The 127,264-nt window shown below is 40.3% G+C and overlaps 4 protein-coding genes and 1 non-coding gene across 13 annotated transcripts; 2 read left to right on the top strand and 3 right to left on the bottom strand.

The window, feature by feature from the left end:
- Positions 1–16,857: 16,857 nt before the first annotated feature.
- PARG (poly(ADP-ribose) glycohydrolase) lies at positions 16,858–77,378 on the bottom strand. 5 transcript variants are annotated; one of them, XM_059851219.1, is made up of 18 exons: positions 76,924–77,185; positions 73,952–74,018; positions 72,019–72,993; positions 70,825–71,008; positions 69,163–69,285; positions 68,364–68,447; positions 67,184–67,258; positions 52,073–52,165; positions 49,793–49,950; positions 38,955–39,034; positions 36,492–36,552; positions 35,739–35,814; positions 33,376–33,523; positions 28,358–28,436; positions 27,454–27,562; positions 24,742–24,847; positions 21,468–21,596; positions 16,858–20,715 (listed from the first exon to the last, which is right to left on the bottom strand). In XM_059851219.1, exons 1-18 carry the CDS (start codon positions 77,048–77,050, stop codon positions 20,543–20,545), a joined length of 2,847 nt encoding a protein of 948 aa, XP_059707202.1. In that variant the 5' UTR covers positions 77,051–77,185; the 3' UTR covers positions 16,858–20,542. The 5 variants fall into 5 exon arrangements, 4 of the variants coding, with proteins under 4 accessions (XP_059707202.1, XP_059707200.1, XP_059707198.1 ...); XM_059851217.1 differs by having other exon boundaries at positions 70,825–71,011; positions 76,924–77,116; XM_059851215.1 differs by lacking the exon at positions 73,952–74,018 and having other exon boundaries at positions 70,825–71,011; positions 76,924–77,378.
- On the top strand, positions 77,339–94,832 carry LOC132329778 (mitochondrial import inner membrane translocase subunit Tim23). Its single transcript, XM_059851225.1, has 7 exons — positions 77,339–77,473; positions 77,909–77,967; positions 80,816–80,909; positions 81,139–81,223; positions 83,389–83,447; positions 86,007–86,117; positions 94,234–94,832. Exons 1-7 carry the CDS (start codon positions 77,377–77,379, stop codon positions 94,347–94,349), a joined length of 621 nt encoding a protein of 206 aa, XP_059707208.1. The 5' UTR covers positions 77,339–77,376; the 3' UTR covers positions 94,350–94,832.
- LOC132330221 (small nucleolar RNA SNORA74) lies at positions 82,678–82,880 on the top strand. Its single transcript, XR_009487245.1, has one exon. It is a non-coding gene; the product is annotated as a small nucleolar RNA SNORA74 (small nucleolar RNA).
- A 3,560-nt stretch (positions 94,833–98,392) lies between the features above and the next one.
- On the bottom strand, positions 98,393–110,622 carry NCOA4 (nuclear receptor coactivator 4). 5 transcript variants are annotated; one of them, XM_059851220.1, is made up of 10 exons: positions 110,531–110,622; positions 104,934–105,087; positions 104,324–104,464; positions 104,119–104,207; positions 103,557–103,665; positions 102,895–102,966; positions 102,345–102,488; positions 101,105–102,115; positions 100,697–100,786; positions 98,393–100,154 (listed from the first exon to the last, which is right to left on the bottom strand). In XM_059851220.1, exons 2-10 carry the CDS (start codon positions 105,072–105,074, stop codon positions 100,149–100,151), a joined length of 1,803 nt encoding a protein of 600 aa, XP_059707203.1. In that variant the 5' UTR covers positions 105,075–105,087; positions 110,531–110,622; the 3' UTR covers positions 98,393–100,148. The 5 variants fall into 5 exon arrangements, with proteins under 5 accessions (XP_059707203.1, XP_059707204.1, XP_059707206.1 ...); XM_059851221.1 differs by having other exon boundaries at positions 102,345–102,485; XM_059851223.1 differs by having other exon boundaries at positions 110,431–110,549.
- An 8,264-nt stretch (positions 110,623–118,886) lies between these two features.
- On the bottom strand, positions 118,887–122,441 carry GPRIN2 (G protein regulated inducer of neurite outgrowth 2). The gene has a single exon (XM_059851214.1). It carries the CDS (start codon positions 122,427–122,429, stop codon positions 120,639–120,641), a length of 1,791 nt encoding a protein of 596 aa, XP_059707197.1. The 5' UTR covers positions 122,430–122,441; the 3' UTR covers positions 118,887–120,638.
- Positions 122,442–127,264: the final 4,823 nt, after the last annotated feature.

Below are 127,264 nucleotides of genomic sequence, written 5' to 3'. Positions count from 1 at the left end.
AGAGCTGCTACCTCAAATTTCTGCCACAAGGAATGGAGCTGACCAAATAATTAAAAGTGCTAGTTAAGCGTTCATATTGACGTTAGCCTTCAACCAGTGAAACACTGAGAAAAGGCTCACTGTAATTTGTTTTCTTAACTGGCAACATTTATCTCATGCTTCCAATGATCTCTTACGAGCTTTGTAACAAGGACAGCAGATTCCATGCAATTTTGAATTGAGAAATTCAATTTTCCAATTCAATTTCGCACAATAAGGGTTGAGTCTTCTGAATGCTGAACACCATCAGCTCCAGTGCTAGCAAAGAGAATCAGGGCTCACCTTCAAAATAAAAAAAGAACAAATGCATCTTGAAATTAGTCCCAAAATAATACAATCTTAATACTGAAATTGCTAAAACTGCAAAGAAAGAGCAATAGTGTGAAAAGAAATTATTAATTTTGTCTTCATTTTTTAAGTATTTAAAAAGCTACAGTATCATGAAGGATAAGGTATTAATTTAGAAGACGTAAAATTCAGATTTAACTCCAAAGTGTCTCTCGTTTGTTTAGCTGTCCATCTGAAGAAATTATGTATTTTGTCCAAGGTAAAACCCAAGGTCTTTTGTTGTTTGGTGTGACTGAACAATTACTAAAAACAAAAGTCATGAGCTGCCAAATGAACTTCAAGTTTTTTTAAAAAAACAACACTGTTATTTTGAGTAATAGAAAAAAAATTAAATGTTACCTATTACATGTTAAGATTTCTTTACCTCTAATTCAAAAAACAGGTACTATAAAAAATCTTCATAAACATTTCTGAATTTAAACCCTATTAAATCATTTTCTCACTATTTCTCCTCTTACAGCATCTTTTCAAAAAACAAAACACATGGTTATAAAATGCCTAATTTTTTAAGGATAGGAATAGCTATATTTTTCATGATCCAATTAAAAAGTTAATATTAATCTTAAAAAAAAAAAAAGGCTCCTACTAAATAAAGCAGTATTACTGCTTGTTCTTCTCTGGAATCACATTTTTAGCTCAACATCTATTTTAAAAGCTGATGACTAGATCCTCTTCATAGCCACCACCTTTACCTATCATCCCAGCAGTGAACTGTCCTTGATCATACCAGAAAGCCTTGTCTACTCTTTCAAGGCTTCTGCAGCCTTTTCACTCTCACCCACCAGCAGACCTGAGCTGTAGCTCCTAAGAGCAGCAGCCATCATCCACTTACTGGATGCTCTAAACAGGCACTTGCCCACATTTTCCATGTGCCCAGACACGTGGAAATTGTTCCTCCAAGGCAGCAACACTGAAACTAGCACCCAGTCCTCATTTAAACCTATGAGCTCCTCAAAACCATGCACTCTTCTCTCTCCACCTGGCATTTGCAGCAAACTGGCAACAGCTGGGCTGATTCCCTACCCATCACTGTTATTTCCTACTTGCTTACACTCCCTTGCCATTTCCCATTTCACAGATTCAAAGCTTGTTATAACACCTGTGTCAACACCCATCTCTGACCAGGGCTCCTGGGCAACTGGAGGAACAGGAACATCAGCACCATTTTGGAAGCAGATTAAGTCTGCAAGAGCTCAGTGACTGCAAGAGCACTGACAGAAATCATATACTGACTGCACACATAATTCTCTGTAAGATTTAACAGCAAGCATTCATGATGTCATTTTGCAAAAGTGGGTGAGACTTCAACATGTTATAACAGTAAGGACAAAGAGGTCACCACGATACTTACAATTTCATGTCTGTGCCTAGTCTCATAGAAATTATTATTATTATTATATTATTATTATTATTATTATTATTATTATTATTATTATTATTACTATTATTACACCTAACTTACTGCATACAAATTTCACCCTCTGCCACAAAACCTTTGCACACATACACTTACTCCTAAAGGATTACCTATTCTCACTTAAAGTACTTTGTAAAGACTTAGAGTAAAGAAAGAGAAGATCATTTTTCCCAGTTTATCATACTGCAACAACAAGCTTCTTAAGCACAGGTAATTTTACATTTTTTCTTCATCATATTTCCGCCTGAAGAATGTGTAGTTATTTCTTCTAGAAGTTAGTAAAGAACACATAATAAGAAAAATTTGTTGGGGAGATTAGAAAATGGGTGTAAATGACATAATATATAACAACAAAAAAAGAGCTTATAAGTGGTACCAGTCACTTCCTTCTGGCTCCATTTAAATTTCAAAACAGGGTCCGAGCTGTACTTCAAGCAGTAACTACTGAATATGCAATCTATAAAAGCACACAGGAGCAAAGTCATTCCAGCCAGATTTCAGTTACAGATTAATATGACTCAAAAGCCCTGACTTCTTCCTAGTTTCTCCTTCTGCACACATCACTCTTCAGCACAAATGTCAGCTGTCAGCAGCTAAACAAACCAGAGACCACCAGCGTGATCACAGACCATCCCAGCCCACTCAGCCTTGAGACTGTCAGTCAGAAATCAGCACCCAGGACAGCGCACAGGAGCCGGGAGGAGTTAGACCTGTTCCACTCCGGTGTTTCCCAAACCAACCCTGAAATGAAAACAGGGATTGGAAAGGGATCAAGCTGAGCTAAGAGCAATCTAAAGAATGGCATTAATTAAATCTCTACCAGAGGTCAAAAATAAGAAAGAAGCAGTGAACCACAAGAACAACCTGATATTTAATGCACCACAGCACCCTCAAAATAGTGGAACCAAAGCCCTGAGTAGCTGAAAATTCCTGCAGCTGTTCTGCCTCAAACAACGACCTAGCTTTCACCTTGGCACTTCCACCTCTAGAAGTGTCCTAATGTCACAGACAGTCTTGGGAATTATTCTACCCAGGTTTCTAGAGGGTCACAGAAGCATGTGGAAAACAGACAGCAGACACTTCTGATAATAAAGTTTTCATCCAGCTCTTTTCAGAATCACTTTCAGTATAAATACACTGCACATATGAATTAATATCCTCCTGGTATTGTCAGTGCCATTACTGAGTTTCTTAATCCATGTGAAGACCTGCTGCTAATGTTCTTTTTGCTCTGCAGAAGTGGTGGTTAAAAAATCTGTTCCATATTTCATAAAAATATCTCTTCATCCACTGCCATGGTAATTTCCCACAATATTCCCCACATAGCTTACTCTTAAAGTTCTTGTTAAGACTGAGTAATTCAAATAAAACAAGCCTGACATTGAAAAAAAAAATGGATGAACATGATAAAGTTGATCACAGATAATTTAAATTACAGATACAGGGAATATCTTTCTTAAATAAGGCTACTTCAGGGATACCTCCTGCACTACATGTTTCACTACATGCACTACATTTCACTACATTTCACTACATGTGCACGCATGCACTACATGTTTCTTTTCCTCCTGCACAGATATGCCGTGCTGTATGGAGAATCCTAACTCTCCACACAGAAAGTTGACCTGCAGGAGGTTTTCCAGCGGCGCATTCGCCCCAAGGCGCCCAAGGCGGGAGTCCCGGGCACTGGAGGCGTCTCGGTGCAATAAAACTTAACGGATTTATTACCCTGCCCTGAAAAACGCCTTCAGCGGGTACCACAGGGCTGACACCACCACAGATTCCAGGCTACCAAGAGAGCAGAGGGGAGGATCTGGGAGGGTCGGATTCGCTCTCCGGCCCCTCCCCTCAAGGCCAGGACGCGGCGTCCCGGTCACCCTGGTCACCGGGGGCCGGAGCCTGCCGGGCTGTCAAGGCGCTCCCGGCTGCGACGGGGCTGAGGCATCATCGGAGCCCGGGCCAGGACGGGCCGCCCCGCTCACCCCACGCTCCGGGGCCCGGCCCGGCCTGCGGCGCGACCCCCTCAGCCGCACGGCAAGAGGCCCCGCCGCGCCGGGGGCCTGCGCGGGGGACGGGCCCTGCACCGCGGCCGGGCCCGGCCTGGCTCTGCCGCCCCCCGCCCCTCACCGGCGCGGACAGACCTGCGGGGGCGCGGAAGCTCCAGCGCATCCGCAGAGCGCGGCAGGGAGGGCGCGGAGGGAAGGGAGGGAGCGCCGGGAGCGGCGGGGCGGGGACCGCACCTGCATCACGTGAGGCGCGCTGAGGTCACGGCGGGGCGGGGCCGCGGGCGCTGCACCGGCACCACCGCCCCGGGACACACTCGGGACACACCCCGGGACACGGAACACACCCCGGGACACACCCGGGACACGAGACACACCCCAGGACAGGGGACACAGGACACACCCCGGACACGCCCCCGCTCCTCGGGGAACGCCTCGGGACTTCCCCACGCCCACCGGACACGCCCCCCGGCTCCCTCACAACCCCCCCGGCCCCCTCACAGCCCCCCGGCGCCTCGGCGGAGTCGGTGGGCACAGAACGCGTTTGATGCTCCCGCCTCTCAGCCCTCACCAAACGGGTAAACACCGGCGAGAGCACGGCACCGGTGAGCATCTGCGCCAGGGAACGCCTAAGGAATGCCGTCCGAGGGACAAGCTCCTCGTATCGCTCCTGTGCAGGAGAAGTTTGGCGGGAAGAAAATGGGAAGTTTGACAAGGGACATACAAGTGTCCCAAGGACACACACGTTTGCTCTCCAAAATTTGTACATAAAGTAGACTGAACGTAGTAGACCTTGACAAAATGATGGTATCTGACCTATATGACCAAATATAAAATGCCAGACAATACAATTTCAAGTGTTCTTTTGCTAGTAGAATTCTCATTTGCAACTTTCATGTTTTCTTTTCTCCCGGTTGCCTTCAAATTACATGTCTGTCCATTTTCTCTCATAAATCAAAAATGACGTATTTTTTTATTTATCTGCTCTTAAGTTATAACCAAGATCAAGTGCCTGTATATATATGCAAAATTGGTACTTCAGATAACTATTGACAGCATCACATACATTCCAATGTTTGTTAACTTTCTGGGTAAGTAATAAGATTGATGGGAAAACTGGACGTATGTTAAAAGGAAGGAAGAAAGAGCTATAATTTGTTTTGTGCTAAGGATAAAGTGAAAAAATGAGTTTATCAAGGTTAGATGGGCAAAAATGGAAAGGAAAAACCTTAGGAACACAACAGGCTTTATCTGGAGTTTTGTCACCTAATGGTCACTCAGATTTTATTGAGGCTTACTGGTTGATACAGTTGTTGATTAGAGTAAAATTAATTTCTTCAAGATGAAAAAACCCTTAATGCTCACGTAAAGACATCAAAAACCTTATTATCATCTCAGCAGTTTTCCCAGCTGCTGTGCACCTTCAGGGGACTGCAGAGCAAGGGTGTGAATGATGTGTTGGTGGTTTTGTGCTACATTGTTTAGTGCAGGAAACAGATGGAGCAGGGATGGGGCACAGGGAGCCCTCAGGACACCCCATCCCTCCCTCAGTGCTCCCGGGGAGGGCAGCCCAGTACCCCTGCAAAGGGAAACAGGAGCTGAACTGGTTCCTGCAGCTGGCCAGATGCTGCTTGAGCCTTCTGGCAAGTGGTGAAACATTGTTAGATGCTGCAGCTAATAATTGAGTCTTAACCTTATTATGGGCAGACAGAAACCATCTTTAGAGCAATCATGTTATGCTGACTGAAAATAAATTCAATTAAAAATTATAGTGAGGACAAGCAGACCTCCCCTCCACTTTAGAGGGAAACCCACACGTCAAATCTGACTGTGAATACCATTGCAGTGAACAGGATAAATTAAATATGCTTGGATAGACACTAAGATATTACAGTATGTTTCAAGTGCTTATGTTGTTCCCAAAAGCCTTTGCCCAGTTCCACATTTATGTTTCTTTTTTTCTTTTCTTGCTTTTTTTTAATGCTTCACACAATGGGAATTTGTATGCTTGAAACAGCAAGATTCTGGTTTATTGGGATTTGGAGCAGCTCCCAAATTCTCCAATATTTATTGTGACTTGGTTGTCCCACCAGCCTGCCCCAGCAGCTCTTGGTGTACTGAGCTATTGCCTTGCTGCTGCTGGCTTCTGGTGTCACTTTGTCACCAGCCTGCACCCCTGAGAAGCACCTGCTTGCCACTCATCCATTTGCTCTCTAATGAGACCATGATGGACAATAAGCTATCTGCCCACAATTCCTATTTCAATCCTCACAATTTCCATTTACAACTCACATTTACCTACTCATTTCTGTGTCCGCTTGTATACTTACCTCTCCCTCTGGCCAGCCAAAGGGAGATCCACACACTGGCTTTGCTTCCTGCCAAACCATCACACTTCAAAATTGGCTGGAATGGAAATTCATCAGCAGAATGAAAACTTTGAACAAAATTGCAATTCCTAGCACACACAGAGTCAGGCGTGGTAGCTTGCTTCACATGGTTCTCATGCTAGCTCTGCAGTGAGGAAATGTTGTGTGGTAGAAAAGTTTTGTACTGGATAGTCACAACAGCACCCCTGTGCTGTCAGAGGTGAAATTGCCTGCTGTGCTGAAAGACACGCTGCCTCACCATGATTTATTTTTGTATTTATCCTTATGTCCTGTAGCACCAGTGTGAATCTAACAAGTTTGCTTACTTATTTCTGCCTCATTTCTGTCTTAACTCAGGCATGAGTTAACAAAACTAGAATCCAACCTGTTTAAACAACCCAAAGCATGTTTTAACAAAACTAGAACCCAGCTGGTTTTGGAAACTCACCGCGCTGCCCACTGAGGGCTCAATGTCCTTGTTCCAGGGTAGGGTGCTGCACACCCCTCTAATGCCTTGCTCCTGTCTTCTCCTGGGTTTGGTACGAGGGTTTTCCTTGGCGGATCAGCAGCCACTTGCAATCAGCATTGAGTTCCAGCAGTTAATTGCTCCCCACAACCCTCTCTCCAACACAGCACGACTTCTCAGTGGGCTTGTTTTTTCAAAGGGTAATCTCATAGGAGGTGGTCAGGGTACAGGATTACTCACAGAAGAGCAATCTCATTAATAGCTTCCCCTCCTGAGATAGACACATTTATGTATTTTTGGCAACTCTTCATTGTTGTTGGTAATGTAATTCCACTAGAGACAATGTTGGCCAGAAGTTCTCTTTAAGCCAAGCCAAAAACTCCATTTGCCTTTATTTTCCCATGTGTTTATTACACACAGACTACAAACTAACAGAGGTTCAAATCTAAAGCACCATCTCTTCTCAAAGCAAGGCAATTTGGAAACTGTAAAACCTGCTCTCACTTTGAGACTAACATGGATGTCACACAGGACTCTGGTCATGTTTGTCTATCATTTAAATCTGAGACCTAAAAACCTTAGAGCCCAGACCAAACAGGTGCAACAAATGATTCAGTCAGTTTTCAAAGGAAAGGCTTTGGGGGGTTTCCCTGGTAGACATTTCAAATATGCACTAAAACCCTTTCTTAATCCCTTTTTTTGTCAACAAATGATTTGTCAAACTTTTCTCCCTCCCCAATCCTATGTAAAAGAAGTATTTTAATTACATCTGACACCTCCTGCAGAAAATGTCACATGAGGAATTTCACATGGGTTATTTCTGAGCCCTTTGCTTTCTGAAACTTTGGCTCTGTGTGCCATGAGCTTCAGTAATATCCCTGACTTCCATGAATAAACTTCCCGTGGTAAAGGAGATGTGCTGCTGGATGTCTGAAGGACAGAAAAGTCAGTCCCAGTTTCAAACAGCTCCTTGCTTTTGGGCAGGTTAAATGTGAGGCAGCAGGGAAAGCCAACAGCATGCTGGGCTGTGTCAAGTGAAGCACAGCCAGGAGTTGGAGGGAAGCAATGACTGCCCTTTCCTCAGACACAGGGATAACCTGGGGGTGAGGGAGTTCAGCAGGAAGACAGAGCCAGCAAAGCCAGGCTCTTCACAGTGCTGCATGGCAGGAGGATGAGATGGTGAAATAGGAACGGTTCCATCTAGACACAAGGAAAAGAGTGTTCACTCAGAGGATAAAAACATCTCAACAGGGACCCAGAAACATGATGCCATCTTTGGAGGCATCTGGACCCAGCTGAAAAGCCCTGGACAGCCTGGTGTGACCCCAGTGTTGATCCTGCTTTGAGCCCTGGATGACCTCCAAGCTTCTTTCCAAGCTAGCACCTATGACTTCTACCAGTTTCACAACAGAAATCATGTCAAACCTAAGGGTAAGCAGGCCATCATTATTTAGTCAACAGACAAACTCATATTGATAGTTTTATCTGAATAACAGCTATCTTGGGTTTACTTACTCTCTAAAATGTCAGGCTGTGATGCTCTGGAGAAAACAGGTACAAGTACAGGGTGTTCTACTGAAGACCAGTAACAACCAAGACTGCTCTTTGATTGATTTTGGCCAATAGATTACTTTTAATTTTTTTTTTCCTCCAGACATATTTCTGGATAGAATCAAACTGCAGGAGCCCATTTGTCTGGCCACAGATCTGTTAGAGAGAGACAAGCTAGATAACCGAGCTGATTGAAAATCAGGAAAAAACAACTTCTACTTGGTTTCCCAAGCCTTTCCTAATAAACTAGCCCATTACAGCAACAAGAACAAAAGCAACAGTTGCTGTAATTATTTCTGTGATACCTCATTGTATTTTCATCAAATTCTTAGAGTAAACAATTAACTACAGTATATACAAAGCAGTGAGTGAGCCAGAAAGATACGTAGGTTAAGGAGGAGCTCTGGCATACATTTATTATAGCTGCCAAATAATGAATTCATGGGGAAATTAGCAAGAGCACTAAACTTAATTTGTCCCACTATTTTAATGGGAGGTTAGTACTTTGGCAGGCAAATCAGCAAGAAGTCTTCCCACTAACTGTGGAAACAGATCACCACTGACACTGCAAAAGAGCCTGCCAGTATTTGGCACGATGACAATGAACAAAGCACTGCCAACTGCCCTTGCCTTAACCAAGAAAGAATTGAAAATATCATCATCTTCTATTTGTGGATTTGGAGAAAACTGCTAGAAAATTGTTTTCAGTATTTGCAGGCATTTCATTAGCGAATCCTAACAAAAATAGAGAAAAGAATTCTTTTTGATACCTTTCTTTTGGCTACATCTAATACACACTGCATTTTGTTAGATTGTTGCTTTAGGTAACAATAAATTTTAAGGTGCCCTGACTTCATCATATTCAACTGGAAAATTATCCTCATTTCTTTAGAACTATACCACTGGCTGTGTTTTCTTCAGGAGGATCTATTTTGATTTTTAATACTATTTATCCAGATGAAGGAATATGTAATTATCTTTCATTTGGAAGAAAATAAATAAGGGAAGACAGTTCTCCAACAGCTAAAACTTCTGGGGTATCTGAGATTTACAGCTCTCACTAGGAGCAGGGTTTGCTAATGAAGCTTTTGAAGCCACAGTGGTAGTGTCTGATTGTAATTGCTGAAAGGTGACTCTTGAAGAGCTTTATTTGCACTAATCAACACCACGTTGTGCCTCAAAGCTAGAGTTCCCTTAGAAGCACTGTCCCTACTGAGTTATTCTGCAATAACTAAACAGGCTTTTCTGTTTACTTCTGTTTTTCAGAAGTAAAAACTTATCTATGTTTTTCAATGGGATCCTTTGGAGTTGCACTCCAAACCTGTTGTACTGTTAAAACTTCATCGTTTCTTTCTAACACTTTCTTCTGGCATTTCCAACCCTTTCTCTTCTGGTGCCAGAGCCATAGGGACCATCTGCAAAAGTATTAATGTAAAATACCCAAGGGCTCAGGGGTGGCCTGGGAATATCAAACCTATTAGATGGAGAGCCACAATCATTTCTTATTTTCCTGATGGTGGTCATTTGGAAACATTACATTCACAGGGCTTAACTCAGCTGGACAGTATTCAAGAGTGCTTCTGCTTCACAGCTGAAACAGCTCTGTGCTTCCTATATGTTTAGCTGCCAATAAACTGTTCAATTGTTTTCCTATAAAGAGGAAACATCTGAACTGAGCAGACCTGTGAGCATCTCAGTTACCAAGGTGAGCTCACTGTTCATGCTTCATGGGGAACTCTTGACCTACTAGCAGCCACCGTATCACCAAATGCATTTTCAGAAAAATAATGTTGGTGCCATAGAAAAATGCAACAACTCACCCCAAACTTGCCCCCAGTATGTAGTTGTGGGCTTGTTTTATCATCATGGAATAAACTGTTCTAACTTTGCTCTAAATCCCTTTCAGAACAGTTTGCTGTGCAGTCTGTGCTGTCACATTACAGACCCCCCTGTTTTACAAGGTCCTCACCTATAACGCTGAGCTCTCGGAACAGTTCTAATGCTGATTCACATGAGGCAGCTGCGGGGCTCAGCACACAGCACCTGGCAGTGTCCAGTTCCCCAGTCTCTGCAGGCCAGTTTCCAGTGGGTGTCTGTGCTTGTGTCACATATGTAGAAAGAGTATCTCTACAGCTCCATTTGAAGGCATTTTGAGCTGCATGAAATCCTGGCCTGATGAATTATATCACCCTCAATGCACAGAGCATTACATGAAGAACAACATCATTAAGTGAAAGGCAGGACCCACAGTGGGATGACTTTTGGCTGTAATGATGCTAGGTTTGGAGTTTTAGTGCTACTGCTGTGGCAGCCTAGGGCAATTACAGATGTTGCCTTAACAAACAGACCTTTCCTGCATAGACCCATTCCCTGGATGAATATAGTGCCTGTGGGAGGCTGTCATTGAAGCCAATTACAGAAAAATATTGAAAAGTCTGTAAAGGTGTCTGACAAGTGAGAAATCAATCCCACCTGTCACTTCTTACTCAATCCCACTAGCGAATCGTAATCCTCAGTCATCACCACCTCGGAGCTTGTAGCACGGGAAGGATGTAGCTGCAAGGAGCAAGGATTGCACGTCACTTTGGGGACTTTGGTGATTAGCCCAAGCCTTAGGTAAATGAGTGTGGCTCTGTCACTTCAGTCAATAACTCTAAAGGCACTGTGCATGGCTGGCACATGCGGTCCCCAGCAGCGCTCCGCCTGAGACAGCAGCTTAGCGGGAGCAAGCCCTGCGGCTGAATTACGGCTCCTCCCGCAGACAGGGTGAAGCTTTGGGGCGAGGCTGAGCTCATCGGCCAGACGCTGCTGAGGAGCCATCTGCCCAGAACACAAATAGAAGGCAAGCACTTCAGTAAACAAAGAGGCTTTTGCAAGAAATTACAACTTCTCAAGAGTGGGACAAAACACGCACGGCTCTCAGCCACAGGACTGCATTGATAGCAGCGTGTTTGACCTCTGTGAGGAAAAGGAGCTGCCTGGGTTTGCTGGGCACTGCCTGAGCAGGGGATAAGGGATATAGGGACATTCATGGGGTCCCTCACTTCCCCCTGGCTCGTTCTTTCCTTCAGTCCACTTAGAGAACTCCCCTCACCTGGGTGTATTACCAATATTTGGTTTTGGAAAGGCTGTAGGACACAAACTACCAAATACAACATTACGATACTTGGGCCTCTAGTTGCTGCCTGTGTTACATCTCTCAGCCCTGGAGAAATCTTAAGGCAGCAGAGAATATCTGGAGTTATTTGACCTAGAGATCAGAATTCGAAGTTGGATTTAATTCCCTTAAGACATAGTTCTGTAAGGTCATTGCCACATAAATTTTCAGAACGGCAAAGCCTTCCCCTGTTCATTTAAGTATACAAATGCTTTATTTTGGTCATCGTGTAAGCATTTCTCATGGGTACAATTTTACCTTGGACTGTAACAAAAACCAATTTCAGAGGAATTTATTAACATTTTGAAGCTCTCTGAAGGTTATATGTAATCAAGATTTGAGGCAAAAAGAAGGGGATGCTTGTCTAAAGCAAACAGAAATTTGATTAGCCTTGAAACCCTTTAAATTACTGAGGCCAAAGCCTTTCCTAGCAGGCAAAGGAGGTTTCTGATGTAAGCCAGGGTAACAAACCCCTTCCAAAACTTGCATGCAGAAGGTGCAGGTTCATCTGAGTGTTTCCAGGTCTCATGTCAATGACTGGAAACAATTTTAAGACTTCAAAAATTTTAGAACAAAAGCAACCCAAAAAAAATACAGTCAAAAGATTTAGAGCCAGAGAGGTTGAAGCCATATGACTTTTGGAGGTATTTAGTTGTCATTAGAAACATCTCATCCACATGATTGCTCACAATCAAGTAGTCCAATTTCAGATAAGAAAAAAAAAAAGCTCCAAATCTGCTGCATTTTAAATTCAATCTGCTGGGTTTGGCTGCTGGTTTTTGTGTGCATGGAGTTGGCAGAATGAGGAAGGAGTGGGCTCAATCAATCAGTAGGTCCTCTTTTTTCATCTGAATGCTCAGGGAATTGCCATCACCAACTGTAAAGTCTAAATGGCACTTAGCTGAGATTTACAATGTGGATGAATTAGGAACCTCCTTTCCTCAAATTTGTGGTATGTTCAATCCATGTCCAGAAGACACTGATTGCGTTTTTTCTCACCTTTCTCCTCAAAATGCAAAATTTTTGATTTTCGACAGAATGTAAAAATCAAACATCCCTTCACTCCTGACCTACATTTGCTGCAGGTCACTTAATTATGAATGAAAATGCCACTTTGTTTATATGAGTTCAATTTATGACAGAGATTAAGTTACTGAATTTGTTCTCCTGGCATCTTATTAATACTGCTCTGCTGTAAAATTCCTCAGGCAACAGGCAAAATAATGACTTAAAACTGCAATGATATAATTACCTAACAAAGCAGGCATTTTGAAGATGGACGTAATTCTGGATTTGAAAATACAATTTTTAGGACCTTATCCTTTACATAAAAGGGTGTGAAACACTTAAAATTACTTTAATTTATTTTCATGACATTTTGGTTTAGATCCAATCAATTCCTACTACGATAAAGAAAATTTTGTCATTATTCAGTAAAAGGATTTTAGCTATTCACAGCAATTTTCTTAACCTTTAATTTTGAAAAGATAAGTCTTCAAATCTTGGCAAAATTAACTTTGTGCCATGATGAAACACTTTGATCTATATAGTGCCTATATTGCATCTGGTATGCCAAGATGCATTGATGAATGAAAAAAAAGAGCAAATTCAGCACTTCCCATCAAATTCCAGCTGAAAGGCAGTTCTGTATGTGCAGAGGAGCCAAGTCCTCACTGATGCAAGGCCATGGAGGAGGATTCTTCTGAAGCATCTCTAAATCAGATGCCACAAACTACATCTAAATCTTAAGTGGACACAAATAATTGGTTTGATTTAGCTCCCTCCCCTTTCAAACAGAAGCAAAACTTCTCTTTCCTTAGTGATATTTCACACAGTTCAGGATCATGAACTTTTCTAAATATTCCTTTTTAGGTAACACCTGATGTAGAAATAGCACAAGAGATTAATCCACAAGAGTGGAGTGGGTTTAACTCCTGGGAAGAGATCTTTAATAGAATGCTTTTCCTCGTTGTCCCTTCTGCAAGACCAAGCCAGAGGGGAGACCCTTCTTTCCCTACATGTGGATCCAGTTCCTCCTTGGCCTGGTTATTCACTGTCACAAAAGAGGACCCCATTAATAGGGGAGCATTGTACTGGTGAAGATGCACAAGCCCACAGAAACAGGAAAACCTTCTCTCTGGTGTTCCAGGTACACAAAGCAAAACAACTTCAACCAACCAGGTAGCCTGGAGAAAATTTTGCACATTTTTCTTTTTCCAATTCTAAACTTGCAAGATTCTAGACATGTAAGGTGCTTAACTTTGTCATTTCCCCATACAGCTCCAAAACAGACATGACTTACTGGGACACTTATGGTCAAAGCTCACACTGGTGTTTTCAGAGAAACATCACCCTTGTGGCTTTTCTCCCCTGTAAGCCAAGCAAGACTACTGTCAGGATTGAGTCAGGACAATCTTTCACAAATGAAAAACATCAATCAAACAGGTACCTAAGGAAACTTATATTGGTGTTTCTGCTTGGACACCAACACATGGGAGATGGCAACCCAGCAAATGGGAACACAGAAACAAAAATCAATTGCCTCCTGAAAGTGTTTTCTGTCTTTTTTTGCAAAGACCTGCAAACTTTGAAATGAAAGGCTAGTTGAGAACATACATCCCCACCCCCCTTATAGCTGGTCTTGATGATGATTTCTGAGAGAATCTAAGCATCACATTTAGAGAGCATGACTATAGAATATTACTCTAATTAATGTGAAAACATTGGAGTTTGCCCCTGATTCTGTCTTTGCTTTCCTGGTTTATTTTTTTAACAAATACTATTAGCAATTTCTGAGAATAAATATAACAGTTACCCACGATCAAAATAATTCTCTATCTCCATCAAGAGAGTGTAAAAGAAAGGTGAAAGCACTGTCTTTGAGCAAGAAGATTGCAGGTTTTCCCTGTAGCCTCCTAGCACACTTCACCACCCTGAGAAGATTTCAGATGCTCAAAAGCCATTACAGAGCCCATCCAGATAGGATTTACAGGGGTTTAATTCCTATATTAATTCCTTATGCACTCCAGATGTTGTCCTGAGTGTACATTACAGTTTATAAAAGCTAGCAAACATTGTCTTTCCAGGCAAAAACACCCACAATACCTGTAACATTTAGCCAAGGTCAGATATATTACAATGATGACACACAGATATACTAAAACAAACAGTTTGTAATTTGTCATTACTGCCTTCCTACAAAAATAGCCTTGGAATGAAAGTTCAGGATTTGCATAGGGACAGTGATTAGATACTAACACACATACAGATGTCTTGGATCCAAACTGGTAACATCATGTGTGGCACTGCATTATTGTTTCTTGTTAACTCTAAACATGGACTTTTAAAACTATCCTGCTTCACTGGTCCAAAGGTCCTTTTGCCCTTCCTATTTAGCAAATACAGCTTTTATCTGTGCAGAATCTCTCTCTGATAATATTCATTACAAAAGGAAGCAGCTGTAGTAGGCATAAAAATTCCAGTCATTTACAGAAGGCATCTCTAAAAAGCAAACAAAAAAAGATGTTACTGAACTGGGCCTTCCAAGTGAAAACCACTGAGAGCAGAATAGACAAAGCCTCTGTGCTAAGTTCTGTACAGAGAAAGTAGGTCCTTATCTGCATGTCACATGGATTTTCCAAGAGGAGATTTACACAAAACAAGGTTTATCACTTGGGCAGCAGGAGATGAGGCTTTTCAGTAACCTTTACCCAACCAGGCATACTCTTACTGTTTTACACCCAATGGAGCAATGCCTTCATTGTATTCAATTTCTTTAAAAATTTGAACATCAAAGAAGTTCTCTTAGCTATTCAACAATTTAAAATAAAGGGAAAACCCCCTCATCTTTAATATCACCTGTTCAATTTACTATTAATTAATGAATAAAAACCACAGGAAAAAAATCAGCACAAGAACTTGTCATTTTTAGGCACATCAGCTATGCAGTTTTCAATACAGTCTGTAAGAGAGAGAAGACAGCTGACTGCAAAAGGCTGAGGTGTGTGAACTGTGGACACAGAGAGCCAGCAAGCACATTCAGCTAGTAAAGACAGTGCAACCTCTCTCTAGGCTCCTGTCCCCTGATTTCCAGATTTACAGTGATGAGCTACATTAGCAATGATCCCCACTCCAGCAGTACATGGCAGCTTCTTTAAAGCTTTTTCAATGCGTGTGCATGCACAGCACAGTGTGCACACACCCAGACACATCCCACAGTGTCACCAAGAGAACTTGGAACACACCAGTGCCTCCTTTAGCTGCAGACCAAAGTGCCACTTAGCAGGAGCACGCAATGAAAGCCTGCCTGACAGCTCAGCTCAGCACAAATTGATGGTATTGCTGTAATGGAGTTATCAGTGACAAATACCTCCTATGCAACTTCCAGGTCACACTCACTTAAGCAATGATAAATGAGCATGAAACACTGTTAGCACAAAACAAGATCATAAATACTCAATTCGAAGCTTAAAAAACCTAACCATTTCAGACAGCTGTTGCATCTTGCAGTCTCCATGATTTTATGGATATTCTCACTCTTGTCAGAGAGGTGCCACAAAGCAGCAAAAGATGACTTTAAGCAGATATTAAAAAGAAAAATAAAATAAAAAGAAAGAAAAAACCCAAGTCATCCATCCGGAGCAAACATTGCATCACCCTGCATTGGCTAATTTACAATTACCTCAGTGAACCTGACAGAGTTTGTAACAGCTTCTGGAATCCCAAAGTCTGACATCCATCTGTCCATCCTTCTGTCATAGAAAGCTGCTCAGGATGAGAGGATACAGACTGTGAACGTAAATATAAAATTTTGTGAAATTCAGGTGTCTGGGATTCCTTTGTCCAAACACTGACATAGGTGGGAACACAACGAAGAAAACCAGGAAAAGTCCATGGTGAAGCAGCCCTTGCAACTGTGCTTTATCCCCAGGGATATCTCCACAGGCTATGGTTGCTTTTAAAGTGTATTCATGAGGGTATTTACTGATTACAGTGAGATCAGTGACAGCTTGGGACAGATGGGCAGCTGCTTCTGCACTGCAGCAGCACAATGGGAGCACCTTCTGCCTCCCCTGCACCTGGGATTTCCAAGGTACAACATGAAGGCATCAACCCTTCTCTACCTTCCCAGCTGTCTCGCAACCAAAGCCCAGCACCCCCAGCTCATCCAGCACTCAGCCACACACTGGGTGAAAATGGGATCCCTTTTGGCCATCTCCATGAGCAGAGTTACCTGGGCACAGTGCAGGAAGCTCCCTGCTCAGCCACCACCCACCTGCTCATTCCTGCTCCCCCAGATGTGTCTTTGTCCCCAGATGTGTCTTTGTCCCCCAGATGTGTCCCAGTCACCATCTTTACTTCCATTGCTGCTGTCTGATGGACGAAATCCTTTAGTATCAACATTGCAAACTTCATAGGCACAGCTACATATAAAACCTTGGGAGCAATCAAATTATATTTTATCCTAATTTCTTGTGATGCTAAAAAATTAATTCCTTAAAACAACATTTTGGAAAAAGTTTGAAATTGTTTTATTTAGAAGGATCTCAGCCCCACTCTTACAAACCATAAAAACCCCTATACAACATGTTAATTATTTATAATTTTAGGGGGTTATTTGCTTTTATTTAGTGAGATTTCCTTCATGAAGTTCAATGAATAATCCAACATCTACTTGCTTACCAAAAGCTTGGAAACATCAGAATATCTGCATATGGCCATACACATGGATGAAACCTCACACTCTTCCAATTTACAGTAGCTAATTCTGTTTTACAGTGCTATGCAGACAGAAGCAACTACCACAATACTGTACAGGAAGAATAAATTTCTCAGCTCTGTTATGTGTCAGTTTACTGCTAGAACTATCTGCAGTATTATGCCCTGTGCATTCAAATGTGCTGGAATTCTTCGGTCCTGGAAAGTATATTAAGTGACAAATTACACAACATGGCTTCAGTCGGAATTTTTAAATTGTATTCCTACAAAATTCTGTAAACATTAGCATACAGATCCAGAAAAATCAATACAATATAATGGTGCATAAACTGTAAGTTCAGAAGAATGTCAGAAACACTTCAACAGTTTATAAATTAATATATACAGTATTGGATACTCCTCATTGGATAAGGAAACATCAAAACTGAGCAATTTAGGTGCATGAGCTGTAGAACAACAGAAGTGCTCAGACACCAAACTTGACTATGAGGCAACATTGCAATCGACATGACTGCCTGTTGTTGTTTCATATTAAGCATTCAATTTAGCTGCTAAAAACTATAAAACAAAAGTTTTGGTAGGAAGTTAATTTTTATTGGAAATCATATAGCAAACATCCCTAAAATAATAAAAAATCCCAAACCTAGAATACTCCACCACCAGGTTTCTGGAAGAGTGAACCTGAAGCTTTCTAGGCTGCACAAGGAGATCACTGGCATCTCCATTCCACACTACTTCCCCCAGAGCACCAAAGGCATGGCCAGCTAAAGGAAACATTTCAGGGAGTTTGGAAATGGGGAGTGCTGAGTGGGGAGAGAAAGAAAGATGTAGAGCACATATTGGGCTGACATGCAGCAATCTGGGCAGTTCAGCTCTTTACTGAATTAGAACATCATGGGAATGTAACACTACTGCTAACTAATTCTGGGCTATTTTGCTTTAAAAAAAAAAAAACCAAAACAAACAACAACAATGACAACAAAATAATCTTCAGCCTGTCTGCGATCAAAATCATATTCAAAGCATTCTTATAATGTTGCCCTTTACGAGATCAGGAACACACAACAGAATCCAGGATATATTACTCTTTTTCAGACAACACATAGAATGAAAAAGTAGTTATTTTCCTTTTTTCTTGTCCATACAAGCATAATTCACTAGAGAAAAAGGTATGGTGAACATATCCTAATGAATAATCTCAAACAAAAGGCATTCTTCCCAATATTAGAAAATGCTCAGTATCACTGAAACTACAGACTGCATAAAAAGACTAGGATCATCCTGGAAGCACTTGACACTGCAAGAACTCTTTTAACTGCATACCTATAATATGATCATTAGAGAATCTCTCCAAAGTTAATGTTTTCTCTTTCTAGAGTTGAAGTAGAATTTCATTCCATCATATTTTGGAGCATTTTTCATACTTGACCAATCACTTCTCACAATGACTACATTGCACTAAAGAAGTATTTATATGTAATAAAGGGGAGGTCATTTCTAGCCATCTAATGCTTTTTGTTGTATTTTTTTCCAGTTGTTTAGGAACAAAATCTGTTCATCTCTTCTATACAAGATCCTGAGTAGTAAGGTGAAAAAGTTTTGGCTGATAGCACCAGTTTTCCATCACTTGTCATAATTCCCAGGGTACATCTATCATCAGCAATGCATCTAGAAGCACTATCATAATTGAACCTAAATACTCAAATAAGAGCTAATAAAACAATTATTCCTATTGCCAGAATCTGAGCCAACACTGAAACACCAGGAGCAGGAGAAAAGATTTCTGCTAAATCTGAGGACACAGCTTGCAAACACAGAAAAAAAGCCTGAAATTCTAGCCAAAATTTTTTTCTCAAAATGGATGGGGCTGGAGAAAACTACACATGGAGGGAAAAACAGGAAGAAACCTGTGTCCATCACTTCCCAAGTAACACACCAGCCAGCTGCCCACTTAGAATTCATGCCAAGGTACAGCTCCCTGAAGGTATTTATAGATGACCCAGACTCCTTCCTGTTGCTTCCCCCAAAGCAGATCAAGCAGTAAGTGATTTATTCTAAACTAGACTGCCAACAGCTTCCAGCATTTAATTACCATGGTGTGTTTGAGGCTTGGAGAGTTTTATCTGACACAATTCAAAAGGATTCATTGATTAAGAAACTTAGGTCACTACATTTCCTGCAGCAGATTTTACTTGTATTGCTAACTCATAATAGCAACTATGACAGACAATAAAAATCTAACACAGAAGAGGTTAAACTTAGGAATCTGGGCTGAAACTTAAACTGGGCTTAAATACAAATAGAAGAAAGTTTCACTGGATTTGCCCTGTACATAGACCTGAAAAAGTTTTATCACAGATGTATCTGCAGTTTTGTGTAAACTATTAATGTACTACAGCAATACTAATTTGGTATTCACAGATAGTAAAAGCATGGGTTTTAAAATGTTTTGCCAACACTTCACTGTTATTCCCATGTCTAAAATGACACAGGCAGAAATCCCTAACAAGACCTCATGTTCTTATCTGTAGCCTGCAGACTTTCCTCCCACTGATATGTGATTTGATTCCTCACTCACATATCCCATGGGGATCTTATACTCACATATATGCATGCTGAGAGAAGGGAGAATTGATATGACAATATGAACACAACTAGCAGACCTTAACTCAAATATTGCCAGCAGCAGTGAACCTTGAGAAACTTCCAACAGACTAAAACCTTGTTCAATGTAGTAACAGATAGCACCAACAAAATGGTATTGAAGAGTTTCATATCAAAATCTTTCCCTCTGCTTCCTGCTTTGGTCACATTTCTCATTTTCCCCCTCTCATAGCTCTTTCTCTACTTTATGCTAACTTGTATATGTAATTTGCAGTTGTGAAATGCATTCTTGGCTCCCCCAGAACATTTCAATTTCTAAACATTTATTAAAAAAATTAATCAGACCCAGAACATTTTAAGTTCAACAAATGAAAACTTTGGTAAGAACACCAATGGTACCATGGCACTCTTAAGGATTATGACAATTTTCAGTAAGAACAATCATTAAAATGCTTCTCTCTAACATCATCCAAGGAGTTACACAACTGTCTGTACTCCAGCTGTAAGCCTCCATGAGAAATCTACATAAGAGCTCTGAAAAATAAAGGCAAAAGAGTACAGGGAAATCTGAAGATTTTTAGCAATCTCAAGTGAAATGTACCAAAATATTCTACTTAACAAGGTATAACACAAACCAGACTTACCAAAGAATTTTTTTCTGTACACACATGAACAAGGTTTTCATGTATCAAACCATCAAACAAATAAATCTCGTCTCTCAAAGGTGTTTGTGGGGTTTTTTGTTTGGGTGTTATACATAACTACTAATGCAGTCAATATAAATTAAGCCAGCTCATTCATTATGTCCAGCAATTCACACAATATACCAGTGGGAGGAGATAAACATTATTCTGATCAGATACATTTATTTTAATCTTCAAAACACAACCCTTTTTCTTCATCCTCCTCATCATCATCAGTAGAATGTGCATAGGTCTCAAGGGTGTTGTATATGAAAGAGTACAGCTTGACATCTGGTCCTGAAGTAGAACAGTTTCTGCATTGTTCATTGTAGTATCTCAGCAACAGACTATAAATGTCCCCTTCAAAAACCAAAAAGAAGTCATTAAACACCATGTAAGAACATGCCAAGTGACCAATGTATGATTGCAAAGGAAGGCTAGAAATGCACATGCACACTGAGACAGTGGCTAGGAACATCTCTAAATGAGCAGTGACAGAGGAGGCAGAAGACTGCGTAAATGGGAATGTTTGCAGGTTGTTCAGAACATAGGAGGGGCTCCCACAACTTCCTGCACAAGCTATCCTAATATTAAGCTTGCATACACATTACTGACAAATGTATTGCCAATTACCCAGCTTTGTGCTTCTGGTCCAGAAATTAAAAGAGACATAACAACTACAATAGGGCAATGGATACACTGCTTTTCTTGTATTGCAACTGAATAACACATCAGACCACATCCTGCAGGATCAAGACAGAACCACTAGAAGAAAAACCTGTATCAAGAATGCCTAAGCAGTTTTTCCCTTTTTAAAGCTTTACTGAGTTATATCAAAGGCTTTTGCAAATATTCTACCTACCAAATACATCTCTGCTTTTCAGCATAACTCCTAAGTGAATCAGAAAAGCATCTAGAAGTCTTCTAAACTGATTAGCACTGTGCAGTAGGTCCCAAAACAGAAGAGTTCCCCATTCTGGAAACAGGGACAAATAAACCGAGACCCATTTGCTTGTGTTCGGGACTTAGTGGCAAGAATTCATATTGGAAAATTTCTACTTAGAGAGAAGGTTATGTCTCTTTTGTGCACACACAGATTTCTTTTTGCTCACCAATAGTTTGGCCCTTCTCACAGAGAAAAGTATGCATGCTGTAAATGTCCTGCATCAGCTCCACATCTCCAAAGGTAAAATACACAATATCACGTCCAGCTTCTGCTGCTGCCAATATCTGAATTAAGGCTGAAACAAGGAAAAAAGATTGCACATGAACACAGGAGAAAACAATTTGCTGAAGGAAAAACACAGCTTAAGTTTACAGCAAGCAACCATAGCACCCATTTCCATGTGGATGCTGCAAAGCACTATAAACAATGGGTTGGTAAATACTGCTTCCCTTTTTTAATAAACAATGCTGGGCACTGCTGGTCAAGAGTGTTGGAGCATTCTGCTAGAGCTGTTAGAGACATCCATCCTTACTCCCAGATAAACAATGTGCTTAAAATTGAGAGGGGTTTATTTTGGTCCACATCTGCCACTAAGCAGCATGCAGCCATTAATTAGCCAATAAATGCCTGTGGCAGCATAAGGCAACTCTCATCCTGGTATGAGCTGCCCATACAGCCACAGATAGTGGGGTAAAAAGCATCCATTGGCAATTTCCATTCTGTGCTGCCTGTAAGAAGGAATGGAGCCAATCCTTTCACTAGGTAAGCTATGCAAAGTGAAAGCTGACCCAGCTTTTGACTCCAAGAAAAGCACTATGGTTCTGCAGCCTCTTCCTGCATAATTTAAGGTGTCCATCACACCTACAATAGAAGTATGCAGCAAGGAATACGACGGCTTATTCTGACCTGTGAGGGGTGATGTCAGCAATGCAATTCATGTTACTTAACTTCCAGCTTTCTGTCAAACTCATTGGCCCAAGCTGCATTCTAAGTTCTGCCAACAGCTAACATTACAATATAGACAGACTTTGTTCCTCTACACGTAAAAGAAAAAAAAGTGTTTTCTAGCTTAGGAACAGTTTTATGAAGATTCACCTTGAGAAATCATCGGGATCAGCTGAGCCAAGCTAACGACCCAATGCAATTGGAGCAAGTAGCTCTGGTCCACTTCTCACCCAGCTCCTGACTTTTCTGCAGCTTTCTGGTGCTCAGCAGACATCATTGTGCCAATTCCATCCACCAAACTGGCAGAAAATTATGGATGAAGAATAAAAGTTTATTGTTTTCTGCTAGAACAGCAGTTGAATTGGCAGAGTGAAAGGTTTGCTAAGAACTAGAGCTGAGGCAAGGGAGGGCACCAGACCACAGAGCCAGGAACAACAAAGGGGGAGAAGAAACAATGAGGGGGAGAAGTAAACCAGGACCCTTTTAGGCAGCACAAAACTTAGAAGAGCGCAGCTTTTTTATCAGCCAGCACTGCCAGGCTGGAGTGCCACAGAAGCGTGCAATCAATCACAGGCTCATTTCAGGGAACTACAACAGTCCTAGCAATGGACCCCAGCAACTATTTCATCTGCTGCAGCCTGTCTTCCTTCAGAGCCTGTTGGTGCAGCTCTGATATTAATTCCTCCTTTTTCTACCCAGTAAGTAGAGTTAATTAAAATGTGATTAATATTGTCTTTGTAAAGATTAATTTTAAATAAAACAGTGTACATAGAGCATTACCACCTGCTAGTGGAAGCTAAATAGAAAGCTGTTCAGAGCTCAGCTCAATAATCCTTCACATTTTTAAGCAGAGACCTATTAAAACACTGCATTCCTCAATCAAAAAAACCCTCCTCTTGTAAACCCGTAGCCAAAATTATAAATTACATGATTCACATGTGAAATTAATCTCAATCTGGGAACGATATTTTAATTAAACCACTGAGCCAGCTGTGGATTTAGTAAAGCTTCAGTAGTTTAGCTTTTAAAGAGTCTAATTAACTAGCTTGCATAGGGGAACAGAACCTAATGAATCTTATTATTCATTCCAAACTGCAGTTTCACTTTACAAGATGTTAAAAATATCCTACTGCTTATTTTGAATTGCTATAGATCTTATGAAACAAGGATCAAAATTTCTGTCAAGAAGCAGACTGCACAATCTTCTGGACATTAATGATACACAACACCATGGGAAATTTCCATGTTACTGGTACTGAAAGAAGCACACAGGAAGAGCAACAGAGCCTGTGGTACTGGGCTCTGGAGGGATCTGAGCTCTCTTGGCCCTTGCACCCAGCTGATATGATCCCACTTAACTTCTGGACTTGCACCTGAAGCAATGGCTGTACTGACATCCCTTCTTCTACTTTAAGAAAACATTCATGGGATATTACAGATCCAAGATCTTATGCAAATTGAAGTACTTGTTAAACCTTCCTAACATAAATCAAGTATGCTCAGATCCTACAGTAAATACTAGTCCTGATATTGATAAGATATGCATTTGGCAGCCTATTTTATCTAATGGAAATAAAAAACAACTGCCAGGAACTCAATGAGCATTGAGAAAAAAATAAATGCTTTATGAATTAAGCACATTAAAAAAGAAATTGAACTGGTAGACTGATGACTGTCTCACTGCAGCTACCTAAAGCTGTTCTGAAAAGCAAATTTGAAACACTCTTCAAATGCTTGGAAACAACAAAGAAATGTAAATCTCTATTTAGAATTATATGAACTTATATGTCAGGATCCATCAGTTCTTGAATTGATGGAAAAGGTCTTAAATTAATGTAGGCATGTGATATCTGCTGCATTACAAATACTCTAATTAAATATAAAAGAACATGAGAAAGTGAGTGATATAGCAGGCAAGTCAGGAAAGAAAGCAGCATGACTGAGTGACTGGAAACCTCTCTGGCATATAGCAATATATTAAGGAGTAAAACTAAACATTAACCATTGCCAGCAAATTTGTGAAGCCTTGCAAATTACCAGGTACTTCAAACAGCTTTGCAGAGAATATGAATTTTAGGCAGAATCTAAAAAGACTGCTCCAGAAAGGTCAACTGATTTATATGACTGACAACTGCAATGAACATGTTCCTCTGTGAACTAAAGCTGCATGTTTGTGTTTTGGAAGGTTTCAGTGCTACAAGTCCTTGCAAACCCAGCATTTCACCGTCACAGGCTTGCCCCAAACATAAAACTGTAAATAGCATAACAGTCTACAGCACAAAGAATAGAGTGGAATGCTCTTTTATTGTTTAAGGCCACATTACTCACAGCCTAAAGATCAGCACTAATGTACCAATTCTATAGAAGGCCATTTCTTGGCAAACATGTATTAATTAGAACGAAAGCAAAAACTGTACTTGATAAAAACATATGGCCCAGGATCAAAATGTAAGTGATTTGATTAATCTGATCATTAACTAATTGCTATGATTTACCTTTTAATCGGGAGTCCCCTCCAAAGGCACCACATCCCCAGTTTCCTGTGGCTACTGCAGAGAGATGTTGAGGTGGAACGTTGGGTCGAGAGAAGCCACAGTAGGCCTGCATGCACACAAGAGTCAGAGATGGATTTGAGAGGCAACTTGGTGCAATACTTCCAAACAACAAAATTATAACAAAAATCAGTATTGTCTTCTGGCAATACCAAGCTCAAACTACTTCAATACACCATTAGTCTTCCTTTATATTCAACATCAATAACAAAAAAAATTAGGCAGGAAGACTTTTGCCTTATTTGGACCCAAGTTAAAAATTATGATACAGGTCCTGAGTCCCAGGCATTTCATCACAGCTACAGGAAGCTTTTCAGGATAAAGACTTAAAATTTTTCTTAAATACCAATCAGTTCTCATAAAAAAATCTGCCAAACTAACACACCTTATAAACACTGCAGTGATTAACCATGATTCATTTTAAAAATCAAAACCAAATCAATACACTGAAAATTGTAGGCAGATCATAAATTCACTCATGTAGGTAATTACAATTTTGTACTGAGATATCAGTGAGGTTTACAAACTCTACTTAAATGTATTTTTTAGGGCTAATTTCATTACCAACCATGAAGAAACAAGCTGATAAATGTTACTTTATTCAAGATGCTACGGTTTCACAACTAATTTAAATTAGTCCTTTAGCACTGTACATCATTTCAAGAGGGTGTATTCCCTTTCCAGCTGAGAATTAGGGCGGTGTGTTCCTATGTTTGAATTTATTTAAAATACATCTTTTAATATTCTATACCCTCCATACTGCAGAAAGCGGGAGGCTTTAACAATAGTAGCATTGAGGTCTCATTCAACACCCAAGCTCACTGCATCTGTAAATATAGAATCACACTAAGGAGACTCATCAGAACATTTTGATCCCAAAAACTGGCCCACAAGCAGAGTATAACTGAATTTGCATTCTTGTACTCCACTGCCCAGTAAAAACAGCCGGCCACTGCTAGAACAGGCCACACACCTCTCACTACCTATGCCTTATACTGGCCATGCAAGGCCCTAATTCTCGCCCATTAACCTTGTTATTAACCTGGGAGAATCTGCTTTGTGAACTGGAGACTGATTCCAGACACAGCATGTCAGCAGATAAAATTTGTGCAAGGGATAACAGCAAAGGCCTTGAAAAGCTAAGGTCCCACAACAAGCAGCTCACTGATGGCAATTATTAGTCCCTGTCAAAGTACAACCTTAAAAGCTGGGAAAAGACTGCTTTAGCTTCAACAAAAGAGCAGCAGCAAACAAGAAAAACAAGTGACAGGAAAACTTTGGCTATGCAGATGATAAAGCACCCGCCACAGTTCAGGAAAGTAACCCAATGTTCTCAACATTATGTTGGGGAATCCATGGCAGACAACAAGGACTGGGAAACATTCCAAATATCTTATTTAAGGAGAAGATGCCAAATTAAGGATAGAAAAGGAGAGAAAAAAAACTATGTCCACCACAGTTCCAGCTTCCCCTGTGAAAGACCTCTTCAGGAAGGAAGAGGTTCCTCGGAACTTCGATGTGTAAGATTATCAAGGACCACAGTCACTGCAAAATGCAGTTTTTACACACACAGCTGACTCAGGGCAGGGTCAAGGACTTAAAACTTTGAATAAATAATGATAATGATTAATAATGTGCAAGAATTATTAGTAGGAAGCATGCTAGTTTTGAATGTCAGCCCAGAAGCTTTGTTTAAAGGATTAAAACTGGCCAGCATTGTCAGTCTTCTTGAAGACTGTAAGCTTTGACTGGCATGTATGCACACATTTGTAGTTACAACAGACCTTACAGCTATTGTGAAAATAAAGAGGATTTATGAACAGCTGGATCCAATCTCAAGAAAACATCAATATAGGAAAAGGTAAACTCCCAGGCAATATGTCAATACCCCAAGAGCAAAGAAGAAACGTGGAAGAAAAGCAAGTGGCACCATATTTATGAACTGTCCCATGTTAAAACATGAGGCACCTCCTTTTCCACCTTGACTGCACAGCTGAGTAGGATTCAACAGCACAAATCATAGGAAAAGAACTTAGACTCATAATTTAGAATCATAGAACAGCTTGAGTTGGAAGGGACCTTAAAGATTGCCTCATTCCAACCTGCCTGCCATGGGCTGGGATGCCATTCACTAGCTCAGATTGTTCAGGGCCCCATCCAACCTGGGACTGAACACTCCCAGGGATGGGGCACCCACAGGTTCCCTTGGCAACCTGTTCAAGTGCCTCACCACCCTGACAGCAAGGAATTTCTTCCTAATACCTAACTTAAACCTGTCCTCTGTCAGTTTAAAACCACTGACCCTTGTACTGTCACTATCTGCCCATATTAAAAGTCCCTCCCTGAAGCCTTCTCTTCTCCATGATGAACAACCCCAACTCTCAGCCCATCATCTGGAAGCAGGACAGGGAAGAATTACCAAAATCTATATCCAAATTTCATTTACATTTTTGAAAGTTATATAAAATACACCTTTGAATAGCACAAAGGACAAGAAATACATGTGACAATCTTTTGCTTTAACATTGGACAGCAAATCCCTGTCATATGAGACACAACTAAGAAAGAACTTCCTTAGATGAAGACAGTAACATAAAAATACTGGAAAAGGCTCTATAAACATTAGACTGCAGGCTGTTGTAAGAAGTTACTGGCCTTGTTGAGCTCTCTTCTAATTTTATCTGGACCAAACTGATCAAGGAAACGTCTGAAGTGAAATGCATCTATAGCAACAATTTCAGTGTAGCGTCGTTGCCATTCATCCCTAAAATTGGAGGGGGGAGAAAAGTAGATGACATTAGTTGTTTCATATCAGCCATATAACCCCAATTCAAAATGAGCAATTCCCTTCAGAGCTTCTCTGTTAGAAGCAGCTGAAAAGGTGAACTCAACAGACAATGGAATACTTTTTCTTTGTGGGTTGGGAATGAAAGCAGCATCAGAAATGAGACAGGCCTCCCCATAAATTTAGAAATACCCTGGCTAGACTTTGAGCACGAACGTGAAACAAATCTAATTACACAGCACTATTTATCAAGTATGTAAGAACATTGCAAGGTCAGTGTTTCTCTGTCTTCCTCCAACATTTAAATGAGAGTACACTGTGTATGTTTCTATACCAAATGAGTAATTTTCTGTATATACTCTAATGACATTGCTGGAGAAATAAATTCAAGAGCTCACAGCCTTCTACTCAGATTCATGGTATTGATTCTTATTTTGCCACACATCAGCTGCATTGTGGCATCTGAGGTATCACTGTCAAACTTCTTGTGACATTGCAAACCATAGTTCAGTCAGTATCTTAGCAAAAATGTGCATTAAATACATATATCTCGAAACTGTAAAAGATGTTGGTCTAAGAACCTACATAAGGGCAGATACCACTTACTAGCATTACTATGGCATTACTAATTGACATAGCTTTCTTAGCTTGTTGGCTCTGCTGAAGAGAGCAACATTAAGCAAATATCCTCTTAAGGCAAATGCTAGGAAAAAAGTTTTCAAATTTCTAACATTTCTTTCTTCCTTCACTTAAAATACTTATGTGGAACTTTACCTAGGTGTCTTATCTTCATGGCTCCTTGCCCAGCGGTAAGTCTCTGCATAGCCTGTGTACTCACTGTACTGCTCAGTACCTGAAACAAATTATTTTCCAGATTACACACAAAATATGTACTTTTTTTTTCACTTCACAAATCTTTGATAGGAATTACTACTTCTCCAAAAGAACATGCAGCTCTCAGAAGCAATGGGAAACAGAGAATTTGTATTTGCACCACAAATGCAAGATTTCCTTGCAAAGCTCCCTTCCACAGGTGACGAGCAGCACCACCACACAACATTACGAGTGCAGATCTACGTATGCTGCCCAGTATAACGAGAAAGGGTCAGCACAAAAAACCAGTCTGGAACATACTTGGCTGCTCTTGAAAAATTCCAGAAGGGGATCTTGGAAAGCTGTCAGAAAGCAGCTCCTTAAGGCCACCAGTAATTTCAGCTACTATGCTCAGCTATACCAAATCCTTTTCAAAGCTTTATCCCAAGATAGAGTGTATCTTAACTAAGAACAAGGATCATAACCTTTCTAAAAGGTTGCCTTTCACCTCATTTTATAGAGCTTCAGGACCTTGCTTCAAAACCTGGGCATTGCACAAATGCTTCAGAGAAATACTCCTGAAGTAATGCCCCAGCAAAATCACACCTTTTCCCCATTCTGAGCTCACAATAGCTGAGTTTCAGAAGCAATCAAAGAATCATAGGATGGGCTGGAAGGGACCCCAAGGATGATGAGTCCAACTCTTCAGAGAACTCACGACCTTGGCGTTATCGACACCATGCTCTGACCAGCTGAGCTGACTTGTTTGGAACTTCATGCAGGTATAGTTTGGCACAATTACAAACAGTAAGAGTAACAAGAGAACTGTTTAGCAATCCCTTAATTTGTGATACCAGCTATGTCTATAAATAGAATGGGGAGAAATAGGTTTTCAGGAATTGCAAGCTGACAGCATGAAATGTCTGATTACTAAGACAAGAGTACTGCCTAACTATTGCACAGATCAGCAACACCCTGAGAATACAAAGGTTTAAATTTAATCTGAGTTTTCTAATCTCTAAATAAAAATGCAATTGAAGTTGAACAATCAAAAACATAAAGCTATTAACTTAAAACCTCACTGACAAGGAAACTGGAATGTTTACCTCCAGTAGTCTCAAGCATGGGAAACAAGCTGTTAGAAACTATTTACAATGATGCAAATATGTCAAGATATTTTCCCCATTTACCCATATTAATTTTAACTGACAAGACTTATCAATGCTCATTTAATTCATCTGCCCTGTTATCCACTCATTATTTATTTAGTCTACAACATTCATCATTCTGAAGGCACACAAATCTCATTTAAGGCTATTTTGAAAAGCTGCTATGCAAAATTAGTGGGATGGTAAGATATTCCTCACTGAGTTCACTTCCTGATTAAAAAATCATCTGAAAAATGCGGATACAAAATATGCCTATGTATTCACACACATTCATGCCCTCAGACAAAGGACAACCACAAGCAGCTTCCATATTCTGAAATCAGTCTTCTAATTGAATTGCAGGCTATCAGCCTTCACTAAGACTTTTCCTGACATGAGTAAAATTCAGTTCTCTTGATAGGCTTGGTGAAAGTGTCTAAGCACAGAGCAAGAAAAGACAGATAAGGAAAGTATGTGACTCTTTTGAGAGCTCTGTTTAGAGGACAAACTAGCAAAACTTCCAGCTTGAAAAAGGAAGCATTTCCTTTGGTGTCTAAGACGGGGAAAGAAAACTCTAGGTCATCAAGATATTGTACCAGGATAGATTAAATGATAAAGTATTAGGCTGACTTTTTCAAGGTTCATTGTTTTCTTTAATTTTTATGGAAGTGTAGTGTCTGATGACAAAAGCACCAGGAAACAAACAAACAAGCAAATAGACCCATATACACACATATATCCACTTGAAAAAAAAAAAAAAATCAATACTGGGGAAACTCAAGGAAATCACACAGTCTCTAAAGTCATGTCCCAGAAACCTGAAGTTAATGAAAATCAATGAGTTTTCATAAGTGAAGCTCTGGAAATTTTTCAGACAAAAATGATTATTCAACTGGCAATACTTCTGCCTGTGAACTACTGGGATCCAAACTTCTGTTGCTGGGAGAACAGAAGCAGCATGGGATAAGCTAGATATGTTAATGTTTCTGGTCAATCTTTTTGCTTCCCATTTAAAAAAAAAATAAATAGGTAAAAAAAGGCAAACGACAAATGAAGTTCCACCAGAACTTTAAAAACAAGCTACAAAACCTAGAATAGCCTACCTAAAGTCAAAAGAAAGTACCATTCAAAAATCTATCCTTTGTGAGATTCGTAAAAGTTACAGCATCAGACAAAAAGTGAAATTGCCAGCCAAGTGTTGGTGTTCATAGGACCTCACAAATTAAGACAGATTTGCAATTATTATTAAAAATAAATATACCTTCCTCAGTCTCCATAGTCTAGCTTTACATTTGCATATGATCTGTACAGCATTATAATGTTTCCAGGTGGGAAAAATCCCACCATAGTGTTCCTCTAGTATTTCTAATGAGCTAGAAATTATACCCCTGAAGAGGCAGGACCACTAGCACTAAATAAAAAGTAGATATGAAAATTGCAAGAGTTTAGTTTTATAGTCACCAACACAAAGGCACATTTAGTGTCATAAGTGAGAGGAAGGTTCTTCTTTCCCTATCAATCAGTTCTGCCAATCCTTATCTTGTACCACCATTAGTCTTTGGCTCTCCCAACACTGGCACAATCGGCCTGCTAAATCCAGCTGAAAACCAATTTTCCTCTCCAAGTAAATTTTCCGCCAAACCAATTATCTCATCTCATCTCATTTGCTGCCTGGCTAATGTGGTCAGAAGTCTCAAAAACTGCCCTGCTAAGATGTAGTGCCCACTGGCCATTGATAGATCTGTAAATTTAAAGCAAACAAGGAACACAGCTTCATCTGCTCTTAACACTGCCTGAGGATGTGAGAGTTCAAACAGGAGAGAAAAGAGAAAGAAAGAAAAAATCTGAATGAAAACCACTCACACTTATTCACAGCTCTACCAGAAATGCAGCTGTAGGAATCTCTGGTGTTGCTGCTGACATTTCTGTAGGTAGATGTCTGTGTTGAAGAACTCGACTGTTTGCATGACCATTTTCATAGCCATTACAGCAGTGATCTTAACCAGATACTGTAAAATCACAACAAATTTAATTTATCTCCCAATTTCTTGGGCTCCACTGCAAATTTAAGCTACACAGTTATACCCATTAGGCTGCCGAGTCAAGATGCATCACGAAGAATGTAATTTATCAAAAGGATCGTGACACAGAAGAGACTTGGCTAAGAACCAAGGTGGAAAAGCTCCAGGGATTAAATAAAAATGATGGAATGGATATTTCCATTAGAGAAGAACTCCATATCCCGAATACTAATTGCAAAACACTGGAAGATAAAATATCAAGAAAGAGAAAACATTGTCACCTTTACTTGTCCATGCCAAATCACCATTTTTTGCAGGGGAATGGAAGGTTGTTCAAAACACTAATTTAGTGTTTCCCCCTAATCAGTTATTACCCAGACTGATAGCTGTGCTCTGCTTTTCCCTTCCCAAAGAAGTCTCTCCCAGAGGACAGGGCTAAAAATATGTTAATATAGTATCACATCCAAAATACAGAACAGAAGTCTCTGATGGCCAAGAACTTTTCTGACTCATTTTTTTTAAATGTAATCACAAAAGCCAATTTATCAGAAACTTTTCACCCAAAAGGCATTAATTCTGGCAGAATGGAAAAACAAAATAAAACACTGTCTTAAAAAGATTGCCAAGCATAAGACTGAAAACAAAAGATACTCTGCCCAGTACAATCAATAACTCAGGACAGAGTAAGACCTGCAAGATTTAAGCTCAAATTTCTACTGTGTATGCATGTGAGAGAAAGAAGTGCTATTGATGGATTTTTCCAAGGAATGTGTTCTAATACCTACAGAAACTCTTGACTTTCGAGACAGCTCAGGTAACTAAACCCAATATTTTTGCTACAGCAGACTGAAAAATATAAACATAGTCTATTATAATATTTACCCAGGATCTCTCTGGGTAAATATATTTTTTCTTTATAGTTGGTCGTTAGTGTAAATAAAGTCATATTATAGCACCATTTTATTTCTTCAGTCATGAAAAATGCTCATTCATGTATAGAACTGAGACATGCAGCATGACCTGGGCTGCTCCAGTTCTTAACAGTGACATTTGGTTTTTGATGTTGTTTTAATCCAGTGGATAATAAAACAATCAAAACTCTATGACAGAGTGAGAAGCAAAAGAAAAAACCCTTACAGCTAAGCTCTGGACAGACAGGACATCTCCACACACAACCCCTCAGCAACATACTGGAAAAGCAGGTTATTTTTGATGTAATTAGGAACCCATAACTAACCTACAAGTAACATAACACATATGTTAAACTTACAAGATCAAAATCCTTCAGAGACAGTTCCTAGCTTTCTACTCTCTCCTAATGGATGCAGATTTTCTACTCTTCTTCCTCCCCTTTTAGGTAATCAGAAGGTAGCTCCTCTTCTCAAAAGTGTTCAATCCCACTGATCACATCAAATATTACAAATTCAAAAGAGGAACAAAAACCCCACATCCTTTAACATAAGAGAAGCAATATCACCTAATAGCTGGAAATTGTGGCTGTTCTCTATATTGTCTATCAGCAATCTTTAGCTCAAGACAACATGTCCTCAAACACATTTACAAAGGATAAAATAAATTCTTCTGCTTGTTGTCACTTATTTTTTCTCCTTTCACTCAACATGTATGGAACAGTGTCCCTTGTGGTGTTAGCAGGGATGAAGTAGGAGGCTCTTTGTCAAATGAGGATTAACTTTTTTACCCATTTTTTAAAAATTCTTGCAGCATTTAAACATACTAAACTTCAATTTGAAATGTATTTTGTATATATAAAACCAGAATTTGATGTGAAACATTTTCTGCAAAGACTAACCTGTGATGATAAGACATTCATTGTGATCCAAGACTTCAGTGATGAGCCTTGATACAATCAGTTCTGGATTGATTAAAAACCGAATTTCTTCTTGTACTAGTCCAGCCCCGGTCACACCACCTCCGACAAAACGGTTTGCAAAATCAACCTACCAAAAATGCATTCAGGAGAGTTATGAAAGGATAAGTTTAAAAAAACTCAAACCTTTAATTACCAAATTAAATAAAATCCTGTATAAATTTCAATTATTGTGTTGAAATCTGCTGCTATCACTTAAAACTATAAGGACAGAAACTGATTAACATGATCATGCCTGTCCCTTTTTTTCCCATTCAACTTCTCAGAAAACTTACAACAAATGAGACACTACACAGCAAAAGAAATTTTGCATCTCAAACGCTCCAAATACAAGTTGTGTGGGTTTCCCTTGAAGAAACACATATTTCAGAATACAACACATTTCAGTAAATGTGACAGATGAAAACAGCACTCTTTTTAGGGCCATTGAAAAATCATTAGTTTGTCCTTTGGAAAGCATTCTGTCCCAACTGTCCACACAGAAGTGCAAATCTTTAGATTAGCACTGCTCTTGTAAATAGTTCTGTATGCAAAAAACCCTCTAATGAATTCTTCTTGAAATGTACTAACAATCTGCTATGAATTGTCCTTGAAATGCACTTGAACAAGGCAAATATTTTTGACTCTAAAGGTTTCTGCTTGAAATAGAGAAGCTCTGGACTATTTTTTGCTGCAATAGTACATATTTTGCAAATTACATTTTCATATAGACAACAGTTTTAAAAGGAGTTTGTTTATTCAATAAAGTAATTACTATTTACTCAAATTAACTGCCCATATAAATTTAATTTTTTAAAAAGTTACTTTCTCTTCCAAATACTATTAGCTTCTTACTGATTTTTACTTAGGTAGCTGATGAGAGCACAGGTACAGGAGGGGGACAGAAGTTGCTGGGGTGACATGAACACCTGTGTAGATTACAAACTGACCCAGGAGGCAGAGTCCAAAGCACACCAAGAGCCAGCCACTACAGCAGCATGTGTTCCTCTAGTCTATCCTGGAAATACCAACACATTTCAGTTGTTTAAGATTCGCTAAACTTGACTATGATAAAAAAAGTTATATAAAAACCACTCAGATGTACAGCGTACCAGAGCCCCAGAGCACTGCAACTGTGCTGGGCAGCCTCCCCTGGGCCCAACCTTGTCCCACACAAACACCCACCCTGTCCTGAACCTCACCTGAGACACATCACTTGTGGGCCCAGGCCCAGCCCTGCTGATGCCCACGTGCTCACCAGACATCTCTCACTGTCCCTGGTGCCCTGACTCACCACCTTGCCTTTGTCTGATGGCCACAGCCAGTCAGCAGGGGCTGTGATTGTCACCATCCCTGCCCACTGAGGCTGGAGTCACTGTGGACTCCTGCACTGTCCTGCGTTGGTCATCCTGCTCCCTGCTGGAGTGACTGCTCCTCAGCTCCTCATCTGAGCAGAGGTATTTTGTTTGATAGGATTTGAAATAGCCAAGAGCAATACTCCCTTATACCGAGTACAACACTAGAAAAATGGTCATTATTGAGCAATTGCTGAGTTCTTCATAATTTCAGCCTACATTTGAGGGCTCCAGTTTCATAAAGTAATGAGACATTTTAAAGTCTGAGCAACAAACATTGCAGAAAAAAAATTCTTCTCTCCTTCCTCCTCTTCCAATGCAGTATTCGTCCCTGGCTAAAAAGGTTCTAATTTTTCCTTTTTTTTTTTTTTTTTTTTTTTGTAAAAGAATTCTACAAGGCAGACCTCTTTTTTTCTTAAAGAAAAGCAGAAAGTAAACAACTAATTTGAAAACTCAAATGTGTTCCTTCCTATAGATATGGACAGGACATCCTCCTTATGAATTTCTTTTGCTGACTGCCTCCCAGACTAAAACAGTGGTGCTGGCAGCAGCAAGAAAGTCTCCTGGATCACTGACCTGGTCACTGTCTGGGGCACAAGAATAATTTTTTAAAAATAAACTGAAACCCTTGACAAGTCATCAAGATCGCAGCCTGAACCTTTTGTCTTGTCAATCTTTGATCCTGGCTTGAACCAGAAGACCTGAAGCTGTCCAGGACTTGTGATTTTCTGTCAGCCCTTTCTGTAACAGGTACATGTGCTATCTAGATGAGCTGGGGAACATTGACAATACTAAGACTGCCCATGGAATTAATTTTGATAGGTTTTTTTATGCTGCATAACATCTTGTCATTTAAGTCAATTGAGGATAAACAAGTAACTTTGTTAAGCTGGCAGACCAGGAAAGTATGACAAAAACATGAAATCCACATGAACTGTTACATGCACTTACCTGTAGCATACCTTGTCCATTGCTTTCGATGGTGCCTTCATAGGTAACATGTAATCTAGATAGTTTTTTCTGAGATCTACCATTGAGGAAAAATATTGTACAGAAAGGATCATTTCAGAAGCCCCACAAAAAACCATTCATTTTAAAACAAAATTCACCCAAACCCCAGCTGCCTATACACTTTAAACATAACATGGCTAAAAAAATTTAAAAAAAAAACAAACAAAAAAACACTGATGGATTAAAAAAAGTTTGCCTTGCAGAAACAATGTGGAAAAGTTTAACATAGTCATTTGCTCAGTTTCTCCACCTTTTACCATAAAGCCCCATAAAACCCCTATCTACACATCTGAAGTTTTAAGTATTCCTTGCTCCCCAGCAATGATGCTTAAATACTTGTGCTCATGCTGATCATCACCCACAGCTCATTACATTACCTGTCATTTCCTAAATCAATAAATGATTGGTAATATAAATTCCTCTCTTCCCCCCCCAAACAACAGCATCAAAGATATGTTACTGTTTTAAAACTTCAACTAATACTTGTTTGCTTTACAGACAAACATATGGGAAAACTCAGGATAAAAACTACTTGTGGCAATTCAGCCACTGCCCTCTGTATTTCTTCCTGCAACAGTCCAGAGCAAAGATTGTTTTCTGTAGTACTTCTCCACCTGAATCAACTCCAAATGAATGACACTCAGTTACTGTGCACTTAAGAAACTTCTTACATGAACAGGATGTTTGACTTACCTCTCCCAGTCTGGAAACTCCTGGAGACACTGCCTTGTGAATGTCACCAATCCCGTAGGTTCTACAGGCAAACCAACCCCAAAGGAAAATGTATTAAGTGTGGGAGCTTAGCCCTTAGATTATCTTAACTGGTAATCTTTGAAAACTACAAACATCATCCTTGGTCGATACCAAGAGCTTAACTTTCCTCAAGAGTGACTCTGATTTTTCCCCTGACAGCCCATGCTCTAACTGAACACAAGTAACATGAATACCAAAATATTACTTCTCTTCCCACTTTGCAGTTGGAGTATTTTAGTTTTTCCAGACCTAGGAAAAACTATTTCTTATGTAATTTTCACTTAAACAACACTCAACACTACTAGAAAGATCTAGTAGTTGAAGTAAAATATGCTGCTTTAGAGAAAAAGAGATAGTGAACCTTTAAAATCAACAACTGTTCAGTGCTAGAGAGTATTCAACCTATGGAGGGAGGAAACAGCAGCTTGTATTTCCAAGAAAGTCCAGCTATGTCAATAAGCATGCAGTGTTAGCAGAGTCTAAATCAGGCAGTTTTTAACCTTGCCAGGATGCAAGTGAAATTCACTGTATCCCAACTGAGAAAAGACTCCTGCCCTTGAGGGAAAAAGAGAAGCTGTTGCTCATTGCAGGAAGGAATGCAGTATCATCTTTTCTCCTTATTTCCCTCAAAAAAGTTCAGTTTTGCAACAGAAAGAAAATATCAACCTTATAATAGGTGATATCATCTTAATAAAATCTTCAATTAAGACTTATTTCTCAACTACAGTAAATCTACTGTGATTTATGAAAACATTGAGAACACCATGTAAAGCACAAATGCATCCTTCAAAAAAAGCCTTAAGTAGTTCAATGCTTTACTTTAAAATTTAGGTTAAAGAAAAGGTTACTTTCTCTGAAAAAAGTACATAGCTTTCAAGCATAATAATCAAGTGCTCTTTCACAAAGGAATTCTGGTATCAGTTGTGGTATTCTGCAAATCAAGCATTCACCTTTTGAGCACAAAATCTTCAGTTTCCAGTGCTCTTTTACAGAGAACTCAATTATTATTTACAATAAAAAGAGGTACAAAATTACGACAGTAACTTATAGAGCTAAGTTATTTCAGCCTTACTAATTCCTGGGACAAAAAAAAAAAAAAAAAGAATTAGAAATGGGGTATTTTAAAGGTATGATAGGAATTTTTAATTCAAGAAAAGAGCATTCAAGAATCTCATTAAATGTTATGTAAATTTATAATGTTAGGAAATCTAATATGGTAGTTTCATAAAGCATGTTCCCATCAGATTTCATATTCTCAGGGGCTCAGGGACAGCTGCATCAATTTAGGATTTGGTTTGCACAAAAACATTATAACTCAGGTATTAAAAAAAGCTGGTACACCGCATCTCTTCTCAGTCCTACACATAGATCACAAGTTACTTTTTACCTCTGAGATTTAGTTCAATTGATATTGCCTAAAGTCTGACAGCTGAAATAGGATATAGCTGCATTTATTTTGTGGTGAATTAAAATGATGAAGATGGTCTGGACCATGCAAGGGGCTTTTATATTTAATAGCTTAAATTTGTTTTGTTTTTTTTTTTAAACAAACCCTTCTAAGAAAGTATGAAGTTAATAGTAAAATGCTGACATGTAAAGAAAAAGTTCTTTAAAAAAAAGGAAATTGTAAGGGTATTGCTGCAGATCTGATGTATGCTACTATAGTAAAATCTTTCTCCCCAAAAATGCAATATATAAGCTATGGTAGTTATCACAAAAATAGATCTGTATTTGAAAACTTATGCAAATATTCAAATCTGTGTTATTAACAGAAGATCTGACTATGCATTAAATTCTCCAAGAGCAGGAGATCTCATGCCCTGCTATAACTTGTTTTATTTGAACTGGGCAAACCTAAAAACAGCTTTGCTTTGGAGCCATAGAAGGGAAAAACCTGAAATATCAACACAAGTAGGGGAAAATCCCTCAGATCTCCAAACATTACAGTCAAAAGACTAAATATGCATTCTGCAGGAAAAGTGAAGCTTGACTCAAAATCTTTAAGCCTGTGATTTTAATGGCTCTAATGGCGCCAAGTTCCCTCTACATCCTCCCTTTGATATGGTGATGGAAGCGGCTGCATGTATTACTAGCAATATATATATATATATATATATACACACACACACACAAAATGATACACACACACACATATATATATAAAGATATTTCTGTATTTCACACACACCCCATATATATTTATCAGAAAAAATAAAACAGAATGAGCTCTGGGCATGCATCATACACATGGTGAGACATGCCATTGGTATGAAAATCAGTGTACTTTGCAAGCTGTCTTTTGTTAAATACTTCCATCGTGGCTGTGTAGTCACTTCTAAATTGAATGGGATTAAATTTTTCATCTATCTGCTTTGCAGCTCAAAAAAAGAATAAAGGATATACTTTTTTCTGTGACTCTTCTAAAATAGCAGAAAAGGGTCTTAAGTTTCTCAGGCTTTCTTGGCGACCTCCCTTCAAACAACCTGAAAAACAGGAAATAAAAACAAACAATTAGATTTCAGGGACACAGTGCAGAGCTATTAGTGCTACTTGCTAATTGCAATTTGATTTTTTGTAATTATTATGCACACATTTCATTAGCTTTCCATTTAAGTACTGTACTGTAGAAAGAACACTCTAGACAGCCCCTTGGTAATTCAAGATTTTAGGACTAATGAGTTTATTGACTTCGTATATTTCTGGTGAAGATGCCAAGTGAATGCTTCTCTCACTTGCACCAATTTTCTAATACCAAGAAGTTTATTTCAATATAAACATTTTGGAAAGCTACTAGTTTTATTTGCAACAAATTGAAATGTTTAACAGGTCATTAAGTGACCAAGGGGTGAAAACATATATGTTGAGCACTCCAAGATCCTAATGTTCCCCTCCTTTTGAGCTCAGTGAGTTGCTCAGAAGAATTAATGCAACCTTGTTGCTTCCAAGAGCTGCACTGCACCAGCAGCATTTCTTAAAAGAACCTTCCCCCAACAGAAATGGCTCCATCGACCGGGCTGTTACAGCCATTCTAACAGACATTTGTAAAAAACCTAAGCATTAAAAGGAAGGATCCTTTTTTCAGCCATTACGTGAATGTATTCTTTTAAGGTTAGCTGAAATACTTTTACTGCATCATCTGTCTTCCAGCAACTTGAACACGCATTACTTAATTTCACTTCCAGCAGAGTGACAAGGCATTGTTATTGGCAACACATAATGGAATTTATCTGGAAGGAAGAACAGCAGTGACTTCAGAAATAATACCCTTTGAATAGGAAGTTTACTAAAAGATGTCTGATCCACTAAAAGGCCTGAGGACATAAGATTCCCCCCAAATAAACAGTCTAAGTAAAGCAATGACACAACATTATTCATTGGTTTCTGTGTAGTGGAATGACAATCTGCCTTTAAAACCAGAATGCTGAGAGGTGAATTAAACTAGATTCAGCAAGGAAGTGAACTAGATTTTTTTCAGCATTAAAAAATCCTTATGCTGTATACAGGCTGAAGAGATCAATTGCATGCGAAATCTACATTAAGTCACCAAGGTTAATTTTATTGGCACTTTATTCTTTGAACAGTGAATCAGGACTTTAGGAAGGTAAACTCCAGACTTTTATAGTCTATTCTAACATGGGCCTATATGCAAGTTCTACCAAGGCCTTGAGCTTGCACAGGTAAAAAGAGGTTTATAAAAGGAGTCAATGTGTGCATGTGTGTACAGGTGTTGTCTAAATTACCCCCATTCTCTTATCTGGAAGTCTCAATTCATATGAAGCCTTTAAATTGGTTCATTTATCTGTCAGCCTGACCATGCCTTTACTAATTTTTTTGCCTCTTCATATCAAAGTGACATCCTGCTTACATTGCAAGAACTCTCAGGAGAGAGTTCTTCATGTCACAAAGGCAGTATGTGATCCAGCATAAACAGCAGGCTGAGCAGGAAAGGTGCAGAACTATGCCTGAAGTAAGTCAAATCACTAAAACCAGCCATATTTGTGAATGCAACAGGAAAAGCAAGTGAGATTTACATGATTCAAAAATAGCCTTGTCCTACCCCATTAACTTAAATGTAACTTGCCATCACATGGCAAAGTTACAAACATTTTAACCTTGAATCTTATTTCTGAAATAATCAATTGGGTAAAATAATGAAAATTTTCTTTTTGAAGCAAATACTTTTAAGGATAGAGCTATATGAATGCATCACTAAGATATTAAATAACATTCTTCTTCAAGTGCTGCAACACAGATCCTACTAAAAATCCACCCAAAAATCTAAGTGGAAACCACATAATTTCCTGACAGAACCACCTAGGGCCAAAACCCATTAATTTCAATTAAAGCACTCATCCAGATGAAGTGCACTGTAAATCAAACACAAAGCACTGCAAGTCCACTTTCAGGTGAAGTAATTAAAATCTTAGTGGCAACTGCATATGTAAGCTTTGTACAGGATGTTCTCACTGCCATGCAGTAACTTCAATTTATCAGCTACAGGAGCTGAGAAAGCCTCCAGGACTGATCACCAAATTCATCTCTGGCTCTCCAGCCACGCCAGGGGAGTAGCAGTGTTAATCAAACAGAAAACCTCCCCAGAGATACATTCAGGCATTCAAGGCCAGAGATTTTAAAACATAAGAAAGTAGATGTGTGAACTTTGTGCTTATGACTTTATAGATTGTTAAAGACATTGTGGCTAAATGAAAAATCTTTCCTAGCAAATATTCAGACACTTAATTGTTCTGAAGAGAAATACAATACATGAGAAACAAAATACTAAAAATAGTAAGAACTATTATTGAATGAATACTAGTGAAGTAAGCATACATTAAAGTGTGCTTACTTCACTTAGGAACTGTCAGTAAGCATAGAGTAAAGCTACAAGGCAACAGTTCACACCATTTCAACAATTATTACAAAAACATGTACAAGCCTTTTCCAAAAAATTCCAGGGTGGAAAAAGAAGCATTTTAAAAGTGCAATCAATGTTCTGGTTTTTGTAGTCTTGACTGTCAACTCAAAACTATCATATTTGCAACCAACATTTCAACCTTCTAAAGCTGGAGTCAAAAGTTCCAAAGAACCTGTTCCCACTCCTTCCTTGCTGAGGCAAGTGGACTTTAAACTTGCAAAGAACTTCAAAGGGTGTACTGAAAATGACACATGAGAAAAATTATTTAAGAACATTAAGAGCTTCACAAAAGTGACCTTGGCTTGCATGGAGTTTACTGGGGAGAATTTGAACCAGTTTAAGTAAACAGCTCCCAAACACACTGTTTCTGATTAAGGTAAAATTAAAATACAGTATTTACCTGTAAAATTTAATTTCCAAAATTGCTCCCCCGATGTTACTCTAAGAACTGGCTCCAGCAGGAGCCATTACAATCACATGATTTAATGTCCCAGTTCAATAATTTCCTAATGATATTTCCATACCCAGGCTGGGCTTCCTTTGAATGTTTCTTTTCAAAGAGAATAATCATGTCTTTACATTGAAGTTGGAAACTATTGTAAGACCCAGAAAGGTGTACACACTGTAGCAATATGCAAAAATTTGCAGTATGGATCATACTTCAAATAACAATTCCCATTCATAAATCCATGGCATTCCATGGGTACTCTTTGCAGAAGTGTGGATACACAATTTTGTACTTGTGACCCCTAAAATTAACCATTTGTACTGTTTCCTCCACTACCCACAGGCACTAAGAAGTGTCTTTGTCTTTGCTACTGGACTTAAAGAAACTTTAAGTTGTTTGATTATTGTGTTGTTTCTAATATTTTAGTGTGATCTCACTAAAGATAACAGAACATCTGAACAAGTACAAAACTTTAAACTAAAACCTGATCTTCTCCTACAAATAGAAGTCAAAGAAGGACATACACAGAAGTCATATGGGTAGATGAATTTCACCCAGTAAAGGGACTGAGCAGGGGGAAGGATGGACAATTAAGGCAGAAATGAAAATACTGGATAAATGTTTCCTTCCACCTCAAGAACACAGTTAATCACTAAACACTTTTAGTCTAAGGCACTAGATGACAAAATCCTTGGAAAAGAGAATAAACCAAATATCTTGCTCTTTCTATGTTGCTCTATTTCAAGCCTATGCTTACCAGATGTATATATAGATGTAGGGGTGGAAATAACATACTTGAAGAATGTTACTGTCAAACTTTATTACCATTCATATGATTGAGGGCTATTTTGATTAAGTGGCTAAGCATCCTCAATAGGAACCACTGAAATTTCAGGTTGATACATAGCGCCCTAAAGGAAAAACTAATATAGTATTGAATGGTCCAATAACCTCATCATTTAGGACTGCATTAGTTGCAGTGGGGAGCACATAAGAAGCATCTCTTCCATCTTTCTCCTGCAATTCCCAACCTCTTGGAATAAAAAAAGTGGAGCTCCAGCAACAAACAAGAAATACAAAATTTTCTTTTTCAAAACCAGTATGATATTTCTAATGAAGAATTTTTTGAGCTTTGACTTCTAATACTAAGCACAGCTTATCAAATCCTTTTCAAAAGGATTGTCTCTCAGTATGATTTGACATTTTTTATTCAATTGTGCTCAAGGCAACATCCACATTAAGGACTGCCTATAGATATTAGTGCATTAAAGGTCAAGCAAAGCTGTGTGCATTAATGTGCACAGAGAAAAAGGAGACCACCATGTAAGATTTGGAATGTGTCTAAAATTATGCGTGCTTATCACACTATTGCATGGGACAGACAACAATTTCATTCTCTAAATACATGAAAGCAAACCTGTTTATCATATAGGAATAACTGAAATTACATTAATTACCCATATCCTTTGCCTCAAGTGTTTTCTGAGAATGCTGTTTTGTTGAGTATTTATTGGGTGGGGTTCCTCCCGTACAGAAACATTTATCTGCCTTTTAAAATTGAGTTTTAAATCTCTAAAGCCTCACTTCAGTGAATGAGATAGGAACAGTCAAGGACTTTTCATGAAGAATGGAGCTGCAACAAGTGTTTCATTGCTATAATTTATGCTTCTCTTCCCAAGGGAAACAAACTACACTATATTTTGGGAACAGCAATACCCCAGAGATCCACTCTGGTCTCCAAAGTAGCCCAGGGGATGTGCGAGGCAATCCACTAGGCTGAAGGAAGAACATATTTTTGTCCCATTCATTAAATTAAAAAAAACATTTTGAAGTAGTGGTTATTTCATCTTTATCTCATTCTTTCTAAATTTTTTTCATGTTTCATAATGCAATATATTAGTAAAATAGCATATGTATGTAACTCCTAAGTAAATAAATAAAAATACATTGGGGTCCATGCTCAAAAATGTTTTACTGATAAGTATGTGTGATCAAAAACATTTCGAGATAACTGCCCTAGACAGCTTTAAATATAAATAGCCAAACATAGATAATGCAAGAGGAAGAAACCTTGACAAATTTAAATGGGATATTCTTATATCCAATATAAAACATAAACCCTTACCAGAAAGTCCTGCAGTCACTAAAAATATTTTAAATGAGAATTAGAAGGAAAACTATTCATTATATTACAACTTTACTTTATGAAATTCGGACTTAATGGAAATAAAAAGCAGAATATTCCAAATGAGAAATGTCTTCCAGAGAGATGAAAGGCAGGCAAACTGACCATCCCTCTGACAAAACAGAAGGAAATGCCACTGTCCATATCTTGCATTTCCTGATAGAAAAACAGAGCACAACCTCCCACAAGTCAGGTACAGCAACCTTGGCTCTTTTGTGGTGCCTGGTGTGTGGCTCTTCCACTCAATACAAATTCTATCTGTCTGTATTAAAACGGCCTTCCTTCTCTGGGCTTATAAAGGACATCATTCTAGAGTTCACTAATGTCCTTCATATCAAGCAGGAGAAAAACAAAACATTCAATTCAATATTCAACCTCATAGGCAATTTCTTATTTACTGTGATATGTTATAGGTACAAGCTGTCATCATCTGAGAAGTTATTTAAGAACACTGCACTATTCAATAACCTTATGTTGAATTAGAATTTCATCTGTAGATAAATAATGACTTTTAAGATGTGTGTAAACAAAAAAATGGAGCAATGTAATTTTTTTGGGAAACCTAGATGCAAAAAGCTCTCAGACACTTGTATACTCACACGTCTCTTCTCTGTGCTTTTCATTTTGTCATTCTGTTTATTGTGGCAAGCAACTTGGTGCATTATAAATCTGTTTTAACAAAAGGTTTTGGTGATTTATGAGTCTTAAAATGCATCAGGTTGATATCTGACCTTGATGAAATGATAAGATGTTAACTGCAAGTACTCAACACCAGAGAATAGTGGGGTAAAATGTTTTACCCAGGGGAATCTAAAACAAGGGATGACCAACAGCATGGTACAACTAAGTTCTGGACTACATGACTATATTTACTAAGCTAAAAAACATTCAGATTCAGTACTGTTTTAATCACTATAGCAAAGTAATTATGCCAGATTTATAAATATAGTGTCCTTTTGAAGTTGTCTATTTAAAGAGTGTTTCCACATTTACCAAACAAAAATGCTGATTTAAATTTTTTACAAAAAATTATACTCAAAGTAAAACATCCAAAGCTAATCACTTCACATGCCCAAAGCAGGCATAACAGAATGAGTTTTGTAGGATCAGCGTCCTTTAACTCAGAAAACCTAGAACCACTTATCAGAGGAGCAATACATCTCAGTCCAAAACAAGCTCTCACAAAGTCATTAGATAATCTATTCCCAAGAGAATATTCATTAGTGTTATGAAATTGATGTTGTTTATGGAGAGATAATTGCATTACTGGTAAATTAGATTTCAATTCTCTTGCATAAATGTACCATACAGTTTCCCATTTCCTTTCATATATTATATATTCCATAAAAGAAATATATCTTAACTAGTGTGTTTTTTCCCTCATTTCCAATCACTTGAAATTACTTTAAAGGTTTGTTTGATAAAGATGAAGAAATTCAGTCCCAGTGGAATACTGGTGGCTTCAGACCAGAGCATGCACTAAGATATGTGCCAGAAGATTTACCAGGCTCATGCTGTTAAGACTTTACTGCCTTAGGTTATGAATTCAAGCCCAGTGCTTTTAATGGGAGCTATTGCCTCTTCAGTTTAACCATAGAGTTTTTGAACAAGGAAAATGGAAGAGTTCTTCTAACTTGACATAACAGCTAAAACAGACTTGCAGCAGGTCAAAGACACAGCAGAAGCAAAGCAGGTCCTTGGCAAACCTGTGTCATTTCCAGAACACTCATTCAATATTGCAGACATTTTTCCTCACATTTTGCTTTCATATATAACCAAACTAGACAGTTTCCTAAATTAACAAATTCTATAGTGTAATTACAACCATCACCACAATCAACTATTTTAAACTCTGCAACCAATATCATGATGTAAAGAGTCAATGAAATTCAGGCTCTACATTCAACTACAATGCAACTTCCAAGAAAAATACATCAATAAGGTAAATAAAATGGCCAATTCAATTATTTCTTTCTTTTGTGATGGGTTATTTTGGAATAAAGCTGCCCAATCTAATGTCATCACATATATTATAGTAGTGTTTTTAAAAAGAAAAACTGAACACTCTAAATTTAGCTTGATATTTTGAACAGAAGCAATATTTTATGCTATTTAGTAAGATCTAATGTTTGGCCACTGAATGGATGTCATTCTCCCTACTCAAATTCATAAATATTAAAGTTGTAATTAATTCCTTTTTATCAACTACATTTGAAATGAATTATCTTATTAATGACTTAAGACTCATAATAGGCTCATCCCTGCCAAGCAAAAAAAGGAAGAATTCAATTAAATTACTGAGTATTTAATTATACACAGGTGACTTTCAGTCTGTAGCAAGATAAGAAGTCAAAATGGACAGCCAGTGTCAGTGTCAACACACACCATTAAACCATGTGCTTCTATGTCAAAAGTCACATTGATTCTCCTCTGATTTGGCAAGACTAACAGCAGGAGAGAAGTAAAGCATAGATGATGTGTGTTAATCCTAACACATACAACAGCCGCCTTCCTCACAATCAGCTGCACTTATGTCTCTATGAGTTTTAAATTTTAAACTATCTTGCAGTCACTGTCTTGTTTTGTCAAACAGATTTTTACATTGGAAGGAGTAGGGGTAGAACTTACAATATGATAGTTAACCGCACATAAAAACCTAAAGCAGGGAGAAGACTGGGAGGAAAAAAGGAACATATCAGCATTTAAATGTAAAAATCATAACTATTTTATAGTGTATAAAAAGGTACTAATGATTAAGCCTGCATAAAGTGACCTGACAAAAGACTGCAGTGTAAAACCAAAAACACAAGAAAATGTACACAATTGTGTTTCTAGCTTAGAAGTTGCAAATTTCAGTTTTTCAGTTTCAGAGATTTGAGGGGCAGAGTGGGAGCCTTTTGTATGAATGTAGACAGGTCATGGATAAAGGAATGGAGGAACATCACCTTTTCTAAAGAAAAGCCCCTCAAATGCTAGCATCCCTGCACTCAGTAGTTTGGCTTTATTAGGGAACAACAGCAGATTATTTTTGATACCTTAAGAACAAAGTCATTCATTCACAGTCACGTAGCAAATGAATTATGATGAGGAAAGAACTAAGTCTGAAAAAAGCAACAGACCATAATACTGTGGGGACAAAAGGTTGATTGGTGAACAATCTGTTATAACCATCCCTAAGCAGACAGACCAGAGTAGCAGCCTCCAAAGCCTTTACATCAAAACATTTTTATAAGCAGGGAAAAAGTCACAAATATTTAACTTCAGTCATTGCCTCCTGCCTTTTGAGTACATCCAGCTTCCCAAAATGCCTTTCTTAAGAAGCTGAAAACACACACTGCAGTGAACCAAATCCTGTCATCTTGACGAGTCTGAAACAATAGCTGAAAACATGACTGTTCACTCTGTCCTTGCTACTAAAGAATAACTTTGCAGGGCAGGAAAATACAGGGTTTACAGGAAGGAAAAAAACCATAAGATACTATCTATCCTCCTTCTCCCCTCTCATTTTAGATTTTAACTAAGTCAGGTTATATACAGTAGCAGAAAACTGTACAGTCTTGTAGTACTCTCTCCCTTTTGTTTTTATCCTACCAGTCTCCCACTCTCACCAACATATTTTCTCAAATTTTATCCACTGCCTGCCACACTTTGTATTCTACTTCGCTAATCTGCTTATTATCAAATTCAAAATACAGAGGGTGTAGAAGTGTGGATCTGGTGCAACAAATGGTTAAGTAAAAAAAGGAATGGAAAAGGAAACTGCACTTATCTAACAAATGCATAAATTGGCAAACACTGAGGAAGAGACACTTTTAATCCTTAATAACCAGAGGACATTAGCTTCCTTTTTTTTCTCCACTTTGGCAACAATATTGAAATAAAAATGGAATTCTCCCCAATGTGACTTGAAGCTGGGGAATTGCCTTGTGCATAATGCAAAAGGAAGGCCTGAAGGTTGTCTGCTCTATTCCCCTTCTAAATAACATTGTGGGACCTTACCATGATATCACCAGGCAGCCAAGTCAGAAAACAATGTTGGACTGACTGGAACAGAGCAGAAAATTCTGAACGCTTAATATTTTATACTGGTCATTCTTTGAGTCCATGGCAGGAAAATACTTACCTAATAATTTGCCAAAGTTTTTTATTTAGAAGTAGTTTGCAGTATTATGCCCTGAGTCAACCACAAGTAGTGCACTCTAATACTATCACCTTACATTGCTCTGCAATTATCATAGAGGAGCATATGAATTTACTCCAGCTTTTTAACATCATTTTATTCTATAGTTGGTAAGAAATTGCCCAACTCACAAAATTTAACTCCTTGGTTTATATAATGTTTAAATTACAACAAAAAAACAGTAGCTTAATGTTCTTTAAAAATACCACAAAGTACAGCTAGAAGTGTGCAGTCAAAGAAAACTCCTTCCCGACCTTTCACTCTCCTCTTTCAATACTCTGAACATCAGTATTTTTAATGCACCAATGGTACTTTTCATTGACTTGTTCTTAAGAACTACTGGTAGAAAAATACATTGAATTGTACAGCATGATAATGTCCACCCACACTTCTGTAACCCACTGCACTCTTGGGATAACCACCCAGACAGTGACCCTGGTCCCTCCTCTGAAATACACAATATGTCTGTGACAGCCCTTAATGGCAGCAGCTGCCAAAACCATCATTAGTGCATTGGCATGCCTGACAATTTATTCTGAGAAGTCCTAGTCCAATGCAGCTCTCATAATACATGCAGCCAAGTGTGCTGGATCACAGGCAGCACGGGTTTTGTATTTCATCTCAGCTGTCACAGCACATACACTACATCTGATAACAGTAAGGAATAAGAAAAACTCTAGATCAATAATCTATCCAAGCTTCAGCCTAATAAACTTAAGGTTGATCTACACTTGCATGCAAGTGCCAAAAAACGATGAACCTATATTTCTAATCTACAAGTCCATGTGAACCATAATATTCTGCAACAGAAAATGCCTCCATCTACTTCCCACTATTAAAACTGAGATAAGCATATTTAAATTATAAAAAAGATGTGAAGAAAAATTTATAATCAAATCTGTTTGTAAGTTAGCACTAAGAAAAAAGAATAAATGCTTGCTTAGACATCAGAATATCTTTAAGCAAATTCTTATTGTGGCCTTCTTAGACTAACTTGCAGCAAAAAGAAAAAAGTTAATTTTAACATGCAGTTCTACAACTGCCTTAAAATAATGGTATGGATGCTGAAGAATGAAGTCCTATTGATATGACTTAATGTGCAGATCACCACTGATGACACAGGAGACAACAGAAACGTGGCTGGGGAAACACCAATCTTTAATTTAAATACACACAGAACACTTGAAGCAGAACTAAAATACACCATTTGCAGATGATTGGCTTATGAGGAGGCAGGGAATTGTATCAATCTAATTATGCCAGAGCAAGAGTGTATCTGTGCATGCTCATGCACAAAAGAAAATTTGAAATATTGATCATATCTTCCTGTGCACAAGATCCTTTCTTATGTAGATGCACAGTTTTATTTCCCTTAGAGTTAATAGGAAAAAAAGGACAAAAAGCAAACTACTGAATTTAGTGACAGAAACATGAAACAAATGAGTTTCTCCCCTAAAGGACAATAATATTTCCATGGCAAGTTATCAGGCTCATTTACTGCTGAGTGCCATACCTGTTGAAGTTAATGTCTGGATAACTGGAATACTCAGACTTCATCTTCGCATTGCGACGTGGAAAAGTACAGAAAAAAGCATTGGCCAGAAAGCTGGAGATCTGCTCCTGGGACATTGTGATGGAGTGATTCATCTTTTGTTTCAGCAGAGGTATTGGCTACCAACAAAAGAAATGAGGGGGAGGAAGGGGAAGGGGAGAAAGGAGGGAAGGAGAGAGAAGAATAATTAGCTTACCCTTTTTGAAAGAAAAAACAGAAGTACAAAATTATATTTGTTATATTAGAGCAAGAGTAATTTAGGCCATTGGTAAAGCCTTTAATCAGCAGCACTGTTAAAGTCAAGAACAGTTTATTCAAGACAATTCAGAAAGGGCTTGCCTGGCAAACTACAGATTTCTAATCAATAATAAAAAGATCAGGAAAGCACAACTTATCAAACACAACCATCAGGAATGCAGAGGGGAAAAAAAAGATGGGATGTTGCAAATCCTGGGCAATGTTAAAAACTGAAATAAAAATCCACTTTCAATAGCTGTATAGTTAAGACCCCTCAGGGAATGCTTTCAGCTACAATAAGCTTGCTTTGGACTTTATAAAGAAACAAGGAAGTCATGCTACAGATCATAACTCTGACTTGCTTTGAATTTTTTTCCATTCTACTTGAAGAAGTAACACTGATGGTATATGTAGAAAGTGTGATTATTCAGTCTTTTATAATTAGAATGAACAAAGAGCTCAGCTTCACTTTGGTCTTCAGTTTGAAGTTTTATTTTACTCTGGTCAGTGTTTCCTTAATATAAAAAGAAATAAATGGCTAGAGGGAAGAAAGAACTCCCCAACTTGAAGCATTATACATCTTTCATTTTATCAGGCATTAGCCTTCTAATTTTGAGCTTTGGCTCAAAACATTCATGGTATTTTATTTTTTTAATTATGTGTTAACATGAAGCATGGCAGGGGCACATCATTCTGACTGCTGAGTCCAGTTACCATTACGATAAACCCACTTCACAGGAGAAAGAGAACACAGTTTTCACCTGCTTCCAAAATTCTCAGCCATCATCATTAGCCTAGCACCAGCACAGCTACATTTTCATCCTTCTAGTTGTGAATACAGAAACTGCTGCTGATTTAGACTGCTGAATACCCAGCCCTGTTTACTCCAGAAAACAAACAAGTATTCCTTTATTCTTATAACTACTACATTCACATTCACAGAATCTCATTCTGTCTTCTGGCTATTTAATTAACAAGCTTTATTATGATGTCTGAAGTCACACAGCTAGAGGGGGAAAAAAGCCTGAGAAGCTCACTCTAATAAGTTCTACAAACCTATAAAACCAGAATATTTTGGCTAGTGTTATATTGGAACAAATTTATCTTTATGTCTAGCCAAAAAAATGAGTCTGACAGAGATCTTCACAATTTACATTGCCTAGCAGTACATGACCTCTAACAGTCTTGCAAATCTTGTGCTTCACTGGTGTTCAGAAACTTCATAGCATTTTCAAACAACTTCCCTCAGTGAGTTACCAGCAAAAGAAAAAAAAAAGTAAGTAATATTCATAGCTTGAAGTTATGTATATACTTCAGGATTCTTGCAGCATAAAAAAGTAGGGAAAGATTTTTTTTCTGCTTATTCCCTAGAGAATAAATTCAGAAAATAGTAACAAGGAAGTTTACAAATTGTTGTCACCCTTCTAATATGTTACCTACCATACATCCTCACTCACTTGAGCAGCCCCACTCACTTTTATCAGCTTTGCTCCTTACTAAATCCCATAGCATTAATACAGAATTAGTTAAGGTTTGTACGTGTGCAAGCTCTAAACAGAATAAAGTCTGTTCCCAAGTAAATGAAAGCTGTATAAAAATACCACTTCTATGATCAAAAAAATTCTAAAATAAAAAATTAGATTGGATTGAAATAAAATATTGAATCAGATTATTCAATTGTTCCAGTTTCTAAGGTTGATTTTATAACCTGATTTGTTGTGTGGTCATTTCATTTAAGAAATGCAAGAAGAAACATAGAAAGGAAAGGGTTATTTAAGTTCAGGTTAAAACTATGACAGTGAGATTTACTTGTTTTTGCATTCTATTACATAATTACAGATGTGTATTGTCCATTCTGCTCCTTAGGTCTCATCTGCCTTCAACACAAAAATTACAGCTTTTATTAAGAACATAACATGACCCTGATGTTTTGACCTTAGCCATCAGCTGCAGTTTGCAGAGAAGTGCTCGGCCACAGAGCACTTGCTAGCTGGGTTTGCTTACCTGGGTGCAGATATTAGGGAGACAGAGTGCCAGCTTGACCATATCAGGAAGAATGGACTGGAACAGATGTTGAGCCTCTGCATCTTCAAGAACCTGTTAAAAAATAAGGAAAAAAAAGCTTTTTACCTCAGAAATAACGATTGAATTAGATGTTTGTGAAAACAGGACCTATGCAAAAGAAACAAGAAAAAAACAGGTCCTCTTAGCTTCATTCCAAATCTGTAAGACTTTCACAGGAGTGCCTCACTGAATTTACCTTGCAATAATGCACTGACTGAGATACACAAGTCTCAAAAGTTGCAATTAAGAAAACATGTTACCAAATGCCCTTTAAAGAAAGCTTGAGTAAGTTATCATTTTATTCTTTCCAAGGCAATGAACCAAATTTTCATCTGAAAAAATCACTTCCTAACCACAGAAGTACTGGAATAATTTACTCAAATTTCATATTCAGATCATAGTCCAAGACACGTACCTGTGACATCCTCCTATAAAGGACAGATAAAATGCACTCCTGGCTCAGATCAGGGGGCCTCTGCAGCAGCAACAGAAATCCTATGCAAGAGGATGCAATCTTGGGCATTTTCTGCCATCCATCCTTACCACGTTCCCTCAAGAATTCCAGTTACAAAACAGGTGCAGCCTGCCAGGCCCCACAGGCTGAAGTTGCAGTCTTTTCAGTCTCTTCCTCTAAGACACCTGACACTACAACTATTTCAGCTGCCTCACCCTCTCTTCTAACATACTTTCTGAGAAGGGGAGACCAGAATTGACAACACTGAAAACAAATGGGCACAGGCACGCTTCACAAGTCCAGAAACCCATCCACATGTATCACACACCTATTTCTCAAAGATGCAAAAATTTCTTTAAGGTGGGCAATGCTCTTCTAAGAAAGGCTAGGATAAGAGGTTATAAAAAGAAATGCAACATAAAGTGGCACAGTTGCAATATGTGAAGCAGCACAAAAGCCTCAAAACTCTCACAGTCTGCTGAATGAATAGGCTGAAGGGAGATGTAGAGAAAAGCACATTCCTATGATGTGGAAGTTTTTCCCCTTATCTGTGGATACAGGCATCAGATGTCAGTGGCTGTTAGATTTGTATGCTGCATTCAAGGCAAAAAGCAGAGAGAAGAGAACACACACCTTGCACTACAGCTGGGGAACAGAAGACAAAGGCCACAGCTCAGTTGTCTGCCTCCATCCTTCCCCTGCAGGGAATCTGTATTTGAGACCAATACTTTCTACCAGTTTCGAGACTAAAATCCCCATAATTCTGAAGTGGTGGCTTTAAAACTACACATTATTTTTCAAGTAACACTTAAAAAATTGATTTGCGACCAGTTTTGCACAAAACCAGTTGCAGATAGAATGGATGAAACAGCATGAAGGTATTAGCAACTTTAATCTCTACAACACTTAAGACTAATCACAGGAACAGATCTTTTTAGTCATATTATCAGGGCTTTGCAATTCATACTTCTATGGAAAGTTTCACATAAGCTTCAGAATATAAAAAATACACTGGCAATTCTAGAGAAGGAAAATATGGTGCCTCTGAATCAAGACACACTGATCCTCAAAAACACTGAAAATATTGTTTGGAGGTAACTGCAGCAAATTCTGCTCTTCCAAGATCATTAAAATAACCATAGAAATATCTTGGCTCTGTTGTCTCCTGCTCCAAGTAATAATATAAAAGGATAAGGGGAAGTTGAAAACCAAAACACAAACAAATGCTCAAAGCACAAACAACTTCTGTTCGAGGAAAGGGGGAAAATATAACAACACCAAAACCTAGACAGTTACTATCTATGCATTATGTATGCTGCTTGTGGAGGCATAAAAATGAGAGTTTAATAAAAAGTTTTAAAATTAAAGAAGAACTTACAAATACCAACAAGCCCAGGAAACATGAAAATAACTTGATATGAAGAAGAATCCAAGTAATAAACAAAGTACTTCTGAAAGTAAACTTTATTTTTAAGATGGGAAATGAGCAAGATGCATCTCTTTCTCCTGTTGCTGGCTGCATATGCACCTACATATTTACACAGCATAAGTCAAACCCTGAAAACTATGACCTAACCTTTAACATTATCTGCTCTACAGGAAACTTCGCTCTGTTCTTAGGCACAATGTTTTTAAGTGCCATAAAGTAACCAAATGAGCATTTAAAATCTGGAATTTCAGATCTCAACCCATAAAATGAATATGTAAGTTAGAGCCATTCAAAAACTGACATTTAACCTCAGATGTCTACCAGGCTGTCAAATTCTGATCTTCTCTTCCCTTCGGGTAACACTTCCTCTCTTTTAAAGCTGACAAATAAATAGTGGCTGCTGTACTTTGCTGACTGCCACAGACTATACAGTATCACTTATCTGGTGACACATTATGGCACTGGACTTTGTCAGAGCTGTCAAGACTTCAACCTTTTCTTTATGCTTCTTTGAAAACAACATAATAATAGTGTGAGACAATTTCTTCCCAAAACAGAGGCAGGCCAGCAATTGCACAGCTCAGCTCTGATGCAGAATACTTAACTATAAAGGTCACTTCTACTCTGAAATCCTACTTTTCTTTCTTCTTACCTTCCTAATGATGTACCAGAGTATGCTTTCTTTTCTATAGTATTTCTACACATGAGTTTTTCTAGATCTCCACTGAAAGGAAAAGGTCAACATGAAAAAGGTCAACATTTAGACTGCCCAAAAGTGTCCTCCTTGACTTCTGATTATTCTTACATGTGAGTGAAGTGAATTTTTAAAAGAGTTTTGGGTGCCATGAGGACCTCACAACTTCAAATATATGATCATTGTGAGTTCACAGACCTTGTCAATAAACTCCTAACTCAGCATTGTTCTCGATCAAATGGGCACATCCATGTAACTAAAGTTTACCCTGTCTGCCCAGACACCCTCCCTGTACAGGTCACATTCCTTTGAGGTTTCTATGGAAAATAACACCTGCAAAACAAGCAAGAGGCTGCTTGGCCCTCACAGCCTCTTTTGTCCACTCACCCAGCACACCATCACACGTGCAGCCTTGTAGACCCACCACTGTCACTGCGTATTCTCAGCTATGCTGAGTGCAACACAGAGCCTCATGTTACCTGTGACAGTCTTTTCAGGCTTTGAAAGCAGCAAAAAAGGAACACTCAGTCATGGAAAGGAAAAGAATTCCAGGACATGGAGTGCTGACAACACAGCCACATCTGACACACATCCCACGATGCAAATGCCAACCTGAAGAACCAAGCATCAGCAGAGAGAACACCTGGTCACAGAACTGAGGTGAGATTTATTTAGAAGGCAACTCTCTTCAGGAAGCAGTGACTTCTACTGATGTAAAATCTAGCCTATTTAGAGTGACATTGCACATTCTACATATTGGATGGTGCTGAAAGAGGAATGTGTTCATTCTATCCATTCAAACACATGCAAACACCCCCACACACCACATTTCATCAATTCCCATGTTCATCTAACAATTTCCTGAGATCCTTCATCTTGCTGATTCTGCAGAAAAATCATCTGGAGGTGGGGGTGCTCTGCCCATGCAGTAATAAGTTGAAGCAGCCTACCAAAATGTCATGCATTATTACATGTGTGCAGAGTGGGTGTTAAATGAAAAAGAATTAGTCATGACCCTTGTCAAAGGGCTACAAAGGCAGATCTTGGTTGCAACTCTTCTCACTGAAAAAACAGGAATGTTCTAGTCAGAATGAAGTTGCTAAAACAAGCACCTAACTTGGAAGTAAATCTGCTAGTACAGGAATGTCTGTATAAATTCACTACTGTTCTTATAATTGTGTACAAGTTTTTCAAGGCTACAACTTTGCAAATATTAAGAGAAAAGACTGAGTTTCCATTTTTAAAGGAACTAACATTTGTTTTCTAACTTAAGGAATTCTAAAATGTGAAATGGTTGTCAGCAAGTTTTCAAAAAGGAAAATACATTTAAGTACCATAGCAATTTTGGTTTTAACAATTGATCAGTTTCTCCTTTCCTTATTATGCACTACTGTTCTTTGCAGCTTCCTTCAGAATTTGAAACAAAAGCATAAATACAGTGTTGACTTTATCAGTGCTCCAGCCATGCAAAATACATAGGAATTAAATACATGCAGGGGTTACACTCTGAGGGAAAAGTATATGGAGTCAGAGTTGCAAAGCATGACTTGCTTTTTACCAAAGAAATAATTTGGCAACTCCATCACTATTTTCACTGGAGTGACTTATTAAATGAACAGGACTTAAGGCTCCAATTCCTAAGATGCAAATGGCTCAGTGAGCCATAGCAGAGGTATGAGCTCTTGGCCAAACCTGCATTGCAATTTAGCAAAATGAACATTTATCCTGCAGCAAAGGGCCTGACTAAACATGGCTGTAAGTAATGGCCTCTTGTCACTATAAACCAGTCCTCCAAAATGCAGCAGACGAATATGCCTGACAGCCTAATAAGAAGGATCTGAGGTAGCATGGGGTGATAGTGATGGTAGAGAGTTTAAATCTAAATCTGACAGCTCATCAAAGCAAACACACTGCACGTAGGGTACACAAATTTGGACAGCTCCATTTATCATATGGGAAGGCACAGCCATCATGCCAACAGGCAGCCAGCATGCTAAGACAGCAATGGCTTAATGCTTTCAATTTGTTAGGTTTTATATGCCCATATTAACTTTTGTGGCAGGACAAGGACCAATTGAATCATGTTCTTAAGGATGAAGAGGAAAACCAGAGTGTTTCCTTCAGACTGTATATCTCTTATTTCCTAATTCTAATGGATTTTGACCTTCTGACTTTTTCCTTCACAGCTGCCATAATGCCTCATGCTGTCAGTGATTTGAACCATCTACAGTTACCACAGTGAACTTTCCAGTAACAAGTTTGCAAATTATTTTAATGTAAGATATCATATGGTTAGAGGTGATAATGCTGAACTAAATAATTGGACAAACCAAATAACTGGTATGTGCTCTGTTTACAGTAGGTTCATTCTCCTAATTTCAGGAATAGGTTTTTTTTCTTTTTCCTTCTTCTTTTCTTTTTCTTCTTCTTTGAGTTTGTCTCAAATAAAATATCTATTTCTATTTTATAGGGTATTTTGAGGCACATTAAATACTTCAAAGCTGGAAAACACTGTCCTTGGAGGTATTTTTAAAATGTGTGGATGTGGTGCTTAGGGGCATGGTTCTGTGGTGGATCTGGCAGTGCTGTGTTAATGCTGGCTTCTATGAACTTCAGGGTCCTTATCAACATAAATGGTTCCATAATTTTGAGGCATTTAAACACCTGAGTGTGCTCAAACAATCACAACATGTGGCTGCTCCTTTATTGCACTGTCTTCAATATCTCTTCCTTCCAGAGCAGCCTGTACTTATTTCCCTGTTCTCCTGTCTCATCCAGAAGTCCCCTGCTTTTCACATACTGTTTACCACTTAAACATGGGGAAGTCTAAATCCATGACTAGAACGCTGCAGTGCCAATAAAACAACAAAGAAGCTGGTTATGACATTGAAGTCCTTCACCTGAAAGTAACCAACCTCACACTGGCAATCCATACTCCCTTTCTTCCTCTAATCCCTTTCATAGGTTTCTGTAATGTTTAAAGGCACCTAAGAGCAGACTTTCTCAATCTGATATTTGGAATAGCTGGGGAAAAAACAACTGAACAAACAAACACACAAACAACAAAAAGGCCCATACAAGTTCTTATCAAGTGACTTTAAAAACTAATCTATTTAAATTAAACCCCCAAAACAAGCTTCACTATGTAGTACTCTCTACAAAACCTTTCTTTCTGCACAGGGAGGAGATCAATTCTACTTAAAGACATTGTGCAACAATTATCAGTGTACTCACACCCAGACAGAGACACCAGGCTGCAGCCCAGTACCTCACATGCCTCTGTAAAACTGACTCATCATAATGTCAAATACTGTACATATTAACAAGACTGAAACATAGAAGAAATGTGGGGTGGAGGGCGTGGTGTGCATGCATTCTAGTTCCCATTTAATCATGTCAATGAATTTCCAAAACTGCAGGAAAGAATACTCTCAGCCTCTTCCACTTCCCTTACAAAACTAATTCAGTAGGAAACATTCAGCTGTCAAATCCATCCCATTTATTGAGCACTTGTCTGATTAGAAACAAAAGGAAGGACAAAGTAATCTTTGGAGGAAAGAAGAAAGAAACCGTAACACTGGATTATGCAGAGAAGAATCTTATTTGAGAACAAGAATGCTTCTGACATTTATCAAAACCATAAACTGACACTTCAAAAGGAAAAAAGAAGACAGCTTACAAGGCAAAGGTTAATTTGGTTATGTTTAATTTTCTTCCCCCCAAAGGCTCATTCGTGTCTTCTGCCAATCCAGCTCTGGAATAATCTCTCAGGTGTATCATCCTTAACAATTGCTGCTTTGTTCTCAAAGCTTTTAAACATTCTAAATAAAATCTGAGAGAAGAATGTGTTATTATTTTTCAATCTCCTCTTAATGGTTTTAGAAGCCCACTTTATACTTGCAAGGAACTGGAAATCTAACCTCAGTCATTTTCTCTACCCTAGCTTCTACCTCTATGCTGCTGCAGAATGATTCTGTCATGGCTAGAAGCATCACACCCATTTCCAAAGCAGTGGCAGAGTTCTGGGATGAAAAGTCAAATACCACTTTCTAAGTACTTTCAAGTTACTCTAGGGAAGTAGAGCAGTGGCGAGGACAATGATCTTGTCTCTACAGAAGAGCTGTAACATGAGGGGAAGATAAAGTACCTTTCACCTGCCTGATACAAGTTCCCCTTGAAAGTGATCTGTTTCCAGGCTTATTCAAAACTTTTATCTCTCTGAATACAGTAAGAGGGGAAAATATTTACTACTCCAATGGTTTATAAAACATTTTTTAAAAACAGTGTAGAAGCATTTGAAAGCCTTCAGATACTAAATAAATTCTGCAACCACTTTTGAAACCTTGGCACAAAAAGCTTTATGAGACAACACGGCTCTTGCCCTTATAAAAACTGTATTTTCTTTAACATGCCAAAAAACCAAACTAAAACAAAAAGAGTCAAGCATAGGCAGAAGAGAAAAAAAAAGGATCAAGTAAGGGCAAAATTATACCACTGCAGATTTTAACCAATCTATAAGCCATTTTTGCTTGACTGTCAGTATTACACAGGGCCAGTATGACCAATAATTTAAAAAAAATACCCAGTAATTACTACTTTATTGGCCAAATAAGACCCTCAGACCATCTTGAGGGCACACACCTTGCCACCTTTGTAAACCTGCTCTTTAAAGAATGCATGACAGCAGTTACAAACTCTCCAAGGAAGCCATATAAGCAAATTCAGTTTTTCAGATGAAAAGGAAGGAGGAAAAAAAATCCAAGAATATAGCTACAGTCCACTTAATTTATACTTCATCCTAAAAAATGGCAATGCCTCTTTATCACTTCCCCACCTACATGTACACCTTTTCAGTGAGCATTTCTCTTGAAAGCTTTGACCATCAGGGTTTGTTTTGTGGGGCTTTTGTATTCTAACTGCTCAACACATTACAAATATTTTTAAAAAAAAATCCAAAAGCACTAAGCAGCTAAGGAAAGCCCCCCCCACAACAAGAAGAAACTTCTCTTAGTCATTTGGGATACATAGGCGAGCACAGATAAATGATGACTTACACATAATCCAGTGGAAGAAATCAATTCAACAGTCCTCTGATCCCAAAACAAAACAAAGCAAATATCAGAAGGCAGCCTTGAAACCCAGAAATTTAGGGGTTTTTTAGGGCTTTTTCTTTTGTTTTTCCAATAGGAATGTTCTCAATACAGTGAAAAACTATGAAAGAGACACTCAGAATGTGTCTTTACATAGATCTTTATTAAAGCACTGAGTATCCACAAGCACTTGGGACACAGCATAATTATATCTCTGCACCTGCTATGTGCAGCTATCCCTTCCCTGATAACTCCAAGTCAACAGTCATTGCGACAGTGCTTACAAAACACCACTTAAAAAATACTCAACTGTTCTGCCAAGACAGTACAGAAAACTAAGAAAGAGCACTGAATTACAGGCTTATTCTCCTCTACAATGCTTAGTTTCTAATGTTTTGAATGTGTACAAGATGCATATTCCCCCCACCACAGAAAAGCTCACTTTTTGTTCAATATGGGAATAAATTCCTTTCTGCTGCTGTGAAAAGAAAACCCTTCATGGCACACTCAAAAGACCTTTTCAGTTTAGATTTTAAAAAGGTAATCTGATGTAATGAAAATTGCTTGAAAACATCTGGACTAAAGTAAAATCCAACAAGGAGCAATGGATAGGCTATTTTCAGCCTTGGGACATTCTGTTTCTTGCTTAAAAGCCTACATTTGTAGTGCTGACATCTCTATACAATGCTCACTTCTGTTAGTACTGTCCAGACAATTATAAAAATGATTTATCAAAAACCCAGTCACCAGAAAAATTTGGTACTTCAAAATTCCTTCTATTCCAGTTTCACTGATTACAGCAATCACTTTTTCAAGCAGGTCATTCAAACAACAAAACAAGCAGGAATGACTGTCATGGTTCATAAGACCCACAAGGAGACAGGAGTGGGGTGAAACCGTATTAGAACATTAAGATTTCCAAAGATATGCACATACTTAACTGTAGCTGTGTTCTGTGTTTGGTCTTTTTCAAATGAATGAAAATCTAGAGCTCAACCATGATCCAATTAAACTATATTGCATTTGCATAATCTTCACATATTGGATTTATAGTTATTTTTTAGATCAAAGTTTGAAAAAACAGTAAAAAATGGAATCATAATTTCCAAAATTACCCAGGTAATTTGAAAATTTTCTTAAGTCAATTTTGAGGTTATTAAAGGTAAGACTATACACCCATAAAAGACTGTGTGGTTCTGTGGCTTCTGCAATTGAAGTAGAGTATTTAATTGACAAGAGAGTTCTTAATTTTATTCAGTTATCTCAAAATGCAACCAATTCTTCTTAGAGAGGAAGCAGACACACTGCCAATATTTACATGTCTGATTTTTTTTGCTCAGCTCTCTATCATTTAGTATGCTCTATTATAACTCAGTTACTTGTAGCTGACATTTTCTGAAAGTAGCAAATTCAGCCCAAAAATGCTAGTATGCTAAGTAGTAGCATACATTTAACTGAGAAACTACACTTTGGCCAAAAACTACACTAAGCACATTCTGTAGATATTATCCCAGGTTTTACAGGTTTGCACCACAATCAGCAACACACATGTGCTAGGTGTTCCAGTGAAATACATTTGTGTTCTTCTATTTACTCTAATTATTCCTAAGTACAAAGGCTTGACTAACAAGACTCATTGTAACAAGCTCCATCACTCCTCACTTTCAGAATATTCTCTTATATTCTGGAATCTGCACACAACACCTGCAGTAGAAGAAGTGGTATTTTAAAAAGTGTGTGTGCATACATACATATAAATACTGCCAGGCTGAAATTAAAATGGCAAGAATTTGTGAAAAAAAAAACCAATTTCCAGGACAAGAGTTAACTTCAATTTTTCAAGGAAAGGAAACCAGATTTTTGGAAGATCAAAACAGATATAATACAGATGTGTGGTATTTGTGAAAAAATAGAAAGTGCTGTATTTATAGATCAATTTCTTTACATATTTATCTTATTACTTAGTTTACGTGTTTTTAAATTACATCTATGGAAAATTTTAAAAAGGTATTAAGTGAAGTTCTCAAAACTTACAAACAGAGACTTGCATGTAAAAGCAGATGGTAACAAAGTCTCACATGCCAGCTGTTCTGGACTTCTAAAAGGCTTCAGCATGCAGTAGCACCCATCATGTAAGTTTTAGTGGAAAGAAGTGAGAAATAGAACTCCTTTTCTAATCTTGTATCAAAACTAATTACAGCTCTAATTCTAAGACAACTATTTTTAAAGGGCGCAGAAAAATAGCAAAATATTCCTTCAGTTTGACGTCTGAGTTTTTCTTGCCTCATGGCTTTTTATCAAATTTTAGAATAAGCTGAGGTTTGTGCCACAAAAAAACCCCAACTGCTATCAGTCAGTTTTGAGGCTAAAGCCAGTGACCTCACGCTTGACTGGAAAAGGAGAAAGAGGAGGACAGACAAAGTAGTCTGCTAAATTCTTCCCTCATGCTGAAGGTTCTTCTCTGTAATCAAGTATAAAGAAGGGAATAGACTGGTCTTTTCAGACATCACTATCATTTTTCTTTTAATCTCATAGAAAAATCTAAAGGTAAAAGTTATACAGCTTCTTTTGTAATAGAAAAGGATTTCCTGAATGCTGAATTTGCATGGGAATCGACAGCAAATATGCAATTATTGGCCATTAAATAGACTGATTGGCTTCAACAGCTTTCCCAAAAGACAAAAAAACCACAAGACATCTATACACAGGCACTGCAGACACAGACACAGTTTTCTCTATACTAGAATCAAATCTAACAGTTGGAAATTGAGTATTACACAGTGCAGAGTGTCTTTGTAAAAATACTGATAGCATATCCCCTCTAAGAATTCCTACTTGAGTCAAGTAGGCACCAAGGGTTTAAAGAGAGCCTGGAAAAGCAAATTTTGAAAGGCATAAGTGCCTTAAGTGATTCAAGCATTTAACACATCAATGACCTTTAGTATTTTTCCCTCTTAGAGAAGTCTATTGTATAGATGCAATACCTTTCTGTCAGCAACATCTCATATTGCACACTATGCAACAACAGACCCTGAATGACAGGCCACTGCATGACAAGGCCACTTGTCTCAACTCTCAGCTTCAATCCAGCCAAGCCATTAGAATGTAAAAATGGACAACAGTTCCATGTACAACAGAACAACAGTAGAATGAAAGCACAGCAGCAAAGGATTCCTAGGAAAGTCTAACAGCAAGAAGCACAGGTAATCAGCAGCACTTTCTCATTTGCAGTAATCAGTATCAGAAATTCCCAGAGCCATCTGTGGGTGTCAATGAGATCTTTCTAACAGCAATTTCTCCAAACTCCTTCAAAACCTGATGTAAGGCCATAGCATCCTCTAGCTCCCCTTACAAAGGGGTTCCACAGCATTCAGTATCTCAATAACTATTTTTGTCTGGTGTTGAAACCTTTACCTGCTAAGAACACCCATCTGGTGTCCCTTAACTGCTGTGCTATAAGAATGGACAGTCATTTCCTCTTCACCCTCTCTTACATTTCTTTTGGACAGCACTGTTACACCCATTACTCATGTCCCTCAACTAAGATGATAAGGTGAAATGATCCTAACTTATTTAGACATTTCTCATATGGAAACTATTACATACCTTTGCATCACTCCTGACTCCTCTCCCTGTATCTTCTCCATTTCTTAAACTTTCCACCAAAATGACCAAAGACTCCAGACAAACAAAATATAGCTATGGATCCACTGTATTGAACCTGTAAGAGGTATTGTGATCCATTTGTCAGACCAGCTGCAGCAGCTCAGAGACAATCACTGCCTATGCCACACAAATTTACCTAAACTCAATCTTTGCCTTATGCCATTTTTAGATTTAAACACTCCTCTGTTCCTGAAAAGGCAGGACAGAGGCAAGCAATAAGAGGAAGAGTTCATTGACAAGAATTATGCTTAAGCTCTAAGAGACTTTAAAGCAATATAATAAAACCAAAGCATGTCCAGCACAAGGAGGCCCAAACTAAAGCAGCAGACCATGTGATTCTCTTACATGATAGAGCCCTACTATTCCCTTCAAAAAAAGTTGCTGTTGTCACAGACTAGTCTAAGGTATAAGTCCTGAGTTACCTAACCAGACTTTTTATTTCATGCACTTGGAAAAAAGGAAAATAACTTGGTTTTGCCTGGAAGTAGAATGGCAAATTTAAAAGAAAGAGAAATAAAAACTACCATAGTACATAGCACCGTTGAGCAAAAGCATATAATTAATACCCATCATCACTCCCAGAAATAAAGCTCATCTATAACACATTGTGGGTTCCAGTACAGCTCCAAACATAGTGGTTTCCTCACATTTTCTTTTCTGCTTGTTGCTTACTCTTTTCTGGCTACTAGGTAAGTTCTGGGAAAACAGATGCAAGGATGACTTCCAAGTGACAAGAATTTTGCACATACAAAGAAAAATATTAGTGCTAATAATTTTCATCCGCTAAGTAATAACTCGAAGAAATTCTAAGCATGTATGCCAATATCAAAAGACAGATGGCAAAACAAATTAATACAACACTGTGGAAATCCTGTAGAGAACAGTAAAAGAGTCAGATGTCTGAAGTAAACAGCCACCAAGTAATTTACATACACTGTTCTATGAACAAGTTCTATGTTCTATATACAAGTTTTATGATATTGTCAAAAGAAACAGAAAGGAATCCAAACATCTCAATTTACCTCATTGTACAAACAGAAATTATAATTCCACACATTAACTGACATTCAAGAGAATCCTTTGGAAAGTGTGAGGGCTCCCTCTTCTGACAACACTTTGACCAAACTGCAGAACTTGCAGGCTGTTTTGTTCCAAAAAAAATCTTGGCTCACATACATGATATTTATTTCCTATTAGTTAAGAAATCTGAGAGTGCTTTCATCTTAAGGGAAAGTAAACCAAAGCCAAACAAACTGGTAATTATTGTTATTATAAGAAAATTTACTTGAATCTTACAAAGTGGTGTTTAAAAATAATGCATATTTTGATAGCATAACTTGCAAGGGGCTACCTAAAATAGGTAGCAAGACTGATATGACAGTATTTAAGAGATTAATAGATAAGATGAGCTGTGCCCATAAGCAAAAGATAAAATAACAAAAGGCACTTTATAACCAAACAGAGACCTATTGAAGTAATATCTGAATAATCCTCAAAACAGACACCGCTAGATTTACAGACATAGCTCCCTTCTAAATCAGACTACAAAATCCTTGGTTAAGCAGGCACTGGAAATCAATAGTGACCAATGACATAAATACATATCAGACAATCACAGATTCTGTTTTATTCTTTTCCTTTTAAGATACATATGTGTGATACACATCTCCTTCTGTTGAGCTGCTGCCACTCCCTTTAGGCTGATTACTCAGACCAGCTTTCCTTTTAACCAACCCCCTCAACCTTGGCTGGGCAAACCTGAAACAGCTTCTCTGTACCCTCAAAATCATAGGATAAACCAGAAAATACACAGGCTAGTGGTAAGCCCTTAAGTATCATTAACTCATAGATACAATAAATTCAAAAGCACTACAGCTCACTACAGCCAGTATATTTAGGTCATTTCCACAGAGGATGTCAACGTTCACACAAGAGCTGCTCACTTAGACTGCAAACATTCTTTGAAAGTAGATGCCTTGTTTATTTACAAAACTTGGAAAGTTCACACATCCCTTAATAATGGAAAAATTCAAGCGTTTCTCTGCAAAATCTATCCCCTCCACATGTCCTGTAAACTCAATATATTCAACAAAGCAAGCCAGGGCTTGCTTTTGCTCCTGTGGTCTACAAAAGGCGACTCTGTCACAAGCTCTTCACTGTTTCTTATTTAAAATTCTGCTGCACACTCTTTTAACCTGGCCGAAAATCTGTGTGTGAAACAGATCTCCACCCTTCATCCACGTTCATAAATGATCATTCTCAGGATACAGAAATTTCCTTTTCATCGTCATGAAAGATTGATGCCTGATCCCCAGTTTATTTCCCTATTATTCCCTCTCCTCTGGAGACAGCTGATATTACTTACGCTCTCTGGCTGATGATTTCTGAATCTAATCACCCAGAGTTTCCAAAATCCCAAATGCACACATTGTGAACATATCAGGACAAGCTCAGTTCTGCTTGTAGCAATATGATGTAAATCTGTTACGTTCCTGAGTCAGATTTTTAACTGAATAGCACTCATACTTTAAAACATTCTAATTTAAGTATGCATACTTCAGTAACACATGAGTGAACTGAACAGGCCAAGTCAATTTTGCTTAGCAGGAGAGTCAATAGGAGCAGACACTGACTGTCCACAGTCTCTACCATGGAGCCATGTCAGTGACCCCAGGGATGAGAGGGAGGAGCACTAAATCTGCAAGATGGGTGAGCACAGTAGCTCTCATGGCTTGCAAGTACAATACCACTGGGATTTTTATAGGTGCCTTTGGTCAGCAGTAATAATACTGCGCTGCATCCAAATGAAAATTCATTCTGTGAAAGAGCAGTTCCCACACACAATGGAGACAGGCAACAGAGAGAACAGAACAGCTCCTCTGATCACATGGCCTCAGCAGACATATTCACATACATAACAAACAAAATTCACTTCAAATCATATTTAGTTTCCACCGAGTCTTAATAGACCTTAGCAAGCCCCTCCCAAGAAAACAAGTATGAGTGTTTTAGAAGTACTTCTGAAGTATTGAAGAAAAATGCAACAATTTCTACTGCATCTCATTTAACCTTTCATTTTGCTGTAATTAACATAGTTTCTAATTGTCAATCAGGATGTACATTAATATTAGTCCAACTTGTATTTGAGGCCTACTATTCATTTCTCTTTTCCATCCTCCCCATGAAAGTACTAATACCTAATACTTGAAACTATAAAACCCATCCCAGTCTTTCAAAGGCTCTACAGTTTAAACTCCCCATTTCACCAAATAGCAAAATTTTCCTGCTATACCAGCAAAGCAGGGTCTATACAAACACCACTGCAATATAACATTAAAGTTTTACAAAAAAAAGAAAAACAAAAACTACCAACACTTTTTAAAACAAAATAACATTACACTGGAAATATTAATATGATTTCTTAATAAATCTGGTTGTCATAAAACAGGAAAAGGGCATTTCTCACCTTACCTTGAGGAAGCTTAGATATTACTGAAGAACCCAAATTACATGTATAAAATTTAAAATTAAGTCAGTTTATAATATATAATTATTGTTTCAGCTGAAATTACCAGCTAAATAGCTGCTCACTTAGATATCTGACAACTGGAAACATTTACACTTGAAAATGGAAATAAAGCCAAAAGCATTGAGACATATAGGCAAAATATTCACTTTCATATTACTTTTCTTCCTATTTTAAATCAACTTGTTTTACCTTCTCACAGAAGTCAGTAAGAGCTGTGAAGTCCCATTTCTTGGAATAAGCAACATTGTACCTCAATATGGCCTCCTAAGGAAGAAGCACAACAAAACAGAGCTAATTATTAATGGAAGAAAAACCATTTTAGGAAATTTCCTTTTTGAAGGAGCAGCACCATCTGGTGGCTAAAACCTGCCACAGAGCCTACCAAAATCCAGAACACCTAATTTGCTTTATTAATATAGAGAAAATCCTTGATATCTTGGTCAAAATCCTTGAAAATCTCTGTTTTGGCTTTAGCAATGAAGAAGCTTCAGTCTATGGGGCTTTTTGTCCTAACACAAAATAAGACAAGGCATATCTCCCAACAAACAACATAAATGTTCCCCATCCCATGCTTGCTCTTGTTAACAGTCCCAATAAAAGTTATTTAAGATACAAAAGTAATACAGCAGAGGTTGTACCAGTTTAGAAACTTAAAAAATCAGAACCACAGCAAACTAAATAGACTCTTTAAAACAACACCACCCTTAAAAAATTCACAAGGAAAAAAAACCCAAATAAAATAACATCAAGGGAACTGTCCTCAGTTGCTAGGGAAGGTCTATTTGTTCATTTAAAGTTTATCTATAGCTTTAGCATCCTCCTCCTTCTCTGCCTTTCAAGTATAACCTAAATTACATTATTTTTCACAAAAAAAAAACATAATAGCAACTCTAAGCTGCTCCAAATCAATATTCATGTTACTGTAAGACTTTATGCCAACATAACTGTAAAAGTTATCAAGAGCATTAGTCTCTAAAATCTACAGATTTTTGTCAGCAGCTTGAACTGTGATTTCAGTGGAGTGAACTGATGCGAAGAGTTACTATTTCCAACTCTCACCTGTGCATCCCCAACCATCTGGCTACATAAAACTCTCATGCTATGCTTACCACTGACTAGTTTATACTGCTGGACAAACACAGTTTTGTGCATAGACCTTAAAATGGCAATTCATTTAAATAATCTGAATAAATTCACTGGTAACACTTAGTACTCATTAAAAACCTTCATTCTTAAGAAATCCCTTGAACAGCAGAGATTTTTTCGAAGTCATTAAACAAATAGAACCAAGCCATAATCACTGGTAGTACACAGACAACCTGAATGTATTTATATGCATACAGACTTGATTTCAAACTGACAGGCTTACCTTCAAATCATGTGAGCAGGTAAATTTGTTAAGTAAGGCAGTTTGGATTAGTTCCCATCGACTTCCAGCAGTTCTATCTCCATTCTTGAAAGTAAAAGCCCAAAACGAGGTCAAATTAAATTATTCAAAACATAAAGACAGATTTACTGTCATTTGTAAAATTGGTAAGTGAAAAGACTAAGCGTATTTAATAGAGGCTATAAGAATTCTTTGTTTCTGAGTCGAGTATCCATAATCATTATCGAGTTTTTACTACAGGACACACTTGCTGATTATATTCACCCTAGTCAGAAATATTTCAGTGGGTATGTTTCAGTCTCAAGCAGTGACAAGAAATACCAGACCAACAAAGCATGTAGGGCTAATCTCTTCAATTGTTTTAGCAAAAAACAGTCAGATACATCTCACTATCAGCAATACCTGACAGAATATTATAATCAAACTGTGCTTACAAATTCATTCACATCTGTTGAAATTGCAAATTGCTTCACACACACATAATAGATAACATAGAAATATGCAAGTAAATAAATATATTATTCATAAGGAGTTCAAGTTTAAACTCCATATAAGTATAGAAATATATATATCATCAAATCATCGGCTAAGTAAAATAATTACCAGGAAATAAAAAAGTCTTCTGCTCTGTCTGAAGCATCATGACCCAAAATCCAGTTTTTCAGACTTGATTTTCTAATTCCATAGTCAGTCTGACAATTGAGCAAATGCAGTAAACTGAAAACTCATCTATGTGGAAACAAACTTATTTGATCACACAACTGTAAATACTTAATCTTACCTCATCCTCTACAGGGTATAAATTTTGTTCTGAGCAGGGCATTTTAACATGCTTGTTGTCCCACAAATCTTTGTAGTGAGTTGGAAAAGGTTTAGGTACCTCTCCTTCCCTCAGAAGATCTACCTGGAACACAGAAGGACAGGGGGGAAAAAAAAATCAGACTCTACTTTCAAGTTTTTAAGTGGAAGAAATAAAAAGTAAGCAAAAACACAGTTTAAAAAACTCTCATCTACAGCCATCCTTTTTGGAAAGGGGAAAGCTACAAACTGACTACATGATAGCTAATGAGAAAAAAATCCACCTGTTAATCTTACATTATACTTGTTGAAAAGGACGCCACCTTAATACAGTCAAATAAAGCAACATATTAAATTACTTACTACATCTCCAAACACCAGCTAAAGACTTCCTCATTCATCAATTTAGGTATCTACATATTTTCATCCAAGTATTTTCAAAATGTAGTTACAAATGTAGCCATAGTTATATAACATATTAGCAGGGTGCCCCGTGGCAGGAAGGTATAATGAATCTGACTCCACGTTCTCAGAAGGCTAATTTATTATTATACTATATTATATTAAAGAATGCTGTACTAAACTATACTAAAGAATACAGAAAGGATACTTACAGAAGGCTAAAAAGATAATAATGAAAACTCATGACTCTTGCCAGAGTCCTGACACAGCTTGGCACTGATTGGCCAATGACTGAAAACAACCCACACCAGAAACCAATGAAACAATCATCTGTTGGATAAACAATCTCCAAACACATTCCACATGAGCAAAACAGAGGAGAAGCAAATGAGATAATATTTGTTTTCAGTTTTCTCTGAGGCTTCTCTGCTTCCCAGGAGAAAAATCCCAGGCAAAGGGATTTTTCAGAAAATGTGAATGTGACAGTTATATCCAGAAATAGTATTTTTAACCTAACACTGAAAGGGATGAGGAATCATTATAGCTAGAGCAATGTCTCAGGTTTACTCCAGTGAATATCAGAAAAGTAAAAAAAAAAAAAAAACAAACACATTCTTAAAAGACTTAATTTGCTATTCAGCCCTCTAACAGAACTAAGTCTCTCAGAATAAGTATTTAAACTCAATGTGCCTTTCTTTTGGTCGGGATTTATTCATCACCTCATAGTTTTCTGGTCATGTTTTGTTTCGACAATAATTGGATTGCATATTACTCCAAAGGATTAAAGGAAAACTTATCAGATTTGATTTAAAATGCAGTGGTCAAATAGCAAGAAACTCTGCTTCATTCCTTGTCTTTTCCGTATCTTGACCATCTTGAGCCTTTTGTATGTCTTGAACCCAAACCAGAATTACATTAAAATGAAAACATAGCATGAAAATGTTGGAAGTACCAATTTTACTTGTAGACATATCTAAATTCTCAAACTTTACAACTCAGATAAGGAAGCACTCACAACCCCCCACAAAACAAAAATACTTGCCCCTAACAAGACTGAGGCAACAGAACCATTATTATCTTTCCTCTGGATCTTAATATCCTAATTCTATGCACCAGAAGAGCCAATTTTCAGGAAATCAGTTGCCCCAGTCCACTTGCAAGGAGTGGCAAGACAGGTGGCATTTCACATGACTGAACGCTAGAGGCAGGAGTTTGGCTGGAGGCAATGCATGCATGACTGTACCCTGACGGTCACGGTGTGGTTGGCCGAGGGTCGCAGGTGGGGCAGCCGGGCCCCACACGCCGGCATCCTTCTCATCTCTTCAATCGGGGTTCCAAACCATTTCTTGTTGCTCGGCAGAGGAGGTGGTGTGTATTTAGCAACCTTCCTTCCTGGCCTCTGAGGTTTGAATTCACATTTTTCTTTTCTGCTGTTAAAATACAATGCATTGAAACATTTTATCTCCACTGAAAAAATTGATAGAAAAATACACAAACTTCCCCCCCCAGGATTACAATGATAGCAGTCAGTTTATTTGCCAGCCTTTGCTGCAGCCTCAGGCCAGAGCTTTATTTGGGGAGAACTCCCACCACCACCAGCCTTCCTCTCCCCAAGACACACAAGTTCATTTTTACCAAAACACTCTTCTCTACAGGCTGACAAAACCCTTCACAGAACTGCAGTAGGTTAGCAAAGCAGTGTATTCCTCTGCAGAGCCATGCTCCTTCCCAACAGGATCTGTTTACCCATGGACAATGCCCCAGTAAAGAGGTGCAAAATTACTTTCTTGCCCTATTTGAAGGGACTTGAGTCAAGTCAAAGAATTGCATGTTATACCAAAATATAGAATCCTTTTGTTTCTATTCACTCCTTAGACACTTATTCACTTTCTCAGCTCCCACTGAAACCTAAGGTCTTCGGAGCAGAGATTATCCTTTTTTCCTTCTACAACACCTGACATGCAGAGTCCTGCATCATGCTCAGGGCTCTTGTTTCCATTGCTGCAGTGTAATCACCAGTCCTTCTCTCTCCCAAATTATGAAGAGAGCCAAACAAAACAAACAAAAAAAACCCACCCAAACACAAAAGCATCAACAAAAACCCCAAACATCTCTACAAGTGCTCTCAAAAGTGAATTTTCCCATGTCTATTTCAATTAAAGCATCAATAGCATTGACAGTTCAACAAAACAGATTCACTATTTTTGTCAGATTGAACTAATAAGAATTCTAAGAATTGCACTGGACAAATATATCCTTCAAAATTCCCACAAACAGCCCCATTAAAAATAAGTTATTTCAATCTTACACCAGCTGCTTTGTATCTTTAAATATATTTTGCAAAACTCTTTATACAATACAGCTTCTGAAACTCTATCACTAAGGAGGAAATTTCCAAGCATGAAAAAACCAGATGAAGAGGCAGACAGAACACTACCTTTTCTCCTCAACTTTAGGTATCCTCATGAAGTGAGAAGTGATTTTGGAGTCTCTCTTCACACCCTGTTTTGCACCTTTGCATTCTGATGATGGAGCAGGGGAGATCCCAGGTGCCTTTGTATGCAGAGTGTCCTCTTTAACAGAATTATCTACTTCCTCAAAGCTTTCACAGCCCTTGGCAGAAAAACGTGATTTCCTTGACTCCAATTCAGCATCCCCATATTGAATTCTAAAAGATTTGTTTATGGGTTTTGACATATTAATCTCCTCTCGTTCATCCAGAAAGGGACTTGTTTCTTCATCAGCCTCTGACCCATGGCAGCTATTCTTAGAATTATCCACATCCATCGGTGACTCTGGTTCACTTTCTTTCTCAAAAGCAGGTGAGTCCCCTGAACTGCTCTGACATTTGCTCAGTTTCCCAGGACCTCCAAGATCAGATATACAGGCATCACAACCAGCATCTGAAAGTGGACTTTCTGGAACTACATCCCCTTCCTCTTGCTCACCCATTAAACAGACAGAATTACAACTCTTCGGCTTCTGTGAATTGCATGAAGCCACCTGTCCATCTGTCTCAATGTCTGTTGAAGGTTTTGAATTTCCTGCTTTTGAAGCCCGGCCAGCTGATAACTTCTTCTGAGTCCAAGTGGCACTGCTTTCTTCAGAGCCTCTCTCCTTGCCAGTTTTGTGCATCTGATCAATGTTGGCATTTTTAAAGAGGTCTGCAGACTGCAGCCCCTTCACAAGATCTGTATCTAAGACTGCATCTTTTTCCTCAGCCTCCCAGTTACACATGCTGCCTGCCTGAGGCAAATTTACTTGCTTTGCACCAACTTCCACAGATATTTTTGCATTATTTTGCTGACAAGTATCCTCTAGCTTTTTCACATCATGCTCAGAAAAGTTCTCTTTTTTAATGGAAGTCATCTTAGGATTTGCTTCAGTATTGTTATTAATTTTGCTGTGCAAGCTGTGGAAAAGAAGTAAGGGAATTCAATGTCTTATTTCCAAGTGAAATTTCTGTGCATATTTTTTTTAAGGAACAATGATAAACAAACAACAGAAAGTCCTCCCAACTATTTTTAGCACTGCTATGAGTCTCTATTTATTAACAAACACCAAAGAAAAATAAATCAGCACATTTACAACTGCAACTACAGAAAAAAAAAAATCTGATATTCCTCTGTACCAGACAGCTAAGCTCTTTGGAGTACAACTTTAGGGCAGCTGTGCAATCACTGCTCCTGACAGACCACATTAGTTGAAAATATCAAACTTTACCTGGTATCATTCAGCAGCAAAAATTTGTAACATCTTCCATAAAAAAAAAAACTTTAATGTACATTTGAGCACCTATAAATTCTAGTTGTACTTAAACCAAACTGCACACATTTAAACTACAATTGCAGTCCAAGGAGACAAACCAAAACAGATTTTTGTCTGTAAATTAACAACAGTGAGTTGGTTGCAGGATTATCAGTGCAAATCTGCAACTGCTAGTGCCCTATGTCAAACAAAAACGAAAGCAGAACTTAAACAAAGACATAATTCGGTATTACAACTAAATTGATCAAGTGATGGGCTGCCACTGGAAGCAACACTCCCACTTTGCCTTTCCTTGCTCCAGGCTCCCATCTTTTGCTTAGCTGGAGCAGATGCATTTATTCACCTAAAAAGTGACATGCTTCAGGAATTTAGGCCAGCAATAAGTTTGGGCTTGGGTGTTTAGAGAGGATGGGAGGGGGACTAGTTAGCTGTCTGTAGTGAAAGTATCTGCTTGTTACTCAAGAGGATGTACCAAGGTAAGGAAAGCACCAGAAATGTGGCTGCCTCCATTTAGCCAACTGTACTGGCAACCTGCACTTCTAGCTCCCACCAGGCCCCTCAAAGAGCACACCTTTTGAACAAGTTTATGTTGTGCTTTTTACCTTTTGGACTCCGTTGTCTTGGGTCCTTTACTCTCCAACCAACTGGTAATTGTCTGCTGTTTACAAACTGAAAACCACAGTTCACTGTTACTACATGAATGATAAAACTGCAACATTATTGCATATGAAAAAGATAACTTGTACTGGGTGAAGATAAAAACACCTCCAATTAAACCCTCGTTAGCATCTCTACTACAGGGAGCATCCAGACATTAGCAGTATTAAAACTACATGTGATGCAATATTTAATTTGCATCAGTCAGCTGCAGGTTTTATAATAACCTTTAAAATTCCAGGCATGGTATGTGATGGGATTTCTTTCCTTCAACCTTTTTTTATATATAGCAGAAAGGTTAAAAACATACAGTGAATGTGTAGAATTCAAAGAAAAAACCAAAGGAACTTGAACTTTCTAGCTCTCATCATTACCTTTAGTCACCACCACAGTGAGCCCCAAAAGCTTCTGCTGAATTTTGGAATGAAGAGGCAACATGACATAACTTAAAACCAAAAAAGAACGAACAACAAGGCATCTTTGAGGACCCATCCAAAAACTTTATTTGTATATATAGTATGTTTATTTGTAGGATACTGTGAAACATGAGGCTCAATATAGGCATAGCACACCCTGTAAGTGAAAAACACTCAGAAAAGGACTTTTCCTTTCTCCTCCGTCCATAAACAGTTTGAAAAGCTTTTCAATATTTACTCTCCTAAACAGCAACAAAATGAAGGACACAATTTCTTCAGATCTACTACCAACACCTCAGTTCCAGTCTTATCTGTGTGTTGCTGCAGCTCACACAAGGTTTCAAAAAAAGAGCAATGCGCGAATTAATTATGCAGAGACTTGGGAGAGATGGGGAGAAAAAATTCAAAGCAATTCTTTTGAAACTGGAAAACAGGCTTTATTAGTATAAGGGGTATTTAGTTTTGTTGTTGTTATTTAAAGATATTCTGCAAATCTGGCAACTAGCTTTAATTCCCTCTCTTTCAATTTACCAAGGGAAAGCATCTCCCTGGCACTGCTGACTGTGCAAGGGGTTTGCTCGCTGCTTTCAGCTGGGTAAGGAACAGCTGGAGTGCCTTACTGTAACAACAGTTTTGCAGAACTTCAAAGCCAGTAAATCATGTCTGGCTCTTCTGATTCGGAGGATGGGAAGTCTCAGCAGCCTTCTGCAAAGGGAGGTTGTGTAACTTGTAACAAAGACGGCTGATGCCAGAGGTTACTTAAGAGACATTGCTTCATAATCACTTTCCCTAACATTCAAAGCCTTGAACACTTTTACACAGCTGCTTATCAATACCCTCATCAGAGGATACCACAAGTTCTAGAAGAGAAGTAATCTCCAGAAAATAGTAAAAGCATTTTTAGTTATTCTGTAATGGCACAAACAACAGTGCAAAGATTTTTATTTCCAAAGATTCACTAAACTTAAATCTAGTAGTTATTCTGATTAGCAAATTTCACCCTCTCCTAACATTTGAAGTGTTAATCCAATTGCCTACAGGAAAGCAGCCAGAAAAAAAAAAAACAAAAAAAACCCACAAAAACCTGAAGAGACATGTTAAAACATGGAACAAATAAACCTCTTCAAAGGCAGCTGACTACTTCTTGAGGTGTAAACTTGTGCTGAGGAAGAAATACTTATCCATTAGCACAATAAATAGAAATGATGGCAGCAGCACCAGAACAGACCAAAATGGCTTTAGTTTGAAATTCAACATCTGAGCAGCCATGTAAGCCCTCCAACCAACATAACACACACCATTTTCATACTTCCAGCATGGCTTTTTGCTACAGATAAGGTGGTGGGAACAAGAGGCAACACAAAGACAACGCATTCTTATTCTCAGCGTAAACAGAACCAGACTTTACTCCATTTTTTGTTTATGGCATATTTATTTCTATTCAAGATAACTCAAACCAGTCACATAAAACAAATAATCCCCTACAATCTACCTTTGAGGAAAACACCCTAATTTTCCGAAGATTCTCATTTACTGTGTAGTAGTGTACACCTCTAACTCCAAACTATCATCTATTCAAGGCTAGTTAGCTTAGTGAGGTTTAACTCATCAGCTGCAGATGACAGCAAATCATTTGTTTGGGGCCTTTTTCCCTTTCTATGCATTCCTTTCTGTGCATTAAAATTTTATTTTGATAGCGTTAGCTCCAAATAGAAAACAAAACTAAGCCACGTGGGAACTTCGTCTACACAGCTTTGTTAGGCGGCAGGAGCAGCCACCCCACTCCATGGGGACAGCAGCGCTCCAAGCTGGCAGCCACGTGCTTATGTGAGCTCCTGTCATTACTCTGGGCTCTCCCTGTGTGACAGCCTGGTACAACCCCCGGTGAAAGCCTTTTATCCCGCAGTAAATATCTGTCCCCTCTCTTGTGGAACATGCTACCTTTAGCGGCTCACACCTCTCTCCGATGATTTGCACTGTGAGAGGAAACTTGCAAAGAATCAGGCACAAAACTGGTGTAAAGATACTGCAAGGGGAAGCAGCGCGCACCGATCACACCACGGGGCTGGGACACAGGGGACACGCTGGCGCCGGGGAAAGAAGTTAGAGACAATTGCAGCCCGACGAGGAAGGGCAGCTCCGGGAAGGCTCCGTGCACAGGCACACGCGGCCCCCGCCGCCCAACGCTGCACAGGGCGGCAGCAGCACGGCAGAGATGCCTTGAGCGGAGGAGAGGGACACGGAGACTCGGAGCCTCCGGCCCGGTCGCCTCTTCCTCCTCCCGCCCAGCCCCAGGAGCGACCGCGGGCGGGTCGGGCTGGCGGGGGGCGCCGAGCAGCGCTCCCAGCTGGGCCGGTTCAGCGCAGCCCGGGCTCCGCGGGCACCGCCAGTGTCCCGCACCCCACAGCGAGCAGGCGGCCGAAGGAGGCGGGGGCGGCACGGCCGCCAGCGAGCCCCGCTCCGCGCCCGGCCGCTCCCGCCGCCCCGGGGCCGGTACAAACCTTTGTTCCCCACGGCGGTGGCGGAGCTGCTGCCCCCGGGCCCCTCCTGCCGCTCTCCCTGGGAGCCGCTGCCGGGGCTGGGCCGGGCTTTCTTCCGCGGGGGTTCCCGCCCGCAGCCCGCGCTCATCCTCGGCGGGGCCGCCCTGCCCGCCGGGGCCGGCCAGCACCCGCCCCCCGGGGACGGCGCGACGCTGCGGCAGCGGCTCCGCCCGTCCGCATCCTCCGTCCCGCACGCCGGGCTCTTCCCAAGGCGCGGGGGGCGCGGCGGGGCCGGGAGCGAGCGGCGTCCGGCGAGCGCGGCCCGGCGCTCGAGCAAGATGGCGGCAGGCGCGCCTCACCCCGTCGCCATGGCGACCCGCAAAGCAGCGGGGCCGGGCGGCACTTTGCGGCGCTTTACGGCGGCGCTTTGCGGCAGCCGTTAGTGGTGGCGAGGGCGGCGGGTGCGGGGCCGCCATGGAGGGCGGCGGGAATTCCAAGGGCACCGGGCTCGGCGGCCTCTTCGGCGCCGGCGGGCTCGGCTACTCGCACGCCGACCTGGCCGGGGTGCCGCGTGAGTACTGGGGCGGCCGGCGGGGCCGGTCCAGGGGGGCGGTGTCCGCGCACCGGCCGCTGCAGGGCCGGGCGGCCGGGACCGAGAGCGGCGGCGGTGCCGGGGATCACGCGGCCCCGAGGGCTCCGCCGCCGCCCGGCCGTGGGAGGCCGATCCCGACCGCCGGCCCCTCGCGGGGGTGGGCGCGGAGGTGCCAGGCCTCGGCGGGGCCGCGTGTCGCGACGGGCACTGGTCACACGGACAGCGCGTTCGCCTCGCCCCGGCGGCTCCCGCTCGCTGCCCGGAAAGGGGCGGCTGCCCGCCCGTGCCGCCTTTTAGGGAGTCGGGCAGCTTAACGGCTGAATATCCCCTCCTGCCACGCACGAGATCTGCCCCTTTTTGCCTTACAGGATGTGAATTGTTGGTGTTAAAGTGTTCTATGTTTTTTCCTTTTAGTAACTGGGATGAGCCCTTTGTCTCCGTATTTAAACTTGGACCCCAAGTACCTAGTCCAGGTGAGAAGGTGGCGTGTATTTATTGTGTTGAACTCGATTTCGGTGTTTGCATGGTTACGTGAGCACCTCAAACCTCCTGCAGTGCTGGGCACTTTGCACTGAAGTCTTGAACTGAAGAACAGTGGAAAGAAACAATTTTTTTCAGTATTGTCCTTAGTAAATCTTGAAGTGCTGTGACATCTAGAACAAAATGAGCACTGATGATGCTGAGGATAGGTAGGGCTGTTGTGTCAATACAAGCCTGCTGCTGTTGGAAAGAGGTCTCCCTCCCTGCCTTGAGGCAGTGAGCCCAACACCGCCTCACACAAGTTCTGGCACTGTTCACACCTCCACTGAGCCCCTTCCGTTACTAAGAGCAGCCAGAATCTCTCTCATCTTTTCATGGATGAGTTTTCTGAACTGTGATGAGTTCAGTCAGTTTACTGAGGTGTTCAGCCAAGCTCCAGACCTGATAGCAGGCTTTGCCATCACAGCAGCTGCACATTTCAGCTGGGTAATGTCCTTATATCATTACCCAGCTGAAGGGAGACCATCATGAAGTAAAATTTCCTGTTTTATTCTATAGAATAATGTAGCTGTCACCCTTGCACATTTTAACATCAGTTGATATAAAACAAGGCCACCATAACAGAAAAAATATTTTAAATCAAGAAATGTTTTCCATTTTCATAAATGTTAACTGTAGCTGAAAATGTTAAAGTTAATCCAAGTAGAATGCATGCCAATGATTTTATTTAGTTCGTATTTTTCTTTATACATGGCTTATATTGTCTGAGAACATGAAGTTTTCTAGAATGAGCAGTTAAAGGTCAGCAGTTGCGTAGTGCCTGCTAACCTCTGTGCCTGGTTTCATTCTACCCTGGGTCACTGTTTCTTTGGTAAGTGGAAGCTGTGCATGCAGTTCTGGGGCCTAGAAGCTGTTGTAGTGTGGGTTACAATGTAACATTCCCAGAAGGCTAGAACACCATGGCTGTGTCCCTGGTGGGAGTGGGTTCAGTACTGTGGCTGCTGTTGTTGAGTGGTCAGAAAGAAGCTGAGATTATTTAGACTTTCTCCAAAAACACTCTTTAAAGTGGTTTTATTCAGTTAGTAGTTTTTCTGAGAACATGTTGGTGTTAAAAACAGTGTAGCAGGTATTTTGGAACAAAGTGTGTGTACTGAGAGACTTTTAGAAACAAAAGGGAAGTTTGCTGTAAACGCAAAGGTGTTGGCATTAGTGCCGTGAAACAGTTCTAAAAATACTTATTGTTGTAACACTAGAGGCTGCAATCTGTGTTATAACACTCCACTGCCCTTCATGTTTAGCTCTAGTGTGTTGAAGTAATAGCAAACTGCATTGAAATAAAAGGGAATTCCATTTTTTTTACCTGAACAAACTGCCCATACAAGCTGTGAGGTCTCCTGCCTTAGAGAATCACATGACAGGGGAACGGCTCTGAGTGCCCAGCACTGTCTGACCCTTCTTTTAACCGTGGGGATTGCACTAAACAGTCTCCACAGGTTCCTTGGGCTCTAAATATGAAGGAAAAAGACATAGCTAATATTTCAGAATATAAGAGGTCTTCCCATAATAATAAATGGTACACTGGTACTCATTACTTTAAACCCCACATTTTTGGTTGGTCCCTGAATGCAGGCATGGAACAAGAGGTTTTCTGCAATGCTGTGTTACCTGCAGCATGTAAATGGGTGTTATAAATTTGTGTGTCAGCCTTTGGCAGAAGCCTAGAGGATGGGCTTTGGAGGTTGCCTCTAGAAACTTAGATGTTACATAGACAAGGATTGCTTAATCTTGACTTTTGGGACAGTAGTGAAAACTGTTAGAAACTGCTAACTTGTGTAAACACTGAATTTCTCCAGCCGTCTAGTTACAAGGAAGATGGAAACCATATTGTTTCACTTTATTGATAACACTATTCACAATTTTATGAGCTATTTTTTCTGTATTGCCATTCAGCATCAAGTGTGGGCCAGTAAAACCCCTTAGAATGCATTTCCTTGATCCTGCAGCTGTTGGAGTCATGCATCAGTTAAGCAGGGGTGGTTAAAACTGTGACTGTAAAGCACAGAAGCTTAAAAGACAGCTGCTGCTTTAGTGCCTTAACAGCAGGCATCTTCAGTGTCTCCTAGTGAAGAAGTGCCTTGGCACACTTTATCTCTGCACACATGCCAGTTTCTCTAGGCCAGTTTCTTTAGCATTTTAGACCACTGGTTTGCAAGAACACAGGTGTGTCCTCGTAGGAGAAAGATGGACAAGTGAAAAATTAACCAAGCTCACATATTTAATATGTGATCATCACTAGTTCTGAGTATATTCTTTACATTTTTCACATCCTTAAATAGGTCACTTATTTCAGTGCAAGGAAATACTTCTTTTCATAAAAGGCAGTTTTTATTTAGTATCAGAGTATTGGGAAACTAAATGCATTATTGTATCAGACTGGGTTGCTCAGTGAGGAATTAGTGCTATGTAATCACACAACAGGAATGTTTTTAGAAGGCTTGTATTGCCTGCTGCAAGATGTCATTAAGCAAATAGTCATTAAAAACAAAAACAACCAACAACCCACACAGTATGAGTTCCTTGGCTGACTGATGTAATTTAAAAAAAGTTCGCACAGCTAGGGAGGAAAAAAAAAGCACTCAGTCAGTTAAACTTTTTACAGTCCTTTTTCATGCTCAGTATGCACATGGTATATTCCATCTCTGTGCTACTGTAGGCAAGAATTTTCCAGAAATACTCATCCATCCTTAGTTTATTGCATGGATTAAAGAAAAAAATTAATATGGCTTACGTTTTGAACTGGACTTGGAAAATACAAAAGCATTTGTTTTTGTTTTCCCCCAGGATACAGATGAGTTTATCTTGCCCACAGGAGCCAACAAAACTCGAGGCAGATTTGAGCTGGCCTTTTTTACCATTGGAGGATGTTGTATGACAGGTAGGTGGTTGTGGTTTTCACTTTTCTCAGCTGTCCAGGTAACACCTATGCACTACAGTGATGGATGAGATTGGAAATGTCTTGTTCTGCAAGACATTGTCTGTTCTAATCTTGAGTAAAGAGATACTTGATTTTAGTTTATACACTGAATTCTATTCTCAGTATTTGCTTCTAGTATTGTTTATTCTTTTTCTTCTTAAAAAGTAATAACTGATATTATTTCAACCAGGGGCAGCGTTTGGTGCACTGAATGGTTTGAGACTTGGCTTGAAGGAGACACAGAATATGGCATGGTCAAAACCTAGAAACGTACAGTAAGTGTTCCATCTAAAAAAAATTGTACTTCCTAGTGACAGAGTTGTTTCTTCCAGTTTATACAAGGTTAGATCTGAATATACTGCAAAAATAAATGTTTTGGTGTTTTTTTCTTTAATGGGGACAAGTGAGAGTCAGTATTTGTCTTGATCCAGTTATTACATGGTTTTAGTTACAGTGATGTTCAGTTCAACATTTTTGCTTTTATTTAGTCACAGTTGGTGTGTCCTGTGACTTACTTAAATATTTGAGAAATAATTACTATTTTAATGTTTAATAAAAATCTACTTCAAAGTCAAAGTTTTTATATGTAGATGTATTCCCAGAAGCAGTAGTATTTACTTTCAGCTATTTATTGCTGTAATTTCTCTGAGCATGAGTCTCCCTTCTTTCCCAAGCCTTTCACAAGCAGGAAAAGATTCAAATGCAGAGCTGGGCCTGCCTATATTTGCATCAGGGATGACATTGGTGCATGCTGCTGAGCAGGCATTGCAGGGGGGAGCTGTTCTGGGTTATGGATCCAGGAGCACCCATGGCATTGCTGTGTTTTCATCTTACCTGACTGTTTGAAAGAGTGCAGCAAAGACAGGAACATTTGTTTCAACAGGATGCCTCTTCTTAAAATAATGGCAGGAAAGACATTGGAAACCAGAGGAGCAGAATAACTGGGGGAAAGCATGGGAAATTCTCACTCCCAGAATACTTTGGAACAAGGGAATTTTAGAAGAGTAATTTCATACTTCCTGGTACAGTTTATATTGGCTCTGCTCCTTTTTAAATTGTTTCTATATTCATCCCCTTTATCAAAATAGTCATCACTATAATTATGACTCTTTCATAATGCTCTAGATGAACAGAATTGTATTTTAGGGTTTGGAATGAGCAGAGTTGGAGAAAGCCAGGATGTTAAGCACAAACTGTGGCGGGTCAAGCCCAGGAGGTGGCAGTCAGTGCACGCGCTGCTCTTATCCTGGCTCTGCAAGGCAAAGGTCTGCTGAAGGTCATCGCCTTCCAACAGTTCATTAAGTTCTCTTTTTCCCTCATCAGGTGCAGAGAAAAGACTTGCTTAGCTTGATATCTTCCAAATTTATCCTTAATGTACACAGATTTATTTCTTAATGAATTTTAATTTTGCTGTTATTCGCTTGTCATCGAATACCTCACAGTATGCCATGGTTGTTAGAAATACTGATTTTCTTATCAATTCAGAACGAATATAAAGTTAAAAGGTGGGGGTTATAATTAAGGAGAGGTTATCAATACCCTAGCCTCTTAGATTTCTTTTTTCCTGTTGTTTCAAAGTTAAATGTTCCATTATTGTTTAGTTCATTGTCTAACCATATTCAGTAATAACCTGTGTCCTAATGAAAATTATAAAAAGAGGGAAAACAATAGAAAATTAAATCAGAAGGAACACAAATAAAGTGTCAGATATTAAATGCTGAACTTAAGTTCCAGTGGTAGTCAGCTGTCCAGAGCAATACTATGCCTGTGATAGTGTTACACTGCTGGGAGATAAAGATCAGTCATTTCTTCTGGCTGCTGTTGTCACCGTTCTGGAGACAGCTGGTACCAGCAAGAAGTGGCATTGTGCTTCCCTGAAAGCGCACTAAGGGTTCTCTTTTCCTCTTTAGTGCTAGTCTGGAAGCCTACACACAGACCAGACACACAGACACACCTCCTGGCCTTTTGCTGGGTGCTGGTGGACAGATGGGATTGTAAGGAACTGTCTCTTCCATTCCTGACTTACTGCAGTCCAGGCTTGCTTTTTTGCCCACACCATTTGCTCAGGCATCCCCACACTCCCTGACACATGGTCCTTGTAGAGGAGCACTGAGGCTTTCTTGGAGACCTTTTACCCAGCTAAGTCTGCATAAGTGTGTCAGTTATTCCTGGAGCTGTGTGTGGTCACCATGTAAGGAAGGACAATTCAGGTTAGAAAGTCATTTGAAGGGAAGAGATTTGAGTCTTGGGGAGGGTCAAGAGAGAAAGATTTTCTTAAAACTTGACAGGACTGAATATTTGCTTTCAAAAGCTTTTAGTTCACATTGCAGTTTTCTAACCACACATATAGTGTAAACACACAAGCCCTACTGTCATAAACACTGCCTTGATGTAAATACAGAGTGCTAAAAATTTTCATACCTCTTTAACTCCTTTATAGAATTCTAAATATGGTGACAAGGCAAGGAGCATTATGGGCTAACACTCTGGGATCACTGGGTAAGTAAAGTCATTCCTTTATAGGGAAAGCAACTTAAAGTTGGAATTGTGGGAAAGTGTATTTGTGTATTATGTGAATAAGAATCTTCTCCAAATTTTCATTATTAAATCCATCAGGGAAAAGTGCAGGTTTTTTTCTTTGGGGGTTTGAGGGTATTTCAGTAGACATGAAAATGGAAATTAAAGGCTAAAATAGGATTTGCAGCATAAGGAGCCAAAAGCCTTTAATTAAAACCCAAATTTTTTACTGTATTATAAACATTATTATATTTTTTACTGTCTTAAAATTCTAGCTATATCAGAAATAACTAGAAATAACAGATAACGTTTACTTGTTAATAAATTCCAATTAAATTACAACTTAAATAAAAAATATAATTTAATATTTCTGAAATAAATAACCTACATTGAGACTCTGTGGTCATGTGATCAACTACCTAATGTTTGTTTCCTGTTAAAGTCAACAAAATGTTTATGTGAAGAAGAGATATGATAGTCAGTACAAAGATTTATCCTTTTAATCATAGTACATTAGCAAGGAAAATCACACGTGGTACTACTGTCTCTAAACCTAAATGTTGCTTATAACTGATGTGGGTTAGAAAAAAAGAGAAAAGAAAATGACCAATAGCCTGAGGTCTCAAAAAAAAACTTCTGTGAACTGAGATTTGGGTGGGAGGGGGCTGTGGATTAAAATCACATCAGTTGCCTCAGAAAAAGAGATTATTTCATAAAAGTCAGTGAAATAACTAATGCCCTAGAAATTACAAATATTTTACTTCCCCCAGAATCTTAAAAAATTAAAACTGATGCAGTAACTTTAAAAAGAGATATCCAAAATTGATTAGGTTATTTTGAAGAAAAGTAATGATGGAACTTGTTGTCCTACAAAGTTGTAGTTGGAGTTAGCAATATTTAAATCAGAGACTACATCATGTTACAACCCAGTGCACATCTGTTTGACTTTTGAGAAATGCATCAAAGTATGGGCTAAGTTGCATGTATGACATTTTATTTCAGTCTTATTTCTGAAGAGCAGATTAGCTACCATTTCATTTAGGCATTAGCATTTGAGGCATTGTATAGAAGGCAGAGTTACAGGGAGGATTCTGAGCTACAAGCAAGAAAGGCATTTTTTCTCTAAGCAATGCATGTTGCCTGCTGAATTTTATGGGCCATTTTTTGTTTGGATTTTTTTTTTTTGTTCCAAGTCTAACAAAAACATGTCTGAGAACTGAGATGCAGGCACACTGCAGTTCAAGGTTTCAGTTGAGTGACACATTAACAGGTTTTTCCAGCTGTGTTTGAAGAAAGATTACTCAAGAAAATGTTTATGCATTCCAGTAAAAAATTGTTATTTTTCTTACAAAATGTGGCCTCCAACATCACAGAGTTAAGCAGAACTTTATATTTAGCATTCTGGTAGAGCACTTTCTTGTCCTTGCTACCAGAGAAATTCCTTTCAAGGAGCTGAATTATTTTTGCATCTTACTTCACCTCGTGAAGCCTTTCTGTACCTCAGATTCTTTTTGTCACTACTGACAGTTTTTGTCATTCTGTTTCTGAACAGAAGCAACATCTGTGTGGAACTGTTTTAAAAAATTGTGTTGAGTTCAGCTGTTCCTTCCCTCATTGCTAATCTACTTGCTGCTAAGACAAACTGAAATACCCTTGCCTGGGCTGAATGGAGAACAATGCTGCTGTTAACTCATTGACATGACTGTGGTTGCTTGTGAAGAATTTACTGCCTTTTAGCAGAAGGAAGGATTTCAAATTCTTGGAGGGCAAGAAATGGGTTAAATGGCATTGTCTTTATCACTTCTAAGTGATGACATACTCCACTTCTCTTTGCCAGCATGAAATATGAGTGAACAATGAGGGGTCAGGATGGGGTGGGCTTTTCCTTTCATCAAAATGTATAAATCATATATGCATCCATGCTAAAAAGCCCATGCATTTCTCTTTCCAGGACAGTCCCTAAAGTTATCCCAAAGATAAAGGCCCTCTGGGGATAAAGATTTCATGCACAAGCAGAGGTGAAACAGCTGTAAATGTCAAATCCCAAGCATTCTAATAGTCATTTTTAAAAGAAACATAACCCATTGTACTCCAGCTCTTGGTAGCATGATCTGAATGCTGTACTTAACTCACATTTCATCACACATAGACAGCAATTTTCTCTGCCTAGAAAGTGCTGGTTTAGTTTCATTCATCCACAGAGGACTGTATGAAACTGCCAGTACAAATTTAAACACTGAATTTTCAAACAAATTAGAACTAGCAAAATAGGCTTAAATTTCAGTCAGTGAAAGCACATATTATCATGAAAAATGCCACTTTTTGACCAAACTATAGCTTGAGAAAGAAGAAATAGCTATACAGGAAGAGATTTGGAAAAGAAACACCAAAGATGGGATTTTGCAGAGGATTCCCTTAAAATAAGCAGAAAATCTGATCTTCAGAAGCATAATCTAAGTAGCTACACCAAGCCTGGATTCTAAGCTTTGGGCCTCAGACCATGGAAGGTTTTTAAATCTTTTTTTTTTTTTTTATCCCCAGCTCTACTTTACAGTGCATTTGGAGTCATCATTGAAAAAACACGAGGTGCAGAAGATGACCTGAACACCATAGCTGCTGGAACCTTGACGGGAATGCTATACAAAAGCACTGGTAGAGTGGCAAAATATTTCTCCTTTTCCTTCTCTTGTGCTTATCCTAGTTATTAGGATTCTCAGTACTTTTACTAAATACTGTCCAGCTCTCAAAATTGACAGTGTAAAAATGGCTATTAGCTCAATGTCCCCTAACCCACAATGCTTTTCACCCAGCTAAGGCTACCTCAGGAAAACTTGCACTAAAAAAAAAATCCAACTGAATTAAATTTGATTCTTTGCAACTGCACAGGACTGATAGTAACCAGCCAGTGAGAGCCAATTCTGACTGTTGTACATGTATACTGAAGAAACAAGTCATTTATTTCCTCAGATATATGGTGAGGTTGTATAAAATACATACCCACCTCATTCCTAGCTGTGTTTTCAGCAATAGCAAGAATAAATTTAATTTTGTCTCAAGTCCATGAGTGGATGCAGGCAAATGGGAGCTCCCTTCCAGAGTGAATGGGGGCAGGGAAGGAAAACACGGAACACAGAGAGTGATTGCATGAACATGAAACTTAATGAAGTGATCCATGTGACAGTAATTCACATGATAGTGCTACCTGGAGCTGCTAGAAACCCTACACACAGAGAAATGTATGTATTTGTGAAATTATTACTTATGTTTTCATGAAACTGCTGTCTTGTGGTCTTTGCATAGTGGTCAAAACCAACAAAAAAGGTTATTTGGATTTAAAGGTGAGGCTAATGCAAACTGAATTGTTTGCAGGAGAGAGGGTCTGATCTTCATCAGCAAAATGACTGTCAACACATGTTCCAAGCTTAACAATTGGAGCTATCTTTTTTAGAGGGTTGCTGGGTACCACAGATTCACATTATTAGCACATGGAAAATGTTTTAAGTTACTCAGTAAATGTTTGGCTGCATGACTCACCTGCATTTTATGGTGGAGATAATTCAAGAATTGACCTATGTACTTTTGCATATCTAACTGACCCTCAGTGTCTTAGCAGTGTTCCTGAAGGCCTGCTTTTTTGGGGGGCAAAACAGTTTGAGTAATTCTATTTTCCTGATGGCTTAGAGTACTTGAAGCCACAAATAACTGGCTGGAACAGCTTTCATAAATTTGAGACTCTTAACTTTGCAAGGGCACATAGCTCTCCTGTAATCCATTTCTTCTTGGGATTTCATGAGCGATATGACAGGTTACCAAGAACAGCTGGAAAGGGTAGCATATAGAAGCCTATTATTTTCTGTAGGAGTTTATTAATAAGGAGAATTGTCATCTAATAATACTTCAGCAGAAGCATTCCCCTTACCTTCCAGAAGTATAGAGCTGGCATTATGTGTAATATTTTTTTGGCACAGTACAACCACAGATAACTGCTCCAGTCACATGCACAGTCATCTGACACTACTAAGGTTTTTATTACCAGAGCACAGTGGGACATTTGTTTTGTAACACAAGATCTTCAGAGCTAATGGCAGTCCTTATAAAGGCAAATGAAGTCAGTAAATCTCAATTCATTACAGTATTGTATTTCAAGTGTGTGTTGTACCTATGAACCATAGTGCAGAGAAACTGCTGCCTCTCCTGTCACCTTATGCCAGAGCACCCTTTCTCATTCTGTACGGTAAAAAGTATAAGTTCTGCCTTTACACTGCATCTCTGTATATGTTTACCTTAAAACCTGGAATATTTAAACCTTGCAAAAGATCAGCACACATCTATCACATCAAGACTGTAATAATTACTTGTGCTACATAGAGTGCCGTGACATGTTGGCATTAAGAAAAGGAAAATGTAAAAGCTGTCAAGGACTCTGAGTTATACATCTCCATATTTCAGTGTCAGATGGAAGCTCACACAAACATGCCATTGCAAATTAAGGTTGCTCTGTAGTCCACGAAGGGTGGATACAGAGTTGCAGGCAGTGTTATTCAAACACTCAGATTTCCCACTTCCATCATTCCTGCTTTGTAAAGAGATCAGGAACATACTTAAGAAGAAATGGGATGATGTATGGCAGGTCTTTTATTATAACTTCATGCTTTACCACAGTACTGATGGAGGAATCACGTCAGAATCTGTCTGCACTGAAAAACACTCCTGTGAGCACTGCAAAACCTAGACTGAATTTCTGAAACCAGTGATTAAGTGCCTGATGAGTGGACAGGAAAAAATAAAAACAGCTGGGAAGACTTTGTGAAGTCTGACATTGGTTGCCCCAAACTGGTCCCAGTTTTCACAATTTGTCCTTGTAGAAGTGTTAATCATTACCAAAATGGCAGCAGTCAAACAGAACCTGCACGTTCTAAAGCCATTGATTGTGAGCAGTTTTGTGTAAAGCTACTTGACACAGCTCATGTGGGAGAAAAGAGAGGTTTGAAAGCTCTGCAAGTGAGGACAGTGGCAATTCAGCCCCCTCCCTGCATTCACTGGCAGTGCCATCACTCATTGAAACTCTCAGTGAAGTGACTGAAGCAGTTCAATCTCCAGTAGCAGCAGGTGATAGGTGGGTTCCATCTCAGCAGTACTGCATGGTTTAGGTCAAAAGACACCTAGTGAGTGGGAATGGACAACTGATGTGAGGGGTTTTGAAACAATTTCTGCTTGATTCATCTGACCAAAGGGATCTCCAGCTTTCACATTTGTTTAAATTTAATGCCACAATTAAATGACTAGATTTTAGCCCAAATGCAGCAATAAGAGTACATATTAATTTGTTACACCAGACTTACAACTTCATGGGAGCAATTTTTTGAGCTCACCACTTAACATCTGCCCAGAACATTCAGTTTGGGTAACAGTTAGAAGAAAACCCTTTGGGTTCCTCTGCCAGTGGCATATGCAAGAGAAATGTTACAGCAACTCACTGAATTCAAGTTTTGCTAAATGCTAAGTCCACCAGGATGGCTTTTCCATTTAGTAAGATACTATTTATTCTTTAATTTCAAGCAAATGCAGAAATTAGTATCTGTTATGCCATGTTTTTTCTCATAAATGTTACGAAGGATAAACATATCTTCAAACAAATGTTTAGCCTCATTGTGTGTGCTTTCAACCTCTTTTCTAAACTCGTCATCTTTATTTGGTTTTCTTATCATTGTATTAGTCATGAAAGTAGCAAACCACCAAACAAAAATGATTGTCAGTGTGCACTATGACACTGTTATACCCTCCCACCATGAAAATGCATGACTCCAGTTGTCACAGAGGTACAGCTGGCTGAAGCTCCTACACTCCTCCCCAAGCATGCAGAGTAATCACTCAGGAAAAGATGAACGAGCTGGGACTTTGGCCTGACCCACCGTGACAGCAATTAATTTCTCACTGGAATTCCTGACAGGCTTCAGTAAGCAAAAAAGCTAACCAACCTTTACCTCTTATCTGAGGGTTACACAGGTTATAGATGTTCTTTTTCTTGGATAATTTTTTTCCTCTTTTGAGGTTAGGGGTAACAGCAACAACAGTAAACTAATGCTTTGGACAAGCTAAATTTACTTTTGTGCAGTAGGCACCCAATCCTAGGTACAGCATGCCATGCCTTTGGAACAATAGATGTCACATAATTTGGTACAGAAAGTGGTGTGTCTGAAAAGACAGGAATTGCACGCTAGCAATAGCTGAAGGTAGTAGTTGTCATTTTAAGACCTCAGAACACAACCCTGAAAAGCCAATACATTATGAGTTAGGAAGGGCTGAATGTTTTATTGCCAGCAGTAAAATCTGGTGGGAGCTAAAGATCAGTTTTGTGACATCCTGTGGGTAAAGGCAGCTATGCTGTCTGTCCGCTTCTTGAGCTGTAAAAAGCCTGTTCTCTGAGCCCAACCCATGTTTTCCTTTGGGCCAGACAGGGCTGTTTTCTCATTATTCTTGCCTGGAGAGGGGGAAGAGCTTTTTGGGGACTGCTGTAGGTACAGGCCTGGGATATCTTTTCTGCAGTATTTGGAAAAAAGTGAAGAACTTGCTTGTCATCCCTTAGGTTAAGGGCTGTGAGGCATGAAGTACCCCTTTTAACATAACATGTCTATAGGATTAACAATCAAATGATGTTTAGAGAAAGGATTTTTTTTTTTAATCTGAAATAAGGAAGAGATAAGGACAATGTACAAGCAGCACTACAGGTAACAGTTTGTTGAGGCTTTCTTAATTATTGAGGACTGATGTCTAAGAGACACGTGTGGCCACTGAGAGCAGTGCTGCCCAGCTCTGGTAGTCAGGAGCAGTGAACTCAGAGCTACAGGGATTTGCAGAGTTCATAGGTGCCATTCATTTACAGTAGCTGAAGTAGCCTCCTGTCAGTCAGGTGCTGCTACTTTCACTCAGTGAGAAGACAGCAAATTTTAATCATGTTTGCAAAGTAACTTCAACAGCTCTAGTACTTCCAAACCAGTAAATTAAATTGTAGTTTCCTACTGTTTTTTCTAATTTAGCCTTCATACCACAGTAACTACTTTTAAGCTTTGTTGTTTTTGTATTCTAAGCACAATACTGCCTTAGCTGCAGGAATACAAAAATGGAAGATGCTTTTCTGGAATATATCTTGCTTCCAAATAGAACTTTATCAGTTTTCTCAGTAATTTCTGTATCCACAGACTTTCCCCACTACTTACAAGATTTCATTAAAGGAACCCCATGGAGCAGCAGGAGGAAACGCTTGATACTTTCTAGTGACATCAGGCCACCCAGAGATGTTCAAGCAAATGACTGCTTGATGGTTCAGATGGTCTGGTTACTGAACTTGAATTTGGAGCAAAACTGAGATTGCCTTGTACACTTGAGTTGAGCCCTTTAAACCATTTAAAAGTATTTTTGTTCCCGAAGACCTGGCAGGAAGAGAAGCTGTTTTCATGCAATGTATCTAAGAGAGATTGAAAGACAAAAAACTAATCACAATTTAAAGATTATTATTCTTTTGTTCGGCATAAGTGGATCTGAGGTTTTTGTGAAGGTATTTGGAATGCCTGCTATTGGATGGTTCTTGCTTTAAACATTCCAGGAACTATCCCAGGACATTAGAGTAACATTCTGAAAATGGAGACAGTAGGGTTCTAATGGTTCTAACCATGGTTCCCTCATGGTTTTACCTGCTGGACAGGTGCAGCTCAGTGTTAGGAGTGGCTCCTGCAGTGCTGAAATGCAGAGCTGTGCTGTTGGAATGCACTGTGCCATGGCACAATGCAATGGAATGCTGAGCTGTGCCATGGCACAGTGTAAGCTGGAACCTATTGAAATGTATAGAGGAGGGACAATACTTAGTGGTGAAAGGGTACAGCAGCTAAAGCCAGAGAACTAATTTCCCATTTAGGGAGCATCAGATGTATCTTTGGAAACCCACAACAGTTCTCAACTCTTGTGCAAGGTGCCTGATCTCAAAATACCTGCTTCCAGAAGTGTCTGTCAGCTGGAACCCTTATCTTACTGGGACATGCAAGATTAGGGGCTCAGGGCTGTGTTTCAGCAGGGCTTGTCAGGGCAGACTTGGTATCAAATGCTTGCACAGAGTGATTGCAGAGGAGGGGTGGGAACTTGTTCTATCATGCAAACACAGCTGGGATGGGAGTGGAGAGTTTCTTTTTCATTTTTGTTAACAAGTTAATTTTCTCAGAGGCCCTAAGATTTTCTGCCCAGCAGCAGGGCTGTGTTCTAAAGTGCATTACTGTTTGAAGTCTGCCACATATTTACTCAAACACAAATCTGACCAGTTATGGAAAGGAACGTTTTCTTTCCTTTTTTTTTTCTCTGTAATTACTGTGGGTAGTTCAGAAATCAGGAGCAAACCATAGTATAGAAACACTGGTAAAGGAACACTGCCTGCATGTTTTCCTGGCTATTTTCTCTCTCAGTCATGCACCTATACCAACTGCACAAGTTTAGTACCCTGTTCATGAAACATCTCCAGCAATGTCACTAAGTTGTCTGCAGGCCTACAGATGGCTTTAGACCCTGTGGTTGACTTTTGCCAGTGGGTTCAGAGCTGCCAGCCTTACCTGGCAGGCTCAGCACATGACAACACCAATATTTGCTGCAGTAGGAGCAGCACATCTAAAGTCCTCATACATGGATGCTAGAAGACAGCTCACCAACCTGAGTTTAAGATGTCAGCTTTCTTGTACAGCCCTGACTTCACAGAATCTGCAGCCAGGTTTGATCATCCTTCAACTACCTGTTCTTGCATAGGAAGAATAGAATTTTAGTGGGGAAAGGAGAGGAATTGAAGCTGGGGGGTAAAGAAAGAGCCCATAGGAATAGCCATAGTTCTGTAGTACATCCACGTTCTGTGGGGATGTTCCACATTTCCTTGTACACCTGATGGTCATGAGCCCCCTTTGGGGGTTCCTGCTGTGATCTCTTGACTCCTGGTATGAACAGCAGAAAATTGGGCTCTAATGTTGTATTTATTTACCCCAGCAGGAATGGGGAGTCAGTATTTTTACAGATTATCTCAAATACTTGTTTTGCACAAAGTGTCCTTTAAATTTCACCTGTGGCTTTTTGCCAGACACTGCTTGGACATGGTTAGTTTTGTGTACCCAGCTGCAAGCCCTTCTTATGAAAAGCTTTTTGTGCAACAAATTCAGGATCAATTAGCAAACACAGAACATCTACATTTGCTTTCCTAAATGCTGATTTAGGCACATATTCAGTTGGGCTTTTCTTAGAGCTGTTGAATTCTCAACAGTTACAGCAGTGAACTCAGCCTTATACCCTATAAAACCTTTCAAATTGTCACAGCTGGTCTGGCAATGAGATTTCTAGAAACTGTGGCTAGACATGGCTTCTAATACCAAGTCCCACTTCTGCAGCTTCTTGGTTTCGTTGCATGCCTGGGCAGTACAGGGAGGTTTAACAATTCCAGTGTAACCCATTTTACCTTGTAGCACAGGTAACACAGTGTCAGTCTAGATGATGCCAACAGCTTGTTGCCTCACTAAAAGCCTAAAGGCAATTCTGTGAGACAGCTTTATGACCCATAATGGAAAGGGAAAAAAAAAACCCAAACACAGTCTCTCTGATTACTGAGGTACATTTGTTTTCAGGTTTGAGGAACCCGAACTGCCCTGTCAGTTTCTCCAATAAAGCAGGCGGGGTTTTTATCTTGCCGTCAGCAAAACTGGCCTTGTTCTATACACTGTACACATTATCTAGCTTGGTTCAGCTGCAACGATAAACATTGCAGAATCAAACTCACTGAAGTTTTCCTAGCACTGAGGGTCATACTCCAGGTGTTCTGTGCATTTGTAGTGCATTCTGGGAGCTCTGCCGAGGCACAGAAGTGTTTTGCTGTTTAGTAAAAGCAGCAGAAGTCTCTACTTGTGCCCCTGTGCACCCCAGTCCTCATGTGGATAGAGTGGACATAGGATGCCACCTGACTCCCAGCTGCAGCCAGGTGCACTACCTGCAGGCATTAGCCAAACTTGCCCTATATTTCTGCCTTACACTAATGTGCTCACCAGCACCTTAAGACTTTAATCACCAGTGTGACTCAATTTTTACTATTGCAAGGTAATAATTCTCATTATTAATAAAAGAATAAAGAAAGCTATTCAATGTACACCATACTAAATACCTGCCAGCTAATCCCTTTAATCTACTTCATATTCTTTAATCAAAAAGTTTTAAAATTCCAAAGACACAGAAGCAGTGATAGGTTTTGCATGATGGCCCTAATGAATCTCTGGAGTCCAGTGTAATGCCCATATCAGCTGTTGTTTTGTTCACTTATTTCCTTCCTGCTCTTTCTCCCTCTGCCCAGAGCTAATTATCATAATTGAAAACCTGGAGGAGATTTTGTAGTGGGAGGAAAGCATGTCTATCTGTAAAAACAAATGTAATTAAGGACAGATAGACTAGATTAAGTAGGACTAGGGAAAAGCCATCTTGGCTTCCAGTGCTCCATAGTGGTTCGCTGAAGCAGTAGTGCTAGCACAGTTAAAAGCAAGTTGTTCCAGCAGAATTAGTGTCAGGAATGAGTGACCATGAGCCTGGCAACAGGTTGGAGAGGAAGGTACAAAAAGCACAGGAACTCTTACTGGAGAGTTACTCAAGAAAGGACTGTTCATTGAGATGCTTCTGGATTTAACAGCTTCTTGGAGGTTGCTGTTCACTGACCATTTCCTGACAGTAACACTAATGAGCTGCAACGTGTTTTGTTTTTTTGCAGGTGGAGTGCGCGGGATAGCACGAGGTGGGATCGCAGGCCTGACGCTGACCGGCCTCTACGCCCTGTACAACAACTGGGAGCACATGAAGGGCTCCCTAGCCCGGCAGTCCCTGTGAGCAGGGCAGAGGACACGCTTGCTTAGTCACCAATCAAATCAGTTGTGAGATCTATCTGGTGCCCCTTGCTATTTTATTTACAATTAGTGTGAAACTGATGGAAGCTGTGCTGGGAGGAACCTCTTGACACCGTGTAGCTGGACTGGCCCTTCCCGCCAGCCAGTTGCTGGAGAGGCAGCAATGTTTGTTGGACCTGCAAGTGAACAGAGTGGCCACCGAGACAGTGTCTCCCTGCCATGCTCCCTAGGCAGCCCTGGCCAGAGCTGCCAGGCACGCTGGGCCCCCATAGCAGATCCTGCTCAGTGCCAGGTTGGTTGGGTCCTGTAAGGTCTGTGTCCATGGAGCACTCCCTGCAGCCCCAGCGCCTTGCCTGGCAGCACAGCCCCAGTAGCCATGGCACAGGCAGGGCTTGCTATTCTGACAGCACAAGACAAGCTAGCAAAAGGGACATCATCAGAATAAAAAGGGTGGTACTTACTCAAACCCATTTCTATCCTTTGCTCTTCATGCTACAAAAGCATTCTGCATTCAGTGACCTATTTATGGATTAATTTTAAAGGACCTGTGTGATGAAATCCTGGGGGAGTTGGTGGGTGAGGGGAAGTGGACAAGCAGGCTGATCATCTCCTGATGATGTTACAGCAAGGCATAGCAGGGCTTGACTTCACTTCTTTATTTGCTCTAACAAATTGGTTGTTTACAGATGAAAAATAGTTGCTGTTGCAGAGCAGCTGCCAGTGGATTACCAAAACATTCGGGTGCTCCAATATCTCAGAACTCATTTGGCCAACAATTAGAAACCAAACAGTATAAAGACTGCACTCATTACGTATTACAGGATTTTTAATTAGCAAGAAACTTTTTGTCTGAAGTACCATATGTAGGTTATTGGCAGAACAAAGACTGTGATGAACCTACATGTTCTCCAGTGTTAAATTTAACCCATGTACCAAGTATCACTTGCAGATAAATTAAACAGTAAGTTGGGAATTAGTTCAGTAATTACTGAACTAGAGTTACTGTGCAACAACTCATTCCTTCCACATTTAAATAATTAAACAGGCAAGTTCTTGAAGAGGTCTGAAGACAGGGAAGGCAGAGCAAGGAAAAAACAGGAAACTTAATGGTCAGCAGACAGTATAATGCAAACCAAGTTTACATTTGAGTTTTTGCTACTGAAACAGCTCTTAATAATTACACTGCATACACCAAAATAAAAACAACAAAAGCAGTATAGGGAAGGTGGTAGTTCTTACCTTCCCCCAAGAAGAAATGCTACTTTGCTAAGAAGCCTCATTGGTAGCAAATAACCCCTGAGACCAGCTTTTTATAGAGCAAGTGCTCCAGCTAACGAGCCATCACAGCTGAACTCAATTTGCTTTGCTTGGCTACCAGGTCAAACTAGTTGCTTTATGCCAGCACTGAACGTGGTGTAAAGGAAGCAGGCCTTTTCTCACCCCCTGTGTCAATGCTGGTTTTGTTAAGCCTTGTGTTCCACAATTCCATAGTGCTCTGCATGTTGTTATTGTGGTGTAAGAGCTGGACTTCCTTCCTAGCATGCATTTTTTGAGGGCTGTACCACCAAAGAAACTGTCCCCCCACTTCCAGGCTGCAGAGGGGTGATGTGGGCTTCCTCTGCACAGCACTTTCTAACGGGACATTAGGAAAACAGGCGCACTTTCTTCTGAGCTTTTTCTCTCCCCACTGCCATCAGTGAGTTCCTCCCCTGCATGTTTCCTGGTCACCGTTGGTTGGACTTGTGTTCTTGCACTCTTCACCACGCTGGATGAAGGACTGAGAACTGCTTTGGGGGTTGTTGAGGGGCAGGGGTGGCTTTTTAAATGTCAGGAACTCCACAATGTATCTTAGGTTTTCTTAAGATTTTTCAGGACTAAAATGTGACCCAGGAACTGTCTGCCCTGATTGAAGTGGGTAAGCCATGAAGCTTAACAAATGTATTTCCTTCTTCGAGTGCACTGGAGATAATATAGAAACAAGCCTTTTCAAGTTCATAGTTAGCACAACCTTAAGGCTAGGCTGACTTTAGGACAACTTGGCATGTTACCTGGTGTGCAGTGCACTCATTTCCTGGAACTGCTCACTTCAAGGGCAGAGCTGAGAGCATTTTTCTGAAATAGCTGTGTTACAGCTGTTAAAGTTTTAGTTCATAATCTGTTTGTATATGGAGTAATCTGTAGCTTGAGCTATGAAACACAACAAGCACAGAGGCAGCAGTGAGGGAGATGAATTGTATGATACAATACAGAGAATGTGTTTACAATATTCTGTGTCATGACATACTGCATTCACGATTTACTGGAAATCAGTATAAAGTTGCTACTTTAAATTGTGACCAAAAATATATCCAAGTTCAGTAGGAGTAAAAGGATGTAAAATCAAGTTGAAAGCAGAATTTGGCTCAAGTTAGAGCCCTCCCGTGCAGTGTTACATAAATGTGAGCATGGGAGACCTTGACTGTCTTGAAGAGCGGGGTTTTGGTGCCAGTTGTGGTATCTTTGCTGATAGATCCAAGGCAGCTTTCCATGCTGTGGCACCAAGTGAGGGAGCTGAGACAGCAGGTGTAATGGAAGGGGTTTGAGTCTTGTGAAGCTGGTTCTGCTTAGTCTTAGGAACAGAAAGGCAAATCCACTTACACTATTCCCTGTCAGCAGGTGACTTCTCTTACGGTTGGAGGAACTTGTTGAAAAATCACTACTTAGGGTGGGAATCTCTGGGCACCCTGAAGCAGAAGCAGCTTCTGAAAACAGGAGGCAAATGTGTTAGGGCAGAAAAACTATCCTGTGTTCATAGTCTGTTTCCTGTGACCTAATCTGGGACTTCAAAAGGAGGGGGGGAAATCCTTTTGTATGCTTTAACAGAAGGTTACCCCTGCATTTAATAAATTCTAGATAGGAAACTGGAATGTTTTAAGTGGAGCTTTGTGCACTCTGTATTGGTCTGTGCTGTTCAATGCCAGCCAGTGCAGGGACACCAGAGGGTACCCCAACCCTTTTTGGTACTTTCCCAGCATGGTTAATACCTGCTCTGTGTTCCTCACAGGTATTTTCCCCTCTGTCCGCCCCCCTCTCTCCCTGCCCTGTGGGAACAGCTGCCCCACTGACCCCACAGCTGCTCTGAGGACAAGGATTTGAAGGGGCTGGTGCCCCAGGAGCCTGTGGCCACTCTGCTTCAGGGAGGTGTGGGAGGGAAGGACGCATTGCTCAATACAGGGCATCAATCTCGTAGCTCACCTTGTTCAAAGAAAGTTCTCCAGCCATTTGGGAACCCATGAGTAGCATTCACTTCCTGCTACTCTGTCCTTCTTGTCTTGGGATAATTTTGAAGTACTTTTTCCCTGCCTTTGAAGGCTAAACATTCAGGAGTTCTGCATGTGACTGCTTCTAACTTCAGTCCACTTTAAAGAAAAGGTGTGTGTGCACCCTCCAGATGAAATTTAAGGTATCGCGGTTCAAAGGCTGCCAGGCCCAGCTGTAAATGTTCTCTTAATGAACAATGAACAGTGCAGGCTGCAGTTAAACACTGGAAAATACTCAGTGGAGGAACCAGTCATGCAGGGAGGCTGATGCTCAAACACCACGGAGACAGAGAACAACTCACTTCCAATTGCACAGATGTTCTTCAGCCATGGGAGAAGAGGACCAAATGCTACTAAAATCCATAAATCCTCACTAAGTATTCAAGAGTGCTAAGAAGCAAATGGGTCATTTTGTCCAAGTCTCTTTCTTCCAACAGCTGAGCAAAGCCAAGGTGACTGAGACACACCAGCTGTGTGTCCAGGGGGTCACACTGGAAGGCAGTACCTGACAGGAGCTTCCCACTAAGCGTGTAGGAATGAGTGTTCCAGCTCCCAGAGGTTCCCTGCTCTGGAGCTCAGTGCAGCTCCAGGCAGTGGTGAAATGAACTAAAGCATGTGAATCCCATCCGGATACAGCACAATTGTAGCGGCTTCCAGACAGAGGTAAGCTGGACATGCGCCACAGCAGTTTTTGTTGACCATCTTGTAAATGAGACATAACACACACTTTGGTTGCAATTATTTTTTAATGGAAAAGACTAATCAATGTTTCACATAAATATCAATTAGTGACAAGTCAGTTGAGTAAAGGAATACATACCCCCAAGTTTTAAAGGCTCATAATGAACTGACAAAGTAGCACACAATGACGACTACATGGAATTAATTGGAAGAGGTGGGTTGCACGTCAATCCCATTAATTAAGTTCAACTGCTGATCACATCTGTTACTGGAGTTAGTCACAGTGCAGTCTTCCCATGGAGCAACAAGGACATGTGAAAGGGAAAGTGAACTCCTAAAACACCTCTCTGCCTCCAGCAGAAAGCTCTGGCTACAAAAGCCTCAGGTGTTTTGCTGATGTTAAGCCCTTTCAGGGTCTGGTTTCAGATGTGCAGTCTCTCCTTCTCAGACTAAAAACTTACTTTTAAATGAATGCACAGGATTGATCAGACAGGAATGTGTTCACACTGCAAAGTGACACCAAGGTCAGATCTTAATTTCTTTTCTACAGGGTTGTGAGGAACTCAAATCACTTTTATTCCCAGGCAGGCTGCAGTGATGGGGAGAAGGGGGACCTACTTTCATAGTCATTAAGAGCAATTTGTTAAGTGAGTAGAAGCTGCGCCAGAAGCTGTGGAGCTTCACAGTTTTTCCATGGAGCCTGACAGGCATGATCCACGTTTCCATATAACGTCTTTGCACTTGTTCCTACAGGCTCAAAAGGCTAAATATCTGGAGAGGTATTGCTCATATTATGTCCACAGCTTCAGGAATCCAAGTTACTGGACCCCACTTTCACATACATAATCACGTGGAAATCACAGATTAAATACCTTTGAACTGCATCAGTGGGAGCCACAGTTTGCCAAGTTAGTGTTTCCCAATTAAACAGCAGGTCATCAATCTGCTGAAGGCATCTAATTCCCCAAATATTAAGTGGCTAAGATGCCTGCTTTCCAGTGGTTTAGTAAATAAAAATTCATTATGAATTATCTAGAACTAACAGAAACACACCTTTCATTTTACAGCTTTTTCAGTGACATTTAAATAGTTTGTAAATGCTGGGGACACAGTAGGGTCTGATTTACTGGTGCATGAAAATTAACACCCTACCCTGTTCTCTGAAAGTCCCAAATTCACAAGAGTTTTGATCTAAAACTAAGTTACCAATTCTCCATGTTACCAATTGTCACATGTTAGGTCCCATAAATCCATGTATTTTTCAAAGTCTAGATTTCACATATTTAGCTGGGAAATGCACCAACACAAGATGCAAATGAAACCTCCAAAGTGAGCAACTGCTCCATAAAACAAATTGCTTGCAAGTACAGCCTAAGTAAGCTGGAACCCAACGCATGACAGTTGTAGCAGCTGAAAGAACAGCAGCACTTCTAAAGTCACTGTCAGAGGTGGACGTTCCACAGCACCAGGAAGATTCTGCTTTATACCTGCACTGGCCTCAACATACTTCGAGTGACAACCCATTAAAGATCCTTGTATTCCCATAACAGATACAAATTTGCTAACACCTCTAAAGCATCAGATTGCTTATGGTCAGTGGGTTAACATTTCAGAATTAATGACAACAAAAAGGGATCTTCTGCACCAGAACTCTGTTAGATAAGGAAACTTTCTTTTTGTTATAATTTTAGAAGAGAAAGCAGATGGCCAAACACAAAACACAAGCACTCAGCTGGCTGCAGTCACTCAGTGTGATGTGCGACTGATAGCAGGAAGGGGATGACTTCAACACATCCAGTTCTTCACATCTAAACAAATTTAAAATAGGGTTATTATTCTCTTTGATAAACAGCAACACTTTGGAAAAAAAAAAAAAACAACTCTAAGATAATACCCTTGAAAAAAAGTGATGTTAACATTCCTCCTAGAAAGGATCCTGCCTTTTAGGGTTTGAAGTACTGCTGCTAAGGACTACAATGGAGAAGAGTTATCCTCAGAAAGGAAAGACAGGATGTTAGCTGTAAATACATTACTAAGGTAAGAAAGAAGCTCCCTGGAGATTGATACACTAATTTCATATCTTAGTTACAATCAGAGTTACCATGTGTCAATCAGTTAAAAGATTTACACAAGAACAGAAGTAATTCCCTCCCTGGCCTGTGATAAGAGAGGAGGAATAATACCAAAGGGGAATGGTCCAAGCTGTTAAAAAGGTGTATGGGGAGGAAATTATTCCGCTGTTAAACTCAACATATAAAGAATTTAAGGTGATCACTAGCTGCCAGTATCTGTGTTCTGTACCCCCAAGTTATGATTAGGCTCAGCTGTTCTAATACATTCTGTATCCTACCTGTAAAGGAGACCGATACAGCCATTTTTCGTTATCTCCACTGAGTTTCATGCAGGCAAAAAGGTCACAAACTGTAGGAAGGCCAAAGTCCTGAAAGAAAAGTCACCTTAATTACCAACCCAAAACATTAATATATTCTGATGTATCTTCAAATTCTGCAAAGTGTTCAAAACCAAAACTGACTTTTGAGTCTTTGAGATTAATACTTTCTTCATTTAGTATAACATATTAACTTGTTTCGTGCTAAGTTAACTTACAATTGTGAAAACATTAAAAGAGCCAAGAAACCTAAAAATTTTCAGTATTATCCAGAACAGCTATGACTTTGGAAGAGAATTAAGTCATTAAATTCAGTAAAGCAATAAACATGGCACATAAGACACAAACGTATCAAAAACTTATGCTCACTTGTGCTTTCTTGTGCAGAAGCCATTTATCTTCCACTGGAGGCAGGTTTGCATTTTCTAGGTTGTTTGAAGCCAACACCCAACTGTTTACATTTAAGGGGAGGTGGAATGGAGCCAAGAGGTCTAGGAAAGGACTCTTGAAACTCTTGTCTGCTTTTTCCCGACTCTCCTTTTCTTCTGTGCTTTCTGCTTTGTGTTCAGCCTTGGCCAGCCAGCTTGTCAGAGGCCTCTCGAGCAACGCTTTCCAGGGTTCTGCAATCTCTGCTGAATAATCTGCTTTCTCTGCACTCACGGGTTCCCCTGGGAGCTGCTGGGCAGGGCTAAGCCAGGAACTGGCAGCAAACTTGGTCTTCTCATGCTCAGGGTCTGGTACATCTCTCTGGCTGACCGGAACTCCATTTTTGTCCTTCCCATCTTTCTTCAGAAGCCATTTGCAAAGAGCCTCTTTTCCACAGTTTTCATCACACACACATTCTGAAAAGCTGGCACACAGATCATTAGCTTTGCACACATCTTCCACTTTAAAGGGGGCCTGAGGATGCTGAAGAAGCCAAGCATTTACAGCAGATGTAGCGGGTGATTTCTTTCCATCAAGATGCTCATTCAGGCACTTCAGATTTCCCAGGTTCTCAATTTCCACACTTTTACTCTGGCTGCCAGGACAACTGGTACATGTTTCAGCTTTGAGGAGCCAATCATTCAAATTGCATTCTTCCCTAAAAGGTTTAAATTCATTCTTCCATTTCTCATCTGAAGCAATACTTCCATTTTCTGTGTCAGGAGTAAGCAGCCAGTCAGAAAGGTCCATCTCTTCTTGTTCAAGGGATTCTAATTCCTCCACCTTTTCAATAGTGGAAAAGGATGAGTTAAGAGTAGAGGTGGAGTCCTTGCGACCAGGGGAATCTGTCTTCCCAGCAACATCACGCTGCTGATTGTGCAGGAGCCAGTTCTCCAAATCCTTCAGATTTCCCCAGGCTTGCTCAAAATAGCAGACTTTGGAAGAATTCAAATCCTAGTAAAGACACATTGAAGTACATCTATTAAAACTAAACGGCAATGTTCAGTAACTGTTTGTATAGTTAGATCTCAAAGCATTCAGCTAGTAAGTGCCAAGGCATCAGGTGAACATGAGGCAGAAGGAAGACTACTACAGAAGGTTTCATTCCCACCACATTCTGCTTGCAGTCAGGTACTGTGTTTTCCCCTCTGTTCCAAACTAGGTTAGCACACAAAAGGTTTACCTGGCTGGGCTCTGACACACACTTTTGGGTAACCCATTCCTCAAGATTGGTGCTGGGAACGTAGGGAGCCTGGCGCACAGCCACAGGCCTGCTTCCGAGTAACCAGCCAGCCAGCGAGGCACTCACTGTCCCACACTGTGTCTGCTGCCGAGACAGAAGGCCCTTGGTTAGGAGACTGACTGCTGAGCCAATCTATGCTGAACACCAACACAGGCATTCAGCAGGCAGCAGTATTTCTGCATCAAAAGGAAAAACAGTCACCTCTAATTATGAAAAAAACCCATAGGAATTGGCTAGTTCCAACATCAAGGAACATTCAATTTAAAAATCCTGTCAGTCACACCCCACATACACTTTCATACTCTGTTCTTGCCTGTCTGCTCCTAGAGCAGCTACAATATCAGACCTCTCTGCTCACCACAGCCACTGTTACTGGCTACTCAAGCATCTTAACAAACAAACACCAGCCATTACTCAAGCTCACATAACGCGCTTGAGTTCTCCTCCTTCCTCTAATACAATTAAACACTCACACACAGGTCAATCTTACCTGCTGACAGTTCATTAGGGCACAACTCTGTCCTGGAAACCAGGCAGAAGTATTCTCTCTCTCTGAGGTTTGCTGAAAGAAAAGTAAAAATTAATTTAAATCTCCATTTTGTCCAGTTTCTAGAACAAATTCTACAATAAAGCAAAAGTAAAGCACAGTTACAAATTCTCAGTGCTTTATGGCTAACAATGTTCTCAACATTTACAAACAGAATGGAGAAAAATTTACTATAAAAATACCACCTTGAGTCTGCTTCCTTTAACAGAATTGTCCCCAATAATACAGGAAATATGCGCTTACATAAAAATCCCAAAATACTTTTATCACAGAAAACATCTACTATGTTTTAACTACTGCTATCTAAAGAAAACAGTAACGGATTTTCATCTGCTAGAACAGAGCAAGAATGCAGTGGTCATTCCCTCAGCCTCTGTATTTGAATAAATACATTAAAATAACATGTACACAACAAAACTCAGTGAAAACTACATGCAATAATTAATAAACCACTGTGTATTTATTATACAGCTAAAATTATATGATTTGCACACAGAAGCCATTCAAGCTGTCACTAAAAGCAAAAATATCACTTGGAATATATTGCTCTACTGAAAAAAACCTTTGATGCAAATATTCCAACCCAGGGAAGTTCTGGTGCTTACCATCGTTTTAATGGAACCAAATGAGGTAATAGCTTGGCGAAGGTAAGATGTGTCAGCCTCAAAATTCAGGATGGAAGACTCTTCAGGTTTAAGTGTAAGACTTTCCAGTCTGAAAGAGAAAGGTGATAGTTACAGAAAGGAAACAAAAATTACAATTCTCTTCATCTGTCCTGTTTTGGAAGTCAGTCCATTATTTCATAAAAAGGCTTTCAAGTTACTTGGCAGTAATTAGGTAACAAAGAAGACTTTTGATACAGCATACAAGAAAGGAATGGCTATCTACAAACCAAGAACAGAATAAATTGCCAGCAAAACACAACTTTCACCTTCTTACTTCAACTGCCATCAACAACTAATATTTGAAATGATCTGCATAAATAAGTACTTCTCCTGCTCATTTTAGCCCTGGTTTATCACCTCAGATTGCTGTTCTTATTTCTAGGAACTATTAAAAATGTAGGAACAGTGAGATCTGTTAGTTCTATTAGAATAAAAAATCAGATTAAATTCATAAATTAAAGTAAACCCAACTGTGTTAACTTGCGTTATAAAATATATTTACCTCTCCAGGCAAATTGAAATCTGGTTTGCCAGTTCGTTACTATAGGAGTGTTCCAGCTGATGAATAAGGCAATTGAACTGTCCCAAGTACTGCATGGAAGACAAAACACACGTTATTCAGCTCCCAGGCTTAAAATTGAGCCAATACTTGCAAGGAAAAGGTTTGCTTGAAAATGCCAGTGCAGCAACTGACAACCAAGCCTTACCCAGTAGAGCTGTTGTGCCTGCTGCTGCAAGGCCTCCTCTTTGAGCTGCTGGATGAGATCCACCTGCTCGAAGAGCCACACCTCACGGCTGCGCAGGCATTCCAGCTGCCGGCTGATGTGGCTGTGGATCTTGGCCTTGACCTGTCAGGAAACACACACCACTTCTACATCTGTCAAGCAGAGTGCACATACATGTGCTGCACTGATTACAAACTACTGTTTGTCAGTGGCAAGTGGTAATTTTGGAGTGATTTATTTCTCAGAAATTCATCACAGTCACCCACATGACTCAGGTCAGTAACAGTTCCAAGGCTACCTTTAAAGAGGTATCAAAGAAGAATGTTATTTGTAATCGCTCTCTATTCTGATGTTTCAATCATCAGCTTTTGGAAATGCTGCATGCCTAAGCTTGCAGAATTGATAAACAAGATAAAGGTATACAGGAATACCTTTATCAAGAGCACTGGGAAAATGACACAGCAATGTGTTTGCAAATTGCTAAAAAAATTTCAGACCACCATGAAAATAGTAAATATTCTGGAATAATAAAAACTTTAATTGAAATCATGTTAGTCATTAAAAAAATCTTTAAGAAGTAATTTAAAATTACCTCCCGCCAGTTTTCTTTAATCTGCTGTTCAGCTTTGACAATTCCAGATATAGCTGTTTCCAAGTCCTTCTTTGCTTGAAGGCACTTTGCCAGAGTCTCACTGCCGCAGGAATTTCTATTTCTATCTTGTGGTGGACTCATTCTTGAAATGTTCCTAAAACACAATAGAAAAACGATTTCTTAATAGTTTCTATTCCTCTTAAACAGAAGAGGAAGGGCATCATATGAAGAACCATCTGCTCTACTTCACTATAAAGGTGAACAAAAAAGCCCCTAAGACCCTACACAGATGCAAGTTTTCTAAACATAGATAAAGCTCTCCTCCAGGAGCAACAACAGTCTCTCAAACACCTCGGCCCACAGAATTTGCACAATCACAGGAAAACCAACAGATATTTGACAACAGCTTCAGCCACAGGAGTTTAGGCAATCCTCCTCTGCCAGGCACTTTCCTCCAGCTTTTATGCCTAGCCAGCAAACTCCAGAGATGAGGGGCTGATTCAGGGAAGGTTCAGCAGTAATGTCGGAGCTGGGGGAGAATAGCCTGACCAGGGGCAGGAAATATTTCAGTCACCCTTCTTTCCTCTGCAGGCAATGAGCTGGCTCCCATAAGTGAGACAATTCCAATACAGTTTCACCAACTGAAAACCCACATGTTGCTACAAAGATCATTCTTTACAAAGCTGCAAAGGCCAGAATTTTCACAGCTACCCATTTTGTCCTGGTCACAGCTACCAGGACACACAGCTGTGATAACAGCGTCAGCACAGTCTCAAGTAGAAGGGACTCAAACACAAAATTTCTACAGAAGTTATACTGGCAAGGATTCTGCAAGTAAGGGGAAAAGATAGTATGGATTTTTAGCAAAAATGGGAAGGATCACTGTAAGCACTTTTCCTAACCAGTAAGTTATTTTGTTACCAAAGAGTTTGAATTCTCCTGTCAGTTTCATGATATTCCTGAAGCACTAAACATTCATAGTATTTATTCTATTTAAACAAGTCTTCAGAATGACAACTATGGAAATTCCCAGCAGATTTAAAGCATACACATGTGACATCTAAAATGTCACAAATTTTACCACAGCTCTGGAGGGAACCGAAAGTAGTTTTGAATATAATAAGACAAACAAGAGCTTGTGTTACTGAGCAGCTATTTAGTCTGCAATTTCCAAGGCCCTTCTACAGGAAGATCTACCAGACAAATATAAAAGCGCATGCTTCACACAGGAGAAGGCTAAGAGTGGCTTGCAAGTGGAAGGTGATAGAAAAAGCAATGATTAAGGTGGGGCAGGAGCAGAGGCTGCACCTCCCTTAGTTCCCTCAACACCTCCTGTCCCTCCAGTGCTTCCAGACACAAGACATAGACTAGGCATAGAAGCCACCCCAAGACCCTGCACACAACTCAATGCCATCCTCACCATAACATCTCATCCTCTAGGAACTGCAGAGCACAAATACAAGAGAACTCAAATGTAATAGTTATGTTATTTTGCACCAAATGAGACGGTGCAGAAGTCCAAAATACATCATTCTCCATGCTGTGCTATGAACACCAGCATTTGCACACCCTAGCTTGTTCACAGGTTCACTTCTATAAGGTTTCATGATCTTCGTCATGCTAGCAAAATTCAATAAAAGGTAAGCTAAGCTTTTTCTCACAACACTCCCTAGACTTTATCTTGCTTTTCAACTTTCATGTACAACCTACAGGAAGTAGGAGCCAAAAGCGTAAGTGGGAGCCCTAGTTCTCAGATGTAATCTAACAAGTGGATGACAGCAATACACCCAGCCAAGAAAACAAGGATATTAGGTACCTTAAAAACTATCATATACCCTAAAGTAAATTTGAAAAATCATACTGGTTATTATTTATTTTTTTATATTTTTACATAACAACGAGTCAAAGTCTGAAAAGCTAAATAAAACTACCATATTTGCTCAAACAAAAGTTGTACTTAACAACTCTTGTGAAAATTATGTTAACCTACTTTATCATACTCTGTATTAGCAGCTTCGTAATGAAACAATTAAATTTAAGAAGTTTACATGCTCTTCTCTAATGATCTCTGAAACTACTGTTTGTTGCTTTTCCTTTTTTTGATGATTGCAAGAGACTCACTCCAGAATGTATGGAGAGAATGAATGCTGCCTGCCTCCAGCCAGCCAGCTCCTGCTAAAATGGCTGTTCTTAGGCTTTGTCGCAAATAAGCCAGTAAAACTCACATGTTGAGCATGCGAGCCAATCCATCCTTCTTTGCAATTTCCACAAGCCTCTAACAAAACCAAGTGGGGACAAGCACCTATTTCCTTGCTTCCCAGTTACTCCCAAATACCACTGAGAATTTAAGACGTTTTCAGGTCACATGCTCTGATACACCCACGATCACACAATTCGGCTTAACAGTAACAAAACACAAGAAGACACGGCTGCAACACACCGTCACCTGCTCTGGCCTTTTCCGTGACATCAAATGGTTTCCAAGCACACGGGGGTCCCCAGCAGCCCCCGCAATGTGCGTCACGGGATGCACACCCCCCAACAGATGAGCTCGCACTTACTTTCTGCGCTCAGGAAGCAATCCTGCCATGTCCTGTTTATAACGCGGCCTCCATTCCCAGGCACGGCCTCCGGAATGCTCTCCGGAATGCTCCCAACCCTGCAAATATCCGCTCCAAGCCCTGGCTCGCTGGAGCGGCCCCTCGCCTTATCGGGGCGGCCCAGCCCGCGCCCCGCCCCGACCACCCCGCCCGGCCGAGCGGCACGTCCGCAGCGCCGGGGCGGGCCCGGGCTGGCCGCGACCACCGGCCCCGTGCCGGGCGGGGACCGGGCCGAGCCGCAGCCGCAGCCGCCCTGCCCCGGCCTGGCTCCGCTCAGCCATAGCACCGAGCGCTTCCAAACATCCAACTAGCAGTTGAAACCGCGTAACCTCAACGTTTTGCAACAAAACAGCTATTTCTTGAAACTTCGTAAGTGTGGCAATGTATCTTCTTCATGCAACAACAAAGCAGACCCGAGCGCTGAGGCATCCAGCTCCAGCGCGGATGGAGCAGCTGCGAGCCGATCCATCCAGCTGCCGAGCTCAGCCTTCCGTCCCTGGCCATGCACAGCCCAGCAGAGAGGCTCCCCATCCAGCACTGAGCCTGCGACGTGCCAGAAATCCTGACACTGAGCATCTCAGATGTGAGTTAGCTCCTGGAAGGACCAAAATGACACACACATATACACAATTCTTGTCACATCTACTCTTGTTTCCACAATTTCACACACACAGCTGAGGAAAGCACACAGAATGGCCTAGGTTGGAAAAGACCTTCAAGATCATGTCGTTCCAACACCTCTGCCATAGGCAGGGACACCTCTCACTAGATCAGGGTGCCCAGCGCCCCATCCAGCCTGGCCTTGAATACTCCCAGGGATGGCCCCCGCGTGTGTCCTCACCTGCATATAAGCTGTAAAAATGTCAGAGCCACAAAACCAAAAGAACTGCCTGAAGGATAAGGAAGATTATATTATTGTTCCTAATAGTAAAACAACTGCCAGTTTTTACAGGAAGACTTTTGGCTTGCTGGAGAGGTGCCACCACAAGACCCTGCTGCTACAACTCCTGGTCACAGGTGCTCTGTGCAACCTCCTGGCTGTCTACACTCCACCCCTGGGATGTTACTTCCCATAGGTCAGAAACCGCTGGACAAAAATAATTTTGAGCTTTTAATTAAGTATGCGTCTCTGCTGGTGAGCAGAGGAGGAGGAGACAACCCTTTCTCTTCTGCAAACAGGCTGGCAGGAAACTGGTTCTACCAGCTTTTCACTCTCAGCACAACCATCCCTGCTGCCCTTGGGAAGAGCATTGTTTTTCATTTCAAATGGGTGTGGAAAAATCACCTCAAAAACAGGGCTGTGCAGAGCCTTGCTGGGGAAAAGCTTCAGAAGGGAATGAAGCCTCCCATTGAACTGGCTCTATTTATAAATGTGGAATGGTTTCTTCCATTTGGCAGGACAAGACTGCTCCAAAGGCCTCTCTGACCTGTCTTTATGTGGCTTTAAACCAGCTGGCTTGTTTGAACTGAAATCCCCATGGACTTCCATCTAAACCCACCAAAAAACAGTAGTTCCTCTTAAGAAGCTCTCCCAAATTAGATAGGCAGGAGTTGTGGTCAGGGAGTGAAGTACTCTAAGTACATGAGCTGAATCTGGGAACTTCCCATTTACATCCAAGCATAACAAGCACTTTGTACAGTGCAGCATCAGCATTATGTACCATTATCTGTACGGAGCTCCTGCTAGGGGGATCATTTAACTCCAAAACAAGTATATAACACCCTAATTTTTAAGTCACAAGCCATGTCAAGCAAACAAATAACTTTTAACAGTTTCAAGCAAGAGAAAAAGTGAAATAAACACCTTAAGAAATAGTAACAGAAGTTTCAGGCAGTACATTTTCTAAAATTCAGGTAGTTTTCACCTGTCTGCACAGTATATGGTCTGTGCCACAGACCTGAACACTTGTGACTACCTTTTCTGTCTGTTTTAGCTCTGAAACAGCCCGGCCAATGCACAAAGCACTTGTACTGAGACAATCTGACAAGAGCTGGGCTCTGAACAGTCACAAGTCACTAGTGCATCTGTGAAGAAGTCTGATCACCACTTAATTCCATCTGTCATAAATATATATTTTATGCACAACAAGCATATAACTGAAATTACAAAGTATCTGAATACGAAGGCCTGAAATCTCTATGCTATAATTACTGAAAATACCAAAGAAGATACCCCAGAGTGGGGAAGACACACACTTACCTTAACGCGGATTGCACATTACAACGTATCTTCCATACTATTGCACTTAAAAACCCTTCGGAAAACAAGTAACTAACCCCTGGCTGTGCCTGAAGCAAATGGCCTCAAAGACAGCACTGCCATGCTCTAGGCACATACAGCTATCCAACGTTAGGCACTTGCAGCGTGACGAACAGTGGTTTTTACATGGCTGCCAGCTTTTTTCCGCTCCCCTGACTGCATACCTTATCGAAAAGTCTCGGGGGAAGGCAACCTTGTTCCTCTGTCATCTTTTTTCTTTAATCCCAGCCATAAGCACCGAGTTTAAAGCTGTCAGAATGCTCAGCAAACCCCCGGAAGCTCCGGCTCACACCACTTACCAGCAACGAACAACACAGGTCTGACAAACTTTCAACAAACACGATGCGGCACAACCCCGACTATTCCTAACCCAGACATTTATTGCTTATATAACCTCTGAGAAGCGCAGCTGCTAACAAAAGACTTGGCCTTTGCAATTAGAAACGTGGCTTTTGGAGCGCTCGCGGCACAACCTCTCCGGCAGACGGAGAGCGAGATCAGTACAAAACCCCGTCTCCGTGTTCCGTGCGAGCCCTGCGCCGCGGAGCGTCCATTTCCCGAGCGACCTGCCCGACCCAGGCCGGGTGCCTGGGCACTTCCCGCAGCGCGGCACGGGGCGCCTTACGGGATGCCTTACCGGATGCCTTAGGGGATTCCTTACGGGATTCCTCACGGGATCGCTCCCGGCTCCCCCCCCGGATGTCTCCCCCGCCCTGCCGGCCCCGCCGCCCCCTCACCGCTGCCCGCGCGCCGCTCCCTCTGCCCCGCGCCGTCCGCCCGCCCGCCGGCCCCGCGCGCTCTCGCGAGACGGCCGGCCCGCGCGCCCCCTGCCGGAGCGGCGGAAGGAACGCCGGGGGGCCGCGGGGGCGGCGCTGCTGCTGCTCCTGACGGCAGCCAAAATCGGGGAATCGCGGCTGAGCCGCCACGGCAAATCCTCGGAGCACAAAACGCGTAGCATGGGGCGAGCCACCGGTGTGGGTCGTTTTCGTATCCACCGAAAATTTCCCAGAGTACGTGGCTTGATGTGGCTTTCCACAGTACAGGCTTTGGGTTTTCCTTTCCGCAAGCGGGAAGCACGGCAGAACACCTCCCAGTACTGCCGCCCTGCTTTCCAGCTGGGAAAAGGAGCCAGTTACTGCTCCCAGAACACCTCCCAGTACTGCCGCCCCGCTTTCCAGCTGGGAAAAGGAGCCAGTTACTGCTCCCAGAACACCTCCCAGTACTGCCGCCCCGCTTTCCAGCTGGGAAAAGGAGCCAATTACTGCTCCCTGCCCGCGCGCTACAGCCGGTCAGGGGCGAGGAGATCAGCTCAGCTGGCCGGAGCGCGGCGCCGATAGCGCCGAGGCTGCGGTTCGATCCCTGAGGGCGAAATCCAGGAGCTGGACTCGATGGTCCTCCTGGGTCCTTTCCAACACAGACTATTCTGCGATCCCGTGAGATTTCAGCCTTTACGGGGCTACCCCAGCACATTTGGGAAGTGCTGCCTTTTGTAAGTGTATGCACAGCATTTAAAGCTTAACCGAGAAGGTAGGGGGGCTTCAATCAGAAAGAACTTCAAATGGAAATCTAAGTAGATGAGTACATGTGGTAGCTGAGTCACAATTTCCCACACATTTCTTCCTCTGGGCACAGTCCAAGGAACCATTCCTCTGATCAGGACCTTACTCGCGGTTACAAGTACAAATTATTCAGTGGTGACATAAGAGAAAGTATAAATCAGCCGCCTAATCCCAGATGTGCTGTTACCCTAGGAAACAGCATTTCAGGTATTTGCTTCCTTGTCTAAACGTGTAGGAGACACAGGGTGTGTTATATAATCCTCCTGTGTGTACTTGGATTTAAGAGGAAAAATAATACTAACCCTGCCTGACCTTGAAAACCAGGAGTGCTCATACACCATGTGTCCCCCCTTGCAGCTACCCAGCAGGACTCTCCCAAGAAAAGAGAACTGCCTCTCCTGGGTAAGCAGGCACAGTGGACAATGACAGGTTTCTGTCATGTCTTCCACAGGCTTGACAAAGGCAATATCATAGTCCAGATGGTCTGAGAGTTTTTTTTGCTGGTAGAGTTGCTTCACACAGTACACCTTCTGTGTGGATTCATTGTGGTCAAGGTCATGCCTTCCTAAGAGGATCTGCTCTTTGGACACATCTTCCATTTAACCTCTAAAGGAATATCAAGGGTAAGGAACCACATGCATCTTTTAATGGTCTCTTTCCTCCCACCCCTCATGGCAGTACACACTGGTCCTCCCTCAGCTATACCCTTTGTCATGCTAGATGTGCCTTTTTATACAAACAGGTATAGCAGATCAGAAAAGGAAACTTAAAATTACATCAGCTTAAGCAAAAGGCAAATTGGTGATCTACTAAAATAGAGGGAAAAGGCTGGGTAGAGATGCAGTTTTATGGGAAAATAAACAAGATAATCCGCTCATGTTAAAACAGAAGCAAAGATGGAGATGTAGTGGGCAGTTCCTCAGCATTGGATAAAACTGTATCAGTGTTCACAATAAGCCTCCAACCAGAGTATGAAGAAAAGCATTTTGGATGCATAAAAGGGATCTAAATACACATCAGAAATAGATAATGAGGATAAAAGCCAAGAGCTTTTCCCTTCAGAAGTTTGTGACACCACATAATGCATGCCTATACCCAAGATTCAGTGCTATTTCTAACTGAATGGGAATCCCACTTACAGCAACATAAAGCATAAGTTCTGTAGCATAAAGCCTAACTTTCCTTGATTTGGCAAAAGTGTATAATGACTCCCTTGTCACTCAAAGACATTTTTCCTTGCTCGTCTGCAGTGTGGGAGTGAAGATGAGGGAGAGATTCATCCCTTCCCATCCCCTGGAAACATGAGGTTTGATGGAGAACTGAAAGCTTTTTCTGCATTTCTTAGGTATGGGCCTGCAAAACTACTACTGGGCACCACTCAAACCACAAAGAACTTGAAGAATATTTTCTGGTGCGATGGCTTTGGAGCAAATTTTGTGGGGTTTAAAGGTTTGTTTTCTATTCAGATTGTTCCCCTTTCAACAACTGCAATAATGTAGTTGAAGGACATCAGCTGTGTTAACTTCCCTGTTAAATGCTCCAGAATGTGAGTTCCCTGTTCTGCAGTGCTACCACACAGCTGATCAGTCCATCCCTGCCTTGTAAACGGGGAATAAGGAAGCTCTGCAAGCCCGGCACAGCTGTGGGTGCAGCGGGACACCAAGGCAGACCAAGCTGCTGCCTACTCCCATCAGAAGCAGCAAAAGTCCCAAGGCAGAGTATGAAATTCTAGAAGAGTCGTCATGGTAGCCGTCAGGGAACCTCCCGCAGGCTCCCGCGGGAATCACCAGTTTCCTCAAGCTCTGCTGCTGGAAACGGACTGTTTTCCCTTCGTCCTTGCCAGCCCGGGTGCATGACCCTCCCTCGCACGTATCCTCTCTGACGTGTGTCCTTGGTCCCCTTCCAGGCAGGCCGTGACCTGGCACTCGGTCCCACAGCTGTGCGCCAGATCCAGCCCCAGCCTTCCCGCAGGGCCCGTGGCCCCAGGGTGACCTCAGCCCCCAGCTGGCCCAAGGTGCCGAGCGGAGCAGCGCCACTTGTGCTGAAGGCAAAGGCTTTGCTGCCCTGCAGGGCACTTTCAAAGCTCTCTGCACTGTATTTACTCACCTTGAATCTTTGCTGTTTGTGTCGAGCTACCTCAGTGCCAGAGAGGAATGAAATGTTTTTGAACTCCTACACAGCTTCATATATAGACTGTAAAGAGATGTTTTAATGGCCTTTTCCTGCACACCACACACAGCCTTTTTCCTTCCTCTAGTTTAGGGATTTCTCATTTCTGCAAACTCTTTACTTACTGTCTATTCTTCTATCCCACTTCACACTGAACAAAAGTACCGCCTACACCTAACTCCACACTCACCTTTCATTTAAAGAGGTTCTCAGGAAGGTCTTCTGTAGCTTCTCCAGACAGCCTAACCAAAGGCAGAACTTCTGGAAGCAATGGGTTGATTTTGTGAATGAGGGTCCCACCACAGACATGAACAAATTTCTTACTTGTTGTGGCCCAAACCTACCAATGCAAAAAATAACAGGCACAGCACCAAAGGATTCACACTAGAGGGAGGGAGGAATGTAAACAATTTAACTAAAACTGTTAACAGTATAAACAATTTTAACTAAAACTGTTTTTACAAACCTTCAACCTGCTTCAGAAAAGTTGTTCTATCACAAACACAGATCAAGCCTGTAGCAAAGCAGCAGTGTGACTTTAGTGACCAAACATTTTGCAGCCCACCCCCCAGTGTATATATATATATATATATATATATATATATATATATACACGCACACATTCCAGTCAAAACCGGAGCAGGAAAAGGCTCATAGTGCAGACTTGGAACACAAGGGCTGTGTTACAGCTCCAGGGTTTGCTCTCATTTGAGTGGGGGAGCAGGTTGTTGAACAATATCCATCACACAATCGAAACAGGTCTCTTCTGCTTTCTCAGAAACACTAGTCTCATCTTTTCCCAAGATCCTTCTTTAAGAAAGCAGTTATGGCAGCACGACAGTAAATTAACTCCTTATTCTACTGTTAGAGTGAGGCTGATGCTGAAAAAAAGCATGGAATTTAACACAGATCACTATGTGAACAAGGAAGAAATTACAACAAAACAAATTGTAACATCACATCGTGCATTTAAGTCGATGTAAAAGCTTTTCTAAAATTGGATTCTCTGAGGCAGTGGCATTTGTAGGATTTTCCAAGCAATGTGAACACAAGACAGCATTCAAATAACCTGCACACAGGAATTTCTGCCCAGTTCCAATCTGGAGTGCATCAGTTTGCACTAAAATCAGCACCAGAAGCAGTGTAAGCAAATTACCTACAAGCCTGCAAAAAGCCATCAGAGGAGGGGAAAAGCCTGACTTTTTATGCATGTGTAATCACTGAGGGTGTTGCATCTGTGTCAGGGGAAGGACCTCAAACTCCAGCAGTACAGCACAAGTCAGGTGTTGGCACTCAGGCCTGGACAGTTCTGTGTGCTTCTTGCACCACAAAAAGCTGTCAGTGGGCCTGCTGGAAAGCACAAACAAAAGGGTTCGGGCAGGATTCACTGCACCCCAAGCTGTGACCCCATCTCTGCTTTACAGTAAAAATTGTCAGAGGTGAGCAGGGACCAGAAGATGCTGAGGAAGAGCGGGTCTGTCCTGCAGAGCTGTGCACCGGCGCTGAGCACCAGGTGGAGCTCAGAGATGCAATCCTGGCCAGCAGGAGTGCACGGGAGCGCCTGACCCACATTCCTTAAGTCCTACTACCTTTAACACCTCGGGGGACAAAATCTCCCCTTCATCACACCTGTGATACCATTGTTACTGGAGCTGTCTTTAGTGCCTGTAGGCGAGCAGAAGGTGGCTGGAAGGGGATGGAAGTCTGCAGCATCGTTTCCTTGCCTGTGTCCCTCCTCTTTGCTTTCTAAGCTTCCTTCACATGCCATCTGAGTGGCATAGCCTGTAGTATACTGAAAGCCTGATAATAAGACAGATGACATCTGTTTAGGTCACATATCTGAAAGGATTAATGCTCCCAAAGACTTACAAGCTACAGCTTAGTACTCTGCTATCTGAACACATTGGCCCTGGTACATGTGATGGCTGTCAGCTCAAGTCTCAGCACTTCTACAGATTGAGAAAGATGGAAGCTGGACATCCAAGCAACCACGGGAAAGGACATGCACCACTCCCTTCATAGATACAGTAAAAGCAATGGTGTGCCAAGTCTGGTTAAAGTGTTGCAGGGGAAAGAAACAACTTCATGGCACTGGTTTTGCCTGTGGCAGGGTGCTGCCCCACAGAAAATGGACATGCTCATTCCAGCTGGCAGAGGCGAAAAGGGAGCACAACCATTTTTAGATGGGGCAGAACTGCTGTGTGCAAGTTGCTTTCTGAACAAGAAAAGGAACAAAATTCACACTAATCCACATCACCCACAAAGCTTACCCATCTCTTTCCCTTTAAAATCACACGGCTCTGTAGAGTTGCTCCTGTGGAGGAGCAGGGGAGTGGGATGACCTGGACTATAGCATCAACAGAAAGCATCACAGCACCCTTCCTTGGCAGGCACGAGGGGCTTGCAGGAGACACAGTACTTGTGGTCAGGCAGTACCTGCAGACACCAGCAGCCCAGGGCTCTGCACACAGGCTCACAGGCTTTAGATTCCCCTGTTTAGATGAGTGTCAGCTGGATCTTGTGGCCTGTGTAAATAACAGTGTTTTGGAAGGAAGCTGAATAGAACATTATATTCTCCATTTCAGATCCATAGTTCTGTATGGAGGGAAAATAAATAAAATTTAGAAATCAATCCAGGACCCTGAAGTCCCCTGAAGGGGAAAGACACAAGAGACTGACACAGCAAGTTCCACTAAGTTATTTAACTGGTACCGTGAGAGTTGATTATAATTATTTATTTCCAACTCATAAACCCACATACTGCCTTTCTCTCTTGCCAATTAACAGTATTACTTAGCACTAATAAACTGCTTTCATTTTCAAGGGCTTAAGAAGACAAATTAATCACCTCAACATGTCTGAAAGGAACAGATGGCAATGAAGTATTAACATTGCAATTTCACAGTTGGAAAAGCTCCTGAGAGAGGGGGCAGTAGCAGTGTCTGGAGGATACCCAGCTCTGTTCCCTCTGTGGAGCTGGGGTCCCTCGATCTCACCTCCGCTCTCAGCTTCTGCTTTAACCCAACCTCACCACACATTAATTTTCCTAGAGCAAAGCTACACTGTTTTTCTTACTCATTCTTCAGTAGTGACTTACATCTTTCTAGAAGGCCTCTTACCTCAGCACATCTCCAGACAGGTCGCTACTGCTTTGGATTTAAAAGACTAAATGTCTATCCAATAATGCAATTAGTCCAGCCTGTCATTATTCTTACTGGCTATAAGCAGAGAAGTGATCAGGAAGAAACACATTGCTCTGTCCATACAGTGGAGATGCTCTTTTTCCCTGAAACATCTTGGTTACATTTCAGTACAGAACAGCTGACTGACTTTTTCTCTTCTCACTCACCCCTGTCCCAGAGGACTGTGCAAAAGTGCTGTCCTGTGGGGCCTTTTGGCTCAGCTGTACAACAAAAGCTTTCTCAAGCTACATCTGGAAGAAAGATAGGCTTTCTGTGGAACAGGGGTTCCTAAAGAAAAACATGTTCAGGTGAGGATCAAACAGACAAATAAAATTATTTTAATAGTAACTGATGTGACAATGACTAAGCAACTGTTAGGGTTTGGTTTTGGCTTTTTTTAAAGACCTGGTTTAACTATGGATGGTTTTTATGTAAAGCATTGAGATAATACCTGCTATTTCAGTATTTCAGTCAAAGATTATCTCAAATTGAAACTGCAATTATAATAGTCAGTGCCAAATGTCTGACAGTTTTTGGTCTCTCCTCTAGGAATGGTAACAGTAAATACTACTTCAGAATGAAATTAATTATTCTAACACATTTTCAGAACTATTTAGCACATACTGATATTAGTATCAATTGCCTTCAATCTCTGCTGAGCCACTGAGCATCTCAGCCCATTACCAATCTCAGCCCTCAAGTATCAATGTACAATATACAATGAAATCCTTCTACAGACATTAGTTAGTGTCTAGAGACAACATAACATATCCCAAATACCACATTAAATGGGGCTGTTCCTGCATGTTAAGGTAAAGAAGGCACACTAAAATAAAAAGCATTAAGCACCCAGTGTGCCAGTGCATCCCTCCCTGAGAATTCTTGGGAAAGGCAGGCCCAGTCTGGTACCTTAGCACTCAGCCTGGGGAGCAGAGGCAGCATGGTGCAATGCAAACTGGTCTTCAAATAGGCTTGAGAAAATAATACACCCTATTTCACCCTAGCTTGACAAGCATCCATGTTCAGCATTGACCCACTCAGTTATAAACCTAGTGTGAGTTTTCCTGCTGCTTTATTTATATTTAGGAGTAGAATGTAATGGATGTGGATTATCCTAAGTTAAAACATATTAAAAACAGCGTTCTCACATTTACAAGAGACACTTCAACAGAGAATACTTAATATAAAAAATGGCTGCATTTGAATTTTTTTTTTAAAACTGAAGCCAAATGCAAAATTATTTCAAATAGCCCTTTTTTAAAAAGACTTTGATTGTACCAACAAAACAACTTGTTTTATCCCTGTAGCTAATAATCAGATGAATGTTTGTTGTTGGTTTTTTTTCTCAGATTTCCATTATATTCTTGTATTTCAAACCTTTCCAAAAGTGTAGAAAGTCCTCAAGTATAAGCACTATTTTTGTAAATAACAGCAACCCTGATTAATAACATGAAGATTCAGAATGTCTGTAATGAGTGAGCATCTGTTTTTCTGAACTTGCAAATCATTGGTATCCTTTGCCTTTACTTGTAATTTATTTTTCTGATTCAGGAATGATAATCATATTTAGGACTATAGTAGCAAGTCATACCAATGCATAAACCATAAGCAATTGACACCAGAACTGCATGAAATACAAGAATTGTTCCAGCACAATTTTGTAGCACAACAGACAAAGAATTCAAGGGACTTGGCTGTATTATTCCAGTCCCTTCTGCAAACTCTCTCTTTCTGACCTGTTTGGTACTGGTCTTATTATATCATATTCCTACAGCTGGGGGCTTTGTTTTGGAGAGGTGCTTGGAACAGCAGGGGTGGGAAGGAGAATACAGCTTTTCCACAGGCCAAAGTATGGATTACAATGACTGTGGGAGGAAGGTACTCTTGCTATTTTAAAGCTTTAGTTTGACTCTTCAAATCTTGACTTCTCCTGCACACCCGAGGACAAGCTAACAGCACAAGGTTTTATACACTATAATGCTTAAACTTCTCAAAGTGTAATGTTTGAAGAAAGAAAAAAAAAATCAATGTTCAGTATTCTGGACCATAAAATAAACCTGTATAGAAACTGCTTAGCTAAACTCTAAATAACAGCAGAGTAATTTTACTCAGTTAGTCATTATTTCCTTACTCCTATTAAAGCTTCAATAAAAGGAATTTTAACATCCAGAATCATTAGCAGAACTTAGATGCTCACAGCTATAGAGGCATCCTGACTAAGGCGTTATATTCCAGTGGCTTCACACTTGGTTTGTCTAAAACTCATTTTGAGCTCAGACTTCTTTGAGGCCAAAGTCCTAGGGTCTAACAAAGCCTCCTGAACACCAGGTGCATTTCACAAGAGCCAGCTCTTTGCCTAGGAGTGAAAACTTGATCTTGAACTACTCTACATCATTAAATTAATGCATCACAGGACATTCCAACTAGGAGGTCCTACATTTAAGGATTTTATAGATGAAAGTTTAAAGCTGTCCTAATCACCAGGAGTTCCTCTTGATATACAAATGTCAGGTGAACATTATGGTGTCAGTCTGCTAACTTACTGGAACAAAAACCAAACCAAACCAACAAAGCACAACCCCACACATTTAAAGTAAGAGTCAGTAATTCCACAGCAGTAAGTTCTCTGACATTGCAAATTTTCCTTTGAGACAAAAATGAATGTCTCTCTTTTCTCTTTAAAAAAAAAATTTTGCACATCTCATTTCCCCAAGAATCTCAGGCATTCACCAAAGGCACATATGACACTAGAAATAGTATTCTCAGCTTCCTTGACAAACCTTTTACTATGAATAGGCCCTGCACTACGGCTGCATTACACTATCACAACAGATTTCTCACTGAAAACTTGTTTGTGAAGTTGTTTCTAGAAGAAAATAAATCTTTAAGCTGTCCAAATCACCAAGGCACTCAGAATAACCTTAGGACTGTCCTTTGGGGAAGACACAAGGTCTCACTTTCACAGATGCCTGACGTCAGACCAGAGAGGGAACACAAGACAGGCAAAGGTTACATGCAAACTGTCCCCTGTGGCTCATGCAAGAGCCAAATAACCACTGCTCAGGATAGATGCACATAAAAAGAACTCACTGGGAATTACTTTTAATATAAGCAAACCAAAACTGCTCGTGAGTTGTAGAGTATGGTGGTGCCACAGACTAATCCGAACAGCTTCCATTTCAGGTCTCTAAAACAAGCATTCAGTAAGTAATTCACATTACATCAGTCATCTTTGGTAACACTGTACACTTGTGTCAATCACTTGGTAAACATAAGTTCTGGATATTTTAGAGTGTAATTCACCATAACTACAAACTAATTGGGAAGCTGATGGAGTGTCCTCCAACTGTACATGAGCTTGCTAAGGGAAGAGTTCAGACTAGCAACACTGAAATTACTTCACAGTAATGTAGAAAATACTTACAATTCTTTGTCATAGAACATTACACTAGTTTGTTATTTTGTCTACAGTTAAAGTGGGCTTATAGTCAGGATTATTAAATTAACAGCAAAACAGCTTCCAAAACAATTTAAGAGAATGTGATTTAAAGCTAAGAACTTTGATTAAAGCATTTTTTCTAACCCTAAATTATTAAAATACAGAAAAACGTCATCATTATTTCAAAAAGATGTATCATTAAAAAAGAAGTTCCATTCCCTACAATACAGTTTAAAACTAGTGTAGAAAGAAACAGTGCTACATTAAATACAGTCAAGAGCATTTGGATGGCATTATTTAAGTATAATCTTTTGTTTTCTGTTATATGGTCCAGCCACGGACTTCTCCTTGCTTTAGTGTATATTTGATGATCACTGAACTTTTCCCACTCATCCTTGTGGGGGCTGTCCACACATACTGTGTTCACACTTAAGAGTCAGTTTTACGTACAATTTAAAAGCAGCACAGCTAGCTATCCTACACCCTACAGCTGTGCTCACTCCACTGCAGTACTGGAGCGAGCACAACAGCTTGAATATCTCAGGGAATGCATCATTGTCCTGAAAGGCCTTTTTTTCCCAGTTTTCTCAGTGGGTGGCTCCTCATTACTTTTCTCAGCTGCCTCAGCAGGCTCTGTCTGGAACTGCTCTATTTGAAACTCGAGATGTTTTTGAATGGCTACCCCGAGGACTTCTGGATCCACAGATGCCCCATACACTTCCCACGTCATTCCTTCATCATCCCATCTCACTTCACGAACTGGAGATTTGGGGGCCTCCAGGCCTTGCTCCAGGTTCACCTCTGGGAACACGTGTGAGTGACCTTCTGCTGCAGCTGCTGGGCTTGTTGCCACCGATTTGCATTCCATGGTTGGAAGAGTTTGTACCTCGGCATCTCTGCGCTCCAGAGCCGGTTTCAGGCCTTTGGTTATGTCATTCATAGAGGTCATAGTCCACATATCCTTAGTTGTCACTGCCATGTCTGCACCTTGCTGGCTGCTCAGAGCATTGTGGGCAGCCTTGGCTTCTGGAGGAGCTCTCTCCTGCGAAACAGGTTGCAGTTGTTCTCCAGGAACGTTACAGCACTTCAGGATTTTCTTGGCATCCAGACCCGATTCACTTACTGAAGACACCAGCTTAGGATATGTCAGAATGTCAGAAGTAGAAAAGGAATGAAAGTAGCCAGGTGCTGCCTGCTCTTTTCCTGTCTCACTGACGGAGCACGCCAACCGCGGGATGAGCTGGATGGATGGGATGGGCAAGGAGTGGCAATAGGCTGGGATGGTGGCATCTGCCTTCAAGGCATCCTGCCTGAGACTGCAGGGCCCTGCTGAGTTGTTGTGAACAGTCATCACCATGGGGGAGTACACAGAGTTTGGAATACTACCATAAGTCAGACCCCCATGAATAATCCCAGGGGCTTGACTGAATGTTGTCCTGTTTGGGAAACCATTTCCAGGGATGTGGGGTCCCAGGACAGCAGTGTGAAATATGCCAGGATCTGTGTAAACAGTAGTGTTACGTGGAATACTGCCACTGTCAAAGGTATTTGTGGGTACTTGTTGGTCTCTAGGTAGGACTGGAAGATGAGTCACAAGGTTTTGATAGTGAGATGTATTTTGATTTGTTTCTGATCCATATCTCTGCGTTTGGAAAGACATACTAGCCACTGGCGGACCGTGCCTGCAGCCAGAGGAGCTTAGGCTGGAGTGAGTAGCACTGGTTTCTATGTGAGTGTCGTGAGTCTGCTGTTTGCAGCTGCAGGTTAGGTCTGAGTGGCTTCTCTGAAGGGCAGTTCCTGATTCTTCCATTTTACACGTGCCTTGCTGGTGAACAAAGCAGGCTGAAGAAACATTCTCAGCAGTGCTGCTCTTCACACACATCTTAGTGTCCCCCATTCCCCAGGATGCTGAGGACTGTTCCGTGACAAGAACATGGGTTGTATTCTTAGTTCTTCCCTCTGAATGGTCATTGGCTGACTGGTCATTTACGGCTGGGGCCTCTGATCCAAGTCCCATCATCCCAGACTGTGAGGAGGACCATCCAGGACTCTGCACACTCCTTGCATCACTCCTGTTTTCCAGGATATGGCAGATGGTGCTGCTATGGCTTTTCTTCAGCTCCTGTTTGTTTTGCCTTTCCTCTAAACTCCCTGAGTGCCCAATACAGGCCAGATTTGAGGAGCTCTTGGACAGGGGGTGACAGTTGACATTCAAGAGACTGTGACAAGTAGAACTTAGTGAGTCCTGGTAGCAATGGGTGTGGAGCTGGTGGCCGTCAGATGACATGGCAGAAAACAGAGACCTGCAAGAAATGGTGGAAAAGAAAAAGACACAATTTAAGTAGGAAATAAATGTACTGGAAACTATAATCTCTACTGACCTTCTGTTTGGGCTTCTTGCCTTTCACAGTTCACAAGTACTTTCTAAAAAGCACAGTACTCTCAGTTTCAATTTCACTTTCCCCAGAAAGTTTTTCCCTAAATTAGATACAATATTTTTTAAACTTCTGGTGGGTTCTTTCCCAATTCATAAAACACAAAACCAAAAAAATCCTCCTTGGTTTCTATCTTTCAACAATAACTATCTCAACATTGCCAAGTATCATCTCCCCAAATTTACTGGAGCCATTTTTGGGACATCCAGAGATGTCATGTAACTTAAGCAAAAACAGAAGTATTTTCAAACTAGATAGCTTTTCACCACAGTCGTCATTAAGCCGATGATATTAACTGTATCATCAAAACAAAAAAAAAAAAAAACCCAACCCTTTGCTTTTAGTCTCTTGACATTGTCATTTCAGAAGTTAGCCAGTCGCTGATGGAGCTTTTAAACCTTGAAGCTGCAAAGCTGCAACAACTGAACAAGTTCTCCCTTTTCCCCATACCTTTCCTAACAAGCTTCTTGATATTTCATGTGACAAGAAGATGACTGTTTTAGTCCACTGTTTTCCTCAAGCCCACACAAGTGTACAGCAGGTATGGACAAAGTTGTTTTGACCCCCTGTGACAAAGATGACATGAAACCCAAGGAAATGACCTCTACCAAGCCAGTGTGGGGTCACTGCCAGTGATCCCAGAACAAATAATGCTGGGCAGCACTCCAGCTTGTGCTCACCTCTGCCACCACAGGAGCTGGCTGCAAAGAGGGATCCAGTGAAAGGCTGGAGGTGAAATTCCCCTCTCTCTGTAAGAAGAATCTGCACCTCAGCACTGCCTCTGTTAAGGGTGCATGCTCTGGGCTCTCAGGCTGCTCACCTTTGCAAATCCACAAGTCCATGTTGGCTGTGGAAGGTGTGCACTCATGACACCAGAGGCAGGGTAAAAATGAAACAAGAAAATCTTTAGCCAAAGCCTTGCAGTTCTTCTGTCCTTTTTTATAGTGCACTCAGTCATTTCTATTTTTAGAAAACCCTTGTTTCTACCAGTTGGTGGAGTACCCTAGACATTATTAACATTTATTTTAGCAGTTTCAAATCTGAGGTGAGTTGTGATTGAAGATTTTGAATCTCACCAGATTTAGAGATCCATTTTTGCTGATTGAATCAGATCTTCCACTGATTGACTACACATATTGCCTTGGTGTCACAGAGGTGTTGCAACATTTGTACAACTGAAGTTATTTTAATATGCTCATATAGATCTATATTTACCCACACAAATACATATGTCTTTTCCACAAGAACTCACTGTGTTGAACAGAAAGATCCAGAGTATTTGTGCATTGCTTCCAGGCCAACGACTATCAGATATTTTGGTGTGCAGATGTGAAGAGTGAAAGCCAGATTTTCCCATTTTAGACAACTTTCCTCAGATACACTCTATGCACTCTGCCTCCTTAGCAGGTCTCTGACAGAAACCTGCACAATTTCTTGTGCACTATATCACTAAAATAAAAATGAATGCGTGAAACAGGAAAGGTACATACACATGGTGAACAAAAGCACTCTGCAAATGACACAGGGAAGTTCACTCCGACCATCAAGGAAACCGTGGCTGCAAGGGCTCACATCCAACACTCTCATATGTGATCCTTTTAAAGTGATATTTACAGGCTTCAAGAGTCACGTACCAGTGTAACAGATAAGAACATGCCTTTTGCTCCCTCTGCCAACCAAGAGCTCAACAGCTGATCCAGGCAGCTATCAGTGCTTGTAATTAATTCTCTTTCCATTGTAAATGTCTGCAGGCTAACAGGCTGCAATTTTCCCATCACCTGAAATCCACCTGTGTTGGCTGTCTTCCATCATGAAATTGAGCATAACAACATTAAAAAATAATATTTGCAATCACAATCTTAAAAAAATTCTCATTGTGGGTTGTTTATCAGGGACTTGTGCCCAGAAGCAATATCCTCTAGCATAGGGTAGCTCCAATTTGGACTGTATACAGAAAAAAGGTGAATTCCCATCCTACATATGTTACCTCTCCTGCAGTCACTTCTGCACATGAGTATAGTCTGCCACGGGGTTCAAAGGAGTCAAGAGGATTAAACACCAGAGCAATAGCTACCTACAAGGTGAAAACCTTACATTTAATCTCTTTAAAAGATAACACCTGCAAAGGCTCACACACACACCTGGATGAAACAACACTTACTAATGGCAATCCTCAGACACATATTGAGACTCAGATGAAAGGAAGCTTCAAACATATCCATTTACAAATGATACAAGGCTGTGGGAAGCTTGAAGGGCTCTCTTACAAAGTTTACAGCATTCAAATACATACATGTACATAGAAACAAAGGCTCTATTTGCTTTCTTTATGTAGCAACGGACATTGCTGCAGAAGCCTCTGTAACTGAAAGAAGTGATGCATTTGAAACTGATTTGTCACCTCACACACAACGCATTCAGATGAATGAAACGGACCAAACATAGTGACATCACTGAAAGCAACACCCAGGGTGATGCTGACAAGGAAACCTCCAAACAAAACTCAGAATAAATTTATTTTTGCCCCACTGCAGGTGAATTCGTGACCGAACACGGGCCAATGTGACACATATTACACATGTGCATGTAGAATATTCTAACCAGCTGCTCCCAACAGCATCTGACCATTATTGCTCAGACAGACCAGTGTTCCACACTAGCATAATTGTAATAATTCTCCTTTGTGCTTGGGCCTTCCCAAACTCTGCATTTCGCACATGCACTGCTGGCACTGATTGCTCAGGGTGCACAAAAATCCCCTGAGAAGAGGCCCAACACTGCACACACACCTCCCGAGGTGCCAGACCTCCCACTAAGCCCAGGGTCCAGCCCATGGCTTCTGGGAAAGGCTGGGAAGCAGAGGGGTCTGGCTGGTCCTTCCCACACCTTTGCCAGCGAGGGGCTGGGTCACATACAGAGAATGAGGTGCCAAACTTCTTAAAAATCCAACTGCAAAACATGGAACCTCTTCAATGTCACAGCCATGCAACTCCTTTGTATTTTGTGAATCAGCTAATCAGGAATGGATTACCCACATGAAACATGGATAGAAGCACACCGATTTTGGGGTACATAGGCACTCAAACCAACTTTCTCTGTGCGTGCTGGGCAGAGCAGACTGCTTGGTTTAACTTTCACTTTTAAAATGTAAAAATATAATTTATAGGAAAGGAATTTTACTCAAAAATATCTCCTTTAAGTTCTGAGTCTGTCTGAAAGATTTTGATTTGAAAGAAAATTCATACCTGAAATTCACATCAAAGGAAATTCACACCTGAATACACAAATAAGAAAGTATGAATTTTTGAGGCAGTTACTCTGCTATGAATATATAGAAAATTGTTAGACAAGCAGAGAAAGGATTAGGATAGAAATGGAATTAACATCCACTATTTTTGGCTTAGCTTCAGATAGCTTATGAGGGGATCTAGGCTGCTTTCACTAATTCCACTGAACTACTTTAAAGCAACAAATGTGTATTTTGCTATGACTTATGATTAAAGTTTTGACCTATTTAATACACCAGTAAATTTAGTCTCAAAATATTAAATACAATGTATGTTAGCAATTGAAAGACATCCACTGTAAATTAACTATGATTCTAAAATCCTTTGGTATTTTTGTACTCCACACACGTACTTTATTTGAAATTTTGACAACACTCTCATCTTTTAGTTTGAAACTGCTCCCCCTTGTCCTATCTGTCCATGAAAAAGTCCTTTTCCCTCTTTTTTAAGAACCCTCCTTTAGTACTTTGTTACTATAGGAAGTTAACAGACAGTGAGGCAGTGAGAATCACCTGACATGTTGAACAATAAAAGTTAGCTGCAGAATTTGGGAAGAGTCAGAGAAATGTAATACTATTTACTAGAAATATGCATGCAATGCCAGAGACTTCCCTAAATCGTACACAGTTATTTTTCCTTTATATAACTCCAATGGTCAACCCACAAGTCAAGATTTGTAGTAATGACTGCAGCTGTTTCACCCATCTTCACTTAGCTGATCATACAAGAAAATTTTTTTTTTTCTTAATTTTATGCTTTTAAAATCAGCATCTGACTGCAAAATAAGTCATAAAATCAAAGCCAGTTTCAGGGGTGAGAGCACTAATATGCAAATGTGGAATTTGGAAAAGCTAAACAATCTGATCCATACCACATTTTTGGGTGATGATTTATTTTTGGATGCTGACCAGGACCCTCCATGGCAGCACTAGCCCTTTCAGAGAAGGCACCTTCAGAGAAGTGTTAGGAGGTTGCAAGGTCTTTGTCCTGAATTTGCTCCTTCATTTGCATCATTCTGGCCCTGCTGTACAATAATCAGCTGCACAAAGCATGCACAGAATTTTTGCAACACCAAACTCCAAGACAAACACAATTATATTTTGTACAAGAAGAATAGTGTCATTTTAATTAACTTCAGGAATATACTTGAATAGAAGGCTGCTAGATACAGGTTCTTAACTTTATTTCATCTTATTAACAATGCCATGGTTATAAATTTGAAATTAAGAGCAGTTTATGGCTAAAATGATGGAACATTAATTACACACTAAGGGGCAGCAGTCACTTAGCCATAAACACTGCTAACCCCTGCCTGGGGCAAAAGACAGCACATTCAGGAAAACCTGCATTTCTGCCCAAATAGCCAAGCTCCCTCAGGTACCAGAAGCAATTCAGTATAT

This window comes from Haemorhous mexicanus, chromosome 7 (genome assembly GCF_027477595.1).
Source record: "Haemorhous mexicanus isolate bHaeMex1 chromosome 7, bHaeMex1.pri, whole genome shotgun sequence".
NCBI lineage: Eukaryota > Metazoa > Chordata > Aves > Passeriformes > Fringillidae > Haemorhous > Haemorhous mexicanus.
The sequence above is the reverse complement of the archived record's forward strand: the minus strand, read 5'-3'. Positions and strand labels throughout refer to the sequence as shown.

Bases quoted from the DNA above. Each gene is read 5' to 3' on its own strand.
- NCOA4 (XM_059851222.1), bottom strand. From the start codon at position 107,523: ATGGCAGGATTGCTTCCTGAGCGCAGAAA. The intron at 105,088-107,494 runs GTAAGTGCGAGC...ATTGTGTTTTAG, and splicing joins TTGCTTCCTGAGCGCAGAAA to GAACATTTCAAGAATGAGTC. The intron at 102,489-102,894 runs GTAAGATTGACC...CTGTCTCGGCAG, and splicing joins CCCTAATGAACTGTCAGCAG to CAGACACAGTGTGGGACAGT.
- LOC132329778 (XM_059851225.1), top strand. From the start codon at position 77,377: ATGGAGGGCGGCGGGAATTCCAAGGGCACCGGGCTCGGCGGCCTCTTC. The intron at 77,968-80,815 runs GTGAGAAGGTGG...GTTTTCCCCCAG, and splicing joins ACCCCAAGTACCTAGTCCAG to GATACAGATGAGTTTATCTT. The intron at 81,224-83,388 runs GTAAGTGTTCCA...ACTCCTTTATAG, and splicing joins TCAAAACCTAGAAACGTACA to AATTCTAAATATGGTGACAA.
- GPRIN2 (XM_059851214.1), bottom strand. From the start codon at position 122,429: ATGTCATCTGACGGCCACCAGCTCCACACCCATTGCTACCAGGACTCA.
- PARG (XM_059851215.1), bottom strand. From the start codon at position 77,378: ATGGCGGCCCCGCACCCGCCGCCCTCGCCACCACTAACGGCTGCCGCA. The intron at 72,994-76,923 runs GTTTGTACCGGC...TCTTTTCCACAG, and splicing joins CACCGCCGTGGGGAACAAAG to CTTGCACAGCAAAATTAATA. The intron at 69,286-70,824 runs GTACAGTCATGC...TCTGTGTTCCAG, and splicing joins ACCACACCGTGACCGTCAGG to GTAGATCTTCTGAGGGAAGG.